The following is a 136444-nucleotide window of genomic DNA, read 5'->3' on the forward strand; positions in this document are numbered from 1 at the left end:
AATTCAAAAAAATTTTACTGGGTTCCCAGCTACATAATTCATTGAGCTGGAAAAATAAAAGATCATGAATGTTGCCCAGAAGTGTACTGCAGATGTACACAGATGTTTCCGCTGAAGCTCTTCCTTAGTCCAATGACAGGATTTATATGGGTACAGAGGAATCAAAGAAATGTATGCAGGTAGGGCATCTCTCCTGAAACAAGCAGCAGCATCACCCCAATGAGATTGTTGCTATAGTATCCATACTGGGAAATAACAACATACTACCCCAACTAAAATTAGGTCCTTTTGCTCTTTTCAAGTAACCTAAACTGGCAGAGGATTTTGTATTTGATTTTTAGTGAAATAGTAGTGCTCCAAAGTAAAAAATCACTTGAAATCACTAATACCACAAGTGGATGGAGGTCTTGGATCATGTCTCTTGTGTAAAATTGAATATTCTTCTGTGCAAAAAATAGTTATTCCCCGTAAAAGAGAGGTAAATGAACTGCTGTGATCAAAGTTTCTCCCTATACTACACAACTGATCCTTGTACACTGTAGGTTAAAGCACCAAACTGCTGACACTGAACTTTAGATCAAACTGTGGATGCTGACATAGAGAGCTGTTCCCTCAGAGATTTTTGTGTATCAAAAGATATCACAGAGCTTCAGAAAGGCTTGCAGAACATCTGAGGACAGATGTACTTTACAGCGAACCAGGAATAGTTTATCCATAAGAAGGTAAAAAGACTACTATGGGAAAGGGAGAAAGGGAGAAAGGGAGAAAGCGAGAAAGGGAGAAAGCGAGAAAGGGAGAAAGGGGGAGAGAGAGAGAGAGAGAGAGAGAAAGAGAGAGAGAGAGAAAGAGAAAGAAAAGAAAAAAAAAGGAAGAAGGAGAGAGAGAGAACGAGAAAGAAAAGAAAAAAAAAGGAAGAAGAAAGAAAAAAGGAAGAAGAACAAAGACAAAAGAACAAAGAACACTGACAAAAGAAAAAAGAAAAAAGAAAGAAAAAGAAAGAAGAAAGAAAGAAGAAAGAAGAAGAAATAAAGAAGAAAGAAAAAAAGAAAGAAAAAAGAAAAAAGAAAAAGAAAAAAAAAGGAAAAGCTTCCTTCCTCCTCCCACATAATCAATTAAAAAACACTTGTTAGCATCACAGTATGTAGCTATGTCTCAGCCTGCAAAAAAAACTGAGTCCCTTAGTCTGATTAGGAAACCAGGACGCATTCAAACAGGTCCAGTGAAATACGGCAAAATACACAGCCTACAGCAAAACATAAAGGGTCAGCTCAGAGATGTGTCAGAGAGGTTGTTTTCCTTCTCTCACAGACAGGTTAGCTTGCAGCCAGGCTGAGGCATAAGGGGTACCACTTCATGAAACACCGCAGGGCTAAGAGGAAATAAAAGTACTCTAAATCACTAATAGACTAATAGTAAGGCCAATAGAGGAAAATCAGTTCACTGTACCCAAGAACAGTGACGATATTGATAATTTGCTAAGTGACCATTTCAGATTTCAGCATTGCATTTTATTTCATTACTGCTCCCAAAACTACATCGTTTAAGCATTTGAATAGATATATTACAGAAAACATAAAGAATTTATTTTATCTTTCCATTGGCCTACACAGTTCATGGAGTTTTCTCCAAAATTATTCACCATTTCAGAATTTGACCTTGTCAGATAACACAACCAAATACTAGTGTCAACTGCTGTTTGGAAACCACAAGATGCTGCATATTCGGAATTGGCAATCTTTATTCTAATGTCATGAAATAGCATTACAATGTCCTGTGCTTTTTCAGGAGAGTGATGGTACACCTTGCAAGTCTTTGCAATCATAAAAGATTTCAGTGCCATTTTTGCAAGAGTAGATATGCTACATACCAATGTTCTGTCCAGTTTTCCTCTCTGCCAACTATTCGTCTTCAGTATTTTTAGAGGTTTCAGCCCTTGCTCTAAAATGTTCTCTAACCCAACTTTTGTATTCCTCAGAAGAAGAACAAATATCAGTTCATGGGTAGTAGTGCCTTTGTCTAATATTCCACCTTCCTTCTGCATTGAAAATGTAACACAAAGACAAAATGTTCTTATTGTAACCAAGATGGTCTCATTCAAAACTCATAGATAAACTGAATTCTTCAACAAGTTGTTAGCCCAAAGCTATATGCAGTTTAGGTAGAGTAGCTACAAATATGTTTTGGAAAGGAAAGAAATTGTGAGAGCAGGTTTATAAGGGGTTTAGTATTACTTTGCTTCTCATTGCAAGTACCAGCACAGCCCATTTCTAAGTACATCCGTGCCTATAGTATGCTATGTTCTAAGCAGTTACATGTTAAACTGAGTATGCTACATCTACAGCTTTCCAGTACCAGTTGTACACTATGCTCGTACTTTCTTTCCAGTGTCACAGTAACCTGACAGAAAGCTGAGCAAGCTGACCTCATTTCTTAACATGTGAAAGACCTACCAGAAGTACTTCTGACGCCAAGGTCACTGTTTAGTTTATTCCCTCTTCCAATGCGGAAATAGCTTGGTAGTATTTTTTGTTCACTGTGTCTGTCTTGTTTTCTTTGTATAAGCATCATATGAAAAGGAAAAGAAAGTATTTCTATTATGAACTAACCAGGTAGAATGTGAGATTAATGGGCTTCAGTAATTTAAAAACATAAAGTTTTGTGAGTTCATTTAAAAATTGATGTTATTTTCTAAAGATATGTGTCTTGAAGGATTAATATTATTCCCCAAATAAAAGAATCAGTACTGTAAGGATTTTCTTGGATTGTTCTGAAATTAAATTTGTTTCTTAAAAGAAAAGAAAAATCCATTTTTGACCAAGCCAAATATATTTTTGTTCCTCTTTTTTCCCTTTTTTTCTTTTTTCCCCCGATTGTAGCTGTTAAGCCAAAATAGTTGTTTCCCCATCTCTAGCCATCCTTTTTCCAAAAATAGTCTTCTTGGAGCCAAACAAACAAACCAACGTTGCTGATATTTGCGAAAATGATCCCCAAAATAATAATTAAAAAAAATTAGAGTCAAAGTGGTTCTCTAAAACTCTCTACAAAATCTTAGTCAAATGAATCCTTATTTATGAGTGTTTAAGAGCCCTCAGTGACCTTCACAGTACTAGTACCTCATTCCAGACATTTCCCGTTTGAAACTCTGGTCATTTAGACGAAGTTGGGTGATTCAGCATTAAGCTCAGATTGCTATCTTTATTAGTAATTTGGAAGAAGCGATAATCTGTGAATTTAATCCACAGAACTGGAATGGACTTCATATACTGGGAAACATAAATGAGTAACACAAAGCTGTCCTTTCAAGTCTTGAACACCGGCACCGCTACCGTCTTGCTTCTCTCCAGCTCCGCAGTTTTCCTTTGTCTGTGATATGGTGTGCAGAGCACCAAAGCCCATTCCCAGCATGTGGCCCAAAATGTATCCCATGTATCAGGACTGCAGCAACATGAGAGACTCATTCTGACTGTCTGTGAAAGAATATTATGGAGGAAAAAATGGTGACTAATTAGCAAAATACAGAATGGGATGCAATGATGTGAATCTGAAATCAGTTGGAAATAACTACTTACAAAACATCAAAGCAGGAAGGAGCATCTGTAGTAAACAAACTACAAGAATGGGAGGTGAGAGACTCACTTTTCAGCTTGGCTACAGACATCTTGAATAGCTTTGGACAACTCAAATGAACCAACAGTTTTTAATTTTAATGCCCATATCTGCACATTAAATTTCACCAGAATAAATACTTTCGCGTGTCTAACAGTTACTGTATTTTGACACCTCAAACACACATTTAAAATTGTAAAGTTTAAGCCCCCCCCCACTTGAAAAGTAATTTTTTAACCTTAGCATCTCAGCTTTCACGCTGACATATGTCTACTACATCATGTGTAGTAGATGTTAAAAGATCTGTTGTGTTGGCTGAGAAACTGATGAATTGATGATGATAATGATAACAGTGATGACAAAAAGATGAAAACCCTAAAATTAAATAATGTGTGAAAACATCAGTGTTATGGTAAGCTTCACACTGAGGCCCTGAGGAAAGATCGTTCCAATTGACACAGCATTAATGCGGCCATTAGAGTGGTAATTTAAATTATTTGCAATACCATATCTTCTGTTAAGTGCATTTCAAAGTGGAAAAAATACACCAACAGATACAATATTTGTTAGATTAATAACTTCCATCTAGCCTTATTTGGAAAGAAATAAAAATTAAAGATGTGGTCTGTAGGACCTAGGCTGCATACTGATGCCCTCACCACACCCCAATTCCAGCATACCAGCGCCTCCCCAGTGGAAAATTAAATAGTTATGGAAACCCATAAACAACCTCATTTTCTCACATCACTCTAGTCTATGGTGCACTTCATGGTCTCACTTAGGTTGTTCAGGAGGTTCCTTAGCCGTGTCCGGTGCCTAACCAGCAAAGATTGTACAAGCTTCATGTCTGGCATGATAGTGGACCTTTACAGCATAATAAAAGAGAAGCATAAGCATGGTAACAGTTTTGCAAATAAACCTCAGACTAGTTCCTCATGCCAATTCTAACCTAAAGAGATATTTCAGGGTTTCATCTGTCATTTTAACTTACTGCTGATACCTGAAGTTTAAACAACCTTGCTCCCTACAGTGAAAGTAACGAACTGAAAGGTACTTTTCAGGAGGAGCAACTGGAGAGGAGATGCAAAATAATGTAATGCTACAACTGAATATTGTTTATTTCTTTAATGTCTAGTTATGCTTTTGGAAACAAAAAGTGTGTGTAAAAAGTAAGGCTCCTACCCTGCTGACAGACTCATACATACCAGTTTCTCCTGTTTCAATGTTATTTGCTATAATTGCATTTATTGTGTCTGTTTCTCCATGCTGACCATTTGCCTGCTTACCCAATGCTGGAAACTGTCCCGACAGAATTATAGGCAGCCACAGGACTGGTCTAAACTGGTGAGACATGGGGAGTGGGGTCAGTGATGGAGCTCAGTATGATGAAACCAAACTGATTAAATCAGGGTTTTTACCTAAGGCAGCGTGAGCTAAATAGGAGCAGAAAAAGGGATAGGCCAGGTGCACTCCAAAGCTGAGATGAAGAGGCTGCAGAGGAAAGAAGGGCTGGAATGAACTGCTAGTCCACATAAAACACAGGAGGTCCAGCTTGAACTGTTGGTTTTTCATTAACCTGTTTAGGTGGGTTTGTTGCAGCTGCTTTGGCTCACTAAAGTCTCTAGCAGTCCTCTAGCTGTAGAAATTTTTGCCCACAAAGTTCATTTTGGGAGACTTCAAAGGATTACAAATGCCAAGTCATGTGTTATAATAAATAAACAGTTTTTTTACTAACTAGACCAAGAGCACAACTCCTCATACATTTTCTGGGGTTTGACCCAAAATTGCATAGCATCCTCCATGCCCTAACTCAGGCCCACTGGATTGGTAAGGAAAATACAGATATTAAAAACTGTAATCCAATTAGCAATCAGACACATTTGAAATGCTGTCTAGATTACAAAGAAGATCGCTTGAAGAGAGGTTTAGAAATAACACTTTGTATTCATAGTCAGGGAACTGGATTCTTGGCTCCTTCTGCCTCCACCTACCAGGATTTCTCACACAGGAGGTATTGGAAATCACACAGACGTTCCAGCAATTTTCTGGCTATTTCCATTTGTAAAATGACACTGTAATAGCTGTGCTGCCATCTATGACTTAGAGCAACTCTGGAGACACCTCCAAATTATGGTGGAGACTGGACCAGCCTCTTGCAGTGTCAGCAATCACGAACACTCATGGAGAACTGAGCTGCCCTTGCACGTCCAGCCTCTCTTTTGGTTTTCCAAGCAGAAGAGCAGTTAAGCACAACTGACATAAACATCTTGTTCAGAAGACACTAATGAAAGCATACTTTAGAAATCAAAATACCATGAAAAGAAATCCTGTGGGGAAGTTTCTATGATCCTCAAGCAATTACCCACAAATACTGTTATCTACACAAAATAAATTGCTTTATTAGATTCTGTTTTGAAAAGGCAGAATTAGATTCTGTTTTGAAAGGGTCATGTTGTCACTCTAGCAGATAAGAGAGATGCTGCGCCTTCAGGCAACATTTGGGCACAATACAAAACAGAAGATGGCAAAGTTACCTCTTATAAATGCACCAGTTTTTGAACAGGAGCCTGGATGTTTAGGCAGAATTCTGCTTCTACTGCCATGAAGGTGCTAATCGATTTTAAAACCCCTGAGGACACTGACATGAATAGAGCAGCACAGATGTGCACCAGCAAGAGATCCCAGTGCTTCCTTTTTTGGGGACCTTGAATTATGCAGAACATAAGATAGAATTTGTTTTTATTTCTGCCTTTTCAGTACAGTGCTAATGCACACTCAACTTGGAGCTGCTCCAGTAACTACTCAGCTTCTTTCTTTCACCTCTATTTACTGACATAGCAATATAGCATGCCTTGAAAACTTTTATTCTTCTCTCTTTTTTAAATCTGTCAGTTTATGCTTGGCCTTCCGAACATCACTTCTACAGTCTGCATCTACTTGAAGTCTCCTTTCTGAGACTTTTCCAGCTTCTCATTTTGAGCTCTAATTTCTTTTTCAGATCACTACAACTCTCATGTTTATTTCTCAGGCAGGCATATTGCAGAGAGTGCTGCTATGTACCTACTGCTTCTTTTTGCTTCTATTGAAAACACTGCAGATAATATCTCAGCCTTTCTCTGGACCAGATTCTACTGTCCCTGTTCCCAGAATAGTTTAGGGATCCCACATACTGCCTTAACACTTGTTCACGATAAAAGTTTCCCATCTTCCTAACCTTGCTTAGGAGTCTAGTAACTGAAATGTGTGCTACATTCATTCCTTCCTGCCAAATCCTCAACATTCTTTTCCAAATTTTGGAAAACATTGATTGGGATATAAGCACAGTCTTGTTGGAGGAGAATTTGGGTCTCTGCCAATGCCTTTCCTTAGAAAACCTGGTTACTTTTGTAATTTATATAATAAACACTCACTGCCTGGCACTAAATATGCTTAAATTTATGGATGAGTGTTAGGAAAGACCCAATGGCATTGTATCAAGTAAGTCTATTCTCTTGTCAGGGCAGGACATTTCCCTGTAGTTCAATCTCAAAGCATTTACCCGCCGTAATGTTTTAAGTAGTCCAGAAGGTATGAATTCCATCCATTACTTCTTAAGAGTGTCTCATCTGCAAGCAGCTGTTACCAATATAATACTATTCATTAATAGTTTGTCCAAATCTCTTTTGAGGGCTGTTCTTGGGTTTTTTTACTGATTATGTTCTCCTTCATTAATTTAGACAATGAATTTATGCTCATGTGCACCAGGTTGATTGTTACCACACAGAGGTGTAGTCATAAATGCTAGGGAAGATAGATGTCTCCTCTGGTGAATGAAGATAAACTTCCCCAGGCAAGTAGTAAGAGCATGAGTATAGTTTGACTGGGCTCTGCAAAAGCTCATCTCCTCCATTTGACTATAGTAAGATCCTAAGTAGATAAGGCTTCCTAAGCTAAAATACTTTCTATTAATATAGTCCATATTGCCTAGAGACCTTCTTAGTCAGCTTGTTATGTATCATTAACTTCTTTAAAAGATAATTTTCTGTACAAATCCGTTCTGCTTGACCTTTGGTCTTTTCCTGTTACTCTTCCACAGTAAGTGTGTTTATCTAATGTATCTAAAAACCTCTTCATTGCCAAGCAGCACTGGTGGTACTGCTTGTGTCAGTCTAAGATAGGGTGTTTCAGTATTTACACCTCAGATTTGCCACTGCTTTTGCCTTTTACTCATATTCGCCATTAAATAAGGCAAGCATTATGAATTCTAGTTTTAATTTAGCATAACTACCTGTGCTGGTTTGGGATAAATAAGAACCAATTCTGGTTTAGTGCTTTAACTTTTCAGTTAAGTCTCCTCTAACTAACAGCATTTTCTGAAACAGCAGCCTGTTTTTCCAGACAGTGACTGCTTCTAGCAGTGATAAGGTCTGATGTTTATAGTTCATACCAAGGAATGGGATGCAGAGAGGCCCTTGCTTATACTTGTTCTTATAGCGACAAAGGTCACTGCTAAATCCGTGTTGGGGTGCTGGGAGTGAACAGGGTCGCACCTGCAGGGAGGAGCGAACCGGACAGGTGACCCAAACTTGACCAGCAGAGTATTCCATCCCATATACGTCATATTCAGTATAAAGCTGAGAGATCACGAGGGTCTCGCTCTCTTGCTCTCTTCTTCGATGGCCGACATCTGAGGAGGACTCTGTCTGTTCTTCTGGCGTCGATCCCGATCCGTGCATCCCCGAATCCAGTGCCTGAGTCCAGCTCCTGCATCCCGTCCCTGTCTGCTGCCGAGTCCAGCCTGGGACTGCCCCAGTGCCAGCCCTGCAGTGTGGTAGTGACTTATCGTCATCAGTGTGGGGGAAGTTGGGTTCCATATTGGGTTTGTATATATTTGTACATATTGTATATATTTCATTATTTCCTTATTATTATCTTTTCTTTTATTGTTATTGTTTCATTAAAGCTGTTTTAGTTTTCTTTTCCAAACCGTAAAGTCTCTCTCTCGTTCTCTTTCCTTTTCCCTTTTGGGAGGGGAGAGGGGTTAGTAGAGAGCGTCTGTCATTTGTTAGTGGTTGGCCCAGCCTCAAACAGTGACACTGCCTTCCAGGTACTGCTATTTCACTGTACATTCTGATATTTTTCAGTGCATAAATTTCCCAAAAAGTACATACCGCCATTTGCCACTCCTTTTTCTGTACAAGAATTTACATAATTGCTTTAACTTGCCAGGTGTTTTTACATTAGGTATATCTATGAACTAACTCTTAAAAGAAAAGACAAATGAGCATATCTAAAACCAGATAACCTCAAAATGGTTCACATGCTGAGTCCATTCGATAGCTTATCTCCCAGTAATGTATTAGGTTTTCGTTATTCTGAGCTAGATTTTTTTTACTGAGTTCAAAATACCTGCTTAATTGTGTTTTCCGACAATTTCTGTCTCTCTTTTTCCCACCCAAAACCATCTTTGGTTTACTTACATCTATTGAAGGCCCTGTTAATTTGCTATTCACTACATCAAACTTCTGTTACATTAAAAGATGTCTGTGTGTTATGTTTTACTAATGACACTTCTAGGGAGTAACTGTCAAAACAATTTGATCAGTTTGAATAATTAAGAACGTGAAAAAATGCAATTCTGCTGCATTACTCCTCACTCTATTATGGATAATGATCCCCAATAAAAAGTGGTCATTCAAAGCACAGTTCAGGTCCCTGTTTTAGAAACGCAAATAAAATGGAAAAAATATGTTAATTTGTATAGTACTGAGCCAGCCTAGCAGCTCCATAGCAACCCTTTTCCTAGGTCCTGCACAGAAAAAAGAACCTGTTTAGCATGAATCTATACAAAGGATGAAGCTGCTTTCCAAAAGCAGCCACTCTAGATGTGCAGTTATAACTGCTCACGACTGCTTGTAATTTTTTATTAAACATCTATGGCCTGTGTTATTGGGGAGGTTAAATTAATTGACATCATGGTCAGTTTTGGTGTTATAATTGAAAAAAAAAAAAATCTATGTTAACAAGCCAGCTTAGAAAAGAGAGTTACTAGCCTCCCAAAAAGGATAACTAATGACATAAAATCAAGTAAAAGATAGGCTGCCTTACAATGGGAGGTGTTTTAGTTATAGTGGTGGCAAATAATCAGTATTCAGAAGACACAGATATACAGAAACAATTATTCATTCACTATCAAGTAAATCTGTTGCACTTACCTCTGAAGAACATAAACATTTTCCTGGAGAACTAACAAGTTTAATTTGAGACTATCATCATTCTTGTATTCTACATGATTATCTGAAGTATGTTCATGTAACAGTAAGGCTTTCAAATTCTTGATTAAATCCTTGTTTGTGTACTATTAATTACTCCACACTTCTTTCTCTCCTGTCAGAAAACGATTGCATTTACTTTTACTTATCTATTAACATTTACATTAGCTCAGTACCCTGTATGGATTCTGTATACGGACTCTGTACAAAACCAGCAAAAACTGTTACAGTTTTAAACCTGAAGTGTAAAAATGAATACAAAGTTGTCCATCTCCATCTGTCCCTCTTAATCTCCAGCTGAGTCAGAGATAGAGATACATCATTAGTTTCCCTTTATAGCTCATAATCATTCAGGATTGGGCAAATATAACCATTTTCAAACTTGATTATAATGATTATTCAGTGAGTTCTGATCCTGTGAGGACACCTAGTGAGCAATTCCATATATAAACAAAATAGTAACTATTCCTACAGCATACACTGTGAACAAATATTTTCATCAAGCCTTTTATTGCAGACAGATATTATTTATTACTACTGTTCATATTACAGCAGCTTCTGAAGCCAGGCAGTAGTTGCAATAGGATTCCTCTGTGCTTTTTTAGATGCTTACAGAAAAGAGAGATCTATGTCCCAAAAGCTTGCAGTCTGAGGGAAAATTAGCTCACACATTTTCGCAAACACTTATATGGTCTCCAGCAACACAACTTTTACAACCTGCTTTAAATATTTATACTGATGTTATTCCTGTGACTACCACAGGGCTGTGACTGTAGGCTTTCACTGGAGCAAGAGCCTTGTGGAGGGGTTCTCTAGAGAGAGAGTGCTAGGAACCAGCTGCATCTGGGACTGGGAGTGCTGCATGGAGACAGCCGGGACCAGCAGGGAAAACACATGAGATGTCAGGAAGGGCTAAGGAGAAGGTTGCATCCTTTTCACAGAGAATGCACAACACTTGACAAGTCTGTATTTACAGAGAAAAAGAGAGTGACACTGAGACCCAGAGCTTAATCCAGCAACCCTCTGGATTCAGTTAAGAACAAGGCATGGTATAAAGGCACGCTTGCTCTCCCTTGTTTTCTCATTTTTTCCAGGCAGAATGATTCTCCAGGTCACTGCCATACTTTAATCTGCACACAGCATTTCAATGTGATTGCGATCACTTCTTTGCTTATTAAACTAATTGTAACTATGTGTCTACTTGTAACATCTTAAAACTTGGAAGATTTGGAAGAATGTCACATTCAGCCTCCAAAGGCAAAATTTCATTTTGTACAGTACATAAATATTTACTGAATTGTGTATACAACTGCACTTCCCTAAGGTTCTTTTTGTTCTCTGCAAAGCCAGTAACTCTGTCACTGAAAGGCTGCATATGAGAGACTTTGAGGCTCTTCTAAATTAGTAATGCCCCAAACACTGTTTATGGCAGAACTATTAATTGATAAGGCCTCCAACTTCCACTTAATTAGTGCACCAGCTAATTTCTCCAAATCCTCACTAATATTTAAGAAGTTGCTAGGTAATGCAACAAGCCTAATGAAAAAACAAAATTAGCTACAGAAGGAATTTATGCTCGTGGCATGAACATAGGGAATCCAAAATACCTGAAAACCCTGTGAAAGGAAGAGCACAAATAGATAAATGCTTTGGTAAAGTCATTAGTTCTGGTCTGTTTTGTATGCCTGCCCTTTTTGAGTCATCCAGACAAATTTACACTTTCAAGAAACTTCCAGTCTAGAAGTGGTAGCTCTGTCATTACAGTGAAAATCACCCGCTTATGTTAGTGGAACTAGCAGAGAACAAAGGAGTTAGTTTTATGTATTTGAAAAAGTTAATTAGGTATTGTTGGAGAAATATCTTTCTTAGTCTTTTGTGAAAGCCATTCACAGAATAAACACTAACATGTACGTGCAAATAAGCAGGATTTGAGAATGGGTACAGAAATTCTGAAAGCATACATTATTTTTTTCTAGCATATAAGCATTGAATATTAAGTAGCACTTACTGAAATGATTGTCTGAAAATGTCTTCACAAACTTCAGAAAAAGAAACTTGATGCTGATTTGATTTATGTAATTATGTTAAACATCTGAAAGACAATTGCAGTGTTCAGCTGTTTGATGAGTTATGTTGTAAAGAGCAACCTAAAATAAGCCTATTATCTGATATTGTTTCTGCTCTGAGACTTTTTAAAGTTGTCCACAGAAGTTTATAATTACTTGGAAAAAACTAACACTTGGGAAATTAAAACATTTATAAAAATTGATGCAGAGGTACTTTTGGCAAGAATCTTCATGCCAATGATCACAGCAGTCAGACTACCCAGAAATGTTAATATTGTAGACCTATAATGAAGTGAAAAGTGAATCTTAGAAAGAATGGTAGAGAAAAAGTTAAATAATTCTGATATCAACTCCAACTTCCAGTGTCCGCACCCATTTTACTAAAGGAAGAAAATCCCTGTTGATCACCAAAACATAGTTGATTCTGCCCCTCACAAAGTCTATAGCATCCAAAAGGAACCTGACAGATTAGAAAAGCTATCTAGGGCAAGAGCTACTCACTCATCAAAATTAATGCCTCCTAAACAGCTTTGAAAAGCTCACCCTTGACAACCATTATGCAGAATGCATAATACACATAAAGCTGCACATAAAAATGATAATGCCTTATTTTATTCTAAGGGAAAGGCTAAAACATGACCTCTCATTTTACATAACATCATTTACGAAACTGTTATTTGATTAAAAGATTACTTAACATTGTCTATGTCTAATTTAGTGTGTTTTAAATTTCCCAGAACAACAAACATGAAGATCAAATCAGCTGAATAATCAAGGAGTGCTTTCCGTCAGAACAGCCAAACCACCCTTACTGCATCAGCCAATGTACCTCAGGTTCTCATTTTTCTCGTCATTTCTGATTTCATGGCCAGACATCCTCATCCAGATACACCCAAGCTGGAATAAACCCATCCTGCCTTCACTAACATGTCTTCTCAGCTCTGTCTGAAAAGGCGACATAGCATGCCACCCTTAAGCTGTGCAAGTCAGAATGGTATAGCTGAAGTAACTGTTTGCCCGAAGTAGTGGAGGAAGTGATCTTCTACTCGCAAAGCTATGAAAGCTTCCAAAGCACCTCACAGGGTGAGGAGGGATGGTATCATTTTTAAGCAGCACACCACCTTGGAAATGAAGCAGTTTGAGTGGAGCTTAATTCACGGACACTGCTTTGCAAATACACTTTTGCTGCTTCCACAGTAGACTCAGATCCCTCTGCATGAGACAGAACCAGCGGGGACCTCTGCACCCCATTCTCACAATCAAAATGCTGGGAAGGCACAGTGTGGGGAGGCTCGGCATGGAGTGACTGAGGTCAGCAGGGTTTTCTAAAATCAACCATGCCATCTCTCAGGTGGTGGTTTCCAAAGCCTCCCTGAAGCCTGTTTCTGCAACTTGCTTCCTCATAAGTCCAGGTCCAAGAGTTCACTAAAGCAGGTGCAGTCACACAACAGTGCTCGTGTTCGTTGCTTCATTTGCTTTCACACTTCTCTTTGGGAGCACTGAGGAGACGAGAAAAAGGAGATACTGGATATGTCTATACAGGAGCCAGCCTACGTCTAGTGCAGCTTATGCTGCACTGGATCTGAACCAAGCTGTTAGGACACCACTGCTGTAGGAGGTTTTATTTGCTTGACTCAAGGGCAGGCCTGAGTTGGCCATTAGTGTTTGCTCCAGTAAGTCTCCTAAGTAAATCCACATCTGTCTTTATGAGAACTTTTATGTACATCCTCATTGACTTCATCAGTTTATCAAACTACTTACTTCAGTATGGCCATTTTTACACTTCTCCTACTTCCATTTTGTTTGCCATTTCCCCAATTTTCACTAGAGCTGAACACCTGAGTACCACAGACAAATGACTCCATTTTACGGCAACCATGCACACCTTAATGTCAACCATAGGAAGTGGAAGAATAAAGCAGCAATCCTTCCCTTGGTTATTTCCAAAGCTGAGTGCATTATCTCCTCATGAGGAATCATACTAAATTATGGTATAGAAAGATGGAATGCAAACACCAACCTTCAGTGCAACCTAGAGTGTGAAATGACGTTGGTCTTTTTTGCAGTCATCATTTATGAATGTATTGATCTTAGGCTTCCATCAATCTCAATGAAAATACCTTGCATTCAAGAAATGAAAGCTACATAAAAGCTTTAATTTGCTCATTGCTAGTGACCTTTATCAAATCTTAGTATGAACTGCAGCTAAAAAAATGCATGCAGAATGAAAATAACCATGCTAAATTCTGAAGGAATTTTATTTGCTAATGTCCATAGATAAAAATATTTTCATCAACATAAAAATCCAATGTGTTTATCACAACTCAATTAGTTTGTTTTCATACCCCCATAGATATTTCCCCCTACAAAGTAAGACTCTTACTGTTTAATTTGTTTATGTCACTGTATCTTTTTTTTTTTTCAGATAAACTCAATTAGGAATTTTTTCTTACTCATTATAGTTAATCTGCTTTGTTAGTTAGAATTTGAGCTTGTGCTTGAATCTAAAGAGAACCATCTGGATCACATGCCTGGAGAACTGAAGTGTGAGGATGAGAGAGGGAAAAGAGGAAGGAACTTCCTCAAAATTCAGACAGCATTTTGCTTTAATTTCGCTCTTTCACCACAGCTATGTGCTATTGCAGTAAAACAAAATACTCATTGGGAAACAGAAATGGTTACTAATAGGTTCTAGATATGTCTCCAAGCACACAAAAAAACACATTCAGAACACGAAGCCAGGAAAATTAAAGCAATCGTCACTTACTGGCAATATGGCACAAGAAAAAAAATCACAAGTTTGAATAAAATTTTCAAAAGAGAATAGGCCCACGTTGATTGAGAGGAGAATTGGACTTTTTATTTTTACAGAGAATAAAATTAATCTAAAAGCACTCTGCAGATCAGAGAGTAAACATGAAATGTAAACACCCTTGAGAAGCGATATTACAAATGAAATTTTGTTTTTAATGGACTAAGATTTTATTTTAAACCTCATTTAAATTCCTTTCAGCTTTTTTTAGTGAAGTAAAACACAACTTCTCAAAACAGAAAAGAGCTGTTTCAAAGCAAAGTCAAAGTATCTTGCTCTATAAACCTCAAAATAGAATACAAATTAATTGTTTCATTTTGCTTCTGTCCAAATAAGAATTTTGTGACATGGACATGTTTCCACAAAATATCTGTGTTTAACAAAAACAACATTTTTGATAGAAAAAACTTCTGTCTAAAAATTTCTGACTAATCACACTGCCTTTAAATGAAAGTTAAACCAGCAATCAGCTACATCCCAGATTTTTAGGTTTATATAGACACCTAAATACACAGATAGTCCCCAGCTGGAATGTTTTAAAGTATGTAAAAGTATACACTGCTTTCGAAAATGAGAATTAGCCTTCTAATCCTTTCAGATACTTTGGAGAAATAATTTCAAATCTAATTTTGCTATCACATTTTGAGCTATCCTTGTTTCCTTCTTTCTTAAAGAATAAGCAGAAAATTCTCTTTTTAAGCTCAACAGTTTAATTTTTTTGATTCTATTTTGTTTAAAGAAAAATTTGGGGGGGAAATCCTGGCAACTGTTTCTCAGAACAGAAGGTAGGAAAGCTTCACCATTCATGTTGGACTGTGTTTTGTCATTCCTACTTGAAAACATAGACTCACATCAGTAGCTGGACTAATGGATCATTAGGGAAGGATTGGGATATCAGCACAGTTGGCTCTGCGCTACTCTTGGCTGCCTTGTTTGTTCTAAACAAGTAATCCATCTGTTGTTATTTTCCAAAACTTAGAGGAGGAACTAATAACCAAAGCTAGGGAGCTGCAGTTGCCATGAATACCCCCTGGCTGGACTAAGCTGGCTGCTCTACATGTTATCCCAGTTCCTGGTAACTGACTGAAAATACTGCCAGCATTTCTAAAATAGCTCTTTATCTATCTAGGTCTAGCTTTCATTTCTGCAATATTTCAGACCATCTCAATCCTTTTGAATGCAACAAGAGTACGTTATTCTATACTTTGCTATAGTATAATGAACACCAGAGATATTGAAGGAGAACAAAAAAAGCAGAGGAAAGAAAGAGGGTGTGTATACAAACATTACAGCCAAGTTTCGAAAAGAAATCGCCACCTGCATCTGACAGGCCAGATTTACCTCACTGACCTGTGTATCTTAGCACATAAATCAGTCATGTCGTCACATTTCATTTTCATTCTGGTGGTCTGTGTAGCTTCACCATTCGTTGGTTCCAATCTGGTTTCAGACAGTCAAATCAGTACACCTACTAACATCTGCAGCAGCCGTCATAACCCAATATTTCTGCACGCTGCCTGCACAATCTCACCAGAGGCGTGTTATCACCTCTTCAAGACAACAAGCTACTTGTGTTCTTTCATTTGCATTCACTTGCCATTCTCAAAATAAGAGTTATATGGTCACCAGCAACTGGAACAAATCTTGAGTTGTCTCTGGGTCTCCCTTCTGCCTGGGGGAGAATCTCTGAGCTGCCACATGGAGAATACACGCCAGAACTGCTTTAGTTTACCAAGCTGACAGGTTAAGAGCACTTCTGCACATGAGCCAGGAATAGACAGATGTTCTCCCAGAATATAGTCCGAAATATTTCATAGAGAAGGGCTGCTAAGAGAAGTACTAAGGCCTCAGGATTTTAAGTACCGAAACGGTGCTTAACTGCAGCTCCTTTATGAATGCAACTGCATGGGTATGGCTCAACATTACAGGTGCTCACAATCCCAAATCCCAGATAAGAAACAGAGTTTGCAGTTTGTCAGACAAAGATGGTAAGGTATAACTTGGGTTTTAAAAGCCATCAGTACCACAGTAACCGCTAGAAGCAAGCAAGCAGCACAGTGTCACCTGGGATCTCAGCAGTGCTGCAGACCACAGCCTCATCTATGACTTGCTGCAACCACCTCCAGCCCTATCTTAGCACAGCAGCTACACCAAGAGCTGTAGTCCTTGTAGGCCTTCAGAAGATAGTTACCTGCTCTCCTCTACATCTGCTGCAAAGGATGGCCTCTCCTGATCAGAAAACAGGGCTGTTTAGTCCCCTTTGCACTGATGCAGCCCTTTTACACAAACTTCTGCAAAGCTATGAAACCAAGAACCCCATCCTGAGATGGAGAACAGCTGAAAAAAGTTGACTGCATAAATACAGCAGTCATACCCACATTGCTTGGACTTAGATCTCCACAAAAACAATCCTCTCCCTCCTGCCCTTTTCTTATATAAATGTCCCATTTACTTTTTTCTTTAAACATATGCATCAGTCATTTCACATTTACATTTAAAAATCTGACAGACTATTTGCAGTGCCCCTTGATACAAAAATAAACACTGTAATACTTAATGAGATTAGGAAAGTCAGTAAGTTTTCAATATTGCCGGAAAATAAAATCCACTTTTTCCCTGTGAGCTCATGAAAACAACCAGGAGAGAAGGATGGAATATCAGATAATGCTATTATTAGAAAGCAAGGCTAATGGTTCTTGCACTAATTAGCTCCCTATTGAGACTACCTTAACATATTTGTTCTGCTTGATACACAGTTACTAAAGACCTATTCTTCAGTGATGCAGGCTTTCTTTCTTTACTTCATAACATCTGAATAGCTCTAATTTGAATCAAAGTGCTATTTGGAAAGCCTCTAGCTAAATAATTTTCAGTTTTCTGAGATAACTGATTATTTGAAGACTAGTGTATTAATTTCTCATTAAATCATGAAGTTTATAGTTCATAACTGCATGGACACAAGCTTGTCAGAGTCATCAGCATGTAAGTAGGGCCAGGAAAAAACGTTTTAAAAGCACAAAAAACATACCATTTGTTGTTTTTAAGTAAGTACAAATGGTTTCGTATTTATACTTTTCAACTCTGTCCTGATGGAGACTGGTGTGGAGAAATGCTAGGCTTGTTAGTATCGTCTTAAGCAAAGGAAAGCAATGTGTTTATCATGCCCTGGATAGAGCAAGAACAAGAGCTCAGCAACTTGCTCATCTGGTAAAAAACAGCAAAAAGTTAAGAATGCTGGTATCCATTTTTCCCTGCTACAAATATTATGAGGAGGGATAACAGAAAACCTAACGCAGCAGAAAGACGGCTCTGTTTTGGCTAAAGCATGAAGAACCAAGAAGAAAAACAGTTTCAGCACAAAACTCTGAAGGCCACAATGCCCAGAGTGAAACCTTTGCTTAATTATCTAGAAAATTAATATTACAGTTAACATCCCTGCATATGTTAATGAGAATTATAGAGAGCATGCTATACATATATGACTATGTTACTCAACTCTCTACCTAAATCATGCTATATGTAATCCGTGGGAGAGGAAACAAAGAATTAGAGAATAAAAAGAGGAGAACATGGGGTAAAAATTGGGAGGAAGGGACTGAAGACCTAGAAGAGATGGTCAATGGGCTATGCTCCTCTTCCTTGACCCAAGATAGGGACGCCTTCTTGGTAAGAATTGTGCCTTCGCCCCCTGGCAAAGAATACCCAGGAAAACTTGACCAGCATTATTATAGTATATTAGTGCAACTGCAGTAATTGTATTTATCAATGGCAATTCTGTACTTCTGTTATACCTGCTGTCTTAATAAATTACCTATATTTGCAACTTCACAAAACTGTTTCAGCAAAAGTACCTGGGAAGGCTCTGACAGGCAAACACCAAATCCATACTCTTAACACCACAACTGGCTGTGAAAATTATGCAGGACAACATCTCCTACAGCTGTAGTTAATATTACACTTTTGCTGCCATAATTCCATAAAATAAGGGCACTGGTGAAGTCATGGAAGAGTATATTCCAAGTTTTGGTTTTGCAAATAAGAAATTATAATTTATCTCACAATGAGCAAGCCAATCAGTAAGGGCAATGTTTGACACATAAAGATGATCTTAGAAGAATTTCTCATCAAGCTTTATGAGGAAAAAATTCAGTTACAAAGTCTGGGAAAATGCAACGAACTGCGCTACATTAAACATATCTACTCTTTTCTACATGGATTTTAAAAGAATAGCATCAACCTGAAAGGTATTTTTTTTAAAGCTTTCTCACTTATTGTATCAGTGTTTTAGCCAGTTAGGGTGGAGGAAGATCATTCCAAAAGGATCAGTGACTAGAGACAGGGATGAGGAATGGATCTATTTCTTCAATTCAGTAATTTTCCTCTTCTAACCAGGTCACCATTATGGCTGCTTGTACTGGGAGGCCCCTGGGGCGGCCTGAGGGCAATAAGACCTGGAAGTGCATCAAGGCCCTGACAATAGGAGCTCAAGGGACAGCTGAGCTGGAGGGACCATGGGCCAGCCTCACACAGCTCTTGGGCTACTCCCCTCTCATTTAGGTGCTGTGGGAGGGGAAAAAAGAACCTACATGTCAGGTATGAGGATTTTCATGCGCATCATCTCAGGAAGAAATGTCTCCTTCCACTGGGGACAGGTAAAAAGCCTTATCTCCACCTGGAGAGCTTGTCCCTTCAGAAAAGACTCCCTTGACTTTGGGGGCCTTTCTCTTCATAACAGCCACACTGTAGATGGGTGCCAACAGCTCCTCTACCAACCCTGAGGCAAGAGCAGAGAGTGACTCCAGCACCTTTCAAGGAGCCTGGGAAAGTCTCCTCGAGGGACTCCCCAGGGCTGAGATGAGCAGGAGGTGGCAAGCTGGCTGGGGAAGGGTGTCCCCAGAGCTCACAAGTCAAAATGCCTCTGCACAGCTCTTGGGGCTTCACAGCCACAGCCAGTACCTGTCCACTCCACCACACACACTACTCCTGAAATGCCCTCACTGGGACAACTCTAGTCCCACACTCTGGCCCAAAGCAAGGCTCCCTCCAGCACTCCCAGACTCCATGGCTCCTGCTCTCTCCCTGTCCTCATTTTCCCCAGCCCTCCTCAGCCTTCTTGCCTCACCGAGCCCTGGGCAGCACCTGGATAAGCAGAAGGAGAGTGCAGAGGGAGCAGGGGCTCACTCTTCTCAATCCGCAAGGGCTTTCCTTGGCACTCAAGTTTGTCCCAGGCAAGGCCAGGAGCAAACTGACATGCCAGAGCCTGGAAGAATTAGCCCAAGCCCTGCTCCCCACCCAGGTTCCAGGGAAACACGCAGCCACTTGGGCATCAGCAATATGCTCTCCCCTTGCCATCCACGGGCATCAGCTTGCAGGACATCAGCCCTCACCTCCAGCTCAGCCCACACAGCCCCCTGGGAACCAGCAGGGCCAGGACACATGCCAGGGCTGGGCATCAGCACCATTGCCAGAGGCCTTCATAGGTGGCTGTATGCATTGTGACTCCTGGAGTCCTTTGCTGAGACAAATGGGCCTGGACATAGCCCCAGCAGCCCTCTCCACTGCTTGGAGGAGCCCTTGGTCAGTGCCATCAGTTCTGGGGCATCCCTCCTGCCCTAGATGCTCAGCATCCCCTCATCAAACTCTGCCCCTCCCCTCAACAACCCCCTCCCCCTCTTTGCAAGGCTTTCAGAGACCTGGGCAGACCCTGCCCAAGCATTCACCTGCATCAAGGATGTGAGGAATTGCTCCTTTGGAGGCATACCCTTCCTCTTCCTGCTGCTCCCTGCCTCCCCAGTACAAGGACTGTCTGGCATCGCAGCTCAGATGTATGTTTGTTGCAGTGCTTTCTCCTCCTCCTCCTCCCAAGTCTAGCTTCCTGCAAGAGAAGGAATAAAAAGAGATGAGCTTCCCCCAACCATGACCTTGCTCAGCCAGCACCCCTCCTGGAGCTGGGACAGGGTTTATGGCACCCCTGAATGTGAGTCTGTCTCCTCCTGTCCTCCAGGCAGGCCCTTTACTTGGAGACAGCCTGGCTGCAGGGACTGTGAGCCCTTGGGCCATTCCCCTCTCTTTTAGGTGTGGTGGGAGAGAAGAAAGGAATCAACATGTCAAGTACAAAGATTCCCATGTGCATCATCTCAGGAAGAAATGTTTTCCAGGCTTTGCAACAGGGACAAGCAAAAAAGCTGCTCCCCACCTGGAGACCTTAGAGTATCTCTCTGACATTCATAGCCAGCTGGCATTCCTGGGGAAGAGGGACAACTGAGAGGAGCAGAACCCTGCTCTGCCATGCCATTGAGACACATTTGTCCTCCCTTTATAACAGACATTTCTGTTTAAAAATAGTAGAGGGAATGTCCTGCTAATAGAGATGAACCTCTGTAGATGGAGAGCTTGTCTACACCACACAGATCTATTTGGGGAAGTTACTCTCAAGTAAAACAGCATATGAGTTTCCAGTGCATTTTTTGGTGTCATATTATCTCCCCATGAGAACAGCCTTAGTAAACAGTACACTTAGAAGACCACTAAATAAAGCTGCATATGCTACTTGATAGAAAGACTTCACTGCAAAGTTGTTCATATGTTATAGATTTACATTTTAGAAATTGTAAATAAGCTCTTTGCCACACTGCACCATTCTCAAACAGATCAGGAAAAGCTGACAAATAACACCATCTTTTCCAATAACAGGTCAGTCACACCATTCTGGTTTTCATAAACATGGGAAAAAGCAATGGCAAAGGAGTGGGTATTTGTCATTCTTGTGTAGCTTGTAGCATTGACTCAATACTTACTCAAGCTCCTTTAATTGAGTTTAATGAATTCCGAATCAGGATTTTAATGACCATTATATGCACATATGCATCTAGTTACAAAAAAAAAAAAAAAAAAAAAAAAGAAGACTTTAATTCAATTATAAATGTCACCCAGCAGAGAAACCAGGCTTGCAGCTCTGAAAATGCCTGATGCCTGTTTTCCTTTTGTTAGAACTGACAAAGACTTGCTCTGGAAGGTCACAGCCTCCTCTTGCTACTCTAAGCTTGGAGCCTGGGGTTTTTTCCTCAGAGTGAAAGCACTTTACCTTTTTCACTCTCTGCAAACAAAGCATTGTGTCCGTTTTGAGAACAGGGCAAAAAAGGCCAGAGAGGAGGAATGTATCATGAAGCCAGGTGTGGTCACTTTTTACCTTTTCTGTTTGAATTCCAACAGACAGCAATGACAAGCCTTTTCCTTTTGCAACAAAAAGAATTTACAGACTTGGTGAATAAAAAGAACACTGTGAAATATAACTGCTGGGAGCAGTTAAAAGCTACACATTTTGCCTTACTTTTCCATTTTGTAGAAAAGTACCTCAAAACCAGAAGAAAAGAAAATCAGGACAGGAAAGGAGCTGTTATTCAGGGCTTGTGCCACTTATTACCTGTATTATTGCATGTGTGTGTGTATATATATATATGGAGATGTGCCTATGACTATGTTCATATACATGTATGTTTACGTTATAATATTAGTTTTGTTACATAAGTGTTTGTGAGGTACAATAATCTCAGTTATCATTTTCTAATGAAAAAACTGTACATAGCATGTCAAAAAGGAAGTGAGAGAACAACACTCTCAATTAAACCAGAGGCTTTAGAAAACACCAGTATATCATAACACCTCCTCATAACAGTTACCAGAGCCAGAGGCTGCTGGTGTAGCCGGTTTGTTACTTGTTCCACTCAAGATTGCAGACTGCCATCTTCTGGTGGCCGTACTTAAAGTCACACTGTGAGAGCCGTCTTTTGAATAAAGTTACTTAAAATATCATCTTTATTAATCACAGAATCACAGAATGTTAGGGGTTGGAAGGGACCTCGAAAGATCATCTAGTCCAACCCCCCTGCCAGAGCAGGACCACCTAAAGTAGGTCACACAGGAACGTGTCCAGGAGGGTTTCGAATGTCTCCAGAGAAGGAGACTCCACAACTTCTCTGGGCAGCCTGTTCCAGCGCTCTGCCACCCTCACAGTAAAGAAGTTTTTACTTATGTTAATGTGGAACCTCCTGTGCTCCAGCTTACACCTGTTGTCCCTTGTCCTATCATTGGCCATCACTGAGAAGAGCCCAGCTCCATCCTCCCTGCAAGCACATTTATTCCAGCATAACATTTTTCCTGATATCCCACTAAATGGCACAGGTTGCATCTACACTGCTTTTCAAGGTTTGGTCCATTGCCAACTAAAATCCAAATTAGATTTGTGTCCACATGAGCCCAAGCACTGGCTTAAGGCTTGGGTTGGGGTGGGATGGAAGATATAACACGTAACTTGAGCTAATATTCTTTCTACCCAGGGATGCTCTTACCTTAAGCATAGTAGATGGCCCAGGTATACCATGGCTCACCAAGGGCTCATCAAACCAGCCTAGACCATGTGGTGTTCCATCTGCCCTTGTGGCAATGCTACACAGACAGCATCACAAAAAGAATACAGTCAGAGTGTCCCATTGTAGGAAACACCTTTTGTTTTGAGTCATAGGCAGCTTTTGCTCAGTAATGTCTATATGGCATTTTGCAGGCATTATACCAGTCCTGCACCCTACTTCTCACAGCGTGCTCATAGCGTGTTCAGGCACGGTTAATGTTGAGCTGGAACCTGGTTTTGGTTCATCCTTATAAAACACAGTACAGGTGTAGCATACGCATAAATAATGTGAAAAAATTGGCATATTTCTCATTTAAATTAGAAGCACATTACCAACAGTTTTCTTATTCCCTTCCACTAGGGTGTATCACATTTGTTTTAATTTGTGGAAAACAAAAAATCTGCTCTCCTTTGGCACAGTCTTCAAAACAAAATACGTTGCTGAGATACATTTCTTAGAGAAAAATTGTCAAGAATAAAAAAAACACAGAAGCCAAGGTTGGATTCTCTAATCTCTCAAAAAGAAAATTCACTTTCTAATCACTCAGAAAGAAAATTTGTTTTCGTATGCACACCTGGAAAGGCAAGACTAAAACCTGATTGCTGTGCTCTGAAACTACTGTCTAGTAAGAATCCCATAGCAGCAGCCATAAAATTATCCTTCTTTATGCAATATAGTTGCCACTCTTCCTCCACTTAAATGAACACAGCCAACAGTGCATTATAATTTACTGCATTCTTTCAGGCACAAGAAAAGTAAACTGAAAACACTGCAAGCTCAGCTATAATGATAGACTACATTCATTACATTTTGGCAAAGAGATTTCACAAATTATCTTTTAAAACTCCTGGATTTTCATCTAAAGAGTAGCATCATACCTGCAAGGCTTGTTTTCTACTATAACAGTGCAGAGTTTGCTTCACTTTCACCTGTTTTTCATTTTCATTGTTATGAGAATCTTGTACAGCAATTTTGTCAATCTACTGTCTCAGCCATACAGTCTTCAGCATCAGCTACGAATTGATTTTCTGAATTGACTGCATTTCTGATATATGTGGCCAGTTGGGAAGGACTTGTATCTTTTGTCAGATATGCTGTCCCAAAGCCCTGCTTCTCAATTAAAAACAGCCCCACCCATACACCCAAACTGTTCGAAACTCAGAAGAGTGGCTGACACTGGAGTTGAGCCGAGAACACAACTTTTTCATTTGCTTTTGTTCTATTTCCTGTCATTGAAGTTTTCAATTTGTCACTTTAGTGTTAATTTTCTTTATTATCGTCCTGCTCTGTATGCTACAAACAGCTATGTACACCTTGTCCATGCTAACTCCAAGGTGAACATCAATATTTTTCAGCAATGCTTTGAAAGATTACTTTAAAGTAAATTTTATCTACTTATTTTACAAAGGTAGAGATCTTGAAGACATGGGAAAACCAATGACATTTGTAAGTTTACAATTTGTGAAATAAGAAACTGCAAAATTCGAGCCGCTTACTTTTCTCTCATAGGGTACCCATCTCACTGCCACTGATTATCACGTTCTCTCTCACACTAGATTATTAAACTACAGGTATACTGTTGCTCTGCAAATGTTTTTCTGACTCGAGCTGTAAACAAATTCAATTTAGTCTGATAAAAACTGATCAATAACTAACTTCAGGCAAAAATATGCTGCAAAACAACTGCAAAAACCAAAACAACTTCCCCAAACTTATAAATAAACTAGCTTCCCACTTTCCTTTGCTTTTCAATGGAGGTAACAAAACTGCTTCATCATCATTTTGGTGGTGTATCCCATCCAAAAACTCTAAATTATAAAATATTGAAAGAAAATGCTCTAACATTCAGTTAATAGATGCATATATGTAACTTACAATTCTGTGAAAGATTGTTCATAACTTCCTGTTCCATTATTGGGCTTCAAATGGAAATATTTGCTTTGGTCCTTTTTTTCTAACAAGTCATCTACTGCGTTCTCTATTAATCAAAAAGTATTACCTGTTTCCCAGTAATGCATCTATTATCAGTATTTAAATAAGGGAGAACAACCTGAATGCAACTGAGGATCCTTAGTAACTCTGGCTTTTTTAACTACAGTCTATCAAAAGGATTTTCTAGAAAAAGAGAATGAAAGGAAATAAATGCAGAAAAAATGAAGCTCAGATTATCAGATTTTAAATCCATAAAGAACCAATGCCATCACATAGCAAGGGAGAAGAGCTTCTCTTAAACTGCATTTGTGAAGCAAAACCACTTTGATAATCCCCAGTATGAAAATTTAGTGGATCCATTATTAGCAATTGAAGTAAACTCAGGGTTTAACACTTGTCCCATACTGGGTTGAGCAAAATTCAGAATGCCACAGATCTACCGTAGTCCTTACCAACAGGGAAGTTCAAGTGCTACTGTTCAGCCTGAAAAATACAATTGCAATTTATTAGAGGAACAGTGATTGTTAGAGTCACTATGACTCTAACAATCTATTTTTTAAAAAAGACATGAAATAAGTGTTATCACACAAAGTATTTCCACCTACTTTAAAAAAAATCTTTAGAAAATACAAAATTTCTTTTAGGCCAGAATGGAAATTTAAAAGAAATATATGAAATCAAAGGAGCTGACAATCTATTTTTCAAAGAATACAGTAAGTTTTGATTATGCAACTTGAAATTTTCATGTTCTGTTGTGCAAATAAATTCTCCACACACTCCCCATTTTCTTGAAAAAGCATCTAACATGGTCCCTGAATTGTGAATGAGAGTGATGCTAAATGATGAAATTGGAAATACAACGGGACACCGACAATTTCCTAAGCATTGTGTAATAGATGCAAAGTTCTAAAAATTTAACTCCACACAACCAATCATAGAATTAATACATATTCATTTTTTAAGGATTAAAAAAGTAGATCTACACCATCCAGAATTAAAAAATTACAAGCAGAAGAGAGATTACAATAGCCCATGTTATTTAAGTCAAGTCACTCTACAAATAGTGAGTCATAACTGATTGCATCTGGTTTCAGTTTTTAATTGTGAAGATAAAAATCTTTTAAGTGTCCATGTCTGCTTGATGTTCAAGACAGGTTAGACTAAAGAAAACTACAGCGAATATCCAATAAAAGGATCCAAGGGAAAGGGCTGACCTCTCTTTATTGTGATTTAAGTTTGATGATGCACTATACATGATGAGGGTACCACTATCTCACAACCGATCAGCAGGCAATTCATAAGGAGGTCAAAGAACAGAAAAGGCCATAGAATCATGTATAATTTAGCAATTTCATCAATAAACAATTCTTCAGACACTGAAAGAGGCATGTGGAGAAGGAGAAAGGGAACAAAAATACCACAAACATCTTGCAAGCAAACTTCAATTTTGGGTGCATGCAGGAAACTAGGTAAATAATTTCCCAATTTGCATCAACAACCGTAATAATCATGCATGGAAATACAGACACACATACATTTATACTTTGCACACTACACTTGATCCACTTGGGCAGGTGATGATACTGCAAAAATAAGTAAGATAAATAAATAAGAAAAAAAGAACAAGAAGTAAAAAGCAGCAAATAATTATTCAATCACCTTGGACTTCACCAACTTAGCTTTAGTAACATAACAGTCAACAGTTAAAAGCACAAAAGCAAAACCTCTGAAGAGTAAAACTCTTTACAGAAACATGTAGCTACAATGGCCTAATCAGACCTGACATAGTTATTCTGATTCTTGAATCCTGTAATAGTCATAAAGAATTTCTCCTTATTATGTGTCGCAGTCTACCAGATTTTTTTTTTTTATTGTAGTGTGGTAAAACTAATCCTTCTAAAAGCTATTACTAGCAATTTGTATTTCAAATTTCTGGAGAACAGAAAAGCAGAAACTGTTTTTTGATCATCCATGGTCACATACCTTAATTTAATTTTAAGAAAAACTGTCATTCCAAATAGATTTCTAGTAAGAAACGCTCCAATGTATAATAATATAAAGAAATATTAATATGCAACATCCTGCAAAGTCTAGAAATATTTTAATTTTTTGTTTATATCTATAAAGATTCCTTTTCAAACATCAGTGACACTAGCCACAAAAATTAAATTCAGAAATTTTTTAACTTGTTTTAACTTTTATACATGTTAACTACGATGCACCTATTACAGTCAAACTTATCACCACAGATACTGCAAGTGCAAAGTCTCATCATGCTAAATAAACAAGAGACTAGGAATGGAGTCAAATGCTTTACTGAGTTAAGTGCTCTTAGCTGTGATACTCTGAATTTCCTTTCCACAGTACTTTTTTTCGAGCACAAATATCATAAGGTGACAAGCACAGGAATTTTTACGATGTAATGTGATATTACAAATGCAGAAATTTAGATACCAGAACAAAGCAGAATTCCAGTCACTGTCTTATCACATTGGCTACACATACACTGCATAGGTCTGCAAGAACAGATATTTTTACAGAAATAGTGTATAGCAATGCATTAAGTATCAGAGAAAGTAAAGTAAAATACAATTCTTTGAGACGAAGCAATGACATTTTTTACTTTCATCTCAATAGCACATAAACAAAAAACCCCACATACCTCTGGGAGTACCAAAAAAGGTCAGTTATAACTTTAAATGGACCAATGTAACACTTTAATACTAATTCTATAAAAATTATATTATTTCATTTTTATTTTATTCTTGATTATTCTCTACTATCTAGGGATTATTCCACATACAGAACATTAGGTAATTACAGGTATATACCAGCATGTGTTAGGTCTATTATTCTGTGAAGGTCCCTCTCACCTTTCCCTTTTGCCCTTTTTCAAGAGGAAAATTGATAGCACTTTACATCTAAGACTAAATTGAAATTACATACGCAATTCATATGCCATTTGGATTATGCATTAAAGTGCCATTTGTGCCTTTAGAAATCTGTCTGCTGTCTGAAATGACAGGACTGCTTGCATGCTGAATAAGACCTTTTTCACTTTTCTGAGACAAAGGCACCTGTTTTGCTTCCTCCTTTTGCCATCTTCACCATACTACGCTAAACTTGCAGGTTTAATTTAGTAGACAGGTAGGGACTGACAATTTTAAAATTTTGGTCACATAGATTCACATTTCCATCTCCATGCTTAGGTGAGCCCATTTTTACAGCCTAGAACACAAAACTGTGATCTATTATCTATGCATTTTTACCTGCTTTTTCAATTTGGCACAGTGTAATAGATATAAGTGGAAGCAAGTAACCTCAACTTTTTACTCACAAGCTGAACTATGTCCTTCTCAAATTTCAGTTCTCAGAATAGTTCTCTAACACTGTGACAGATGGACCATGCACAATGGCTTTCCCCTACCATGTGAGTGACAGGGAACAGGAAATCTTATGAAGACGTATAGAAGGAAGATCAGGAAGAAAGTGAGACCCAGTCAGCAGTCACAAACATTTCGTAGCCATCTTAGAATTTTTAATTCCCAGATGGTCCAGGTGGTCCACAACTAGCATCACTGTAAGCATTTATATTTGGGGGAAGGTAGAGCGCAGCCTCTTTTATCCATATATAACCAGTATGGTTGAAGTCTTCCGCCTATAAATTCCTCTTTTCTGTCTTTCATTTTGCACACCACACATTCAATTATCTCTTGACACTAACAAATAAAGAACAATCTATAACTCATAAAAATTGAATGTGGCATTCTACTCTTAAGTAACTGGCTAGTTTTGCACCATCAAGGTAATTATATTACTTAGGAGAATAAAATGTGTGTAGAATATATAAAAATGAAGAGAAGTTATAAATTTTTCTTGCATGTTGGACTTTTTTAATTAGAGGTCTGAGAAATCTGTAAATAGAACCCAAGTGGTACAAGAACTAATATCTTGTCACATGGAATCAATCTGTTCTTGAATGCTGATTGCCTGTTTGTAATCTTCTACAGCCTCTTTATTGAAACCAAATTTACCATGAATATCAGCTCTAAATTTATACATCAAAGCATCATTAGGCTGAACTGACAATGCTGTAAAAATAAAAAATAGAATGTTAGGCTTTTTTTTTTTTTTTTAACATTATCACATGTTTATAAAGAGAGGCATCATCCAAAAACTTTCATCAGTGCTCAAATTCTTCCCCAGGCATATTTCACAAGAGAAAACATATTATATGCATAGAACTTTACATCAAGAGGTAGGCAACTTTGTCATTTATACTCCAGATTTTTTTTTCTCTTTTTGATGCCATTTATGAATCCCAGTTTAATTTTGCCCCAAAAGCAGAAACTATGTTTTCTTCTGAAACACAAGCAAAATCTTTGACAAGAAAACCACTACCATCCAACTTCTGGAACACAGCAATGAACCAAATATCTTACACAGTTTCTCCATTGTATAAAAAGGATTTATTAGATACTTATTGGAAAGCTTAATCTGCTGTTTTAAAAATCTGCTTTAGAGAGAAATTTTTTTTTAAATCTGTCAGCTCCCTGGTTGAGTCAACTTCCACCATCTAACACTATGAAAACATTAGTCATGAAAGCCATGAAAAAACACTATTTTGACAAATTCCACTGTAAAAGTAAACTAATTTCTAAAACAAAAACAAACAAAAACAAAAGTTATCCTTTCAGGAAAGATCATTACCTGTGCAATCAAGTGTTGTCAAATCAAAGCCACATTAATAAATTTTGTTTCAATAAAATTAATACAAATTACACATAGCTTTAGTTACTGGAAGAAGTTTGCCTGTGTATCCAGAGTTGCTGATCTCGTGTTAGTAGCAATGGCAAACGCAGCAATAGAGTAACATAGCTCAGCTGTTTTGAACCTGAACAAAAGTTTTGGGTTTTACTAAGATCAAGATGAAAGTTTGATTCAGTTCCTTTTCTCTATGAACCACGTCTATTCCCAACAGAAAAGGTTATGGAAGCCAAAAACTGTTTCAAAACTTGTTCTACAAAGAGCATGTTCATTAAATTTCATGTTTATATATAAAATAAGCTACTTGAATGTTGTTTTCTAGGCACCTAGACATCTCAACACATACACAGACACACAAAAACTCAAAAATTTTTCAGACTTGATAAGTATAGTCTTTTCCCATAACTTCTTGCCGCAACTTCATTTAGAATGGGGCTCTGTTCAGCTGCTAATGGCAACCGTTATATGAAACAGTTTATCTTCTCATTTGCATATTCTTTCAATTTTGAGAATGGAAAAATCCCACAATTAATTAGCATGTTTAATTTAACTTCCTCTTTTTAATCACATCATAATATCTGATCAAATTAGGTAGAAAATATATTAGGCAAAATACACACATAGTTTTGGAATCATGAAATAAAGACAAGTAGTTTGTTATAGTAATTGTTAGTATGCTACCAAACATAATCATGACAGGTAAATAAAGATTACCTGTTGAAATGTCTTTCTCAGCTAGTTCATATTGCTTCAACCCATTACAGAAATTTGCTGTGTTAAAATACACTGCTGCAGAGAATGGGCAGAGACAAATTGCCTTCTCAAAGTCTGCTTTGGCTTCTTCAGAATTGTTTGCTAATGTATTTGTAATAGCACGATTCATAACAGCAGATTCATTTCTTGGGTCATGTTGTAATACCTTGGAATAATAGCAATAGGCCACAAAACACATGAATTGGAGACAAAGTATGCTGTTAAATTTTGACAAAATTGCTTACATACAACTTATAAATTCCAGTTTGTTTCTTTAAGCCGTTAGTATTCTTAAGTCTTTACTTGTTCTGTTCAGCATTCTTTGTGCACAGAAAAGAGACACACAGCACCGGCGTGTTTATCCGTAAATAGATCTATCATCACCCAGACAGGCTTCTGAAAAATAGCAGCTATTTATGCTGAATTGTAATTATAGCAGAAGAAATAAGCTACACACTAAGGCCAATTTGAATTAACATAGAAAACAGTTTCTAATGCAACACCTAGTCTTGAACTTCTTTCTTCATAATTAAACAGCCTCTGTGAGACAGTAAGGAGTCACAGAAACACAGTGAAGAGGAAAAACAGCCTATGCAAGACCAGTTATGGATCAATGATACCAGATGCATAAGAAAAGAAATTATATGATCACAGAAGCAGCCATATGTGGGGCACTGACCTGGGACTCCTAAGGAATTTTTTTGATCCAAGTCTAAATAATGCTCAAGAGCAATAAGGAATCTAACTCTTTTTTTTTTTTTTCTTACACGATCTGCTTCTTGTGCTGTATGAAGTATAATCTCAGTTTAAAATCATATGCCAAGCCTGTACTATACATGATGAATTCCTTTATAAGTGAACTGCAAGCTGTAGTGTTTACAGATGCAACCTTAGGAATGAATTAATTCAAGTAGATGAAATGTGCTGAAGCATCCATGCTGGTTCTGGGTTTCCACAGCTGCTGGACCACAAAGCTCCAATCAAATCAAAGCCTGACCCTATGCCCAGGAAATGTGACTGGAAGACCAAAGGAAAAATCATTGCAGGGGCCTCCTGCAAAATAAATGGTCCTTGCCTTCAAGTAGACATCAAATTCTCCCAGAGGAATTGCAGCATGCAACTCTTCTGTACTTCAAGATACCCACTGTATTTAAGCAGAATTAGGTGATTTAAAACTCCAAAGTTGCTGTGATAATAGGAGGAAGATCTGACTTCTTGATTAAAGTTCATCAGCAGGAAATTATTTTCATTCTGCTTGTCATGGTTCTATAGTGAATCTGAGCAAGTTATTTAAAGTGTGTGAGTTAGACTCGGGGGGGCAGGGGGAGTTACTGAACATGAGTAGAATTTTGGTATCTCAATTATTTACAAATTTTTGTGATGTGTATCCTAGCTGTCATGAATCCTAGTTCATTCATATGAATGACAAAATACATACTAGTAGGGCAATTATTTATTATTACTACAGATTAATTCATCTCCTGGTAGAGGACCATGAAATTCAATGTAGGAAAGCTTCATGTTAATTATATACATACTTAAAGACAGCTTTTTACCAACAGCATTTATTCAAGGAAAAAAGTTCTGAAGACAGTATAATGACAGACTGTAGACTTACCCATGAAAATTGTCAGTTATAGAAGTAGATATTTGCTGCATTGAAATAGGCTAATGCATAGTTTGGGTCAACAGAAATTGCTTGTTGGTAGTCCTTCACAGCACAGGGTAGATATCCCATTAACTGATTGATGATACCCCGATTTGTTAGCCACGGAGTGGTGACAGTGAGCTGAAAGGAAAAAGTAGATGCATTCTTACTCAGGGAAAATTTACACTTCTAAAGTAATTTATTCAGGGTTTCAAAGATACATTTACTTTAAAAAAAAAAATAAAATAAAATCACACCTAATCCAAATTGTCAACTATTAATGTACAGTATTGCTAGCTTCATAGCAACAGGTTGATTTTAGTAAAATCGCTTTCAGCTAACATCTACCTTTAGTGTGGCATTTGTATCTTGAAATGCAGCAAAAGTTTCACCCACTTGAAGGCAGACAAGCTCGTCCATCATATGCAGCATGGCGTTTTGGATCAATGCAAATGGCAACTGTAAATTGGCTCCATGTGCTCTGAAGCTTTCCAAGGGCCTAAAATGAATTGCAATGTGTAGACAATAAGAAATTCCAAACATATTAATGGTCCCACTTAAAAAATTACAGCAGAGACAGGCTGGAGAGACGGGCCCATGCAAAATTCATGAAGCTCAACAAGGCCAAGTGCAAGGTCCTGCACCTGGGTCAAGGCAATCCCAAGCACAAATATAGGCTGAGTGATGAGCAGACAGAGGGCAGCCTTGTGGAGAAGGACTTGGGGGTGTTGGTGGATGAAAAACTGAAAGTTAGCCAGCAATGTGCACTCACAGCCCAGAAAGCCAATCACATCCTGGGCTGCATCAAAAGAAGCGTGGCCAGCAGGTCAAGGGAGGTGATTCTCCCCCTCTGCTCTGCTTTGGTGAGACCCACCTGGAGTACTGCAGAGTTTGATCATCCTCACAGTAAAAAAAAAAATAAATAAATTTCGGATGTTTAAATGGAATTTCCTGTATTTCAGCTTGTGCCCATTGCCTCTTGTCCTGTCACTGCGCACCATTAAGAAGAGCCTGGCTCCACTTTATTTATACTCTTTCACCAGCTTATACGTATTTATAAGATTCCCCTTTAAGCCTTCATCTCTCTTTCTCTTCTCCTTGTGTGACAGATGCTTTAAGCCCTTAATCATCTCGGTGGCTGTTTGCTGGATGAGTACCAGTATGTTCATGTCTCTCTTGTGCTGGAGAACCCTGGGGAGTACTGGACACAGTAGTCCAGATGTGGCCTCACCAGTACTGCGTAGAGGAGAAGGATCATCTGTCTTGACCTTCTGGAAATGTTGCTCTTAACATAGCCCAGGGTATCATTGGCTTTCTTTACTGCAAGGGCACGTCACTGACAGCTTCAGCTTATTGTCCACCAGGATGCCCAAGTCCTTCTCTGTAAAGCTGCTTTCGCACCAGTCAGCTCCCAGCTTGTAGCTGTGCATGAGGTTATTCCTGTCTAGACGCAGAACTTCTCACTTTTATCTGTTGTACTTCATGAGGTGCCTGTCTGCCGTTTCTCCAGGCTGTCCAGCCTGTCATCCCTCTAAGTGAAAGCACGACTATTCGGTGTATCAACCACTCCTCCCAATTTTGTAACATTTGCAAACTTGTTGAAGGAGTACTCTACTCCATCATCCAGGTCATTAGCTAAGATGATAAACTGTATCAGACCCATTACTGACTCCTGAGGGTACTTCACTATTGACTGGCCTCCAGCTGGACTTTATGGCGTTAATAATGACCCTTTGAGCCTGACAGTTCGAACAGTTTTCATTTCACCTCCCTGTCTGCTTATCTAGAGCATACTTCACCAGGTTTTCTGTGGAGACCTTATGAAAGAATACTGAAAGCTTTGCTAAAGTCAAGATAAACAACACTCACCGCTCCCTTCTCATTCGCCAAGCTAGTCATCTTATCATAGAAGGCTATCAGGTTGATTAAGCATAATGTCTCCTTCCAAAACTCAGGCAGACTACTCCCAATCACCTTCTTGTCCTTCCTGTGTTTAAAAATAGTTTTCAGAATTATTTGCATTATCACCCTTCCAGAGACTGAAGTGAGGCTCACCTGCCTGTAGTTCCCCAGGTCCTACTTCTTGCCATTCTTGAAGACAGGAGTGACATTACCTTTCTTCTGGTCTTCAGGAACCTCTACCAATTGCTATGACCTTTCAAAGATAATGGAGATTGGCCCCACAGTGATATTGGCTAGCTCCTCAGCTCTTGTGTGTGTGTTCCATCAGGTCACATGGACTTGTGTATGTTCATTTTGTTTAAATGTTCCCTAACCTGATCCTCCTCCACCAAGGGTAAGTCTTCCTTGCTCTGGACTCTTCCACTGGTCAGAGGGACTTGGGATTCCTGAAAGCCAGTCTTACCAATAAAGACCAAGGTGAAGAAGGCATTGAGTACCTCTGCATGTCATTCGTCACCACATCCCTAGACACACTCAGCAGCAGGCCTGTATTTTCCCTAATTTTCCTTCTGCTGCTGATATACTTGTAGAAGGTCTTCATGTTGACCTTCATGTCCCTCACCAGAATCAAGTCCCTCACCAGATTCAACTCTTGATAGGCCATATATGAGCTTGTGACCTGAAGACTTATATATTGGACTTCACACAGCAACAAAATTAAACTACTAGATTGTTCAGCAGAATTATCTCCCCTGCATGGTCTGTTGTACTGTACCTTGTGAAGGACTTAGCAAATCAAGAAAGTGCTTAGTTCTGGGCAAGAAGGCCACTTGGGACCACAGGAAAAATGCAAACATTTTACCTAATACATGTATTAATTAAGCAAAGGTGGAAGGTGAATCATCTAGTTCCCTACATCAAAATACTTCTCCACATGTGTCTATGTTTAAGCCTCAAAAGGTATAATAAGGCTTAACAGAAGGCATCTAGTGAGATTTAGGCCTCACAGAAATTAAGCGCCTGCCACTACGTGAACTTTCTGGGTTGCCTCCTGCACCTAAGATGTCTAATTACTATCTAGTCACCAATGTAGTCACTCCAGGTTTTTCTCTTGCACAGTACATCCTAAAGCACTGTAAAAGCATCAGTTAGAATTTAAGTGAATTGGCAAAGCTCTAAAAGGAAATTTGCATGACACCTATGCGAGACTACCTGACACTGGCTACTAACATTAGTCCCTCATTTACATTGATAAAAAATAATTCGCAGCAAGACTCATGACAATTCAAGATGTTTCAGACAACAGGATATAATAAAGCACAGTAACGAATTAGACACAGACAAAAACTGTCAAGACATATCATATATCCCTTTGCTAATATAGAAGTTCATTCTCAATGCAGGCAAGTAGTTTTCAGAGATCATATATAAGGCCCTTAGCAAGGGATTTTAGAATATTTGCTAAGAGTGTAGTTTGGATAATTAGGACAGAAAAGATTTTGTTTTACATAGATTTGACAACATTTTTGGCTGCTTTTTTCTTCAGTAAACAGCTCGTGCACACAAAACATGCCAGTTCTTAAATTTAGTTTACCAGAGAACCATATATGTAAATCAAACGAGTGTAAGATTACTTGATATTCAATTATTCAAGAGCAGAACTCCAAGACTGGGCACTAAAGTGAAAAGAAAATAATGGTGTATCCATTTATTTAAAAAGAAAGCAGACACCATAAGGCTTGTCTAAAGTACATGGATTATTTTATGTTTATTATGATTATTTTATGTATTATATAAATGTATGCATTAAGAATGATGTTATGATGTTTGATTAAACACAGCATTGACAATTAATTTAGGTGTGTTACCTGCAAGTTGTCTCCTAAGCAAAGTCTGGCTTTTATATACATTGGATTCAGGTGAATTGCTCTCAAGAAATCTTTCTGTGCCTGTTTACAACCACCTTATCTCATTTTCCATGCACAAATTTCCTCATCCAACATAGGCATCCACAGAAAGAGGATCTAGGTTGAGTACCTGGTTAAATGATGTCACAGCTTCTTCAAACTCACGAAGTCTAAAAATAGAGATATGAATGTTTGCTGTTTAAAAAGTCTATAAATAAAATTCTCCATTTATGAATAATAAGCAAATACTACCCCATAATGCCCACTGAAAGTAGTTCAATTCTGACTGAAAGGGACACTTTTTTTCACTTAAGTTTATTTTCTGTATGTGCTCTCTGATGGTTAGAACAGTGACGGTAGTCAGTGTAAGACCTTGCAGACTTCAGTTTAAATGCCTTGGCCTGAGGAAAACACCAGAACTGTCATTAACTTTGCTGAGCCAAGATTTCACTTTTTCAACAGTTGTGCTCAACAGAGAGACTTTATCTGAGTCATTTATGCTATCCATATGTCATGACCAAATATGTTTTTCGTAGTCTATTCAGGCACAAATGTTTCAGACAAAAATAATTTACTTCTAATATGAGGCTTGTATTTGAGTATACTCAGAAAAATTCTTGGAGAGAAAACCAGAGATATTAAGCTAAACTTGCAGGGTAAAAAGAGCCGATATTCAGGGTTTTAAGCACAGACCATTCTGGCCTAAGAGTAAGCCAAATGTGGAACTCCATCCTTAGATAAAACTTGATGTATCTGAGGTATACTGAGTACGAATAAAAAGGATTAAAAACCTGAAATGTCAATAAATACTAGTAAGTATCTTTAGACATAAAGAAAAAAATTTAATGTGTCAAAGTACAAAATCATTTCGCCAAGATGACAATGAAAGATAAGATACTGTTTGAATATAAGCTACCTGCATCTACCTGAAACAGAGCCTGACTTCTTTACCAAAAGAGGAAAGACTAAATATATTTAGCTAACAAATAACTTTAAGGGTTGTAAACCAAATGCTTTTTAAAAGCACAACACTTCTTGCAAAAACAAATTAGGGCTTCATTCCAACCCTGTTGATAGGCAGTCATGAGTTTAGAGACTGCAGAATGGATCCCAAATGCATCTTAAAACAGGCTATACAGCTGAGTTATATAGTAGTGACTCCTTTTGACAGTAGGATACAGACATGGGCACCAAAATCATATGCTCAGTTCTAAGAAGCAGGATTCAGCACTCCTGTGTGAGTTCTACGTCATCCAGACACTGTGAAAGATGGAGTCAATTATGCCCTAACTACAGGCACAGTAATACAAGAAGTTTTGATGCTACAATCCTGAGTACGTCCACCTCCACACTGCCTCAGCAGCAACAAGGTTAAGCGGTGACAGATGGCAGAGTAATGGTAGAATATGAAATAGATTAGACTAAACTAATAGGCAGATAGCTATTAAAATGTCCTTCTTATCATAGGTGACATTCATGTGAAACAGGAGCTATCAACTCCAAGTGCCACTATGATAAGTAGACTAAGTTACTAACGTGCATCTTACTTCTTCCATTTTATATCTATTTTAAGTGATTAACAGATTTAATTTAGTCTTTCCAAATAAATCTCATCTTGATGAAACTACACTTTAGAATTTCCACATAAAAAATTGAAGCAAGGAAGACCGTTGAGGCTTTTGCTTTTCTTTAAAGGACAAAGTACATATTTAAACAGAAATTGCATCCTAACTACTTCTGACCAAACCAACCCAACTCTGTTTATCTCATAATACTTTGTTCTTCTTCATGTTCTTCTGAATCATTTCAATTATTATGTAAGGATCACTTTAGGCTTCTGCACGGGAAAGCAATCAGTATGTAGTAGGAGCGGTTCAGCTGATGATTCCACTGAACTACAACTTAGAAAGCATTTTTGACTTGTTCAAATTGAAAAAATAAGATGATGTGGAAGATTTTAGTACTGTTGGAATAACAAAAGTGGCAAAATAATGATGTGCATATATATATTGTTAAAATAAACCTCTCTTTTGGTGAACACGCTATCATAAAATTATTGGTCTGTTTTTTAAAAAACTACTGAGACACACTGTTCTCATCCAGCAAAGTCTTTCAAAGAATACCCAGCAAAGCTAATGGAATACTTCATGTGCACAATTTGGAGTACACACTCTGCTTTGTGTATGGAGCAGAGCAAAAGCAAGATCAAAGTTCCACAAACCAGGTTTGGTTTACTTAAACCAAAGGTACTAACCTCATAGGTAGCTGCACACTTCACAAAATCAGCAGGAAAAGACACTCCTATATAGCAATTCAGATCTTATATAGACTGAATTGTAACTTTTCCTTTTCCTTCCAGTGTAGCGAATTCAGGAATATACTCACTTCAAGTAATATGTATCTCTGCCTAAGTAATTATACCCTAATTCAACCACCACTATACATGTATACGGATATACTCCTTGCAACAAAATATTATCAGAACTGATACATAAGGAGATCTCAAGCTTATTTATAATCACTGATGTTTTTCTTAAATTAGCTGTTATGTATTTGTGTCTCTTGTTCAATTACCATTTTATAAATTTGTCTTCACTACAATCCATTCAAAGAACTTTTTGCTCATCCAGCTGGTTCTGCCACAATCTCTTTCTACTGGCCTTACATACCAGTTTGTACCACCTCAGACTCTTTTCTGGACTATTCTGATAAACTGCATCTTGAAGCATGACAGGCCAATAACACAATATTCCTAATTAATTATTTCTATGCAAGGTCTACCAACTGTAAAGAGCTTTTGTTGTGCACTTCAAACAGGACATTTCTGTGCTGTTGGAATGGGATTGATATTCATTCTTCGTTTTTTTATCTGCAAATAAGAAACATTACTCAATTTGTAGAATGCCTATGCTGAAATTGTTGCCATCACATAAAGAAGACATCACTTTTTAAAGTTACTAGTCCACAATGGAAGCAATGAATGCACCAGTTATAATGAAAATAAATACCCCTGCTTTTAAAAAAACTAAAACTTTTAGAAAACTCATGTATGAAAGAGTAATGTTTAACACTGTTAGGTATCAAGCCTGCTATTGCTATACAAGATGGAGTCCCATGGAATGAGGGAGTCATCTGCACTGTGTGCCATTGTCAGAAACACATACTATTTCCTTACATTTAAGAAAATTATCTTGAGGTCAGACCGCTTCTGCCCTTTCAACAAAAATGGTAATTTACACACACGCGCATGCACACGCAGAGGAACAAAACAAGCCAAACCAGAACTTCCATTTACTTAAAATTGGTACTTATTTGGACCCAACATAAATTACTTCAAGATTAAAAAAGAAGGAAAAAACAGGTTCTTACTTATTAAATTCTGTGCAACTCCTGTGTTTAGCAGCATAAAATTGTAAAACAAGTAAAACTGCATTTTATTGGCATCTTCACAGCCAGACTGGTTTTAGGTGTTGAGCAAATGAGAACTGGGCACAAACTATTTCAGATTATAAAAACTGGTCTTTATATCAGCAATGGCTTACATTTAACAGAAAACTTTAAATTTCCTTTACTCGAAGAAGAATTTTGTACCTCACATGCATTAAAATAATCACCAATTTCCATGTAGAGTAGTCCACAATTAATGAACACTTTTAAAAGCTTTTTCCTTACTCAGTTCAAGCAGAAGAAGAATTCCATAATCTTTCAAATCCTACAAAAACATGAAATGTATTTTAAACCATAATTTATTCAGAGGGATACAATCATACTTCAAAGTTTAAAAGACTTGCTTTCAAATTCCTACAAATCATGTGCATAAGCATGGACTTCACTATGGCTATTTCAATGTTTCACTGTTTCCAGATTGAATTTAACTGAATGTGGAGCCTTCTATAACTACATAGATACCCATTCCTAGAGTACAGAAGCAAAGATAATGTAAACATATTAAACAGACATAATTAAAACTTGTCACTATATGAATTTCAGTTAGATCTAAATCTTAATTACATCTACTGCTAAATTTTACGTCCAAATTCTTATTAAAAAACAACATACTATTCTAGATTAATTAGTCATGAATTAATGTCAAAGGTACTTTTAAAATTACATGTCTTCAAATATAATTTATTGTTATTGAAAGATCTAAGCATTAGTTGTATTAAGCAAATACTGACATGACTAGGTAGACTGAAAAAGCCTCAATTCTCAAATTTATCAAAACTGAACAGTATTTCAACAATACTTGATCTGAAGAAGTTCCAGCCCAACCTTTTTTTCACCTGAAGAATGAACCTATATAGTATATTTAAGAATAATTAGACAGTTTAGAGCTAATATGACAAAAATGTCCTTGACTGCGGTATTCCATAAGCTAGCCACTTAAGAGAAGTTCTGTTCTTTGTCATTTCTAAAATAACCTAGATATGAGAAACAGCTTTAAAGAAAATAATCCAGTTCTTGTTAGATCTAGTAAATTTTTTCTGTCAATAATATACTACATTTTTTATGCAACTTCCCTTGTCCTTTAAGTGGCTTTTCTGGAGTGTGATAGCAAAGAACAACTTTTATAATACCTTATTTATGAAGGAACTATCATTTTCACACCTTAAAGTTTTACCTTCAGTTACTGTAATCACCTATTTTTCTTTACCCATCTGCATCATTCTTGACCAACTAAACTCTAAGCACAAATGGCCTTTGCCCAAGGTCAATTTGACTTGAGACATCCAAGCTCTAGCTTAGAAAACAGGCCTCATCAAAAAGACAGTTCAACATGATTGTGTTCCCAGTGCGAAGCTGCATGGTGCCTTTGTGTGCCCCATTGTGCCTTTGCTTTATAGCAAAGATAGAAACCAGAAACACTCAGACGCAGCTCACAGGCAAATTGACAGCAACATAAACAGAGCCAGAGAAACAGGGCTGTGTATGAGGATTGGATGTAGTCCAAACCCCTGTTTTGACGTAGTCTTCTTCTGGATATAGTTTTTATATTTTCAAAGAGATATCAAATGTAATTAATATGATAGTAGATATTAAAAAGGCTTTTTTAAAAAAACAATTTCCTGAAGAACACAGTAATTCAGGAACAACATTGGAAGAGTTCAGAAATTATGACTAATTGTCAATAGCAGGTTGCTAGCTAATATTAACAACAGAGTGCTCATGTGATGTCGAAAAAAATTAATACCATACCTGTGTGAAGCCCTTTATTTGATTATAACAGACAGCTCTGTTATAATACGCCAAAATGCAGGTTTTGTTGAGGTCAATAGTTTTTGTAAGATCTTCAATTGCTGCTTTAAATGTCTGCAAATGAAAAAATACTAGGTATGAATTGTAATTCAGAGTTCATGCAGCTACATATTCTTCCTCAAATAATAGCCTATTGTAAAATTTTATTTCATGGTTTTACATTTTTGTTCTTCATCTGTACTGAAAGGCATCCAACCATTTCACTATGTCCTCTATGGACCGCTTACTGCAGTAGCAGCACTTCTTCAGAAGCTCTATTTGTGCAAAGACTGGGCAAACAAACATTCCTAGTGTATTCTTACATCACATCCATATAGTGCAATACATAACCAATCTTTAATTTTACTAGCTTACATTTTATATCTTAACCTAACATAGAAGGTACCTTTTGTGGAGTTTTGATACTTCCGACTATCACTAGGTCAGAATCTATTCTGTTGAACTTAAGAGGAGAATAACTAGATAGATACTCAGTAGCTTCTCCAACCCATCAATTATCTTCAGTTACATAGAACAACTAGAGCGTAGCTTCAATGGGGAATGGAAAGTATAATAATGAAGTGAAACTCCTGTTTTCCATCAGCAGCACTTTTACCATTATTTCACCATTCTAAAGTGTCAAGTAAGTACATTAAATTTAAGGAAGAATGCAAAAGTGCAACAATAAATACCGTCTCACCTTATTTTGATACTTTAAAGTTCCTCGGTAAAAGTAAGCTCACTCACTGTTGGGAAGAATTCTGATTGCCTCATTGCAGTTCAGAATTGCCTTAGAGTATTTACCTTTAGTTCCATAGTAAGCAGCACGACTCATATATACCTGTAGAGATGAAGACAAAATGATAACATGGTAAAAAACCCGCTTTGTTTAGCATTATATAGCAAGCATTAAATAGAAGACAGAAATTAGAAGTTTATAAACACATACATTTTAGGAAGCTTGTAATTTCTTTTATTTAATGCTTGCCATGTGCTTGATGGCAGATTACAAGGCAGTACACCCATAAATGCAAAATCTGTCAGTCTTTGAACCTGTCCAAAAATGCCTCACAGAAACAAATTATCAGGAGTATTTATATTACCTGGAAACATGATGGACAAGGAGCAAGTGCTCAATTGAAATTGCGGATGCACTTAGCTTGTCTGAGCTGCATTCTACATAGCCCTCACTGATAAAAAGCATCAGGGTAATTTGAATGTAGTCTGATAGCCATACTAAAAGCATCATGGGCTGAAAGGATAACATATCATCTGGGTTAAGTATGGTTTGCTCAGCTGAAACCATAGGCTAACTGATTGTACAGCTAGGTATGACCTATTTTTGCAGCTGGAAGCTACCATGTACCTGCATTGGTTTTTATTACTTAAATCCACTTACCGCTACTTAAAATTTTGTAATGTTTAACACCCTACCTAATGTAATCAATCATAACCTCAGGAAGGCACAATCTAACTCCTTTAATAATCTCATTTCTTCAGTGAGACCACAGAAATTTAACCAAACACATGGTCTTCCGTATGTAAGAGCTGAAACACTGAAGATGTTTTATAATAAAGGACAATGGATTAACATGGCTAGTATGCAACCCCTTTAAAATCCATCCAGATAGTTTTTTCCTCTACATGGTATATTAGTTTACAAAGTCACGGGCTTTTCCAGGATCTACAGCTATAATATCAGATGTACATTGACACAGAAAGTCACCTTTTGCAATTGTCATGGATTACCACATTAGATATTTCAGGCAATTTTGACAGACATCTTCCAAAAGAATACCACTTTTGACAAATGGAGTTGGAAGCACACAAGGCAAGAAATTGTTCTCTTCCATGTGAAATTCTGGTATTTTGTAAGTTCCTAGTTTCTGTCTTGAGCCCTTTAGCAAATCAACAACCGAAACATATTTATTAAAAGATCAACATAGAAAATATTTGCCTGAACTCACACTAGGCCTGCCACAAAGCTCACTGATAGGCTTTCAATAGTTTTTAACAAAGACGACTCATACAGGTAAAAGTATTGATTTTGTTGAAAGAAGGGAAATATATTTTTCTCAGGTAATGCAGTTTATTTCTTACATATCATATATAAGTGCCAAATAGAATCAGCTACGGGTGTTATGAGCTACAGTAATGTACAAAACAGTTAACAAATTACAACCAACTCCGTAACACAATAATCTAGGAATTCCTTTGTCCAAGTTTTCTACCAATTCACTAAGCCACCAATACTCCTATGTGAGTGTTTGTCTATAAGATTTGTGAAGACATTGATAAAGACATAAGAAATTAATGTAGTTTTTATTCCATTAGAATGGCAATTAATGACATACATTAAAAAAATCAGAATATTAGCACTGGAAAAATGACTCCCAAACTTGCAAGACAGTCTAACGTACATCATGAATTCAAAGGAAAATGGCTAAAGGCAGGAGTGGATGCTGTTTAAAATACTGAAATCATTCACTCAGTTATCATAGTTGTTGTTTACAAGCAGTGGAGTCAAAGACTAAAATATTCTATATAATTAATACCAAACCGTAATAAACTTTTTTGCTCCATGTAACACAGGCCTGTGAGATAATACATTTCCACAGCCTCAAAGGTATTACGCAGGATTTTTGCTGAGGTCATCAGGAGCTTCATAGCTTTTTTAGAACTTCTCACATCATCCTGCAATATAGAGAATATTAGTAGTTGTAAAGCACTTCACTGAAATCCTGCAAGATTTGTTAGACATTTAAAATTATTTTTAAATGTTTTTTCTTAGTCTTTCTTTGGAACATAACAGTAAAAATTACTAGTTTAGTGTTCCTTGGTGTTGCTGGAGTTAGACACATTCTTGATCTCTGAATGGTTCATATTAATAACTGATTAAAACAGAAAAATATTTCTGAGTTTTATTTATGTATGACAAAGTAGCTAATGTACATGATCTATAAATGACATAGAGTTTGCTTGTCCTGTTATTTAAGTACACAATTATGATTTTTTTTTCATTTTACTTCTCTATTTCCTCGGGAAGAAAAGGTATACTTTTTGCTGGAGTCTGATGATAATGAAGTACTTGCTACATGTTTCTTCACGTAAATAATGTCAAATTATTTGTTCCATAGACAACATACTAAATGTAATAAACGTCAAGAAATTTATTGAAAGGATCAAGCCTGTATAGGCATTGAAGGAACTTAAGTGAACAGCCTCTCAGAATCTTACCATGTCTGATAGATCTAGGCAATAATTTATGCATATTTAAGAATGCTTTTGTTTAAAGGAGAGTGTAAGGAAAATAATCAAAAAATTAAGAACAGTTCAAGATAAGCCATTCCTCAGCCTTTGAGGATTATGAAATTGAAAGTTTCAGTATCAAGAGGAGTAAAAAAATTATAGCATTTTTTTCTTAACTGAGTCTTTTGAGAAGTATCTGTTTAGAAAAATCAGTTTGAAATAGCAGTGCCCATAGGGCTGTCTGCAAATACTACACGGGCCTCCCTAAGTTGTCAAGGCAGTAGAAATTTTAAACAAAACAGGTCTGCATTTACTGCTATTTTAAAAAAAAAAAAAAAAAATTCTCTATGCCTACATTCGAAAATACTCCTGTTTTTAGAGTAAAAAGAACTGTAGATACCTGAACTCACCTACACATAATTCTAAAGGCACAGCTGATTCTCAGGGCACTATAGCCTGAAGTCTGATCATTTTGCCATACTAAAAGTATTGTCTCATTCCTCTGTAGAAAAGATGGCAATGCAAATCCTCACCTCTGGGTGAAGCGCTTTGAGAAACCAGGGAATGGCTCCAACACACATCCTCTTAACCATGCCAACTGAAATGGGTTGAATCGGGGTGTACTAATGATCACCACTCAGCATTCTTTCAAAAACAGCAGAACTAGTAATGTCCTATTATGATTTGAGACAAATAAAATACCCAAGCCTAACGAAAAAAAGTTGAATGGATCAAGACGTTTTATCCAGTACAAGCCCAGGGAGCAGGAGTATAATTTGTGCAAAGTGAACACCTTTTCATTTAAAAAGAACCTGTAAACACAAGGCTAAGAGGAAACAGAAAGACTGTGCATTTCAAACACAGAACTCAACAGATAGATAGATTCAAGTTTTTATGACTCTACCTGTTGCTTGCTACTATTGTGTTTAGGGAAACAGGATTATGTACATTTTGTATAAACAAATAGGACTGTACAAAAAGAAACAGCTAATCCATAGTGCCAATTTCAACAATTCTGCAGGCCTCAAATACTGGCTAACTGCAGGACTCAGAGGACTGACAATATTCATTAAACCCTATGACATATGAGTATTCACAAAGCTGAGAAAATACCTGTAACTATGCATTATATATTCAGTTCATATACATGAATCAAACTTCTGTACTGCATTTTATTAGACAAAAAATGCTAGGCATACTTCTGTATTACTTAAGTTAAAAGAAGTAAAATTATAACATATAATAGACCTCAATCTACGTAATTGTATCTTTTAATTGATTGTCTTAAATGTTTTAAAAATAAATTTGCCTAATTTATGCTGAACTATTAGTGCTGCTGTTGGAAATTTTTACTCAGGTCTTTTTATTATTTATTTAAACAATAAGGTACTCTGAAGGTTGATTTATATACTAGCACATTGCATAAAATATTAAAAGAAAACAGAAAGAAAACCACTGTCTTGCTTGGCATACATATAATGTAAACTTTTCTAACCTTAGTTTTCTTGGCTTTCATCTGTATTTTTCCTAAAATAACAAACATTGAAGGCTCAGGTTGAGTTGCAGTAGCTTCACATAAGCACTCTATGGCCTTATGATTTTGACAGAATGACTGAACAAGTGCTTGCTGAACAGGCTGAGACATAAAGGATTCTAGGAGGAAACCACCACGAAAAACAATAATCTCTTGTACTTCAACATACATGTTTTCCAGTATAAAATACCTTTACATGTTATGCAAACTTTAAAATGCTATTAAAATATTTGGAGTATGGAAGCTTGTTTTAACATCCATAAAAATACAAATGTAAACAAAAGTCCTACAAAAGTCTGAAGCTGAACAGTTATTTATCAGTGAGTGTAGTTTGATTGCTAAACATCTGCAAATATTTACCTTCCTCTCCCCACATCCAAGAAGGTTTTGCTTTGTGGAAGTACAACCATATGCCTACTTTGTTTTTATATTCTTGTGCCCTGCATATCCACTCTTGGTCACCACCAGAGACAGGAAATTAATCTCATATAATACGGCTATTCACATGGCTTCACCAAGAGCTTCAGGACACGCCGCACACTGCCATTTTATGCCCAGAACATAACAAGAAACTACTATACTGCAATATTTTTACTGTTCAAACACATTGGGAAGGATCAGTTCTAAAGTTATTTGATATTTTGTTAGGTGACACTGTACATCAGTACAGAACAGAATCTTTACTCAGTATTCCTTTAAAGCAGAAACTACCAATATTGAAAGGTAGAAATAAAAAACCAACAAGAATTCAAAAGAGAAAGGAAATTCTGAAATCACAGGTGATATTACAGACAATAGTGTACACCATTATTGCCTTTAAAGGTTTCAGACATGCAAAAAAAATACTCTAGATAATAAGTTCCCATATTTTAGCTCATTCAACCTATTTGCATGCTTGAACGTAATTTTTCTGAACAATTCCTTGGTTGCAGACTGTTGCCATGATTCACAACTATCTAGGAAAATTGACAGAAATTGACATTACCTTCATCCATTTCTGCAAGTTGGTGAATACATAAACTTGCTAGCTCATATTTTTTCAACTCCATTAAATACTGTCCCCTGTACCAAAATATTTGTTGGATGTAATTAGTAAAACTATTTCCAGGCATTCCTTTCAAGGTGCAAATAATACTGAAACATATTGTCATTAGTATAAAAAGAGGAAAAAAGAAAAATAATGCCTTGCAATAAAAACATCCAAAGTCTTTCCTTTTTTTATCAGAAATATCTGTTGAATTTTTTTTTTCTCTCACATCACAGTATCAAGAACTAATATGCTTACCTGTCTTCAGATTGTAGGAGTTACAAAAATACATTTTCTTTGGATTCCACAGACAGTAATACATACAATCTCAAGAACTGCAAAAATAATCTTAATAATACTGTTTCTAAAATCCACCACATACTGATAGCTGACAGATACATTCTGTTTTCAAGGACAATTTTTTGCCCCTTCAGATATCGCCATCAGCATAAGAGGTCATGCTAGCCAAGCTACACTCCAAGAGACAAGTGGAGCAAACCCACTCTTAAAACTGGGAAAATACAGTATTGTGTACTGGAACATAGTAACTAATTCTCCCAATACACCTGAGGAATAATATCCTAGCATTTCCTCCTTAGTTCTTACAGTTATTCAGGGGAGGAAATAACTTTATCTAGTAATTTACTTTTGACTTGGTAAAGGTCACTACTTCTCACTGGGCTGAAGATCAGGAAGTAGAACAGTTCAAATCTCAATAGGCCTGGACTCAATCCATTCTTTGCATTACGTGGATTCTGCAGACAAATCAGTGAATGATGCATCCACTTGGGGAAAACATTTTAAAAAATTAATAATTTTAAAGTTCAGACTTGCTTTTTTTGTCATGGCATTTATTTACTACTTTTTGCCCAGAAACTGTATGTACCTGAAAGAGCAAAATCCTGTATACGAAAAAAGGTTCCTCCCTCCAAGGTAACGATTACAATAGTTGGGTGAAACTATGCAAATAAAGTTCTTCAGGTTTAAAAATGCTGTGAAAATACTACATTTTTAAAACCCATTTAGAGCAGGTTTCAAAGAATACAAGGGTATCTACAACATCATTCCAAATGGATTATTTTTTTAAAATGAGATATCGGTGGAGTTCTCAACTAATCACTTTCCTACCTTAATATGCAAAGTTGTGATTTATTTGGATAAAGATGAATGGCTCAGTTTATATCCTTCACAGCATTTGGTAAATTATGAATCTGTAATTTATAAAGAAAAAAAAAACAAATTAATTGCTAATATGAACACAATTTGGAGACACAATTAGTATTTCTGGAAATGTGGTTCTGCAGGATGTAATGTCCACATTGTAACAACTCACAGGGCACATAAGCCCTCTGTAATAGAGCTCAACATGTTTTTAATAAAGGTCTGAAGCATTTCTCCTACATATTTCCATACTCTCCCACAGGGAGACCCAAACTCCAGACAGTTTCTTTATTTTTTTCTAAGATCCAAAGAGTCTGGACTATTGGGAAGGAGATTAGGTCATGATATCCACATGCACATATGTCCTGATGAATCTTCAATTGCTATAATAAATCTGCATTTATTTTTCAAGTGTCTGTGCATGTGGTCCCATTCAGTGAGCTTCAGATGCTGAGCAGAAAGGAGATCATTACAGTGAAGATCCCAAGGACTGATTCATCCAGCTGGGGTAGCTGCTAACTTGAACTCTCATTAAAGAACAGCATTGGTGGTATGCATGTACTGAGCTTCATTCTACTGCTTTACATTGAAATTTAAAGAAAGAAAAAAAAAAAAAAGCAGCCCAAAAAAATCCCCCCCCCCAAATCCCCCCTCCAAATAGCAACAACAACAAAAAAATCCACAAAAGCAGCCTGAGTATTAGTGGATGACCTCCAGTATAAACTACTGGGCACAAGTTCTTAAAAACAGTATTAAAAAAAAAAAAAAAAAGAGAGAGTATCATCAATCTACTTAGATGGACTCTGAGTTAAAAATCATTTCCTTTAGTTATGGAAAAAAATGAAGAGTTTAAGCAATTTCTCGAAACATTTTGAAAACAAACTAAGCACTGTGAGACACAACAGTTGTTTGAATTCTACCAATGAAATCTACAGAAATTAGGTCACATTGAATACTCCATTTCTTGTACTCCTGAGAGGGTCTCAAAAAAACAACTACTAGCAGAAACTATTCTCAAATCCCATGCAGAAGTAGAACACATTCTGTTTCTCAGTAAATTAAAATATTGAAAATTTTTTCACTCCCATTTACTGGGAAGAAAATTTGAATTCCCTGAAAAATGAGTATTCTCAAGAAAATTCTGTTTAGAAAACACTGTATTTCAAAAGGGGGGGGAATATTTAAGAAATACATATTTTCACAGAAATATTTTTTGAAACTTTTTTTTAAATTTTAGGTGTACACTAATGTAGAAAAGACAAAACTACACTTAAAATATTTTGTGTCATTGCATCCATGCCAGCAAGATTTTACAACTGCAATGTATGTAACTCTATTACGGTGACAAGGATTCATCAAAACATATAGCTATAAGCAGGTTCTAAAATCTGTATAACACCAAGGCATAAGTATTAAAATACTCACACAACCATAAAATATAAATAAAGCTATATTAAGTGGCAAACAAAGGCAAAAGGAATGTATTACCTTATGATATGCTTGCGCTCTGCATACGTAGGCCCGACCATTAAGAGGATCAATTTCAACAGCATTAGTAAACTGTTTAATAGCTTCATAGTATTGATTGAGATGCAATAGCAGTATCAAACCAATATTTAGGTAAGCAAAGATAACAGAGCTAGAAACAGAATTTGTTTTTCCATTTGTAATTGCATGAAATGTCATTATATTAACCACAATTTATCCAGGCTTCATCTACTTTTGTGACATTTACCACATATCTGTTTTGTGATCACACTGAGCTGAAGAATTGTAATTGCCAGCAGAGGAAATAGTTCATCAGAAAACACCATTTCAGTAGCTTGTGATGTTTGGCTGCACACTAAAGGCTCTCTGATCACCAAAAACAGCACTCCAAATGTGAATTGTGAAGAAATAATGACAAGTCTCTGTCGCAGAAGCTGGACTAGAAATAGAGCTAGCTGGTAATGTTGTGTATACTGAACACACTGAGAAGCACTGAATTCTTCTACAATAAAAACACAGTGTAGTTTTATGAGACTGACAAAGCTTACACATTTTCAATCTAGCCTGCTCCCTTGTTTTCTGTCATTTCACCTGGCCAGCTGCTAGGGAGACCTGGCTTTCCAAGACCTGCAATACCTTGCACAGCCCACTCTTACAGACTGTTTCTAGGAAAAGTTCAAGACTTCCTATAGCAGAGCCAAGACAAAGGAAGAGCTGAGGGGTCTTTAGGCCTGCCCCAGATTGGAATGGAAGCCTTTGAGCAAGACAGGGCTGTTGAGGTTGCCAAAGGCTGAACAAGAACTCAGTACCTTTCGAGTAAGGTAATTAATGCATCTAACAGGTATGCGAGGCTTGTTGCATATTGTAAGACTGTTTGCATGGCAGGGCTGCTACAGATATAACCTGTTTCTGAAGTATTTTAAGTGGTAGGAAGAAATGCAACTCAGAGAAACCACATCATCTTCAGTCACCAACTATCAAGAAGCACCAACTGCATTTTTTTATTATTATTGTATTTCAGGGACACCATTCACTAGCTTTTGGCAAAGAAAACACCATGGCATTTTCTATTAGGAAAAAAAATTGCTTGACTTTTTACCTGCATCATGGACAGATTCCCTCCCAAAAGACTAACAAAATTATTACAGCATGAGTAGTCAACTTTAATTAGGACTCCAGTTTCATCTTTTGTCTGCCAAAGCTGAATAATTTATTCACCAAGTTGCCACATAAGGCAAAATGAAATTTAATTTTGAAACACAGTAATAATTATTTTTATTAGACTATAGTAAATGAGGCAAAAGATACTAAACGAATACAACATTATGTTTTTGTGTGGTCTAATTCCCATCTATTTGCTGAATAACAGTTCTGATTCTACTTTCCTTTATTACTACTTTCATGCACCCAGGTAATCAGAATATAAACAACATATATTAAAGTTCTCAAGTCCAGTCACCTGTCCAAAGCTAGAATACTTTCAAAGTCACAGATTGCAAGTGACCACTGACACTGTTCTGAGTAAATAATCCCATGATGAAGAAAAGAACAGAAATTTTCCTGAGTGTCATTGATGAGTACTACAGGAGAGGGAGAATAAAAATCAGCTGTTCAGATAGTCACATATATTTCCGTTACTCAACACAACTTATTTGCACATTACTTTTTACTCTAGTTTTCTTAGAGCTTTATAAAATATCACAGATAAACCATAACATAGCTTATTAGATTATAAAAGAAACTGTTCATGGTGGCACGAAATACTTTCAAGACATATTGGTAATTCTTAGTTACACCCATGTATAAATACCCAGTGAGTATTTATCCACTCAGTTACACACACAAGTGAAGCAGAAAAGCTCAGGAAGCAGAGGCAAAATAACTGAAGAAAAACAACAGCAGCAAGAGTCAATGTCTAATATAAAACTTAATAGAAATTAAAAGGAGCAAGTTATTACAAAACACTGAATGATAACCATACATTTCAATATTTGCAACATGAAATATCTGTGTTATATTCCAGTATAGTAATTACTGGTGAACGGTCATTCCTCTTTTTAACGATAAACACACATGCCATTAAAAGAAACAAACAATACCAGAAACACTGAAGTCCTGCACAGCTTTGGATCAATCTGTCATAGTATGCAACCTCTATAGTAGAATGCTAAGCAACAAGAAGGGTGTAGATGAACGGCTGCTGCTAAGTCTTGTAATTGCATTTCTATACTGTTGCTGTTTAGCATATGCTCTTCCTTGATACAGTCTAACACAGAAGAAGGTTTCTTTTTAAATATATTTTCCCTTTGAAAGTCATAGTATGAAGTCACAGACTATTATTTATAGCATTAACAGGTTGAGTCAACTTAATACCAAGAGTTCTTCCATTGTTTTTGTCATGCAACCTTGATCTAATTATTCAGGAAAAAAATGTTGAAAAATAGAATAAACATTCAATTTTATTTCTGAATTTAATAAAGCAAGTCTTAAGGAACAAAGTCCAGTAATCTATACCATATAGGCAGATCACTGCACATGCCTAAATCAAGTTCAATATAATAGAACCCTGTATCAGCTTTAGGCATCACAGAGTTTAATGGAACTCTCTCAAAGTTCCATAGTTCTATTAGTGCATCAGTTTCTGCATGGGAAATACCAGATTTTGTTAAATCTGATTTAAAAGAAAAAATATAAAACTGCCTTCATTACTATTAAAGTTTTCTGAAAACATCCATTCTATTCTTCAATATTTCTTTCAAACAGACAAGTTTACAAAAATCAGATCCTACTATTTTATACCATTCCTCCCTCAAATTCAGGAAGCTAGCAACATATTTCAACAAGGTAAATCATAAGCACAGTTGGAAAATTGTGAATAGACAGCAATGGCTGTAAAATTATTTTATTAATGCAAAACATAATATATAAAACTTCTGGTTTTGAAGATAGCTTTCACTTATTAAGCAGGTCTTATGCCACATTCCACTTCTATGCAGAGTTATCATGCAAAAAATATACTATTTCTTTTTCAATCTAACACAGTAAAGTCAGTTCCTCAAGAATTTACATCACGTGCTTAACTCTACACGAACACAAGGCACTGATACTAATCATATTCACTACAACTATTCACAGAGCCCACACATCAACATGTGAGCCTTAAGGAACTACTGGAGTTCAGGAAGCCAAATGGAGCTTTATATCACTTCAAGATTTCATTTCAAAGCCAGAGATTTAAGGAGCATCTGTAAATTACTGTAGTAGCACAGGGACCTAATGTCATAAGAAAGCTTTGCATGATCCTGTGGTTCCCTGTGATGAAGAAGATGGACTCACAGGTAGAAGATACACATAGGGAATCCTTCCCAAGCCATTTCTATTCAGTTTGGATGGGAATCAGTTCCAGAATAAGACATCTGAACTTAGATGTCAATTTTTAGATGTCTCCAACATATGTTAGGTATCTGACTTTCCATTACAGTTGATTAAGATCTACTCAATTTAATCCCAGGAGACAAGAGCAATTCAGTTCATCCAAAAATGTACACTTACTGGCTGTTTAGCTGAACAGCTCTTCAGGCTTTAGAGAAGAGCCTATATTCAGTGGGCTGAGCATCTACTAACCGTATTGATTAGAATTCTGGGTGATAACAACTACTCAGACACCTAAACCCCATGGATACAGCAAGCTGACACCTAAATTCAGGTATCATAATGTGGTATTGAATATCTGCTTTTACATCTATTTTCATGAGTCCAGAATAGAGTATAAAAAGAATATAAATCTTTGCAGGAATGATATCAAAAAGTCACATTTTCAAGTAGGGAAGTCTTACAATCTTTTTTCAGTCTTTGTAAGTTAAACCTCAAAATCATCATTATAATTCAAAAATAAAGATGCTTCTCATTCATAATTCAACTTTTTCACAGAAAACATTAATTCAGCATAATGCTAAAACTAGAAGTGTCAAGGCAACCAACGGAAATTAGGCATAGAACTATGTAAGCCTTAAGGACTTTCTTCACTTTGAGCATGTATTTAAATCCAGCTCTTTAGAGCAAAGCACATATGCACGTGCTTAAGTCCAACTGACTCTATATTTGCATTACTGCAGTGGGATCTGAGCACATGGTTCTGTGCTTAGCTAAATTAAGGTCTAGGGACTAATCCAAAGTCATTAAAGCAACACAAAGATTCCCCAATGAATACCATGGCCTAGAAGTCTTATCCTATTTCTATTAGACACCTCTTTGGAAATGCAATTGCTTTATTATTGTTTAATGCATATTCAGTCTTTTACATATTAATATTATTTTAATAATCCACTTAAAATTCAAATACTTTTGTCAAAGTATATATTCTACCTCACCTGATCATTGCTGGGGTCTTCCTTGATCACAGTTGTAAAATCTCGAATAGCTGTAGTCAAAAATGAACAGTCAAAGAACTACATTACTTGTTTCGTAAGTGCATCTGTTCTTTTTGGGTTATATTGAAAACACTATAATGAAAAAAAAAAGTAGTACATTATGTTTTCTCCTCATTCTTATTATTTCTAATGATTAAAAGCACTAACCAAGCATAAATATATTACTTTATTCTCAGATTTTCTTTTTTATTCGTTTGTCCTTTAATATCTATTGTAATTTCCATTAACTGTAAAAGTGAAATAAAAGATTAGCGATACAAGTTTATTAGCGGCTGATAATTTGTAGACATCCAGTAATTTATTGAATTAGCCAGCAGGAATAACAGAAATTACTTATTTCCATAGCACTGATTTTTTTTAAACATCATTTATTTGAAACTATATCTGTTCTCCAAGCTACTTACCAGATATATCCAAGTAGAGTTTACTTTTACTAAAGTTACATGCCAGTAACAACTGATTTTCCTGAAAATACAACTCAGCTCTTCTAAAATAAATATCATTATCTGTAGGGCTCCATTGTATTGCAGAGCTATAACTGATGATCACCAATGTATTATCACCTAGTTGCCTGTGAATTTCAGCCATTGACAAGTATGTATCTGAAACAACCACCCAAAATATTAAAGGCACTATTTAGCACCCAAAACAGTAAAACATCTCCCTCTTACAGGGTCATTAACACACGCAGTAGAAACAGAACAGTAGATTATTCAAAAGGTCAGGAAGTTTTAATCTGAGCAACAGAACTCAAAAATTTAGAGCGATAGCTGCATGCTCAAGCGTGGAGCCTCTGCAGCTGTAAACTAAGACCTCTTGTTGGATTCACAGGTACTAAAAATCTCTGCTGTCTGCAGAGCTCTGTAGAAATGGCCCACCAAGCCTTTTAGTGTAGACCTGTTGATCACAAATACATAGAGACTGAGTTTAAATGGGCCCATGCATTTATCCCGCTGTATTGGGTCTGGTCCAGACAGCGCTACCTTTCTTTATAACCACCCATATGGTGCTGTGTGCCCTCTCCCCAGCGACTAGGCTGGGAGTGGGCAAGAAGCTGGAAGGTGACACAGCTGGGACAGCTGACGTAAGTAGGCCAAAGGGATATTCCATACCATATAACATCATGCTCAGCAACAACAAAATAGGGGTAGAGGAAGAAGGTGGGGGCGGATAGGGGGAAGAAATCAAAATCTCCTTTGTTGCAACCTGTGACCATTGCCTCCAGTTTTGCTGTGCATCTCTCAGAAGAGTTTGACTTGGTCTTCACGGTTACCACCCATTATGCAGCTGAGAACAGCTTTACCTCTTAGCCTTACCTTCTCCAGGCTAAGTAACTCACCTCCCTCAGCCTTTCCTTATACAGCTTAGGCTCCAGACTCCTGACCATCTTAATGGCTTCCCAATGGACTCTCTCCAGCTTTTCCGTCTCATACCAGAGGTTCCAAAACTGAACAAAGTATTGGAGGTGCAACATCACACCATGGCGGAGGGGAATCACTTTCCCTGACCTGCAGGACCTGGTCTGTCAACCAGGTGGTGTCTTTCCCTTTTAAGCTCATCCTTCCTAGTTTAAACAATATGGCAGAACAGGGCTGACTGCAGCACAATAGCACACTGACTCCATTATGAGATTGTTACTGCCTTTCCCCATTGAATTAGTGGATATAATTTCCATCAGTTCTTTTTTCCTTTTTTTTTTTTTCTTTTTGGATTTTTTAAAAACACACCAAAATTCAGTACTTGCTTTTGCCTTAGAAGCACAACTTCTGTCCCAATCATTTCAAGACTCATGTCTGCTCTATAATCTTTTATAATATGGATAAAACAACTGATATAAAGTTAAATACATAGAAAAACATTTGCAGAACTAGGGCCAAAGGCAACTAAAGAAAAAACACTGAAAAATTAACTGTTACTTAACAGTTAAGTTACTGTTAAGTTACTGCAATACATACTTACCTGCTTTATTTTTGCTCCATTTAGTTATAAAGTTCAGGAAATCTAAAGCAGCAGAAATTCTGTCTTGAAAGAGGTAAATCAAATGTTTATGCCAGTAAGCATCAAGCAGTAGTGGTTCTAAGCTTATAGCCTATAAACAAAATAAGTAAGTAACTTATTTATATTGCAGAAGGAATTTTCCAAACATGATAACCATAGTACACAGAAAATGAGAAAAAGTTTGCACTGAAATGATTATTTAAGAAAATTCCTAGACTGACAAACTCTTATTTAACCTACAAATCTGAAAAATTTGAATAATGTCAATTGTATTCAAAAGCATCATGTACTTAGATATATGCAGAATCAGAGTTCAAGCTACCAGAATATTTGGCACAAAACGTTAATCAGCTGTGATATTACAATGTTTGATGATTTCCGTAAAATAGTTATCTGAACTATTTCTAGAAGACAAATTTTTCTATTTGAAAGTAAGAAATAATTAACCTCTCCCTGTGAAAAAGCAATCAACTTTTCAAACCATGCTGTTATGACTCTTACAGAAAAGATTCCATAACAAAAATCACTTCACAGGTATTATCGATCAAATAAGATATTTCACATATGTTCATTATGCCTATAAGACACACTTAACAGCAACATGGAAATAAATAGACTGGTACAAATCTGAGACTGTTCTGCTACAACAGCAATGATCAAATTTTGGTCTATAAACCATTTCTACGATCCATAAACCATGTAGGAATTGCATTCAGATATCTTAAAGAGAAAAGTCAATAGTATTTTCACTAAAATATGCAATAGCAATGGCAAGCAATTTTGACAGTTGATACCGGCCCATTGGTCAATGAACCACTTTGCCAGGGTGTGGAATTTTTAGCCTTTCAGATCCTTGACAGTCTGTTTCTAAAGTCTGGGTTGAATAAAAAAAGACACAAGGTAATCATTGAGTTTGTATGAATACAGTAAATTTTCTGGACAGATAATTTATGAAGTTTGGAATGTAATATGTACAGATGGCAGATGCATAAAAAAGGTACTTATGTCCTATTAAAAATAAAAAAGAAAAAAAATAGAATTATCCCAAGAGAAGCATTAACAAAAATAATATTATAAAAAGAAAATTCATCCTGAGACAATAAGCATTTTGGGAAAGGCAAATTCTAGAAACAGCGTAAAATCTGAAGGGTGGATCTCAGTGTAAAACACACTGTGAGCCTCCTTAGAACTTATTGTGGCTTAAGACTGCTAGCTGAAAGGAATGCAGAAACGAACATAAAGCCAAACTGCTTTATACTTCATTGTTTCATTCCTCTGCACATTTCCAAATATTCCAACCAATGGAGCTTTGCATTTTAGCAAAATAAATGCTATTTACATTATTTAAAAGTGCTTGTTTCCAGGGTCACTGGCAGATTGAAGGTGTTCTACTCCCATAGAGCAGTATCAACACAAAAGATGTGGTTCAGTCTTGCATTATCAAGCACTCCATTACAAGGACCACGAACCCCATAGCAGCTGCTGAGGAGTGCTTCCCCAAACACCAAATGCTGTGTTAAGAGCTGAGATGCTGGTTAAGGAAAGGAGGACATCTTTTATGGTATGACGTTATATATAGGATGAAGTACTTTGAGGTCCCAACCTGGTTATAACTAGCTGTGTGTTATGTACATGTTAAATGACAATGAAAATACCATACCGAAAGTACAACAGATGACTTCTTTACCCAGGTTTCAAAAACATACAGAACTATAAGATTGCTTAAAGAATGACTTTGAAACCTTTTACAGCTTCTACATTTAAATTACAGACCAAAAATATTCTTCTTGCTTCTGTTTTTTCAGCAATTTATTCTGGTTTGGTTGTTTCTTTCTAGTTGTGCAGAGTCTTGGGCAGAAGTAATGGCAGGTTTGTGCCACTATAAAGGGAACTTAAGTGTGGAAAAAATAAATATACATAGAAAAACACTAGTATTAGTGTATAAAATCTTAGTGTCAAATGATAGTTTAATTATAAACAGGAAATACATGACTTTTCAATTTATTTGCTTGCTATGCTGTTGCAGAAATTAAAAATATATTTGCCAGCTTTGTCAGCAGCAAAACTTGAAGCAAAAGAATTTCTGTCCTTTTTGTCTATCCATTTAGGATAGACAACTCCATTTAGGAGCGTTGCAACCTGAGCAAGGGTCTCCAAAGAAATATTATGGTGCTTGGAAAACACTAGAGTAAATAAACACAGTTTATGAAGAGCCTGCATCTTCATTCTTGCGGGACTAAACTTGGATCATGCTGTCATACAAAGGCGAAAGGTGGCTGTGTTCAGCTAGTTATCAGCTCCCCTGCTTCTAGTTCTTCACTTGTTGACTAACTCAGAAACTCGGTTGGGGGAAAAAAAAAAAAAAGGTGCTTGATAGAAGTAAAGTTCAGCATTAAACTTACATTTTCCCAAGTCACCCATAGCTGACTTTAACTTGCCTAACTTTCTTTGTATTGCTCCGCGCCTGCAGTAGTGAAAAGCTGAAGGATGCTCTTCCTTTTCTGTTAGTCTTCTTACTTCTTTTTCTAAATCTTCAATACTAACTGTTTCACCTTCTAGAAGAGCAGGCTATATTGAGTCAACTAGTTCTATTTGTAGATTGGCTTCTTGAGAGTTCACTGTCTCAGTTCCTTTTAGTAATTCAGTATCCTTCTCCTCAGAAGCAGTCCCACTAGGAGGGAAAGTTTCATCAAATCAGCAATTCCATATTCCACTGACCCACATGTGAGCAGAAGTTTCTTTCGGAATTCCACCCCTTGCTTTTGCAAACTTTTCAAAATCTAACAAACAAGGGATGCTGGGGCTCAAACTCTTTGATTGCTGAAGACACCTTGATACTGAATTTACCACGAATAGGAAGCCTTCCCAAAGACATAGACCTACGGAAAAATATATTAAAATTAACTAAAGGTTCCCAGATATATTAAGGCTATCAAATTGCAATCTGCCAGTCAACAGAAGTTCAAAAACCTATTGTTAGCTTTCTTGTTAATGATAATTTTTTAACTTACCAGCCATTTATCAAAAAACATTACTAAAACCACAGGTAAGCAGAACTGTTCTGAATGATTCATGTCCCCAGAACGTTCAGCACTTACTCGCAGTTGTATGCTTATTTCCTCCAAAAGCTTCTAACTTAGGTTTACAAGGACAATGCTAAACCTAAGAAAGGACAATATTTCAGAGTGGACAATTACCAGCCTGGCTAAATGGTGATAAATCCTAGATGGATGAATATATCAATGATAAATCCCAATGACATTACAAAGAGGCCATGAGAATATAAGCAAGAAGCAGCACCACTCAGAGGTGAAAAAAAGCACTGGCGTTTACAAGTACACTTCCAAAATGATAATCCGGAAAAATTCATAGTTTCCAATATGAGAACCTTCACAAATGTTTAACATCAACATCTGCTTTGAGATGTCAAACTGAAAGAAACAGAAGTCTTTAACAGAAACACTTAATCTTTATCACAAACAATAGTAGCTTGCTAACACCGAGGGAATACCAGAAGGGAATGCAGAGAAAATATTTTATACATATATATATTCATAATACTATGCACCTAATATTTATAATATTTTATACATAGGGATCCTACTGGGGGGGGGGGGGGGGGAGGAATTTAAATAAAAAAATGTAACAGGTCCATGCATGAATGAATGAACGACAAGCAAAATAGTCCAAAGATGAAATCCCCTTGGTTTAGCAAAATGGATATTTTGCTGCCTTAGACAGCAAAGAACATACAGTACCCCTGTCTAAAACAAGCCTTTGGGAAAAGGCCACCTTCTCCCTTAGTCACAGCTCAGTATACCAGTATATCACACCACTTAAGTATCTTTGACTTTCTTAAAAATAGAAAGGTGCCTAAAAGCAGAAAAAAAGGAGAAGCTGAATGGAAAACTGGCCTGAAAGACCAGGTCTGAGCATCAGCGGAAGTACAATGTGGACACATATGACTGTACACAAAAATAGAAAACATTTAGGGGGTTTTTTAGGTCACACTTCAAACGTAAGTGTTTGAGAAATACCAAAAAAACTAGCAAGAGTATTAATTTGTTTTATTTTCTTTGTTGTTTTTTTTAATACTTGAATATTTTCTAAGGTACTCCATATCTGAAGTACGTATGTAATAAAGATTGACTAGAAAAATATTTAGTCATACACGAAAACAAAAGGTAAAAAGCAAACTACTTGCTCAACGTAATCCACGAAGTTCATGGTACAGAGGATGTTAGTCCAGCCTAGCATTTTGGTTTCCTAAGAACTCAGAATTTCCCCCTTGTCTTTCAGAAGGAAGGTTGACCATTTTAATAATGCATTTACACTTAGATAAAACTCTTCTGTTGTTGCACAAAGCAACACCATTTCCATTTAAAGTGCAGTTATATATTAAATGCCCAAAAGATATCTGAGCAGCATGTATTTTTTCTTTGCATTAAAAAATACAATTTTTCACAAATAACTAATTATTAGTATTTCATTTCAGAGCAATATTAAGTACTAAAAAATTATAAAACCTGCAATTAGATAATATGGCTACAAATTAAAATACATTCTTTAAAATGGAATACACATTAATTAAAGAAAACTTTTTAAGAATCTTTGGGGGTTGACTTAATTTCTTAATCGCATCTTCTAATTTTCTAGGGTTTATTATTTTCTTCGATTTCTTTGCTTTATTTCTTCTTGGGAAAACAGTATTTTTAATCTGAGCTTTTTGAGGTTGCTCCACAAGAACAATGTCATTCTCAATATTCTCTTGTCCAGTGAAAGTAGATGTGTTTTCTACTGGTGTGTCTGTCTGCATTGACTGAAGATCATCACAGATTTGATTCAATAGCTGCTTGGTAGGGGAGCTTTTCCCGATCTCTGTTTCAACCTTTTGCTCAGCTATCCATTGCTTCATAACCTTCAACTCTTTCATGCTGGTTTTGAAATTAGCTGACATATTTAACAGAGTTTCATCTTTGAAAGCAGTCATCTCCAGAGCTGAGACTGATCTTTTAATCAAACTTCTCTGTTAAAAAAAAAAGGAAACTTAATTTAGTTAGATGTTCATTTGAAATAAGATTTCCTTAGTTTTAATGGACTGGATTTTATTTTATATAAAATTGTAAAGAAAAAAAAGAGCTTCATGGGGACTACACTGTTGAAAAAAAATTACAGTATTTAATGGGAAAAAAGATCTGCATACCTTGGGATATGTGTCAAAGCAAAGAGATCTGAAACATTAATTCAAAGTTATTTGAAGCTCATAAAGGGCTAAAATAAATCTTCTCTTAAAAGTATCACCAGAAATTTGAATTAAATACCCCCACTCCTTGTAGGAAAGTTAAATTTTAAAATCAAAGATGTATGCTACTAGTGGTGACATTTACAAAACGATGAACTGAGATATATTAATGGACTCAGAAGACAGGACTCTCTATGTTTGGAAGTACAATTGTATTATACAGACACACAGTTAATATCTGTGTGGAATTATGCACTCTCATATTTTGTACCCTCATCCCTGAATCACCTGACAAAATTGAGACCAAAAGAATAACTGTTATCCTCTGGTATTTAATTGTTATTAATTATTAAGCAAGCACTATTTGCAATAACAAAGCTAATGTTTTCTCAGTCTTTTTGTTAATTCCAGTTCACTAACTTGCATTATAGTACTAGGTATATCACACCTTTGTCAAAGAAATTAAAATGTAATTTCATGTCCACCACCTGAAATTTACCGAGGGAAACACTAGTTAGCAATAAATAAAATAAAAAAGTAAATTAAGTATTTAATAATTTTAAATAATTTTTAATTAGACTCAAAGAATCACTTTTTCAATACTTGGCTACAGTCATCTGCTAAGAATTATTGAATTTGTACATTCATTAGAAAGACACTGCAAACTGTGAAGTTTTGAAAAGGTAAAAAAGAATCTGTATGTCACATGTATGCCACTTCTCTTTACAAAAATCCTATTTTTAAAAAAATCTAAGCTTCATACTGACTTATTAAAAAGCTAAAACTCAGTATAAAGCTATCAGTTATCACTACATGTATTTCTCATTAGCTGTCATTTATGACCAAATCAAATAGTTTGACTGCAAATTGCATAAATATTAAATTGTTACTTGATAAATTCTTTTAATGAACTATGCATAGTTTTGCTAAAGGATTGCAAGCTGAATTCAACAAGACTGCTTCTATTTGAACATGAAACTAGTATTATAAAAATGAAGCATCAACGCTTAGTTCAAATTGCAAATCTGGTGTTTAAATTATTTTATTTATCATTGCATATGAACTGCTGCCATGCTACACGTCCATCTTCAAAATAACATGGTCACAACATTTTGTTTTTATGGACTATATAGAAGTTTTAAATTCATAGTCTTCAAATTCTTACTCAAAATCAAATTTGTTAATAAAATATTACTTGTATAATGTTATCAAGGTCATCTTTGCACAAGTGTAAAGTTTCCACCATTTACTGCTGCTTTCTGTATTTTGTGAAACAGCTAATACAACTTCAATAGCCATAGAAGTACATAGCACTTTATAGATTGGAAACTTGACAACATTGATGCCCTGATATGTCTGAAATCCAAGGACCTGATACCACAAATGTTTACTCAGATACGTTGTTCCACTCATCTCAGGTTAACTAGACTACTCACACTTATCTCTACCTCCAAATGCCCGCAAATTTAACAGGGGAGCTATGTTCTCCTATTTCATGTAACCAGTCTACTTGAAAAAGACCTTTGAGACTTTCACTTTTGCATATAATAGTTCAATTCAGTTCAGTGGACTAATTTCTTCCACAAAATCACAGTTCAGGAATAAATACCATTAAATAGAAGATAATACCTCTGAGCTCTCACTGTCAGAAAAATCGCGCAAGGACTGTCATCTTCTCAGGAAACTTTTTGTCTACAGATAAAAAGTAAAATAAGGTTGAATCAGTCTAAGCCTAATACGAACAGAGCTTTTAAAAGCAAAGACTGTCAAAAATAGAGCTAATGTCTAAATAAATCTGTATTTTCAAAAAAAAAAACCAACCCCACCTTTCCCAGAGTGAAGTAAGGACTGCATTTGTCTGGATTTCTGGATGTCTTAAGCCCATTCCATTGCCAGATGTCAAAAAATCTAAGATATATTCAATATATTCATATAGATTTATGCTAAAGAGCAAGCACAGTCAGTGGACATGCTCTCTATATGTGCTGTAGATGCTCCAGTCTCAGAACACACCGCGGCTATGCCACACCATTGATCACCTAGTGAATTTACTGTGTGTATAGAGATGTCTTACCAATGAACATGAACACTTCTTCGAAGTGTCATATTCACTCCACATTAAATTACATTAGTCACACACACATTCCTATCTTAGGAATCCCAGACGAAAATAGCCACATAACATCATCACACCCATAGTTTCCAACGAGAGTATTACTTCTTCCTGAGAATCTGCATGTTCTTCATCTGTTTTAATTGCTGTTATTAATAGCCCTACTTGTACCATAGTAACAGTCATCTTTTTCAGTAAAACAGGTGTTCCAAATAGGTCTACAAGCAAACATAGAATAAAATGTTTTAGTACTGCAGACTTTATTACTTCCAATTACTATATCTAATGGCCCAGTCAACCTGTAGGCAAAGGACCACCAGCACTTTTCATCTCTGCTGGACAATTCCAAATCAATTTATAGTTACATATACAGCTATAACCTCTTTGTGCCTGAAGTCAAACATGGTACAAAATTCCGGATAGTTTTTAGCCAAACACAAAATAACTATTTTAAGTTGCTGCTGCTGGAGGACATAGGAGATGTACAAAGATGATGGCAGAATTCTTGCTTTTTGACACACTAAATAAGATTCTCCTCATTATTTCCAGCCAGCCCCTGCAAGAAATGTACAAACCAGCAAGTGGTTGTTTATCACAATCATCATCTATAAGTCATATACTCTTGAATGACATATTCACAGATAGCCATAGTCACTGTTAAAAGAGCTTCTTTCAAAGACAAAAGCAAGCATGTCTTGCCCAGCATGTTTCACCTTTGAATAGGAAACATATTATCCAACAGATCTTAACTGCAGATGGACACCTAAATTTTAATATAAAACAATGCCTCCAAACACTAAGTTATACCTGGGAGCTCAGCTTCAGTAATAATATGCTAGCCTCAGCTTGTCCATTTCTGGCTGCAAATACACCTATGCATTAGTTTTCCTCAGTTCCAGCTGAGATCTCAGCAACATCACTGGCCATTTCCAAGGTTTCAGCTACTGTAACACTCAGTTGTAGCTCAAACTGTCTGGTAAAGAAACCCATGGGATTTGGGTAAGCTTTTACCCACTTCCACCTCTTGGATCAATTCACTTGAAATAGCTAACCTTATGTAAACTCATATAACTGAACACCATCCTTAGGCACTTCAGGTTCTGTGTGGGGCCTACAGCTCTCATTTCCTACATTGCCTCCATGAACTAGGTCAAAAGTGTTTCAGATAGTCAGGATTCTGTAACTGAAAAGACCCACACTGCAGCTTACAGCCACGCTTCAATCTTTCACTTGCAAACCACCTGCATAGAATTGTTTGCCTATCCTTTAATATTACATTCAGAGACATTCTAGATAAAAAAATTCACACACTTGGAAACACCTCTTTTCTCCTATTCTGCTTCTTGACTCCTGCAGTTTTTTAGATGCCTGGGCATAGTGGAACATCCAGTAAACTGCTCCATTGAGATACGTTATATTACTCAAAACCTGTTATTTAGATCACAGGACCTCCCCTAAATCATCACCTAGTGCTATAATGATGCAAAATAAGAAGCATCTTTAAAACATGCAATGACTCTTTCCAAGCACAGTCTCAAGTTTAAAAAGTGTGATTTAGCATTTTCTAGCTATTAAAAAATGAGCAAATATCTAACATAAAACTGTTTCTAGAAGTCAATTATATAGAAATATTTTGTCTTATGACTAGATCTTCAAACTATGAATTGTTTTGCTAAACTCAATTTTTAGTGTTACATTAAAAAAAACTGTACTGTAATACATACCAGTCCATAATCATAGAAATCATGATCATCTTGTTCAGCTAACTCTTCATCATGATCAGTTAAGAAGTCTTCAAATACAACATCCTCAATAGCATTGCTCTGAAATATTAATATATTTGCATATTTGAATATAAGCAATACTATTATTTTAGTCAGCTATAAACATAGTAACAGATAAATAAATAAAGCCTACAATGTATTTGAGATAAAGATTTGTGACGATCAAGACAAACATCACAGAAGTCATTTATCCCAGGCTTCTGATGGAGCACATTCTTTAATGTGATCAAGTACTACATTGTGCAAAAGAAATCTGAGGAAACTGATTATTGCTACCCAACTCTTTAAAGTTTTCATCTTTGGTAATTTAAGTCAGGTCATGGTATTCCACAGAGTAAGAAGAACACAGCTCTTAATTTGGTCAGAGTAAGGCTAGGAGATAGCAAACCGTCAGGTTTATTCCTGCTATCAGTTGATCCATGCATAAGTGTGCTTTATGCTTTAACTCTTGCACAGGACTGTGAAGTGGTCATGAAATGCTAGTTACTCTGTAACCTTTGCCATATGAAGGTGCAGAGCTCTACAAATATGGGCATACAATAGGTATGTCCTTTTACATGAATGGCTCATCTCTCACAATAACGTAATCATGGTGGAGATTTTACATGCAAAACATTTCAAAACTCAAAAACATTGGCATTTTCTAAAGTGGACTTTGTTAAATATAAAAAAAATATTTTACTACATTTTAATAGAAATCACTGCCAGCATAGCATAGCAGAATAAAAACTATGCAAAAGTACCTTTCAACATAAAGGTAAAGACATTAAGCAAGATAACAACAAGTGGCAATTAAGAATAACTACTACCAGAAGATTTATTATTGGAAAATGAAATTAAACAATACTATTCAATACATATTATTACAAATTGTACAATGACTTCTATACATGCTTACAACAGAAATGTTAATACGATAGCAGCACAAAATACAACTATTACAGTTAACAACATGTTAGAAAAAGATGTATATTTCTGCAAAAGTTGAGAACACTAAAAATGCATTTAAAATATTTACTTCATATGTAGGAAATAAAATTTCCTTTAATGAAGAAATTGGAGCAGAGAATTTTGGTGGAGCGGGAGCCCAAAACATTTTTAAAGCTTCTGGATAAATGGGGAAACCTTCAAAACCAATACAATTCAGTTACCAATTAACATAAACCCAGTTTATAAATCTCTCTACTGAATCTCAACTATTAGGTGATAAAATGCTGTTTTCTGCTAAACATGATTTTGTCAAAAACCTCCCCACCAAATACAATGAAATCCTGAAAGGTATAGGGCTCCACAGACTGAATGAACTACTTGGTTTGCCCTTTTAGTGGTTTTGTTATTAATTAGCACATTAGCATATTTTATTACTTCAGAGAAGGAATTAAGAACTGAAACATGAGATTTCAGAACAACACACCCCATTGATGAAAAGCTCCATATACATCTTTATATTCCATACTGCCAAAAGTTGAAAAATCAGCCAAACTCTATTTCCAAGGTGTTCTGCTCTTTTGTTGCATGACACAATAAAGAAAAAACCACTTCTTTTTTTCCCCTGGATTTTGTGTCTTCATTCATAGGATTGTGCACGTACAGCACGCATTTATTAAAATTGTTTCTTACTTTCTCTCCTAACAGTTGCAGTTGTGGCTCAAGACAATATTCAGCTACTTTTTGGCATTCAGTTAGACTTTTTTGATGTATGAGGGGGATGAAAGTGAATCCCATCTGTCCGATTATTCTGGAATTGCTCTGAAATAGGAACTCCTTCACAGCAAAATTGCAGCAACATAAAAGATCAATAAATTACTCTGATTATGTCAGGTATTAACAGCACAGAAATAGCTTGGTTGTTAAGGAAAAAGAAAATTAGGTAAAATTTAAATCAAATTAGAAATAAATTATGAATAAAACTTTTTTTTTTTCCCTGAAGATTGAAATTACTTAATATATAATGGAAGCCTGGTCCCAGAATTGTAATTTTTATAGTCACACACGTCAAATAATTTTAAGAACACTTTCATGATCAGGTCCATGGTGTATATTATAGAAGTCATGAAAAAATATATCACTAAGCTCTAAATTAGTATGAAATACATTCATGCATAACTTCATGCATGGCAAATAGACCACTCAAGTGCTGTGCTTACAGTCAGATATACTTAAATGCCAAAGAGAAATGATTTCAGCAGGAACATCCAGCTGCTTTTGAACCACCTTATGTGATTACTTGGAGATTGGATTCTGATCATTTTTTGTTTGCCCCTTTTTTTAAATAAATCTACCTATGGCAAACACCTCATAAAAGGACTATTTCACTTTTGAAAGTTGCAGTTTGAAGTAATTATACATCCCAATTTCCTATGTACAGTTTAAATTTCCAAAAACAGTGAACACTTTTACACAACACAGTAACTCGTAAGTAAGTTTATGTATGCATGTGCACATATAAATATAAAATCCTGTAATAACTGTTCTACTTCTATTTCCTTTGTCCCTGGTACTTCTAAAGGGAAATTCAGATTTGAAGGATCTATTACTACGACCAACCTGGTAAAAACTATTTTAGAGATTATCAGCAACATCTATTAACATTTATCACTTAAACAGATATTTTACAATTTAGGATTTACATATAAAATTATAATGAATATTTTTATTTAAGAGAGAACAGAAGTTACATTTATATTTTTTGCTTACTGAAGTTCTCACTTATATAGTTCTTACTGTACTAGCAATTACAAGCACAGAATGCAATAAATAGTGAAATATGTAATATATATATATATATATAAAAGAACAAGAAAAAACCTCAATTTCATATATTCAGGTATCCATACGTTTGTAAATTAAAACTCACATTACATGGACCACGACTTTTCTCAACACATTGGCATATGCCAACACTGACATCTACTGGTGCTAGTCAGGTTTAAGATAGCTTTTCTGCAAACACTAAATTAATAATGAAGTTTCTTTGTGCATTCGTGGAACTAAAGTGTGTAACTGCTGTTACTTGCAATTTCACTGTCAGACATATATCCGCTATAGTGGACTTGATTCTCATTTATGCTAACTGCAATGTATTTCCATTTTAAGACCTATTTAAATTATCAGAACACTGTGTAAACTCGGGGGGGGCGGGAGGGTATCTCAACATAATTGAGAACCAGCCATTTGGTTTAGCAAACAAAATGCCTTCTGAAGTACATTCGGACATTAAAAAGGAATCCTTAAAATGTATCACTAGCTCAGAAGTTATAGTTCTTTCTTACACACAGAGAAAAAATATAGATCTGGAAGTAGTTCTTGAACTCTTTCTGGAATGTTCCCTTCTTCAAGTGGAAGCTTTCACAAAAGACCTATTTCTTAAAGACATGAAAAACAGGAACTGAAAATGTAACTTTTGACAAGTATTTGGCCTTCCTAGTTTTAATTTACATCTAAGTATTTGGTGGTATATTGGGTTTGCACAGCAAGGTTTTGGTAGTGGAGAGCACTACAGGGATGACATCTGTGAGAAGTTAATAGAAGCTTCCCCCCTATGTCCGATACAGCCAATGCCAGCCGCCTCCAAGACGTACCCACCACCAGCCAAGGCTGAGGCCATTAGCAATGGTGGTAGCACCTCTCGGATAACATATTTAAGAAGCAGGGAAAAAAACTGTGCAATTGCAGCCAGAGAGAAGAGTGAAAATATGAGACAAATAACCCTGCAGACCCCAAGATCAGTGAAGAAGGAGGGGGAAGAAGTGCTCCGGGTGCCGAAGCAGTGATTCCCCTGCAGCCTGTGGTGAAGACCACGGCGAGGCAGGCTGTCCCCATGCAGCCCATGGAGCAGATATGCACCTGCAGCCCATGGAGGACCCCACACCAAAGCAGATGGATGCCCAAAGGAGGCTGTGACGCTGTGGGAAACCCACGCTGGAGCAGGCTCCTACCAGCATCTTTGCACCCATGGAGAGAGGAGCCCACGCTGGAGCAGGTTTGCTGGCAGGACTTGTGACGCCTCATGGGACCAACGCTGGAGCAGTCCATTCCTGAAAGACTGCACCCCGTAGAAGGTATCCACACTGGAGCAGTTCATGAAGAACTGCAACCCATAGGAAGGACTCACGTGGGAGAAGCTCATGTAGGACTGTCTCCCATGGCAGGGCCCCCACATTGCAGCAGTGAAGAGTGTGAGGAATCCTCCCCCTGAGGAGGAAGGAGTGGCAGAGACAACATGTGACGAAATGACCACGAGCCCCGTTCCCCACCCCCCTGTGCTGCTGGCGAGGAGGAGGTAGAGAAAATTAGGAGTAAAGTTAAGCCCAGGAAGAAGGGAGGGATGGGGGGAAGGTGTTTTTAAGATTGGGGGGGGTTTCTCATTATCTTACTCTGATTTGATTGGTAACAAATTAATTTTTTTTTTCTCCCAAGTCGAGTCTGTTTTGCCTGTGATGGCAATCGGCAAGCAACCTCTCCCTGTCCTTATCTCAACCCATGAGCTTTTTGTCCATCTGAGGAGGTGGAGTGATAGAGCAGCACTGGTGGCCACCTGGCATCCAGCCAGGGTCAACCCACTGCAGGTAGTTCTGGCTCTTCAAGGTGGGTGACTGCATAAAAGGAATGTCAAGTGAAGTCACACAAGATATAAAAAGGTATAAATCAATCAAAATATCCCTTAGCATTTGGCAGTTAAAAGTGTTTTAAGTGAACAATGTTAAAAGATCTGTCCCTCTTTTAGGACATTTTTGTCATAAACAGTTTTCAATTCAAGGAGTTTATACTAAGCAATCAACTGTGAGTTAATAAGAAACAACATTCAGACTTTTCATTTCTGGAAGAGAGAAGCAACATGGAGGAAAGCTCCAAGTAATAGTAATACTGATCTAATAATATTCTGTTTCCATCTACTGGTAAAAAACTGTAAAATTTAGAATGTCTCAGGGAGAGGCAGGCATTCCTGCATAAAGGATCCTTAACAAACATAACATGAAGCTACAAATCCCATTAAAATTTTTGTAGGATATCTGCCAAGAACAGGTTTTGACTACCCATATATAACCTTCATAAAAATATATTTAGCTTAATACTTGTCTTCATGGCTAGAAAAGTAGCTTTTTTTAACTCTCAGATAACTGATGCCTGCAGAGTCTACCATCTGCAAGATGCTGCAGATGCGAATTAAAAGTTATATATATTAAACGAGATTCTTTCACACAAGAACTCAGAACTAGTACAAAAAAAATAAAGATAGATCTATTGCTATTTAAACAGTTGTCAGTCATTTGAATTTGACTATCCACTACACAGAAATCATGCTTACCCCCACATAGATCATTCCCATTTGTGAAGTTAGATAAATGCGGGGAATGGGTCAGTAACGAAATGTGAACAGGTTAAACAGACTTTAATAAGTGTCAGGTAAATGGTACCTCTGACCTTCACGGCTCACATAAGGCAACCTGTTTTAAAAATAAAGGACAAACGATGATGGTAGACGATGCCACTAGATGGCAGTGCTCCAAAGAATTTCGTTCTAGATTTCGAGGATTAAATGAATTCAGCAAAGAATTTTGGTACAGGCTTCTTTTTAAACTTTAATTCTCTTCATCTCCGGGGAATGTAGCTCCCCATATAAAAATTTCTTGCCAAAAATTTCTACTGATTGATAAAGCTCAGACTCACCCTCAATTTCCTCAACCTGTTGGCTACTTCTCGAAAACTAAATCAGTCTCTTCTTCAAATCCAATCCTCCCATATCTTCTACAATTCTTCTAGTTCCACTCCCATCTAACTCTGACTTCCTTGGTATTTCAAAGGGTTCTGTCCTCTCTTGTTTTTTGCTCTACTCCATTTTTTGTACTGTTCTAGTCGAAGACCATGTACAGATTTCTTCTCCATGGTAATAAATCAGAGCGCAACTCATCACTCTGTTCTGCACCAACAAAAATATCAGATGACATTCCTCTTGGGATGTCAAGCTGCCAGTGCTAGCTCAGCAAGGCTGAAAGGTAAGGATCTTATGAGCCTTTCACTTTTCAACCTTCATGGCCTCCCCACTACTTACTTTCTTCATCACTATGGCTAGCATCCTATCATTCACGCAGACTCAGAACATAGGTATCATTCACAACATTCAAAAATTAAAGTCTTTTTCTAATCCCTCTACAAAACTAAAGTCTGGTATCTAATTTCATATCTCACTTGTTGTAGCATCTATTTCTTTAGCCCAGACAAGCATCACCTTGCTCTGTTCACATTCATTCAAAGTGCTACTGCAAAGATCATAGTTGCTTGCTTTGAATGTTATCCCATTCTTTGAAGTAATAGAAAAAGAGAAGCTCATTCAAACATAAGATGCTCTTCTGCTTTCAAAGCGTTCACAGCCTTCCCTTTTTTTGTCCTCTCTAGATCAGTAAAGTGATAACAGCTTCTGGTTTTGTAACTTCTGACTCCATCACTGACTTCTAAGTCTGGAACAACTTTCCTTTCTGAAATCTTTTTGCCTACCCTCATGCTGCCTCTCACACCCGATAAAAGCTCAGTACAGCCCTTGATATTTATTCTCTCAGAATTTCCTTAAATCCTCTTCCATCACGATGTGCAAAATAGTTAACGGCTGGGTTACTGGTATGCTGAAACTCCTGATTACAACACTGATCAGTGTCCTTACTCTCACTGAGTCCTTATATTCTCTGTCTGTAGCTACCCAACAGACAGAAAATGCTGCTGAATCAAAAGCAAACACTCCAATTACGGCCATGAATGATATTCATATGTTACCAAAATTGCTGACAGAAGCAGAAGCTCACAAAAACCAAAGGGAAACATCAGGGCCTAATCCTATCCCTGAAATAATGCCATCCTTGGTGGTTAGGGTAATCTTGACTACATCAAAAGAATTCAGTGACTAAAAACTTTCATAAAATAATTTATGGATTCATATTTTAACATCAGAAAGAAGCATTGTGATTACTCGACCTGACCTTCTAAATAATACAGACAATAAAATTTCATCAGTATTCCTGCATCAAGCTGACAATTTGCTGGGTGAAACTCAGGATATACATCAGAAAGAACCCCAGTTTTGATTTAAGGGCTGTAAGTAACGGATAATTTCAGAAGCTGCTACTTTCATTGCTATACATTGAAATCTTGCAGCTACTCTCAATTTGTGTAGACTTAAACTTCAACTACTGGGTCTGTCATGTTTTCATTTAGCAAATCCTCTTGCATCACAAATTATACCATGCAGGTAACATATTCAAAGCAACTCTATATTTCTTGTGTAAAACCAGCATAATGATCGTTTAAAATGCCCTAATACAGAACTAGTATTCAAGGAAAAAAAGAGATCGCATACAGGAATCAACACTTCTGCTTGCTCCCCCAGAATAGTATTTGGAACACTCCGTGAACTGCATTAAATGCACAACATTCCTACAAACCTTCATATGGAAGAAGAACCACAGATTTAGCCAACAGGAAATCTGCTGCCCCTCCCTGGAACTTCGATTTTTCAGGGGCTGCAGGCAGAAATTTCCCACTATTTCAAATCCAGAACGTGGAGCCCTCTTCTAAGGGTGGGTGCATCCATTCTTTCAAGGAAGGGAAAGGTAACTTTTTTCTTCATTTATCAGACAGGAATAAAAGCAAAGTGGTGATTTCAACCTCTTTCTGATAATTCATTATTGAAGCACCGAGCCAGGAAATGAAAATTCGTTGCTTATCTGAGGATTCAAACCTCACTCATCATTAGATTATTTGACCATTCTGGGTACAGGAAGTTGTGCTGTTGAGCAGAAAAGAATGCAAATGTCATGCAGCCAAGGCAGAGAACAAGTGTTGACATGACTATCTCAGTTGTTAGAGCACTCACCTGGAAGAGAAAAGCTCTGTATAATATTTCTAATCCCAAAACTTTTTTTCTATATCGTCGCTAATGTCTCACCTCCTTTATTTTAAGGTAAATATGTTTAATTTAAAGTTCAGAGCATATTACACAGCCATCTTCTGTTGCTTATCTTTCAAGACTGTAAAACTCCTTTCAGTTACTGCTTTTCAGGATACAATCTCCCCTCCTACAATAAGGATGACCCTAATTCCCTATTCTTATCCTTATGACCTTGCATTTGGCTGCCCTAAAACGCATGTTTTCCAAGTTAACAAGCTACACAAATTGCCCTGTAAAACTGACCTAGTCTTACCCTTATTTACCACTCTACTATTCTTTAGATCACTACAGACTTTATAAGCAATAATTTTATATTTCTGGAGCTGGTGACACACAGAAACTGCCAGTCTGAAAAACCATCAGGAAAAGCTTGAGGGTATTAAGGCTTCAATTCTGATCTTTTTTACACTACTATATAAACTAGAAAGGCACAAAAAAGCAAAAATGTAACAAAAGTAATAATCAATGAAAAAATAAAATATGCTTCATATTCATTCATATGCACATTTTTTAGTGCAAAACACATTAAAAAAAACCAACAAATATTTAGGAATTCACTACCATCAAATATAAAAATTGGTAATACAATAAAATGATAAAACTGAGTAGGCATATTTCACAATCCATTTAAATTTCCTCACTACTACTTCTAGAACAAGTTTTTTGACAGATCTCTTTTTACATGCAGCACCAACCTCAGAAAAATTAACTATTATGCATTTTGCTCTACTTCAGCTCCTCATTCATTAAAGATGCAGGATCCTGTAGTTATCACATGACTGCCTTTTACATATGCAATCAATACTTTTGACTACAAGTTTATCTAGGTCTCTGCTCTGTATGTGCTTATCTTTGTGCATATGTGGAGCTCAACAGAACTACACTCAATTACTTAAAGTTATGCTTGTTCCTAAGTGCTTGTAGAATCAGGACTGAGGTAAGATTGTCTCGGTGATAAAGGGCTGGTGGGTGTGCACTTTAAACCTTTTACTATTGCAGAATTTTACATTCACAGAAAGCCTTCTCTATTTGCTCAGCATTTCATGTTATTTCAATGGGACCTCTCATGAATAAAATGAAGTATAAAAATTCACACATTTATAACCTAAATCGTGACATACAACATATTTCTACAAAACGCAATTTATTTTTAAAAACAAACAGTACATTTTACGTTCTAAGTGAGATACAAGCCATTTAATACCCTTGTTCTAATTATTTTAAAACACATAAAAGGCAATTTTTTCTAAATCTTTTTCTTTGCCACTTATTTGAAAATACTAAATACTGAAACACCATGAAAGTCCTCAACATATATTGAGAACAAATTACAAACTTAATTAAATCATAGTAACTCTGAAAACAAGTCATACCTTTCCCTTTCAGCTTGCTCTTTTGAATAAATATATTTGGAACACATTGATTCTTCCTCCTTATTGTCCATGTCCTCTGCTGTAAATAAGATATTGTGACCTCTTCTGTCTAAATTATGATTTAACTGTAGAAACCAGTTGTAAATAAGGAGGCAATATAAAACTAGGAAAAGCAGTATACAGATGATTAATGTCTGGATAATGTAGACCTCTAGAAAGGAAAACAAAGAAATTAAGAATCTTAATATCCATTCTCAATATTCTAAAAGATTAAGTTTATCAAATACTACATCATGACGTACATCAGGCCATAGGATATAAATCACTCACATAAATACTTGGCATAAAGTGCCTGGTAATTTCTACTGAAAGTAGAGGCCATATTATTTAGGAGAAAAACAAAAAAGTAAAGCTAAAATGTTGGTAATAATTTTAAAGTAAAAAATAAGTGCAGTAGTCATGATTTTATTCTCCCAACTTAAGTAGAGCTTTCACTTGCTGCACTGAAAACTTAAACCAAGTAATGCAAATTTACAGCTTAAACTGAGTACGTGAATAAATGTTAAAATGTTACGTATACATTCATCTGCAAATTCTCTCCCATGACAGAGTACCTTGTAAATACCCTTAAAACTCTGAATTAGTTTTATGATATGCTATCACTTGAACTTCTTCCTAGCTTTTCAATTCAGCTGTTGATTTCAGTGGAAACACCGGGTCTTTGACTATCTTTCTGAAAAGTTAATAACTAAAAAATTCTACCATTTAACCCTCCAATCTAAGTTGTACTGGAGGCGATGAAAGTCTATTGACTTCCACAGGCCATGGATCAAATTCTAAAAACAGTCTCCGGCTACTGTATGAACTCTACAAAGTTAATAAATGTCTAATGTGTAGACAGTTACAATGTGAAGAGCAATATATGGAAAATGTCTGAGGCGTAAAAAACTCAGAAACGGCTCCCCAAATATATGTTACTTTTAATAAAGTTCATAAATGCCTTCATATTTTAAGATAAAATCCCAAATGAAAATGGTTAAAATTCCACTTTGAAATTACACTGAATGGTTTTCAGGTTTAATTATTTTTGAGGTTCTCCCAAGACAATGACACTTTCAACAACTTTTGTTTTTTGTTTCACTGAGAACTAACCTTATGTTATAAACCAATATTATAAAGGGGAAATCAGCAAGAACTACAAAATGTAGTAAGGAAAAACACAAGATTGATTTCTTCTGCAATACATATTCAAGTTACAAAAATAATATTTTGTATTTGCTTAGGTTTTCTGAAAAATAACGACAGTAAAAAAAGTAAAAGATAAAAATCTTACATGTAAAGAAAAAAAAACCACGAAAATCAGTGTAGTATAACAGAAATTTGGTTGACAATCAAGGAATTACCACATCAAGCATATACCAGATATATCTTCATTATATCAATACAGTTTGAGTCCCTAAGTTTATAGGCACATGACAATCCAACAGGAAAGAGTGTCAATAAGCCTTTTTATTTAAATTAAAACTGCTCAAAATAGTTTTTTTTCAAGCCATACAACTTTAACATATAGAAAAGAGACTAGCTACCCTATGCTTCAACAAGACAGTTTCACCAGATCTTACAATCCAAAGTTTCTACTGAAATCCGTGGCATTTTTGCCTGAATGAGAACAGGGTCAAGGTTATGAAATAACATGTGAAAGCTAAGCATAAAAATTAAATACCCAGTTTGAAAAGTAACTCAGTCACACAATACATAAGACTGATTAGGCTTTAAGGTATGCTTACAGCAACCCCATTTAACGCAAAGGATTTAATTATTTTTTTAACTAATTGAATACATTTACAGCACAAATGGAAACAAGTAACTGGAGTGTGAAATCAGTAGATCACATTAATATATTCCAAATACTGCTTTTTTAACTCGATAAAGAGTACATAATCTTCATAAACGTTTATAGCAGTTTATCTCAAGATGCTCTAACACAGTCCACTTTCTCTGCAAGACAATTAGCACACAACTAAAAAAAAAACAAAACAGATGGCAAACAGTTTAACTTTGAACCTATAATATTTGGAGCCATTTCTGTAAATGATGGCAGGCAAAATAATTTTAAATTATTTAGGAACCTTTTCTCTAAGTCTTAACATTTAATTTAAATAAATAAAACTAATTTGAATATTATTTTAATTGAATTATCATTACTGCTGTTGTATAGAAGTTTATCATTTCATTGAATGCACTAACTGGATGCTTTATCAATGTAAACTGAAATATTTGGGGCATGCTGCAGGTAAAGGTGAATGTTTTTACAGCACACACTCTCCTAAAACAGACTATTTATCATTCTTTGAAAAAAGGGGACATGAAAAAACAATACTATGTGTGTGGCCCACATTACCTTCAGTTAATGCACTAAATACAGGTTTTTTAGAAAATCGTGCAGTTTCTGCACCATTGATAATCTGACAGTAAGTATTTATTGAAGGTAAAACACTCATTGTCTGTTGACACTATTTGTTTTAATATATAATCTTGCTAACCAAATGATCTTTAAGCAATGCAGATAAGCAATGGCATGCAAAGGGTCACTTAAATGCCAATTTGACTGTTTCATAAACTTAAGCATTCTTTTCCCATGACTATTTTCAGCTACTTAATTGAAAGTATTATCCATTTACAAACTTTAGGCCTGCCATAAAAAGGCTCTCTTCTGTATCCAATAGACCTTTCAGGACCCTAAGAACAACAAAAGCTAATAAAACTGCTGCTTTTATTTTTTTCGTTTTCTCAATAGAGAAGTGAAGAAGCAACCTATGGTACATATAAACAAAGCTATCTATAAAGATCTTGTTAGCAGTGAAGACCATAAAACTGAAGAGTCTCACTTGACATGGGATGGACAGGATCAGTTAAATTAGAAGACAGTCCGTACTACTTTTGTAATCTGCACTCCTCCTACAGAATGACAGATACAACGTATGACAAGAGCAAGGTAAGCAGTTGTCCTTAAATTACAGCTCTCCATGTAAAATCTACTGAACTTCAGACAAGCACTGACTGTAATACAAATTCAAGTTAATGAATTTTTAATACATCTTCTCTATTTAAAGATGATGACTTACAGCTGGCATTGCTTATATTAAATTTGTGGTATTTTCCATTGTTTGTTTTTAATTATTTTGATTAGATTATGCTTGGAATTGTATGGACAAATTCAACCCCCACATAAGCAACTTCAGTTTCTGCTGCAGTCACGAGAAGTTTCATCTGCATACCACAGGACTGAATAGGCCCTCTGGATTTTAAAAAAAAATGTAAAACAGAACTATTTCAAGGAGACAAATAGCAAATTAGAACTAGAGATACCAAACTAAACTTGGTAATTTAGATCAGAAATTGCAAGTGTTCAGATACAAATTGGGGGGGACAGCATTATTTCTTCTCCAAACTTATCTATCACGCTATGCACTAATAACAACATATTTTCAGTATTTTTCTTATAATATTGAAATAAGATTTAAAAATTACTTGACATTTGAAGGCTGAAGAGGCAAAGATTGTTGCAAGTCATGTTCCTCTTGTACCTCTTTCTGAACTTCATTTAGTTAATTTTTGATATTGTTTTTCCTTTCACCTGTAGCACATCCAAGGATGGAGCCTAAAATGTTCCCAAGCAGAAGATAAACACAGTGTTACAAACTGATAAGTTATATGGATATTTTCACATTCACTCTGGAGTAGAATAAGGAGCAATGGCACATAAGCAACTCTGACCACCAGAAAACACAATTCAATTAAACTAGAGCAGTCCAGAACTGCTGTCGCTGCGCAGATCACAGCAGCGCCCACAGCTATTCAGGATATAGAATAAGCAGAAAAACATGATAAAACAAAATTTCCAATGTGCCCTACCTAAATTGCATTTCAGAATAGTGTGTAAGACGAGTGTATTTCAATATATTACAAAGAGAATAACCAAAAGAGCATCAAAATTATAATACTATTATTCAGAACTATTACACTTGGAAGAGCATGAACACATCTAAAATGTGTATAATATTAACCAAATTCAAACAGATACACATAGTTTAAAGGATGTCTTTTTAGAAAAGTTTCTTCAAGGTTATGTTTATTAAATACAGGAACTTCAGCAGGAATACAAATGTAAGGAATTCCTACTGTTTCCACCCACAGCTGCTCATTCCTATTTATTAGAGCACCATCTGCTTACTTGTGCCAAAAAATGTTTTTTCACACTGTGAAATAGATCAGATAACTGATCCATGTTGGAAAAAAATAGTAAAAAAAAAAAAGTGCGGAGGGAAGGCTGAAATTAATCTAGATCTCCGATTCCCTTTGTAGAGTGTCCCCACATAGAAATTTTGTCAGCAGCAGCTCATTGTAATCCAGGAGCAAGAGTAAACAACAAGGAAAAAGAACTACTGAAGCCATCATTGCTGCCAAAGTGTCCACATCTGTTTCATAAAACTCAGCTTCAGAATCTATACCCTTATGCTGTTTTTTCCATATTGTGATGGCCTACAGAGGTCCCTTCCAACCTCAACCATTCCACAATTGTTTCCTGCAAACTGTTAAACATCTTCCTAAAACAGACTAGCAGTGCCATCAATAAAAAGGATTCTTCTGAACTCCACTTAAAATCTTGCATACATAACACAACAAAGCAGGTTCCAGAAAATTAAGAAGTATAATCATAGCATAACAAAGACAGACAGAAACAGAACAACACAGTGGGGGAAATGAGTTTTAAAGTGCTTTGTCTTGAAAAAATTCTCTCTCAATCTGACAAGTAAGTCCACTTTTTTGCCCAGCTCTTCCTGATACACCATGGTAATTACTTCTGTAAGGCTGGCTCGCTTAGTTTACAGGAACCCAAAGAATACAATTGTTGTGACCAAATGTCTTTATAATTAAGATTTTCAGTCACACATCTGGTTAAATGAATCACAAAAGCACAGGATTTTACTCCTCTTTGTCCACTCGCATACTTCATTTATCCCAGAATATAACAGGGCACAATGTCTATGTCTACTGATAACTTCAGCAGTATTTAAGCTCTTAGAAGAAATTACTGCATGAAAAAATTATGGAAGTTTATAGTTCATAAATAAGTATGTTAATCACCAAGTAAAGATACTGAAAACCATAGAAGATACCTAAATGAGTCACTACCTTCTGAAAAGGCTTATTCAAAATTAAAATGGTTTCATATATTGTTAGTTTATTTTTGAAACCAACACCACTGTTTATATCAGCACATGCATGAAAAATTATGAAGGGCCAAAGTCAGGTATTTGATGCTTACTCAAGAAACTGGAGGTCAAACAAAATTTTATATAGAGAAAACAGGCTAACGAAAATAAGGAATACAGAAAAGTTTGAAAGTAATACATCTACCTGAAAGTGTATCATTAAAACGAGCCAAATATAAGACTATGATTTTTTGCTTTTGAATGTCAAGTAAGTGTTTCTGTTATGATATCTCGTCCAATTTAAAGAAAAAAAGTAGCTGATGGGATGCCAGTACTAACTTTTGAAATGCCCAAATACTCAAATCATTTGAAAAAAAAAAAAAGCCATGTACATGATATCCAAAGTAACAGAAGACACTCAACATTTGTTGATGTCTTAGACTCCAATATGGCTAATGAAAACCACCAAAACTAAAATTACAGCAGCTACTATTTTAAAATCATAAGCCAAAGTTCTGTTATCTCATCTTTTTTCTGAAACAGATCATGAAGGGGGACTTTCGCACACTCTTGCTGATGAACTATGGAGACTATACTAAGTAGAGGGGTGTTCCTTTAAGTTCAAAATCAGAGAACAAGAGCCAACACACTTACTATTAGATGGACATTTTAAAGTATATAATCTCCTATTTTATTTCATTATCTTTGTAGAAATACCAGGGAACTAGCACACAACATTTTAATCAAAATATTTATGTAATTCAGTTACAGATGTAATATAAAATTACAATAACTAAAGAAAAGATCTGTATTTTTTCATCTGACTACTTTGTGTATAACCAAATTTACACGTTCATCTGCACAATCAATCAATTTATCTTGAAATTGCATGGGCCCTACAGTCCACTAAGCAAAGCAAAATAATTTCAAAAATAAGCTGTCACAAAACCATGCCAATGAATAATGTTCTATAAAAATACTAATATACAATACATTGCTGTTACTCTGTATAGAAATAGTTCTGCTAAGGATGCAATAGAGAATTTAGCTAATGCACATGGGTTCTTAAAACCATTTCTCTTTCTGAAATTTTTTCTCCATTATTTTTTCAGCGTGTAAAAGTGAAAGCATGCACTTTCAAATTAAATAATACATTTAAATTATGTAGTGCTTGTGTTAAATAGAACCAAATGTATGTTAACTTTCCAGTTGCCAATCTTGCAAACTACTCTGTGTTGCAAGATCGCTGAACACACACTGATGGATGTTGTTGCAACAATACCACCAGTGCGTTACAGAAGCAGCATGCTGCCCAAAATAATACTGTCTACAACATCACCATCACAGTACCCCAGTATTGTTTAAATAACTAGGAAACTGTTCTGTTCGCAAATAGTATATAATTTAGAAGTAATAATCTTACTATGTTCTTAAATATTATAAAAATTACCATCAGTGACACGGTCCTGTGTATTGTTTACACATTATTTACATATTTAGTAACCAACAGATCAACTGATATGGCAGAGTATAATCTTAAAACTACCTGCAAACACCATTATTAATATTAATTATATAAGACATTACAGCCAAGTACAGATGGCACATGAGATTATAGTCACTGAAGGATTAGAAACATTTCTGACCTAAACACAGACAAATATTGTAAGGAAAATTTCAAAACAGTATTTTTTCTATTTTTAGAGGGTTTTTTTCTATTTTAGCAGAGTTTTTAAAAAGTAATATAATTTCATTTTCATCCAGAACTTTACCCCATCTAACAGAATCAATTTTGCTACGGCAAAAGTTGCTAGGAAATATGAATCCTTAGCTCTAGAAGAATGACTGCAAACTGGAACTGCTCAGGCCAGCATCGCTAGGTCACTTCAGGCTCTACTTCATGTCCACTATAGTCCCATTGCAGAATGCAGTGCCTGGAATGATGGGGAGTTTCTGTCGTCTCACTCCCGGGGCTCCCTGTCCCTCAGCTCTTCAGGGTAAGATGTGTGCATCTTTGGTTCTTGGCTATCCTAAAATTGACCAGGAAAGCTGGTTGCTAATGCTCTGGAACTCTAGGCGTATGCATACCTCTCTCTATCCCTTTCTCCACGCAGCTTGAAGAGACACAATCAGGGCCAAACTACAGTCATTGGGAAGAGCTGGAGAAACAGCTGAAGCAAGGCCCTTAGACATTCAGAAGGTTTCTCATTTTGACTAGACTTCTGAGTTATGATGACTAGACCTTGAAACAACACACTCGCAAATATCGGGCCGTCAACAAGCATCCCACATCCTCTTTTCATTTTGGTCCCTTTATCTCCTTCTTTTCCACACCTGTATCTACCTTCCCATGTAGCTTATCCAACCTTGTGTTCATCTCATTTATTTAAGTTTATGCAAAGGTTATTTGGTATCTCTGCACATAACACTGCCTAGTGGAAACATCCCATTCTTGGTCGTCTTTCTCATTACACCATTGTAAACATAATAAATACTGTTATTCTGTTTTACCATAAGCATGTATAACTAAGGCAAAGTAACAATTTACATTGAAGCTGCAGAAGGAACCAAGTTAGGGTTTTATTTTATCATCTGGTTATTGCCTTGGAATACCAGAACACTAGAAACAGACAACATACGGGAAAAGACATTATTTGGTCTTAGCAAAGAGTTTGTCCTCTGTGGTACTGTCTCTATAAACTTGATACGTGTTCTCTACTAAAAATCTAAGCTTTATAGAGTGGATAGCCTAATGACAGCTTTTGTCATGTGTGAAATATCACAAAACCAAAAGGATATTGAGCATTATGCCATTTTCCAGGAAGGCATCCACTTGTTAAAAGTAGATTGGGATTCTATTTATACACTGTTTCATTTGTAATCTTCTTTCCAATCTCATAAAGAAAAGCCTAACCCAACATCTGACCGAATGAACCTTAATTTGTTTTTTCCTCTAACCTTAAGCTGCAAGACCAGTATGGAGACCTGTTTTATAGGAAATCTTGTTTTAAAGGGCAGGTGGTAAGGAAACAGCTTGCAGACCTCTGTATGCTCTCAAGCATCAAAACCTTAAGCATGGGAAAACTAATACTATCTCACAATAGTACTAAACCTGCTTACCTGCTTCACCTGCTTATTATATGTTAACAGCTCATCTTTAGGCTGAGATTCATTTTCTGCTGCTTAAGATTCTTTCTGAACTACTGGTGTCTTCTGAGGGAAAAGGAAAAAAAACAAACAATCAATGTAAGAGGTGAATGTACAATATTTTTTTAAAACACTTTTGTGCTCCCTGACAGGTAATTCAGTGCAATATTTATTATACACAATTATTCTTTCACCATCCATGCATTTCATGAAACACCTAGAACACTCTATCAGTTTTATCTTAAGCCAAATACTTCCTCAACAGCTAATTAGATTTCCAAAAATAAATATAGTAATAGGCAAAGGACCTGCAATGATTAACACTAAATAATAATAATATTTATAGAGATTTCTTCTCAAAAATGATGTCTGTTTCTTCTACAAACCGCACTGGTAAGAAGAAATTGCAACACGTGAGAAGAAACATACATCAGAAATTTGTATCAAGAGATCTATGATCCTTTAAAGCAAAGAAATCATGAATGCCTCTAAACATTAAACAATCCCGCAAATGCATCTAAGTTTAAGTATTTAAATTTTAAAAACAGTTTGAATGAAAGGCATAGAATGATGGGCACTAATACATATGAATATAGATGAATGTCTTATGATTCCATTGCCCTAATCGTCATGCTGCTTAATAAAAGCAAAATTCTTTATATCTAACAGTTAGAGAATCAAACCCCATATGAAAAGGAATGAACAAGAGACACAAAAGGGAAAGAGAGAAAAATAAAGGTATACTTGTGATTCATGAAGTACCAAAACGTTTTCAAGGACTATTTCATTTCCTTCCCAGTTTTATCAGCTTAAAATATGAACTACCTATCTTAACAACTCTGCAAGCAAATAGAAGCACTATTAACTTATTATATTTTAACATTCCTAGATAATGCAGAATGTTACCAGGCTTGCTTGGTGAAAACTTGGCAGGACTTGAGATTCAGTTTTTATTTCCTCATGTTCAGCTGGTGCCTGCTCCATAAGCAAGAGAAGAAAATGAGTGTCAAACAGGAATGCTAAAACACCCTCACCTATTCATACTACCTTACAGAACAAAACAACATCAAAACAATATAAATGCATAAATTAAAAGTTTGGGTCTTCATTACACAAACTAGTTTGAAAGGAGCAAGTACATTCAGAGACAAATGATCTTAGGCTCATCTCTTGCAAACATTTACACATATTTAACTCTTTACTATAACTAACTTCTCCATGGAACTGCTTATATTTGAGAAGTTTAAGAGCAGAGTACAATTTTCAGTTAATCATTTTCTCCACAGTAGAAAATTATAATTGCTCCACTAGCAGAAAAACTACTACTTAATTTGAAGTTAGTCTGAGTTTACAGACATACTATTCTTTCTCATGAAAGGAACAGTTCAACAAGGCCTCTTTTGGTTACAGTATATCTGTACGAAAAAAAGGCAGAAAGAAAAAGCAGCAACAGCTCTCAAAACAGATGGTAGTTTTAAGGACGGTGTGATTTCTAAGCACCTGTTTAGCATAAATGTATGTAACTCAGCACATACGTACTTTACCCTTTGTGCCATATACTGGCTTGAGAAACCAAGTTTAAAGATAACAGTAACAAACAGAAGTATCACATCTAAACTACGTTTCATTTTAGAATACAGTTCTTTAAAACTGCCACAGAAATGTTAAATATTTCTGAGGAAAACATTTTAGAGACACAAGTTGATGCAAGAATGCATTAAAGCTGTCAGTTAAATATGTGTTAGAAACAGCCACGGCAGGAAAAAAATCCTTTGCTAGCACTGCAAGCGTCCATTTGCTCTTTTAATGTAAGAATCTTCCACACAGAATTTTTATTCCACCAAGTGTATTGTCCACCTAGCAATCTAAATATATTATTATTTTTTTAATGCCTAGGATTTTTTGCATTTAACTTTAATAGCACTTAAGAAGCACATTCTGAGCTGTAACATTTTTTTCCTTGCATGTTAGAAAATGAAAAGGAAAAAAGGAGGAATCTCCAGGCCAACACAAAGTGATAGATGCATATACTACACCAAAAATGCAAACTATAAAGCAATAAAAAGCTATGACCTTGCAGAAGATTGTACACGTTGGTGTTTTGTTTTTACCCCAAACCTTAGTAATTTACCTACCTTTGACAAAAAAGACAGCTTAAGAAAAAAAAAAAATCATATTACTTTTTTTTTTTAATCACCGTGAAAGCAAGGTACTAAAATAGAGGAATGTAGTAACAACTCAGACTAAAAGGAACAGATTCAGCATTACCTTCTCAAGCTATACCAAACAACCTTCTCTTCTTTGCCACACGTATTTTCAAACGCGGTGATTACCATGGACTATTTATTATTACAGTGCATTTAGCTGACTGTAATTCTTTCCCCATCCAATTTATTATCTAATTCGTGGAATCAAAGACAAATTTTCACAAAGCTTTTCATTCAACTAGACTGGATCAACTTACATTTCTAAACTATTGCATAATATGTAAATTACAATTTTACATATTAATTTTCCTGTTCTGTCAAAACCAACAGAATTATATGAGCAAATATTATCTTAATTTCATTTTAGACACCTGTACATGTTATGTGACTGCTTTCCTTTGTTGGGTGCGGTGTTTCCTCTTTTGTCCTCTCCCCATGGGAGAATCGCAGGCACAATGCTATGGTGTTATTTTAATAAAATGATGTGTACTATCTATATATGTACTATGGGCTGTGTGTTTGCCTTACCAAAAACAAGGCCAAAGAGCTGTGATCTAACGTTGGGAAAGAAAAGTGTTGAGAACTGTGGCAACTCTTAATTCCTGTGGGAATCTGTTCTTCAGTGTTCTGCCCATTCTTGATGAAGCTGTTTCCTGCACTGATATTTTAACCTTGTGATGGAAACTTTTATTGCACCTTTAAAAACCAGCTTTGTTAGCCATAGCCTTCCTCCTGCAGGTGTAGAAAACTATTTAGGTACCCGAGTACCTTGATAATTCATTAGAAACCATTTTAACATTTTCAGTCATTTTCGTATGTCCGTGGAATCCTTTTGTAGCTGAAAAGACTCATTGTGAGCCCTGACATAAAGAAAATAAAGATTTTTCATTGTCATTTGGGTGTGGGTTTTTTAATAATTACCTCTACATTTATCTTACTTAAATATTTTCATCCGGTATTTTTTTGATTCCTCATTTGACAACTACACGCTATTAAAATAAATTACTTTCCTCTCTGTTTTGACAAGAAAAGTCTATCACCAGTGCAGAAAAGACCCTGATAAATGAAAAAACAAAGTCAATCTAGATGTATGAACATACAAATAATTTAAAATATTCTTTTTAAGTGGTAAATTTATACAAATTATTTATACACAAACATAGCTAATCACCCCATACCCCTTTGACAAAACTTGAAACTCTGGGAGATTACAGTCTATCTGGTTAAAAACAATTTGCTCTCAAATCACAACAGCAGCTTACTGACCCAATGAAGATTAGTCTCCCATTTTGTCAGGGTAAAAAGATAGTCCTTGCCCCATGAAGCCTGTAGCACTTTAAAGACAAGCATAAATGATGTGGGCCTAATGGTCATCAGGAACTGGAAAGTGATCGTTGATAAAATGTGACAAACTGCACAACTGGATTTGTTTTAATTAGTTACTTGAACTGGTAACTTTGAAGAAACAAATTTCACAAGTCCGCACATGTAAACCATCTACCCAACAGCTCTCCCCAGGTGGTTTCTTGCAACATTATGAAAAGAAAACTTTTAAAAAAAAAAAAAAAAAAAAAAAATCTAAAGTAATACGAGTTAACTGTATCCAAGAGTGGTAGTGTCCACCCTTCGACGACTGAGCAGCTTCCTTCAGCAAGTGGCAGGAAGTGCCATAATCTCTGCCATGATTAACCTTAACAAGCAGAGCCAATAATGGGTGCTTCCTGAATTAGCAATGTAATAGCAAACTCGTAATAAAAGGCATCATGGTCTTGATTTACCTAAGCAGAAAATAAGAAAACCAATAGGAAGACTTAGGGTTTTCACCACTTAAAAAGAACTCAATGAAATAAATTGAAGTATCTTGTTCATTTGCACAACATTCAGAATACACCTTATTAGCACCTAAAGGGAAAAAAAAATAATATTTTCAATAAGCTTCTCAAAAACACTGTTTTATCAGAAAGCAGAATATGATCTGTTGTAATTTTCATGTCAGCTGAAACAGAGATCGTATTATTTGCTCAATAAGTGAGATACCGTAAAGTTACGAGCAAATAATTGTTTTTATTTGCTTATAGATATAAAGCAAATAGAATTCTATCTCTTCTTGAATTTTAACAATAATTAGTCTCCATCAAACCACTTTTGAGAGACTATTAATGAATTACAGAGAAAAAAATCCTCTCAAGGCCTCACTACTGAGATTAACAGTCAAGAGCTAGAGATGGTTTTTTAAAACTAAATTATGTTTTATGTTGGCTTGCTGGTAGTGTGGTGCACTGTATAGTCCTTGTTTAATAGAAACATTCAAATTTGATGTTACTTTTCAAGAACAAAAATGTTGTTCATTTAGTTACCACCCTCACAAGGTCATCTGAAAGAATGAAAGTACCAAAGAACTGATCTGCTGAAAACAGTAACTAAAGATGAGCTGCAGGTTCATCACCAAGAAAACTGAACATCAACCTGAATACCAAGAAAATGCGTTTCTGAAATGAATATAAACAGCCTCCTATGGATGATAAATCCAACATATAACTTAATATACTCCAGGGGTAGCAACAAGCCTCAAGGCAACAAAATTACTCCTGGCATTGGAAATTATATTATTCATATAATAAATAAATAAATAAATAAATAAATCTACCTGTTTACAGAAAATGTTGTAGGAATCATTATTCATAACTGACTTCTCTCAAAGGAAACAGGGCTAAGTACAAATGTCCCACCGAGCTAGCATTCCATTCCCCAGATAATGCCCTTTTCAATGCTGGGGGGAAAACAGCACTCAGCCCCCCCAGCAATATCATAAGCTATCAATGCTAACCAGTCATTAATGCAAGATCAAGAAAAGATAAAGAGAACGGATTTTTTTTTTTTGTAAGAAATGAAAAACAATGAGATCTTATTTTCATTTTAGTAGTTCTGTTCTTTTCCTACGTACTTCTATTTCATTTAAAAGAATACATTTCTCACTTCATTAGAGAAGGCAAGCCTGGAAGCTCAGTGTAAAGTAAATAAACCATGCATAATAATAATAATAAAGAATTGCTAGAGCCTTCATCCTATTTATAAGGTCACTTAAGTTCAAAAGACACCTGCTGCAAATGCCTTTGATTAAAAAAAAAAATAATAAAATGTAATCAGCAAGGGTCTCATTCATCTTCACTGATGTCCATACCTAAAAAAACATTAAACAACAAACAACTGGACCAGAAAGTCTTCACCAAGTTTAAATTTTCGTTTTACTTTGAACCTGATTGATGCAAGTTTTAAAAACAGAGAATTAAACATCACAGTTCTCCAGAGGTCAGATTTTCAAAGCTCACAGCCCAGCAGCTCCCACTACAAACAACAGAAAATCAGTTCTCTTCAATTTTAAAATACCAGGATTTGCTAGAGGCCAAACTTTGAAAATCTTACCTAGAATCTAAGATGTTCATAAAAGAGTAAGAAAACCCACGCAACTCAGCACAAGTTACCAACCACTAAAATTTCTGGGAAGTTGATCAAGAAATGGTTTTCCAGGTCCAGGATCTTCTCTAGCCCTCTTCCCATCTGCCTCAAGTTTTTTTATAACCAATTGGCAAATTTCAACCAGACAAAGAGAACAGTCCCAAATTACTACATCCTAAAACACAAGTCAAGCCATGAAGAGAGATCACCCCTATGCTGCCACACTGAGGAAAGTCTGCTCTGATTTCAGCCCCAATTGAAATACATTAGAAAAATATACAGAGAGCGGGAGACACTCTGAATGCCTCAACCACACAAACAGCTCTTAGAACAAAATCAAATCAGAGGACATAAATCTACTGGAAATGCAGTTTCAGACTATTGCTGCTCATTGAATTACACGTTTAACTCAGTTCAGGATTCTTTTTTCTGCTATTTTTTTTTTTTTTTTTACTCAAAAGAGTCAATCTCGCATTACATGAACGTAAGGTATTACGCTTCCATTCTACGAGAGACATTCTATGACCATAAAAGGGAGTATTTTGAGAGTTGTGGGAAACAATGTTCTTTATCATCTCCTAAAACACAGGTTCATATGCTTTTCATCAGTCTTCCACACTTCCTTGCAGAGGCCATTGCTGCTGAAAAGGACTAGCTCACCCTCCATGGGTCTATTCATTCCATGGCATCCCTGACAAGTGCTAGCATGAACAAGAAGTGTGATAGAGATTTTTGTGGCATAGGTTTCAGCCCTCTTGAACTAGATCAAAACTATCAGTCATGCTAAGAGGGGACAAAAAGCCATCTGATAGTAAGTTACTAGTCTAGTCAACAAATTAATCAGCAAACCTCTGGTAAAAATCTACAAAAGTTTTCTGTAGCCTCTCTCTCATGTCTAGTATTACTGACGTCTCCTGCTGTAATTAATTGAAGAGACTCTCTTACAGCTGCTTACACAATCTACCTAGCTGTGACAATAAAGAATTTGTCTTATCGAGATTTCACAAGCTAAATAATAACTAAAAGAAGCAATACTTCCAACAATGTCCCTAATGCATTTAATGCACTTTTTCATCTGTCAGACTGGAATATGTGATCTTAAAAAGGGAAAGGAGAGTAAAGATAAAGATGTATTAAACCATAAGCAGTATAATAAAAATAATACCCCAAAAGACCTAATGTTTTAATACATTTTTCTATTAGCTCATTTTCATTTTTAAGGAACATCAAAAAAACTGGCAGAAGAAACAGTGAAGAATATTCTATGATACATTAGTGCCTTTATCCATTTGTTTTGTCTGGCTTCTGTGTTGTAACACATTGTAGGAGCTGGGAAAAAAATATACAACTCTTATAAAAGTAATATTTACCCAAGAGAAAAATATTGCTCTTGTTCTGGTTCACCTACCTCCATTTTTATGTTGTAGTTCTGGCCAAGAACACTCTCCAGGAGTTCTTTGATCGTCTGCTCTGAGAGAGATGGAGAAGTAGACTGCAGGGAAGCAATTATTTCATCAATAGACCTTGCAACCACTTTCACAGGCAATGCTGGTGTGGAAGTAAGCTCTTCAGGTTTGCTCTGCTGGAAGTTCTCGTATGTTTTTGAAGTGTCTGGTCTAGTCACATCTTTTGCCTCTTCCAACTGTTCTCGAGCAGACCTCACACTTGGCTGCTTGCTTCCTTTTCTCAGCATCCTTCCCAATTCAGCATCTAAATCTTGTTGCTTTGTTTTTGAAATCATTTTGCTTCTGACAGCTTTCCTTGGTTACTTTTCTATTTCTTGAAATGCTTCTACTTGTATCAGAATCTGTAGAGCTAAATTTATCACTGTTTTTAATCACATTATCTATTTCTTCAGTTTTATCTCTTTAAAAATTCTGGGGATCCATCTGCAGTGTGCACACTCTAGCCTTTACTTTACTAACACCTTTTGTCTTTTCTAATGAGATAGGGGAGCTATTAACATGAAGATTAGACCTTAGTAACCTGGCCTCAGAGGTGGCGCTGGGTGCTTGACTATTGCAAACTTTTTAGTGGTACCTGCAAACAATGCTGTTATTGGCAGTTTTACAACTGCACTTTCATGACAACAAGCAGCATTTGCTCTGTTAACTTTTTCAGAGCGACTCCTCTGACTTTTGTCAGCACTGTCTTCTTCCACAGATTTATTTCTTTGAGTCATCACCCTGAGATCAGGAGTTTGTTTTTTCATGTCTCTTACTTCAGAAGATATCCTTACTTTCTGTGAACTGCAGAACACCCAATGAATTAATTAGGAATATTTTTATTTATATTCATGACAGGCTCATGTGGACTGTTTTACCCCTGGAGAGGATAATGTTCTTAACTGATGCTATTGATCTGGTGTTAAATCTTCCAATAAGGGCTAAATGCTCACGTTTCTAGGAGCAGTAACTATTGCTTGTTTGATCTTCAGACTATCCCACTGAGATTCCCTGCATATAGTCTCGTGTCCCTTAATCATATTCAGCTCTTCCACATAGCTCAGCCCAAAGCGCTCATGTTTTCCAGCAATTTTCTCCTACTGTATGCAGCCTGTAAATTCAAACAGAAATGAGTTTTTCTGGTTTATATACCAGCACAGAACCCAATCTTGCAGAGTACTTCATTTTGCTAAGGGCCCCACTGATTTTAACAAGACTGTTCCAAGCGTGTGTAATTAAGCACCGGCAATGGCTATTAGCATTTTACATGAGGGAACAATTCAACCATTTCTCTCCTTGGGAGCATAAATCGGGAGTTGGAAAGAAACTCCCGAGAGAGAAAAAAAAAAATGAGAAAGGACAAAGCACACGCTTTCTCGAAGTAACCACAAAAACCTCTCCACCTACAAAAGCCCGTGAGCCCTCCAAGCCCCACTTCTCCCCCTTGGGCAGGCAGAGGGCCTCCCTCCCCTCACAGAAGTACCTGACGGCCCGACAGCCCCACAGCCGGGCCACCGGCAGGCGAGCAGGGCGCGGGGCAGCGCGCCCGCCGCGCACCCACAGGAGGGCTCCTGGCGTCCCCCCGCACGGCGCCGGCCGCCTCGGGGGGGAGGAGGAGGAGGAGGAAAGAGAGAGGAGGGAGGAAGATGGAGGGAAGCAGGAAAGGGGAGGAGGAGGAGGAGCCGCCGGCGCCGCCGCCGGAGCGGGCGGGCAGGTGACGGTCGCGCTCCGCAACCACGCACCGACGCTCCCGCTGGCGGAGAGAGCAGGCAGAGCCGGCCGCCACCCCTAGCGAGCGCCCCCTGCCGGCGTGGAGGGCCCGGCCGGGGCCACGCGTGATCCCCCGCCGTGGGAGGCGGGGGCGTCAGGTCTTTTCGGGTGGGCCTTCGGTGGGAATTTGCTCTCTCATGTGAAGGCCTGGAAGCCTGAGCAGTATGCTGTTTCCTGACCCCGTGTCTTACGGTTTCACTAGCCTGTCCTTGAGAGAACGGAGGTATCGAACGTTTGACAGCTGTCTGGTGAAAGCTAAATTTCGACAGTAGTTCTTGTCACATGTCAAGTATGGAGTAAAAGCGGACCATGAAAATATATGACCATTTTGGTGTCCAGCAAGTACAGGGATGGTAACACGTGCCGAAAATCACCAAACTTCAGGAAAGAGAGACAAAAACGAACATATATATTAAAAGAAAATGTGAAAAGTCAAAGTGAATCTATCAAGGTGGTTATATGCATGGCACAAATCTACAAGATCACATTGACCAGGTTCCCAAGAAGGCTGGTTGTTTAGAACACAGGCAAAGGACAGCAGCTTACAGTAGTAAGGGGGGGGGGGGAACCAACCAAAACAGTTTCTCATGTATAATCTCAACTCAAAGCACTGGAATTTCCATCAATCCCTGGACTGCAACAGTTCACAAAATTACACTTGTAATCCACTTAAGTCTCTTATGGTGTGTAAAAATACAGTCTTTTTTTTGTCCTTCAGTTTGGGTCCTCAAACATCCATGTGATAACAAGGAACTGTAGGAACTAACTGCATATACTGGATTATGGCATATACTGAATATGACACTCAACTGATTGAAAGACTCAACTGATCTAGCAGACAAATGTGCTCTATTATCCTCTCCTTTCTTTGTAGCTTTCGGCTATAGCTTTGTAGCTTTTTTTTTCCCTACCTAATTCTATTCCTGGAGTTCAAGGGGGTAGCCAGTGTACTTCTTGCAAACAATGCTTCTTACACTGGGCTAGATGGTCAACTTTTAGCTTGCTAATGCAATGAAAAACACATTGAAGACGAAAAACTCATAAGCCAGTCACATTACATCCAAATTAATAGTAGGTTTTCTTCTTCTGATAGCAAGATAACAGATTAAAACCCTGTAATACGCCCTAGGAAGCCTATCTATTCTGTGTCTAATTTGCTTCTACCTCTCTCTAGCAGGAATCCCACAGTTGGAGGAGCAGAAGGTGGAATATGAAGTAGCTGATCTCTGTCAAAGGATTCCTGTCAGCTGTCCGGGCCATTAGAGCAGTTCAGAACAGGAATGAAGTGTTCGATTGCCTCATTGAAGATGAATCCTATTAGCAGTTTAATGCAGCTGTAAGCCTAGAGAACAGATTCATTTCAAACTCGTTAAACAGTAAGTAAAACTTCAACAATTTCGTTTACCTAGAACAGTTCCTCTCTGCAGGAGTCACAGTGGGATGTGGAAGAAAAGGCCCTGCATGTGAAGAGGTATTTGCATCAGGAAGTTCCAGTAAGAAGCTGCTGAATGGCAAGAAGGATTTGCATCAAAAAAATCTTAGGAAGAAGAAAAAATCCTTAGACTTGGGTTTCCTCTTTAGGTTAATAGTTGTGGTAAAAGGGAAAATGAGTATGCTGTGTTACCTTACTGCATCTGCTGTCTGTCAGTTCTGCTTGCAGCAGACCAGGGGCTGGTTCCTGGATAATGTAGTTAGGTTGCAAAAAAGGTTCAAACCTTGTTTCATAAATGCTTCCTGGTTTACAGCATTTAGACTCTAGGTCTTGTAAGCAAAGGGAGTAAGCACCCAAGAGGAGTTGATGTCAAGTTAAATCCCAAATGCTGTATTTTTCCCCTACTAAGCCACACACGTTGCTTAGCGGTCATTCCAGGAGTGGGTGTTGCCAATATATCCTCTAGATCCTCAGCTCGAGCTCCAGAGATGACAGCTCCAGAGAATCTTGTCTCTGACACACGGGAAAACAAGGAAAGCTTTTTCCCCTTTCCCCAAGCATTATTAGTATGTCCCCCCCTCTCATCACAGTGACGCTTGAAGCCTAAAGGTGTTTTTTTAATAAGTATTTAAACTGGTTAAGCCTTATCTCTGTAGCTTGCAAAGTCCAAAATTTAATCAGTAGGTGAATCTTTATACTTAGCAACTGGATGTAGATTTGGAAAACCTTGTGCAAATTAAGCCCCTGGGTACACATTATTATTTTTATTAATTAGGCTTCACCAGATCACTAAAGATTTCTAATAGCACATAAATAGTATCTTCTAAGCTATTAGTCCACAAATGTTACAATGAAGATTTTTTTCTTTTTAGAAAGAAAAGGGATCATTAGAAAATTGTTCAGTTGGTTGGAGAAAGCCGAAAAAGCAGTTTCTTTTCTCAGAAATTGGCTGAGTCTGTCCCATGCAGGAAGTCCCACCCCCCAGTGCACGTCACTGCCATAATCCAAGTTCATGCTGGAATGGGACTGAGATGCACATAGCACTCCACAGGCTTTGGAAGGAAACCGAAGCACAGTCAGGAGGAGTCAATAGTGCTTCCAATAGTCACTTTCATCTAGGCAATCAGGAATCAGGACAGTGTGGTGTGTACAAAATATGTACAGCCTGGTATGGGCTTTCCAGTAAATGCCAGAAAGAGTCCTTGGAAAGCTGAATAGCAATTACTTAAAGGAAAAAGGAAAGTAAGAGCTTTAACTACATCGCTAGTTCTTCTGAGGCTTATATCTAGTTTGCCACTAGATGCTAAGCTTCACCTTGGTATCCTTTTCCAGCTGGCTGTGAACCTCTTTTCACATTAAATAATCCAAAGCCTCCCCAAGCCCTGCTGGGGGATGCTGCTCTCTGCCTTTGGGTGTGCTACAGCCAAAGCACTAGCCCAGTCTGCCTCAAAATGGCAGTATGTTTGCTCAGAACTCTTCACCAACGCAGTAGTTCCAGCAAGGATAACAGCAGATTTTCAAATACCGTTTCACCATGATGCCCAAGTAGCATTATCTCATTTTAGAGACAGAAAAAAGAGAGTTTGAACGACTTTCCAAAGTCCCCTAGTAGAGCCAGTGGCAGATTCATAACTGATTTTGTGCTTTTGACTGCTAGTAAATAGAAAATCAGAGGTATGTAGCCTCAGGCTACAGACTAATGTTTGCTCTTTGCATCAACATCTTTCTTTTGATATTTCTGTCATGTAGATATATATATAAAATGGTCATAAAGACTCATAAAATCAAATTATAAGCTGCAATACTGAACTGTGAAGTATGGCCACTGGGAATGTTGCACACAAACTTCTCTGACAGTTATACTGTGGGGACAGTAATCTGTAGCAGGAGAGTGGAGTAAACAGGTCGGGGGGGAAATAATCTCTTAAATCAGAGAGTGTCAATACTGAAAACCTTTTTGGTTAGTTGCAAGGGTTTGATGTAGCTGAGCTGAAGAAAATTTTATATTTTTTTGGTGATCAATCCATATTGAATCCCTTGTGCAGTAAGCAGCCATAGAAAGGTTTTGTGGAATTAGTACTATAAATCACACATTCAATCCCTTTGTGAGTGTTGAAAGCATTGCCATTCTTCTAATCACTATATCCTATCTTTGATCCATAACAAATATGCACACCCAGCTCTACTAATCTCCATTATGATTCTGAGATATCTGTATTTGCCAGTACTATACCAACAGAAATAGTTAAAATTTTTCTTCCTCTTATGATTTTGGGCTTTGCTTTTTTTATCTCTCCCGATTGAAACACATTATTTAAATACTGGCATTTCCTTTGTAATTCAAAATAAATAAAAAATTGGAAGGAAACAAGATGGAGCCCTTTTATTTAAAACTGTATTTAGAATGAGAAAATCATTACAAAGATAAAATCATTTGGTCATTTTGAGTGACCATGAACCCCAGATTTATTTTTTAGTATGACGTGACTGTAGTATTTCCAGGTGTGTGACATTTTAGTATATAATCCAAGAGAAATTACATGAGTTACTTCTAGAAGCCCATCACACATAGCCTTTATTATAGGCACAAGGTCAGAGACACTCCTGGCTCTGAAGAAGGCTGTAAGCAATAAATGGAGAAATTACAGCCAAACACCTGCCAAAGTCTTTGCTGGGCTCGGCACTTTACTTGCTTTAATTTTAAAATTTGATCATATTATCTCTGCTCTCTGTTGTCTTTCAGTTAATAGAGCAGATTTTCCAGTTGGCTATTCCAGTCCAACTCTTCCGTTCTCTTAGGACAACAGCTTGACTGTGGACATATAGATGTAGATATATATGTGTGTGTGTGTTTGTAGATCTCACAGGTTTCACAGCTGAAGAGGGACATATGAAACCCATTTAATCACAAGAAAAATCTTCACATCTGATCAGTTTCTTCAGCCAAAGGAAATGCCCTGCAAAGGGTGAGGAGACATGTCTGTGGAGGCTGAAGTTCCGGCTACCTCTAAAGGTAATGATAAAAAAGGTTTAAAGGATTTATGGCACAGGATGAATGGTGATCCTTGATATTGATCCTGAAAAGAGGAAGAAGATTGTTTGTTCAATGGGTAGTAGGAAAACCACCTGATTCAGCTATGAAATTGTTGGGATGGAAGAGAAGATCTCTCTCTTTTGGAGGAACTGAAGGAAAGGTCAGGTGCTGGATTCCCTCCAAATCCCACCTTAAGTCACTACCTAAAAAGGAGTAAACTCCAAACCACATGCACTGCAGAAATACTTTGGCAGCTGCCTTGTTGACTGGGGAGGGGTGGAGGACAAATGAAATAAATCTGATTCTTCCTTGTCTCACCAGCAGTTACACAGAGAACTAAGCAAATGTGACAACAGAAGGGAAGGCACATGGTGAGCTAAGTGACCTTCTTGATGTCATTCCCTTAAATCTGCTCAGCCAGGGCATTCACCCTTGAAATGCTTGAAGCAGCAGCAGAAGCTTAGGCCAACTGCTGAGAGGACCAACCCACTCTCCAAAATACTGAACAGCTGCTGCCCCTGAGGAGTCCTAAAATGTTACCGAATCCAGACCTTCCTCTACTTTCCCATAGACGCTCGTTGACTATCCTATTTTATGGGTCTTGCTTATGATTTTAGGGTGTTACCAGTTGATATTCTCACATTTCGATGTAAAACTATGGGACGTGTTACACAGAGCCTCTGGGCATCTTCTTCCAGGGCAAACACCATTTTTGCTATAAACAGGTTAGTGTATGTCCCTTGACAGGGTAAATGGCCAAAGTGTTTCTTTATATGTGTGATAGTGCTGCCAGACATCCCACAATTGCTGGGTGTCCATGTTAACACAGCTCGAGAAAATGTGCAGTTAATTCAGCCTGAATTAATTTATGCTCTAGGAACTGCAAGCTGGGTAAAACTGTGGAACTGCTCCCTGGGGAGGAGTTTAAATAAGCCAGTCTTGATTTTGTACATTTGATTCTTCGGAGGTGAAGCCAGCCAAGAAAGCCATTTATGAAGGATACTGGTCTCTCCCAATGCTTTTCCATAAAACTGCTGTGGAGACAGAGACAAGGAAACGAGTAATTCTTTGCGGATAAAGGAGAATGGAGCAAGCAATTTGAAAATACGGTACTACGCTGTGAAAGAATGGTAGCATTCCTCTGCTCTCCATCTCTCAAAATCCAAATTACCAAACCAAGTCCACCTTCTGCATAGGAAGGTCAGTTTGCAGAAGTAATCGAGTATTATATTGACATGAATATTACAAGCAATTGATCAGCTTTGCATATCTTGTCCAATACAGCGATATTTGGTTTTCACCAGTAAAACAGATGTTCTCACAGAGAACTCACTGCATGTTTTGGAGAAGCAAGACTTGTGGAGTGGGAAATACCTTTTGTTCAACCAGCTGATACTGTCAGGGGGGAAAAAAAAAAAGGCAGTTTTTGGTCCATGAAGTCACTTGGGCAACTTTAACAAAGTAAAAATTCTGGGATTCATGCAGAAGTGCCTCTTCTACCAAGCTTTGTTTCCTATACCTATTTACACAGATTAACTGCACTCACTGTCTCAGTCTGCTTTCTTGCTTCCTTGTACGTGTACTGCAAAAAATCTGCATATATCCTGAAATACCATTTTTGCAATTTGAGTGAGATTCTACAAAGTGCGTGCCATTGGTGTATCCGTGTTTATCTCTGCGCATAATCGAATGCCCATCTCTTCTGATACAGTTTCTTCCATGCCATATTAATGCATTACATGCATTACTGTTACTTTAAAACAAAACAAAGCACACAAAACTTTCAAAAAGATTTTGTTTAGTTGCATAACAGTTGTCACACTGATCGAAATAAACAAAGAAACATTTACGTTTATGTTTCAGTAAATCATAACATGAATAAAACACCCAATAATTGAAATAAATACCTACATGACTGCTCTTGAGTCAAATGAGAAATATCAAGTTCATTTATTTTCACACAAAGTAAGTAAAATACACTTGGCCAATCACGCCCTGCAGTATGGGCATCCTGTCAACTGCAGTTCTGCAACCAGTATACACACATCTAGCCCTACTAGTGAAAATAAAGTGATTGTAAATTGATGCAATTGGTTGAGATTACCTAGTTAGGAACTATTCTGTTACAGTAAAGAACAAGTAAACAACAGAGGCTTCTTCACTTTGATCTCTTCAACCATCGGATATTAACTTATCTGTAATTTTTCATTTCGTTATTTGTGCTTCTTTCTCCTTTAACTGAGCTGATACACGAGTATTTTGGGGGCAGAGATTATATTTTATGTCGACAGTGTTGCTCAAGTCGCTACGTGCTGAATGATGCCTAGAAAAATTAATTGCAATGAAATTTAATAAAATAAAATAAAATAAAGTAAAATAAAATAAAATAAAATAAAATAAAATAAAATAAAATAAAATAAAGTAATCCTGCAACGGGAAGTCGCTACTTCAACGCGCCACACAAAGCCTCCGGGGCCTCGCACACCTCCCATAAACGGCGTGACCCGTCAGGGCGCGGCGACCCCCGGGGGCGCTGCCCCGTGCCCCGAGGGCGCGGCCCCGGCAAGTCTGGGCCTCTGGGGCAGCGGCACCTGACCGGGGGTCCCGGCCGCTCCGGAGCCCCCTGTCCCCGGACGGGAGGCACGTCTAGTCCGCCCAGAAGGATACGGACCACGGGGTCCTGGGGCGGAGGAGGTGCAGAAAGAAAAGGGGGTGCCCCCTCCTACCTCGAGTCGGTCGGCGGAAGGGGGTCTCTTGGCCGTCACGGTCGGCGATAAGAAAAATTCACGCAGCAAAGGCTCCAAAGCAAGTGATGACGCCATGCAGGCAGTGCCCTCACCTGCCCGGGCGCTGCTCCCGAGCGAGAGGAAGGTAAACGCGACCTCATCGCATCGCACCGGCTGGTGAACTCCGGGCGCCGGGGGCGCGGGAGCGGCCGCCCCGCCGAGGGGTGCCGTGGGCAGCGGGAGGGACCCCCGCCGGCGGCAGGAGCACAGAGCCAGAGCGGCTATGCCTGCGTGAGGGGGCGAAACCAGCCCCCAGACTCCGCCGCCGTCTCGATGGGCTCCCTCCGGGGCGAGGGACGTTCCCGGCAGTCACCGACCCCTGCTCCCGGAGCGCCCGGGGAGCGCCCGGGCTCCCACCCCGTCCGAAGGACCCGGCTCCGGGCAGCCGCACGTTTCCACCCGATTACTGTTTGCCCGCTTGGGTGGGGGAAGATTTCGGGTTGGAAACAGGCGGGAAGAGGGATTTCCCACCGTCGGGAGGGGTGGATAAGGAAGGACAGTGAGAGGGTGGGAGAGGCTGAGCGGTCCCACGGCGACTGAGGCGACACGCTGCTCGGGTTTTGGGCCCGCCTGGAAAACCGGGTACCAGCGACCCTCTCTGCGGAAGAGAGATCCTGGGAAAAGAAAAGGCGGCTGTAGAGCGAGGAGCAGGGAAGGCATCCTGATGTGGAGATAACCTCGCACTCCTTCCCGAGCGAGACACCTGCCCCGCACAAGCACTACCGAGAGATTCCCGGACGGGAGGCGGCGGCGTTTGGGTAAAATCAGAGAAGACCCTGCAAGGGGAAGGGGAGACCGGCAGGCGCTGCCCCTGCCAGGGGAGAAGCAGCTCTTAGGCTGGCGCGCACTGAAGCAGCGCTCTGCAGTTAAAACTGAAGCCCCCGCCGATTCCATCGGCCGCTCGCCCCACACGTGGGACGGTACCTGCGGGAGGCGCTCCCGAGCAGCGCTGGGCAAGGGGCGCCCACGAGCGCCCGGGCCGTGGCCGCTCCCCGTGTGGGCAGCGCCCATGCTGGTGCTGGCTCCGGTCCCCGTGGCCCCTTCCCACGGGCGATGCTCCTCAGCCCGGCCTGACAGCAGGGATCCCGCAGCGATGCGGTTCCCAAAAAGCGGCCGCTTGCTGAGCGGTCTTTGCGGAGCCAAGCTCTCACTGCCGGCGCCGATAACAGGGGCTACTGTGGACGTCCTCCCTTGCTCCACACGCACCCAAACCACGCACACATACTTCCTTCTTTTAGGTCAGTTTTTATGTTTCCCTCCTTGGCACCGGTGGGGTCGGGAGCTGAAACCCTGCTCCCGTTTAGACGGGGAAACCACAGCTCAGCTCAGCCTGCGCTTTTCGCCAGGCTGCACAAACAGCTCCCTCCGGGAAAAAGAAAAAAAAAAAAAAAAAAAAAAAAAAAAAAAAAGCACCACTGTACAGCTTGATTAGAAACTGGAGCTACTCTAATCAGAGCTGAGGAAAGCTCTGTGTAAATCGGGCCAGGGCTTCCTTCCTGGAGTCTAGAAAACTCATAAGCAGCTAAGTGCTTCTGGAGAGCTCCTGGCTGCTATCATGCACTCTCTATCCTATAAGAGTCCTTCCCTTCCCGCTGCGTCTGCTGCAAAGGGTACGGACAAACAGCGCTGGACTCTCGGAGCATCCTACATGAGGTTTCGCAAAGGCTCAGGCGCAGGGCAAGGGCAACTGTCGAAATACTCTCTTTTTCCTGTGGCCGTGGGCAGAGCTGCACGACCCTCTCCTTCACATGAAGAAGGCTTTTCTCCACCAGGGCTGCAACACAGCACCGGGGCTGGAGGGCTTTTCCAGCAGCGGCTGACGCCGCCTCGGGCTTGCTGACCTGCCCACCAGGCCGAAAGGCTCCCTGAGATTGCAGGCAGGAGCCAGCCTGTGCTCTCACCTCCGGGAGCAAACTTAGGAGGAGGGAGCTGAGCCCGAGCCTCGGCCGGACAACAGGAGGCGCTGCGAGTTTGCACAACCCCCAGCCTCCCCTCCTCGCCCGGCACGGCACGGCCCGGCCTGGCCGGCGGGCACCCCGGCGGGAGCGTCCCGAGGGACCGGCCGGCGCGGAGAGCGGCTTTGCCGGGCGCCACGTCTGCTCCGCCCGGCGAAACGCCGCCGGGGTTTGGAACAGCATCCGAGGAGCACGGCCGGCTTCGTGCCTGCTCTTTTTTTCCAGGTACGGGGCGAGCCCTGCGGGGGCTGCCCAGCGGCCCGGCGGGTGTTGCTCCCGCGGGGTCGGGCTCTGGAGAAGCGGGGCAGCACCGCCCCTAGGTCATCCGACGGGGAGGTGCCGCCGGCGGGGTCGCCGGGGCCACTGCCCCCCTCCCAGGCTGGCCGCATGCGGCTGCGCTGCTGGGGGGCTCTGAACCCACAGAGCTCAAGGACGGAAAAGAGCGAGCCACCACCGAAGGGTCTCTATTTTCAGACACAGGCCACTTCCATTAGCGAAAGAGAGAGAGTGCACATAGACGCAATTTTAATCTCTCTTAAATTTTCCACGGGTTTTTTTCAGGTTCCCATAGATGTAGTTTGACCATTTGAGAAAGCAGGGGTTTAATACAGTGCTTTTATCTATTTTATTTCCTTCAAGACACATTTTCATCCCTTGTTCTCGTCTGCTGATTCCAGAGTTTTATTTGTTTGTAGGATTTGACTTAATTCTGTTGCCAGATTTAAAGAAAGAAGGACGAGGAGGGAAAGAACAAAGAAAGGGATAACAGAAAACGCATTTAGAGGACAAGTTAAAACATATTTGTCGAGGTGGAGATATGCTATATCTCGTCATTTGCGTCCTGGGTCTCCGTATAAGAAACTTTAAAATCGTGTTTGTGAGGATGACGTTTCCGCAGATCACTCGAGGACAAATCATTGTGGAAGCAACTGTGATCACGCTGGACGATAAACATGCGAGGCAGAAATTCAGACCCAGATGTGTATTTTAGTTTGTGTGGTATGATACACAAGCCTTTTTCAAAATAGCAAGAAACTTTATTTCCCCTTCAATTTCTCATTGCCAGAAAATTATTTGGGTTTGGGGGACTTTGGTTGGTTGGTTGGTTGGTTGGTTGGTGGGGGTTTTTTGCTTTGTCTTTTTTTTTCGCTATCAGGTGATAAAAGTTCTAGTGGCTAGGTAGGAACAAAGTCATAACAGATGGGGCAGAGAAACCCAGGAAAATTCTGTGGTCTTGACATAAGTTTGAAGAGCCAGACAGAGCAGGAGCAGAAACAGAAAATGTTCGATCTGCCTGCAAAGACTGAGAGATTCCCTCCATAATAATAAAAAACTTTGTCCGATGTCAATTTGTTTTATCCATGTTGCCCCTTTTTACCTTTTACCAGCCTGTGTAGATTCCTCCCTCCCCTGTTCTTTGCGAGAAATCAGGTTAATGAGCAAGAGTTGGTAATGAGATACCCGCTACTTATTATTGCTGTTCCTGGGTGCCTGGCACCGGAGAAGGCTTCCAAAGGAGCCTTCTGGGCTGGAGGCTTTCCACAGTAAAGATATAAAATGGTTCCAGTGACTCACCTGATGTTTGCCAAGTGGAGGTTAATATCGGTGGATCCGCATTCAAGCCTCTGTCCTCATTTATTGGGTGCCTGTAGTGTTATGTCTCAGCGCGGTGACTCACATGGTTTCTAAACATAAGGCACCAGAAAAGAAAGACCATCACCATCTACATGGGACGGCAGCCCCGGTTGAAGGGCTGCGTTTAGCCCTTGGGGGGGGGGGGGGGGGTGTCGGCGGGCTTTGGGGAGCGCGCAGCCGAGCCCTCCTGTTCCCGCCCGGAGCTGAGGCCGGTCCCCCGCCCCGAGGGCACTGGGAGCGGGGGGGCGACGCGGTGGTACCTGCGCGGTAACCGGCTTTGAAGCGAGGGGCGGGGGCGGGGGGAAGCCCGCGAACTGCAGGACTCGGGACTTTGGAGCACGGCACGGCCCGGCCATCAAGTTAAAGGAGCATCTACCGGACTTTAGTAAATATTGCCCCTAATCTCAGGGGTTTAAGTCTGGATGGCCTTTTGCATTCTCTTCAAACAGAGGGGGCTGCCCTTCCCTTATCTACCTCGTTTCATTTCCACCGATCCCTCCTAGAATTTGCCCTGTCCGTCTGAAAGGGTGGATGTCGTCGTCGCCCCCACCCCCCTTTCCTACTCTCTCCCCCTCTCCCACCTCTGTCTCTCCTTCTGTCCCCACAAGCTTAAACCAATTACGCCGCTTTGCAAATAAAGTGCCGCCCCGGGGGGAGTTGCAGGCGAGGGGAACTGCCTTGTTTGCAGGTGCATCTCCGGCTTTGTAGGTGCGAACGCCTTTGTGCGGCGGACAAATGGGGAGAGGAGGAGGAGGAGGTGGGTACTTCTGCGACGTAAGATCCACATCAGCTCAACTCCACTCACATCCCAGCCGGCACTTCCTCACTTTCTCAACTGTCTCGCCCCACACCGCTCCCTGCCTCCTTTTTGGCTGGTTATAGAAGAGAATTCAGCACCCCCCGCCCCTCCTGAGAGCTGGCTTCCTGCTAGGTCGAGCTCTTTTCCTGCTGCCCGTCGCTCGCTTGCAAGAGGGCTGGATGGTTACACCGGGCAGGTTGGCTCCATAATGTTAGGGACTGTGAAAATGGAAGGGCATGAAACCAGCGACTGGAACAGCTACTACACCGACACTCAGGAGGTGAGCAGATCCAGGGTCTGGCTCCGCTGCTGCCCCTCTGCAAGGGGGAGGGGGGGCCGGGGGGGGAGGGCTGGGGGGCTGGAGGGGGGCAGCAATCGGAGGAATCGGTTTGCACTCCAGATCCTGCCAGTGCAAACGTGCCTCCCCCTCCTCGCCTCCCTCCGGCGCCGAAGCTGGCCAGGCTTCCACGAGGAAAACTCGGCTTCCGAGAGCCCCGGGAGGCGTTTTAGGAAGACCCGGGGCGGCCGCGGGACCGCCGGGAGGGCCGGGGGGCCGGAGGCAGCCCTTGATCTCGTCTCAAAGGCGTACCCTCCGCTGACGGCGCGCACAAAAGCGCCCCGTAAACTCTTGGCTCGGGGCAGAGGAGTCGCCGCGCCGCCGGCCCCCAACTCCTTCCCAGCGGATGGCAGGGGGCGAGGGAGCCGGTCGCAAGCGCGTCCCAGGGTGGCGGCAGCGCCTTCCCCGGGCTCCTCGGCGGCGCAGCCGGCCTCCCCGCTCGCCGTCGCCGGAGTCCTCACCTGTTAGAGCCGGGCGAAAAGAACGGAAGGGGGGGGGGGGGAATAGCCGTTTGTTCGTAGTTCGCCAGACGGGCTGCCTGCGGCGTGCGCTGCTGCCGCGGGCCGGCGGGCGGCGCTGCCGAGAGCGGCCCCGGGAGCCAGACCGGGAGGGGGGCGCGCACCCGGCCCCTCCGCCGCGGACCGCGGCACCCCGGAAGGTGCTTCCGCCCGCCGCCTCTGTTTGGCAACACGGTACAAAAGAAGGGGGAGACACGGCCCGAGCGCCGGCAACTACGGCGGAGGAGAGGGCCGCGGAAGCGCCCGTAGGCCCCCCCCCGCGCAGAGCGCCTCGGCCCTGCGGGGGCCCCGGCTTGGCGCTGTGCCGCTGCGGCTCTGCAGTGGGGGTCCCGGGAGAAGCCAGTGTCTAGCAGCACTGCCAGCAGCCCCTCGGATTCTCGCCCGGGATGGGGCCGTTTTAAGGAAGTGCGGTAGCGAGGCAGGCACCTAGGTGTGCGCACCCGGGCATTGCATCAGCACACCCGGACACAGGGCTCCACAGTCCCCACGCCTCGTCCCTGCACCCCGGAGCTGGCACACAGCGCCCACGGGGCCACGCGGGCACAGGGAGATACGTGTCACCCTGCTGGCACCTTATTTAATAGAGGAAAGTCGGCTAAGGGCAAATAAGGGTCATCCTAATTATGTGCCATTTCCAGATTCATTTATCCTCGCCGTAGTCATTATCCAAAAACATAAAGTTAAGCGACCTTCGCTTTTGCTATTTTTTTAGCCTTAATCTTTTCTCCTCCCCTGCTATTTAATTTGAATCACTGCAAGATGGAAAACCCATCCGCATTCTACCAACTCAAATAATTAACGTGATCCTCTAAATTAAAAGCGCATTTATAAGCTCGTGGAGTTTGTACTGAACAGTAATGAATTTTATACATTTAACCGTCGCCTAACCCTCTTTCTTTTAGCCGTAGTGCCTTTGTTCGAGGTAAACTGGTAACGTCTTTCTCCCTCCTGTTAAATCAGATGCCATACTGGAAAGCACGATTTCAGGCTCTCCGGTTCTGCCTTTTTAAAGAGTTGTGTTATGTGGCACATCGGGCAATTGTAGGAAATCACAGGAAGGGAAGGTTCAGGCTTTTCGTACTTTGGGAAAGTTGGGGTTTGGGGGGTTTTTGGTTGTGTTTTTTTTTTTTTTAATTTTTATTTTAATTTAGGGACTGACTTGATAGAAAATCCAGACAAGGGGGGAGCTTTCCGCAGATAAAACATGCGGGCGTGAGCTGTTGTTTTGGATTTTTTTTTTTTTTTTTGACAAGACATTGTCACATTTCGTGTAAGTATAGAAATTTAAATCTATTTTAAAGGTGGGAGAGACGCGTGAGATTATTCCAAGAAACTGCAGGCAGTTGAATTTCTCCTTGGCGCAATGTACTCCCATAAATTTCAATAACTTGACTTGTTTAAATATTTAGCTAGCGAGACGGGACACAAAATCAGCAAAACCGCGGGAATACTCCGGGAGGAAACCTCCTCCCGGGGCAGATAAAGACCGCAGCCCGGTTCCGCGGGGTGCGGAGCGGCTCCGGGAAGGCCGTCGATCCGGGCGCCCTGGTGATCCAGGCGCAGCCCGCGCAAACCGCCGGTAAAACGGGAGCTCATCGGGACTGAGCACACACCCCACACCCCCTCCGTGTCTATTTATAAACACGTATAAATATGAATTAGACCTTTTCATCGCGCCAGCGGCCTTTCCGTGCGGCTCTCGGAAAGGGCCGTCCCGAGTGCCGGGGAAGCGGGCGGCGTCCCGCGGCAGAGGGTCGCACGGCTCGGAGGGCAGGGCGGGCGAATGCGGCCCCGCCGGTGTCCTGCCCGCCCCTCTCTCCCCCCTAACCACCTCTCTCCGTCTCGCTGCCCTAGGCCTATTCTGCCGTGCCCGTGAGCAACATGAACTCGGGGCTGGGCTCCATGAACACCATGAACACCTACATGACTATGAACACCATGACGACAAGCGGCAACATGACTTCCAGCTCCTTCAACATGTCCTACGCCAACACGGGGCTGGGGGCCGGGCTGAGCCCTGGCACCGTGGCCGGCATGCCGGCAGGCTCGGCGGGGCCAGTGAACGGCATGCCGGCCGGCGTGGCCGCCATGGGCACGGCGCTGAGCCCCGGTGGCATCAATGCCATGTCCGCCCAGCCAGCCCCCATGAATGGGCTGAGCCCCTACGGCAGCATGAACCCCTGCATGAGCCCCATGGCCTACACCCAGTCCAACCTCAGCAGGACGCGGGACGCCAAGACCTTCAAGCGGAGCTACCCCCACGCCAAGCCACCCTACTCCTACATCTCCCTCATCACCATGGCCATCCAGCAGGCACCCAGCAAGATGCTGACGCTGAGCGAGATCTACCAGTGGATCATGGACCTTTTCCCCTACTACCGGCAGAACCAGCAGCGCTGGCAGAACAGTATCCGCCACTCGCTCTCCTTCAACGACTGCTTTGTCAAGGTGGCCCGCTCCCCTGACAAGCCTGGCAAGGGCTCCTACTGGACCCTACACCCCGACTCCGGCAACATGTTTGAAAACGGCTGCTACCTCCGCCGGCAAAAGCGCTTCAAGTGTGAGAAGCCAGCGAACAGCAAAGCCCCTCAGGAGGGCAGGAAAGATCAGGCCGGGGCCTCCAGTTCCAGCTCCAACTCCCCCTTGCACAGAGGCCACAATAAATCCGCGCAGCTGGACACCACCACCTCCCTCTCCAGCTCCAACCCGTCCACCAGCCCTCAGTCTATGGACCACAGTGGATCGAGCACGGAGCTAAAGACCTCGGCCTCGGCCGCCTCCTCCACTATCAGCTCCGTCCCCACCTTGGCGTCCGTCCCGCACCCCCCTCACTCCTTAGCCCATGAACCCCAGCTCCACCTCAAGGGCGATCCCCACTACTCCTTCAACCACCCTTTTTCCATCAACAACCTCATGTCCTCCTCAGAGCAGCAGCACAAGTTGGACTTCAAAGCCTACGAGCAGGCGCTGCAATATTCCTCCTACGGGGCCAGCATCCCCGGTGGGCTGCCCCTGGGCAGCACCTCTATGGCGGGCCGGAGCAGCATCGAGCCCTCGGCTCTGGAGCCTTCCTACTACCAAGGTGTGTATTCCAGACCCGTGCTAAACACCTCCTAGCTCTGCATCCCCCGCCGCCGGGGGCAAGCCCCTCTCCCCGCCTCCCCGCTGCTTTCCTGGCTTCTCTCCCCGCTTTCCCTCTCCCTGCGACACACCGAGGTGTTTCCGCACGCTGTGTGCAAAGGACTGTTACTTTTTAATTGTCTCGCAAAGCGTTGTGCGTTGTTATGATCCACCACGACCTCCTGCAAAGCCGGCCGCATCCCGCCTTGTACATACCCCCTCCCACCCCACCCCCCACCCAGCCCCTCTCCCCAGAGACCCCCCCAGCCTTTGCAGGGTGTTATTAAAAAGAAGAAAAAACCCGTTGAGCTTGTAAACTACTTGTTTGTGCTTTCCGCCCCCTAGTCTCCCTCCTTCTGTGCTCTATAATCTCATGTAAGTTTACAGGTATGTGGCAATACTTTAACAATACGGAGATGAAGAAGCGAGTAGACATTTAAGACTTTTTTTAATTAAAAAGGCTTTGAAGGACAATACTGCTGTGAAGTAGCAAAACACTAAGAGAATCTCTAAGCAACAAGAGGACTATTTACTTTCTCGGATCATCCTTTTGATACTTGCAAAATAAACCTTCGGCTAGTACAACCCGCATACACCCAGATGCTGCGGGCCGGATCCTGCGCTCTCGAGGGGACCAACTGGAGCTTTGGAGTGCAGGATGCGACCCTTATTTTTTTCCAAGTGTTACCTGTCTTGGGATGTAATATAAAGTTACAAGAGGTCACAGCCAGTTGGATTTTTTTTTTCCCTTCCCATCTGTTACTGAAGATTCTCGTTCATCAGGAACTTCATCAACATGTGGATGACATGCTTATTTAATTTAAGTGTCTTCATTGTGTACCAGCTAGAACTATGTAGCTATGACAAGGTTATTTTCCCCACTCCCCCAGGAAGCGTTGACTATTCCACCGATGCAAGGAACAGAGGAGAGCTCCGTCTCTCCCCTTTTCCAACTTGTTTAATAAATTCCACATCCTTTTTTTTTTTTTTTTTTTTTTTTTTTTTTTTTTTTTTGTGGCCGTTTAATTATCGCCACCATTAGCTTGTTTCATCCAGTGTTAATGCACTTTCCACAGTTTTACACGGTGTTAGCATAGCCAGACGGGTTTTATTATTATTCCTGTTCGCTGTCTCAATGTTCTTAATTTATTGCATGGTTTATATTTTTTCTTTCTTTACAGCTGGAAATTGCTTTAAATGACAGTAAAAAAAAAAAAATAATTACACGTGAATTTAAGAAATTTTGTTAATTTTATAAATGTGATTGTAATTGAAAAAATATTTTGATTTAAAACGATAACTGAGAATTTAATGCGTGAAGTATGTTTTTGATCATTTGCAGTTAAGGACTTTAAATAAATCAAATGTTAACAATGAAAGACTTCTGCTAATTTTTTCAAAATTTCTGGGGTGGGTTACGGCGGACCATGTGCCACAACACCGAGCGTAGCGCGGAAGCATGGATGGGAAGAGGAACGGTTCGTACGGCCGAGCCTGTGCGGAGAGGGGAAAGGGACGCGCCCGCAGGGCGTGTTTGCGGAGCGCCGCGGTGCCACCGGCGCCTGCGGGTGTGTATGTGGGGGTGTTTTTCGAGGTTTTGTTTGTTTGTTTGTTTCTTTTGGTTTTGTTTGTTTGGTTGGTTGGTTTTTTTAATTCACGGTGCCTAGGTAGCTTGAAGAAGGGAGGGAGGGAAAAAGCCTCCCGAGGCGGTGTAACCTCCCGAGGCGGTGTAACCTGCCGGGTGCTTTGTGGCTGGGGCTGCCGGGGCGGCGGCGGTCGGCCTCGGCGTTTCCCTGCCGGACGGGGCGAGGCGGCTCTAGCGCTTCTCCATCTCGCTCCCGGCCGCTGGAAAGGCCGGGTCGAGCTCCCAGCCCAGCTCCCGCTTTGTAGCTCTGGCTCGGATCGACCCCGTTAATAACAGGAGCCGCGCTGGCGAGCGCTGGTCCCCAGCAAGCGGCATCGTCGGGGGGGGGGGGGGGGGGGGGGAGTTAAACGTGAACAAATTTCGCGGTGCTCAGCCCCCTTCGTGCACGGCCGCCAGATAAAAGAACTGTGTAATTCTCATAATTATCACATAATTGCCCCCTGACGGGTTAGGGACGGCGACGGCGAACTAAATTTAAGGGTCGATTTAGAAAAGAAAAGCCAAGCCAGCGCCCCAGAAATCTCACCAAATTCCTCCAGCACTGCTACCCAGCGAAAAACGGGGCAAAAACCACCGGAAAGCCCCTCTGCCGCGGGCTTTGCGGATTTGGCCGAACCGGCCGCTGGCAGCCCGGCGGCGAGGGGCTGAGATGAGAGCACGGCGCTCCCGGCGAGCTGGGGCCGGCGCAGGCGTTGCGCTACGCGGCTGCGCTCGGACGGGCTGAGATTTACCGCGAGTCCCGCCCGGGTTGCCGCATGTGAGTCCTGTAGCGGGAGGGAGCGGGCGTTTGTGCCAGGGACGGCGGGTTTGGCCGGGTATCCCACGACCCGGCTGTGCGGCCCCTTCCGCCCTCCTCTTTCCTGAACTGGCGGACACCGACAGATCCCCTGCAGTCAGGGCCAGCGGCGGGGTCGCTCGGCACCATGTCCGGGCAGGTGGATCCTATTGAAAGTCCCGCTTCTTCTGCCAAAAGGAGCTTGGTGCAAATGGAGGCAGGATGAAGCCCGTTTTCAGCAGGACTTCACTCGTCTCCCACAGACTAGTTTATAGAGAATATGTCACTGCAGAGCGGAGACATTGATTTAATGCCTTGGGCTTGCACACAGAAAATATCAATCGACCGACAGCGATAAGGCAGCGGGTTTCACATATCAGTTGAGGAGCACAGACTGTGTGTAATGGAAATATTCAGGGCGTGGGTAATAAAAAGGTTTAAGCGGACCGACGCGGCTCCAAACCTCTCACAGATAAGGAGCGGAGCCTGTCACGGATACAGCGTGTGCTCCTTCGCCACTCGCCATCAAGATTATATTCCTTCCTTTTCTTCTCGTAGGCAAACAGTGGCTGCGGTGGGCAACGATCCACTGACACGACAGGGATACGGCTCATCTTAAAAACTCGGCGGGTGCCCGACGCAGAGCGCGCAGCTTTCTGTGATCAGTTTAAGACTTGGAAGTCAACAGAGGGGAGAAGAGTCCCCTGTTTTCTGTCCCGCTCCTAGCTGCCCTGCTGCTGCTTTAATCCCGTGCTCAAGAAGCCCCCAGCCACAGCGCAAAAATAAACTAAAAGTAGGCTCCATAGGAAGAGGGTGCATCCCCCGGCTCCGCGAGATGTAGAGGGGAGCTTACGAGCATCTCCTTCCAGCCGGACCGCTCACTTCGTGCCAGGGGGAAGGAGCTGTTGGGTGCGGGGATTTTGCCCGTGTTAGAGGTGGTGTCTCAGCCCCGCGTCCAGCAAGCAGGCAAAGCGGGAGCCCGCTAGGCTGCGGGCTCCGGCCGGCTCCGCAATTTATAGGGGAACTTCGCCTTTTCCTACACGGCAATTATCTCCGAGCGGCCACGTGCGAGGGAGCGAAAACGGCTCATTTAACGTCATTAAATACAAGCGGGGAGTAAATCAGGGCGGCGGGGGATCTCTGTAAAGGTTTACGCGGAGTTTGGGCGGTGAGGAGGCCCCCGGCCCGGCCTGGGGCGGGGGGTGTCGGGTGCGGCTGCAGGGCCCGCCGACGGGGCAGGGGCCGGCGGGGCCGAGCAGGGGCAGCCCCGCAGCCGGGGGCAAGGACCCGCGGCGGGTTCCGCCCGGGCGCAGCGGGGCCCGGCGGCCCTGCGCGGGGGCACGGTGGGAGCCGCGCCTGGGGCCCCTCGGCGGAGCACCTGCGGACAGCGCCTTCCCTCCGGAGAAAGGGAAGAGCCGATGGAGTAAAACCAACGTCAGCCGCCCAAATCAGGGGGGAGAAATCAAACCAGCAGTTCCTCCTGGGTTGTTTTCTAAGTGCGGAAGGACAACACGGACATCTGCATCGGCAGACAATCGGAGGGGGTACAAGTATTGGAAGGAATGAATTTGAAACGTTGGGGACTGAAAGATGAGAAAAAAATATTCCCCAGTCAGTTTTTCCCTCTGAAACAGTCTTGTCAATAAAATACAAGCAAATTGTAAAAGAACGGTGCGAGAAAACACTTCAGCCGTTGGCAGACCTTCAAAAATTGTTTTGAAATGTTGAGTAGATATTGAATATTTGAATGGCTACTAGTACTGTAACGCCAACTAGCCTTTAAAAGAGCAATTGACTCGGTTTTCATTTTACAGGGATATTGTAGATAAAACGCTTGATTGCAATAACAATGCACCTAGTATTATTTCTTTGCTGTTATCATAAAACGGGATCTAGGCATATATGTGTGAGTATATGCGATTAATCACTTTGAAAAAATACCTTAAAAACAGAGACTCAATAAATATGTACTTTTCCTGTGCATCTTCGCGATAATCTTAATTTGTGAAGAAGCAAATTACCCTCATATAAACATGGGCTAGAAAGTTCTCTCGGGAGGCATATAGATGCGTATATTCTATATATTAACGTATAAATAATTAATATGTATTTGTTTCCAGGGGAGACAGGTGGAAATATACACAACACAATGACCAGGCGAAAATCACATCACAATAATGCACAGAGAGTAACCAGGGTACGGAACGTACACGTAAGTCCTCGCAAAACTCCCACGCTGCAATATGGTGTTAGGAAATACAGTTATAATATGGTTAATAGCTAAAATAAAAAATGCAGTTCGTTTGATTATTTAAATGTCAGGGGCGGTGCTGCAAAACGGGTAATTTTTTTCTTTTAATGCAAACCCAGGATTCTCAGCTACTAGCAAAGGCAGAGTAATAACTAAAAAAATAAAAAAATGTGCATTTTCTGCTATTTGCACTGTCGCAAGGTCTTTTTCAACGAGAGAAAAGAATCGAGGGAAGAGAAGAGGGGAAAACGGGAGGCGATAAGAAGCCTTTGTTCTCTCTGGTTATTTTCTGCTAATTATTCTGCCCATTGTGACAAAGTAGCAGTTAAGGATAGATTAGTGTAAATAACCTCGCATTTCACTCCCAAACCGCTCAACTTTCTGGCCCAAGCCGTGTCACGGCGTTTGTGTTTCTCCCCTTCACCTCAAACAGAAACTCACTGAGATTTCAGATCTTTGAACTTTGGACAGATCAAACTGCCAGCGCTCACCTTTGTCTCCAGTAATTAGGATTTAAAACATATGTAGCGTCGTGGCAGAATCCGTTTGTCTCTACGAGGGGGAAAAAAATCGCTATCTCCTCTCTTGCCCCCACCCCAAAACTCCTACATTTATCTGAATTCATTTAAACGACCGTTTCCCGGAATGGCGCCTCTGCTGAGGGAGCATTGCCCGAACGAGTTTTGCCCAGGCGGGTTATTTTAGGGCAAGATCATCGTTATTTTGCTACTACGTTTTTCCTGTTGGTAATCTAATTTTTTTTCCCATGAAATGTTCATACACCTGCTTATTATTCCAAGGGGGAGCTACTGGCGGAATTATTATTGTTTATTATTATTATTACTACTACTACTACTATTATTATTGTTCCTCCACCCAGCAGGCGGTACAGGCGCTAAACCCGAGCACTGCCGCGGCCCCGGTGCCCCGGGAGCGCCTTGGCGGTCCCCCCGCGGCGGGGGAAGCCTGGAGGCGGCGCGGAGGTGACACGGAAGCGGGCGGGACCGGCCCCGGCGGGAGCGGGGCGCGGGTGCCACCGCCCTCTCCACCCGCCCCGGTCTTCTGCCTGGCCCCGGTGGCCCCAGCCTTCCGCAGCGGGCGGCGTTGCCCACCTGTGGTCCAGCCCAGCTTCGGGCTTGCGACCCCCGTCCTTCGCTGTCACTGGGTCCCCGGAGGGAATGGCGGGGGTCGGCATGTTTCGGGCGACCGCATTTCTGCTTCCGAAATCGGGCCCGTTCACACAACCTCTTGGCAGTCAAAGGGTGCCGAGTCCGCCGTCGTCCGGGGGAAAAAACCCCACCCCCATCAGCTGGGGACGGGGCATTCCCCTCACGGACGGGGCACCCGTTGGCCGCGGAGGTGCCGTGTGCCCCCGGGACTGGCGCCCGCTTCGGGAGCGCTCCAGGAGCTGTCCCACGCCGTTGGGAGTGGGACTCCTGGAATTGCACCCCACGCCACGCTGGCACGGTCTGGGGGTGAAGAGGCGCTCCCGGGCCCCTGCCGGCCCGCAGCGGGCTCTCTCCTCGCTCCCGGCCAGCCCGGGCACCGAGGCAGAGCCGTCAAGTACCGGAGCAGGGTCTATCCCTCTCCGGTGGCAACCATTTCTACGACAAACACCGCCTTTGTACCCGGTACTTCTAAGTGCTCCCTAATGAATCATCCACATTTGCAGTCTACTGCGCAGCAGCTGAAACGTATTTTCCCCTTTATTCCTCCTCTTCCCCGAGCCTGCCCGGCGGGTTGCTAACACACATTTCCTCCGGTTATGACCGGCGGAAAATGTAAACATGTTGGTAACTAGGAGGTGGGCCTCATTCTGCAAACCGGGAACTCTCCATAGTGACTCTCAGTAATGACCTCTTTAACATAATAAAGCCCCGGGGGCGGGGAATCTTTGAACTGCGGGGCAGGAGATTGCAGTAAGAGCATGTCTGAACTTATTACAATGTATGCAACAAGTTTTCTAGTTCTAAGGTTATCTGATGTGACCAACAGACGCTTTCCCTCTTCTTTTTTTTTTTTTTTTTTTTCTTTGCCTGGTTACTTTATCTAAGGAAGTAGTTCATAAACTTCAGGTGTGTCATTGGAAAGGGAATAAAACAAAACAAAAAAGAAAAGGCAGTAAAACCAAGCCCCGACCCCACATTTAGCAGAAAAAAAAACAGTAACAGACTCCTGTTTAGAAAGGTGGGTTGTCCTCGACTCCAAACGCACGGCAGCGGACCTAACGTCGCGCCCCGGCCACCATGACCCCTGGCAGAACAATTAGAAACTGTGAGTGGGAGGGGGACCCCGCACACCCGCATCCACCCACCGGAGTCCCCCTGCATCCCGTCCCGGGTGCCCGGGCCCAGCGCACACCACCCCTCGCCGCTTGGCCCAGGGGACCCCCGAGCAACCCCAGAGCCACGCCGCATCTCCTTGGGTCTCCCTTAAAAACACTCCCACCGGGGCATCGGTATCCAGAGGACGCGGGGGAAAATAAGAGCCGCTGGCCGGTGCAGAGCAGAGCTCTCCCCCACCCCACCCCCCGGGCAATTGTTCCCTTGAGCCCCTATTAATGCGGGACATATGTTATCCACAGGCAATAGGCAGCGGTAAGACTTCGCCATCTAACTTGTTGCTCAACTTACGAGGCGGTTCTCATCTTCTCATCAAAAGCCGCCGGTCTTTCTTCAGCCGTATGGACAAAAATGTGAACAACAATGCCCGCCTCCCTTCACTTCAAAAGCTGCCATCGCAGAGGCTACCCAGAGAATTTTCTCTCTGCCTTTCATTCCCGGTTTGAAAAAAGGCACTACAGGGCCAAGGCGCTCCTAATACTCTTTGATGGGGATTGAATTCATTATCTCCAATAACACAATTGTGCTTGGCCAACGAAAAGAGCAAAGTAATACTCATCTAGAATTAGAGAGCGGGGCTCAGAAGAAAGGGAGCGGGAGGGTGAGGGGGGTGGGGGCATTTCAAAGGAAAAGGGGGGGGGGGGAGTGTGAATGAGAAAACACCTATATCGAAAATCGGCTTGGAAGGAGGGGGTCCCCAGAAGTTTAAATTACAGAAGTGTATTAAGTGGCGCATTGTACGGCTCACGGCGCGTTGGTGGTCTGACTGCCCATGCCTCCCTCCGCCGGCCGAGTCGGCACCGGCCGGATTGGCGATTCTTACCATTGCCCTCCCCGGGACGGCCCCCGCCGCTCCGCTACCTGCCCCGGCGCCCCCCGGCGCCCGTCTCCGTGTCAGCCGGGCTGCGGGGCGAGGGGACCTCCCTGCCCTGGGACAGCGGCACTTGCCCGGCTGCCACGCAGCACCTGCCGTCCCCGCCTGCTCATGCTGACTCCGCGGAGGCTGAGCAGCGATGGGGACAGCCGCAAGCAGAGCAGCCAAGCGGACAGACAGCCCCCCCCGCCTCCGCCACCTCCAGCGACCGCAGAGGCACCCAGAAGCCTGTCCTAGCAGGGATTGGGGTGGGGTCTCTCAGCACCATCACACCTTGACACCGTCCAGGGCCAGGGGGGCGCAAAACAACCCCACGGAGGGTTACCGCCTCCCGTGAGCCCCGGTTAACGCGGATTCGGTCTCGTCGGTGGAGGGCAAGGGATGGAGGAATGAATGAATGACGGAGAGAATGAATGAATGAATGAACGAACGGAGCGAATGAATGAATAACACATAAATAAATAAATAATCAAGCGCAAAAATCAACCGATTGGAAAACCGCTGTGTTAATATGAGAGATTAAAATATTTGCCTGTTTGGTTTCCAGCGTAAATGTTTTCTATCGGGCGTTATCCAAACAGGCTAATTTTCAAAGCCAAGAAAAATACAGCTATGAGCGGTTAAAGGCATCGCACGTATGACGGGCGGTTACGGGGCCCTGCGCGGGTGCGTGTTACACGCGTGTCCGCAGGCACACGGGGAGGCGGCGAGATGGGCTAGAGATGCAAACCTCCGCCTCCCACACGTCCCTGCGCACAGGCACACACGCATCCATCCCCCATAGTACCCACTTGTGTTCCTAAACTTCCCAGGGCCCGCTGAGGGGGCCTCCTCAGAGCTTACGCCGGTGCGGAAGACCGAGCGGGAGCCGCCAGGACCGGCAGACGCGCCCGCGGAGCGTCGGGGACAGGCGCGGAGCCCCAGCCTCGCACCCTGGGCGTTCGCTACACCTTGCGACTGATGGCTTCGGAACTGTTTTTCCGAGGCAATGCCCTTTAGGCGTTGGCAGTTACACAGAAGGGGCCCGGCAAAGCGTTATCCGTCATCCAGGGACCTCCTGGCTGTTCGGGGGGGGGGGGGGGGGGGGGGGGGGGTGGCGGTCAGAGGGACACCCCGCTTCGCAAGAGTCAAATTGCGCTCCGGGGAGCAGAAGCCCTCCCATCCCTCCCTAAACTGGGAGCCGGGAACCCTAAACTGGCCAGCTGAGGAATTCCCGCTGGAAGTAAGAAATCCCATCGGCTTCGGTGGGAGGTTTGCCCCAACGAGGGACACATGACCAAAGGGGGAGACAGGAGGAGAGAGAGGGACGAGCTCTGCCAGCCCCCGTGGGGGTTTCCTCATGTGCAATAACGCTGACCCCGTCGCCTTTCCTCTCACAAGACAAAGCTGACCTTGACAGGACTGGTTTCTGTGGATCCACACACCTCCTTTTAAACACTCCTTGGGCAGGGGGTAGGCTTTTTCTTTTTCTTTTCTTTTTTCTTTTTTTTTTTTCTTTTCCTAATGAGTGTGGACCGAGATTGCACTGACCTCAGCAGAGTCCGAGGTTCAAGGATTTCGTGATATTTCCCACTTTGTAAAGTGCCTTAGGAGTTTATTTTTATTTAAGGGGAGGGGGCTGCTTATTTGTTTAAGAAATTTAAAAAATCTAGAATAAGGTGGGTTTTTTTTCCAGGGAAAGCAGTAGCAAAATACTCGTGTCTTCTGCAGAAGTAGGAGCAAACCTCACGATGTTTCTGTTGGGGTCTGTTTATACCAAGCACGCATGTCAACTGCCTAACTAAGCATTTTAGTGTTTGTAGTTTACCTCCTCTTGCATAATAACTTCTCCACAGTATACATTAAATGACCACATACTTAGTGTCCAAGAATTACTTTTTACAAGTCAGCTTACCTTAACGATCAATGAATGTAGCATTTATACTTTTACACAATAGACTTTAATTGTTACAAGGGAGCCCTTTGGTTTATGAGAAATAATTTGTTTTGTGCTGTAGCACAAACAGAGGATTAGGAGTTCAGGTAAGGAATAAGCAGCAGCAACAACTTAATTCCTAGGCAACAAAGATCCTGCTTTCACGCCAGATTTCTTTCTGGTAAAAAGCAGAACATGGCACCATCTCCAGCTCACTGGACCAGTCAGACATTAGTTAGCCTGCATTTGTTTCTGGTTTAAATCTGCCCAGGCTTTCCTGCCCTTCATCCCTTCCAGGGCCAAAAGTTGCCTGTAATGCTATGCAGTGCTAAGTAAAAATAAACACAACAGATTCTCCAAATTAAACAGAGTTCCTTCCTCCCCCCCCCCCCCCCCCCCCCCCTTTATTTAAAATACCATGATTTAACAGGCAGAGTTGAAGGCAGCTCTGTGAACTCAATTTTTAGCATTCTGTATTTCCAGTGAAACCGGCACAAAGGTGGTTGGATTTAAAGTATCACTTCCATTTGTACTGATGGCTGCTTTTTTTTTTATTTCCCTCCAGCCACTGGCATACCCCAAATTCCGGTAGAAATTGTAAAAAACTAGCCAGGTTTAGGAGAGAGACCCTCTTTCCCTTCCAGCGGCTAGGCACAGGCAGAGCATCATTGTGGCCCAACCCTCACCCCTCACCTCCGCAGGGCAGCTGGTGGCCGAGGGGGACACACCTTGTTTCTGAGTTTCCGTGGGTGTTTCAGCAGAGGGGACAGCCTGTGCACATGCAGTGGGCAAAGCCACTCGGGACTTTTTCAGCTTTGGAAACAAACCTGGCAACAAACGGATCCCGAGCTCCAACCCACCACGTTCAGCCTGGCCATCGTCTGTGACAGGTGGCCTCGAGCTGGCAGGTTTGGGGGTGTGTGTGTGTGTGTCCTGTGAGCTCCCACTGCCGCCCTCAGAGTAGGGGCACCGTGGGGGGAGCCATGGGCAGCCTCAGCCTGGCTCCTTCACCCCCAGATGACTGTGCCTTTCTCGGCTGTTGGTGCCTGCTGACAACAGTGAAGGTGGGAATGGCTCACTCAGACCACGATCTCCTCAAAAATTAAATAAATACGACTGAGGGACATACAAGTCGATGCAGTAAAAACCTTTTGTGTGCCTGTATGAGCACAAGCCACTAGGTCAAACCCACGTGAGAACCAAGACAGACAGGAGAGACAGCTGAGAGTTACCCAGCAATGCTCTACTGAATGAAAGCAGTCTGCAAATGCTTCCTCTTCCCTTGACACCATTTTTTATTGTCTCCTGCTTTGAGAATGAAGCCATTTGAGATCACCCTCCCAAGGGAAAGAGGTGTTTAAGGATGCCGAAGGATGGCTGGGCTGCAGATAATTTCTACTCTTCCATTGTCAGCAGTGTAGATTAGCTGGTGGGTTTCCTTTTGCCGCTTCTAGGCATCTGGGAGAGCCCAACCTACTGATGAGTTTCTTCCTTGCTGGGACTCAGTCTCACACGCAAGCACACGCACACACACAAGCACAAAATACAACAACTGGACTCAAAGCATCCCAAGGGGAGAGCTGCACTGAGAGGTCAGCTGCTTAATGCAGGCCCACCGGGAGATAACTGCATGGGCCTCTGCTGTTCTTAAGCCAAATGAAGGCTGGAAACGCCTTAGTGGCAGAAGCAGGGGGTCTTTGGAGGTACTTCCAACCTTTGGTTATCAGCTCTTTAAAACAGAGACCATTGTTTTGCTCTGTTACAGAGCATGTTACAATCCATGGGCTACTGGAATGTAATAAGTAAATAGGGCCTAATTAAATAAAAGCAGTTCTAAGCGCCTCTAAGAGATGCATGGCACTTTGCAGGATGGAACTGCAAGAGACACTCAATATATTTCAGCAGTAGTTCAGATTTTTAAAGCTTGGAAAAACTGTGTGTGTTTGGAGAATCTTGATGCTATGAAAGTATGTTTCTTTCACTAAAAATAGAGAAAGAATACAGTGTTTTTCACATATGGTCTGATAACATGCATTCTTCACACAGTAGTTCTGAACTTTTTGGCAGATATGTATTCATCTGAGAAACCAGAACATTTCAGTCTACTGTACTGGCAGATTTGCCAATGTCTTTAAGTTTCTGGTAACATGCAAGACTTTAATATGTATTAATATGTTTTCTAGGGCATAAATGTGTTCCCATTGTATATTCTGTCTCCATTCTAGAAATGCTGGAATAGAATAAAAGCTGCAGTATGTATTAATCAGAGAAGACGCTCATGGGAAGGAGTTGCTCCTTTTCAAATTTGTAATTTCAGAAGAAGCGAGGTCACTGTACTTAACCAGGTGGATTGTTTGTGACAAGGCAGTCTAAGAACAAACAATCAATACATATATTTTGGATCGAACACTTCTTAACAGTCAGATCCTCCAAACAGCAGCAAATACACAGCACGTGTCGACGAGGTCGTGAAGTACAGCAGTCCTGTTCCCATGCCAGTAACCATAGCAAGAAAAAAAAAAAACAGAAGAGGAAAAACCACAGAGAAAACGTCATCTGTCATTATACTTTAAGAAAAAAAAAAAAAGAAGAAAATCTTTTTGTCAATTTTTCTCTGGAAGTATCAATAACGCCTTTCAATATTGAGCTGCAAACCACAGCTAAAACCTTATGAAAATAGTCAATATAGAGACACACGAAGACACAGAGCTCTAATTTACAGAAGGCATAGGCTGGAGCTCTCCTCATCTGCAAGGACCTGTGCTCTATAGGCTTTGCGGTTTGGCACATGCAACAGCCCCAGCCAGCACCAGTCGGGCAGGATACTTAGAAAATTAAAGATCTAGAAGAAAAAAAAAAAAAAAAAAAAAAAAGAAAAGAAAAGAACAGAACAAGAGTTTTTCCAAAACGACACCGGTTTAACTACGAAATCACTGCTCGGCTTGCTAAGCACAGGGGCGTCTCAGAGTGATCGCAGGAGGAATTCGGACTCGGCCGGCCGAGAGGCGTTTGCAGTCCCAGCGGGAAGAGGCCGGCCTGGCCGGCGCCCGCCTCCTCTCGCCGGTTTTAGAGCGGTTAATGGGGCTTCGCCTCCTTTCGGGGGACGGAGGGGCTCCCCGGCCGCCCGCTGCCGGCCTTGCCGCCGGCCCCGCCGCCCCAGGCGGTCACTGCCGCGGCCGCGGAGCGCCGGGCGGGGGGACCGAGGGCAGCCCACGCCCGCGGCAACGCGCGGGGATTTCCCCTCCCCAGTCCCGCAGGCACACACCGGCCCTGGGGGCGTGGGCTGCACCGGCGGCAGGGGGATCACCGGCCCCGGGGCGGTGGGGGCGGGGAGGCTGCTGCTGGCACCGCGGAGCCACGGCGGGGGGGGGCCCGGCCGTGCCTCTCCCCTGCCGGCCCGCTCCGCTGCAAAACGCCGGGGGTCTGGCAGACTTGTCGGCCTGTGGCTGTGTTGCAATCCGCTTCCAGCTCCCAAAATCAAGGGCTTGGCGCGCCCTCGCCCCGCAGATCCCGCTGCTGAGCCAGCTCCGGCCCGTGGCTGCAGGCAGCGGCCGGCCGGGAGTCGCCGCGGGGCGGGCAGCGGCCGGAGCTCTCCCGCATGCCGGGGGATTTCCTCCTCCTCTTCCCCCTCCTCCCCCTCCTCCTCCCCCTCCTCCTCTTCCTCCTCTTCGTGCTGCCAGCCGAGCCCCGGAGCCAGCTGGGGCAGAGGCGCCCGGCGGCGGCGGCTCCCGGGGCGCGGAGCCCCCCGCGCCCGCGCTCCCTCCGCGGCGCCCCGCGGGGCTGCAGCCGCCTTCGCTCCTCCCCGGGGTCACCCGCGCTCCCAGCCACCGCCGAGGCGCCTGGGCTGCAGCTCCCCGGCGGGTGGGCCTCTGCTAAAACTGCCCACCTGTCTGAAAGGTTATTTGTTTTTTTAAGCACGAGTAACTGTTCTTCTGCGGTTTTCTTAATAAAAACTTCTTTGAGTTTTTATTGTTTTCTTAATAAAACTGGAACAACGCCCCCCCCCCCATCTAAGTTGGGCTTAAATATGTGCCAATAGCCCCTGTAATAACCATGAAATCAAGTCACCTCCATGCCAACAGGTTTGCAGTGTGTGTGGAAACGCCAGCCCCGTTGAGGGTGGATGTGAAATCTGATCTTGCTTCTAGTTCAACCGAAAGACCAAAATGATTCATGTTTGACCGTGTCTCCTTGATACTTCTTATTTAGATTTTTCCTGCTTCCTCCCTGCCGTCTCCTGGTGCACACTCGTTCCAAGGGGTCCTTCAAACCCTCGAGGAGGGCAAGAACAATGCTATATGCAGTATTTCCTTGAAGGGTTTTATTCTCAGCTACCTGTAATGAAAACAAGCAGCATTTCGCAGAACACCTCTTTAAAAGAAAAGCAGTCGGTGGTTGTTAAAAAAAGGGGAGGTTACATGGTAAGCCCCTGGTGCATTTAACAGTATCTCTTTCCTTCTGAGCTGCACAACATTTGGTCTTTATTTTGAGCAGTCATTGTGAATGCCTGATTCCTGCCTTCAGTTTTCAGAAGTTTGCTCCCCAGATGATGGACATGATTTTTGCTAGCAGGGGTGGCACCACCCATTTCCCTCTGCCAGGTGTCTGCCACATCTGTCTGCAGGTGAAGGGAGGCAGCACTTAGCAAAAAGGGCCACGGGCTTGGGGCAGTCAGGCTCATGCAAGACCCTGGAGAGCCAGGGAGAGGGCCTGTGAAGTGTGAAGCATGAGAGAAGTAGGGATGGGAATACTGAGCAATGAGGGCTTGGAAGAAAGATTGAGGATATGGAAGGAAGGGATATAAAGCAGAGAGTAAGCAGGGGAACATGGACCAAGTGGTCACAAGTCAGGAGAAACTGAGGGATGCTGGGAAAGGGAGATGACTGCAGGGAGCAGATGGCTGATAGGGGACCGGGGACAGCATGAAAGTGGACCACACCTGGAACAGCTGTCTGCCTTTTCTAGGAAGTGAAAAGTAATAAGAAAGCAATCTACTGGCTGTTGCTCGCAGTGCAGATGATAGGAGACATACAGTGGAAGTCCGCCTCTGAACAGCAAACAAGGAAGCTTGCTTTTTTACATGTGTGTTTAAGGTTGAATTTTGACCCTGAGCTGATGTCATGCAAATCGAGGGTTGGCTGCTTCCCTCTAAAGGTGAAAGAAATCCAAGGAATCAGGTTAAACCGAGGAGTTACAAATGTTCAAATATCCCCTGGTTTGGGGTGTAGGGGGAGGCTGACTCAAGGGTTTCAGAAGCTGCTATCAACTTTGCCAGTGGTCAGGAATAACCTTGGCTCTTTATTTGCAGTACGCGCTAGGCCCTCTATAAACCTACGGAAGGACAGTCCCTTGTGCCTCGCTGTGCAGTCTAAGGACTTGTAAGAGATGATCATCAGGTGTTTCTTGGTAATATAACGTCACAGTGTCTCCAGATTGGTTTTAAAGCATGTAAGAGCATGTGGAGCGCACTACTGCAAAAGTTGCAAAGCTATAGGCAATAGAGACTCAGGTTAGATAAGGGGCTGGCAGGGTGGAGCTGGCGAACAATGCACGAAAGTGCTTTTCTTTCACTGATCTTGGTTCAAATTAAGGTTAAATTCCAAGGGGAGTGTAGGTTTTTTTCTCTCTCAACCTCACTCTCTCTCTCCAGGAAGAGATTTTAAAGGGCATCATTTTCAGTTAAAAAAAAAAAATCCACAAAGAAAGATACATGTTAATACAAATGTAGCATTCCACAGAGGGGAGCTAAGAGCTGCTCGTGTCGCACCCACAGCTTTTATTCAGCCAAAGCGAGTTCAGCCGCTTCAGCACCTGGCAGAAGCAGGATTGATCCTGCTGTCAAGAAACGACTGTAGCAAAAGCGAGACCACGCACAAGCCACAAAGTCCATACAGAAAAGATGCTGATATACAGGAGTGGAAAAAGGGATTATGAAATTAATACATAGAATTCAAGTAATTTTTACTAAAATGGCACAGTGCTTACTCTGTATGGTTTGGAAATCTCTACCTTTACCCTTGGAAAAAAAGTTAAATTAAAATCTCATCTGTGCCAGTACATAACAGAAGGAAATAGAACGAGTTTTGCTATTAAATCTACAAAATTTGGTGCTGTCTAATGGAAAAAGGCAACAAAGTTTCAGCTAGCTACTCTGAGACCTGCTTTTGGTGTTGGGGGGTGGTGTGCTGTGTGTGTAATTAAAAAAAGTAAAAAAAAAATGTTGGACCAGCTTCTTCACAAAGCAAACTTCATAGAATTTGTTTTGCAACCTGTCCATCACTAGTTTTCTGCTTTAGAGCCAATGTTCCAGGGCACTGTAAGAAAGTGCAATAGATTCTGTGTCCTTCCAAAATCTGAAAGCAGAAATGCGGTCTCTCTGGTGATAAGAGCTCCCCAAAGTGTAGGGGCAAAGGTGGCACACACTTAATGCTGCCTTTTCTTTGGTAGGACAAGAGCTCTTGAAAATCAAAGGGGAAATCTGTGGTCTTGATACCATGAGATAGTATGAGTTTGCTATAGGGGAGTTCTTGGCTTTCAAAGGAGTCCACAGGACTTCCGCCTGCACACTGCTCTCTAACTAGAGGGGTGCAGTCAGCTCCACCATGCTCAGGGCCATTTGTCATCCCCGTGACTGCTTTTGTCTTTTAAGATATACAAGACATCAAAATATATGCCAGCACAAACTACCATTTCCCTCTCAGTAATAAGGCTTGTTTGCCACATGCACAGTACATACTACAGCCTTTCTTTTCTGAGCTTTATCTCTTTTCCCCTATCAAAAGAAAATATTTTGCCCCATCTGTGTTCTTAATACTGATCCTCAGTAGCTCCTCATTACCAAAAGAAGGCTGCAGCATGGACTTAAGAATGATTGCTTGGTGCATCTTACATGGCTTTGCAGTCCAAGGTAGCTGTGCCAGGTGTATTTCAACTGAAGTGTTAACATTCCTAGGAATACTTTGGTCAAAAACTACTGCTACTGCATGCCAGTCCACCTAAATAACATTTCTTTTAAAAGTTGCAGAGCACACAGCTCTGACAGCATTGCTTAATCAAACAGTAGTAATTTAGGGTCCATCAGTGCCATAGCTGATGATTGAATGCAACCATTACTGATGGACCTGAAGGTTAAGTTACCAGCTGGATACCTCTCTAGCTGTGAGGGGCAGACACGGCTGTCAGATAGGGCAAAACTCAGGTGAACTCAAGGTTCAGCCTCATAGATGTTGTGAAGTGCCTGCCAGGATGCTCAGTGCTGGCATACAGCTCTGCAGTTCTGTTCTTGTAATATCCTTCCTTATATCTTTGAGTCCTGCTTTTGACCTCCTCCCTCTTAACCAGCACCTGTGCAGTGTTTCTCACCATCTTTTCATGACCGGTGCAGTATCACTCTTCCTACTCAGTGGCTGTCATCCCTCGCCGCCAGCCCTGCCCGCCTCTTGGCACCACTCCCTGTCACGGTCATGCCAAGAACAGCCTCGCCCCCTCCCCAGGAGCAGAGCAATATTCCTGCCCATCAGATCTGCCCCCCAAATCACTTCTTTCCATTCACATTCCACTAGCCTCTACCCAGCCACTATTCTTACCATCCTTTGACTTAGCTCAAATTACAGTGTAATTAAAATCACCATGGAACACAACTAAACCAACAAGATTAACTACAAAATCACTTTGTGGTTGGTTGGGGTTTTTTTTGTTTTTTTTTTTCTGTAGCAGCTTTGTGAGACATCTACCTGGCTTCAGCAGTTTTGACTTTCAGATGGTTATGACAGGGGTGTATTTCTTTCCATATTGGGCAAGATTCATGGTCCAGCAACAAATATACAGGACACCGGCATCAGCATTAATGAAGCAGAGTTCACTGAAATGAGCTTCCTAACTCTATTTTACCAGCTTGCTTTCAGCTTACTCTTTCATTATTGTTTTCTGTCTCAGATAATTTTCTGTCTGATCTCTTCCACATCCAGAAAATTTTAGGGAGGAATGGACCACAAACACATGTACTCTGAAGGGCTGCTTAGGACTGACACTGAGCATGAGGTCCTGGGGTGATATTGTGCCTTAGAGAACAAGCACAGTCCTTGGAATCAAAAAAGTACACAGCAAGGGCTGGGAGAGATCAGCTCCATATAGACCCTGTCTGAGAGCAGGAAAGGAGTGTTGTGTCCAAGTCAAGCATCTGCATGCCCAAGAATTAGAAATGCCTTACTGTCTGAGCAATACCTGATAAGTGATATCAGAAACTCACCCTGTTCAGATTATCCAAGAGAAGATTAATGGTAAGCTGTTCACGGTCCCCAGTTATGAAAATACGGAAGTATTTGGGGTAGTAAATTGCTCTTTAAGTTCTCAGGAAAAAGAAGTGTAATGAGACCTACTGGTCTGAAGCTGAAAGAAGACAAAGACAGACTAGAAAACAAGTTCAATAACAGCAATAGTTTCTCTGTGGAGTCCTTAGTCAGGGATCTGTAATTCCCCACACATCTGTAGTTCCCCCTGAAGGACTGGGACCTGCTTTAGGTGTAACAGACCAAGAGGTGTTGGAAATGAAGTTCTGGTTGGTATCCAGCTTTCCATGAGAAAAGCAACAGTAAATCAAGGAGGAGGAACCTGCCTTTTGTGGTTTTTATATGTTGAACCATTCTATAGGGTTTCTCACCTTTACAATGCACAATAGCTTTTCAAGCCAAAGAAATCTTTTTCTTTGGGTTGAACTATACTACATGCACGTATTCTAATCACCATAAATTGACATGGTAGCTAGCTAGATACATGTGTTCTAAATGAATCACTTGGGTAAAAGAGTAACTGCATAGGAACTAAAGACATAATTTACAGGTTTTGCAAGTGGGGGGGTGGGGTGGAAGGAGGGAAGAGGACATGCCTGTGACAGGTGGTGGTATATCTCCTACACATCCTGGGTCAAGAGGGTAATATGTGGTTCAGCCTGCCAGACCTCAGCTAGCTTTACTACTAGTGGAAAGCAATAGTCACAGCAGTTAGTTAGACACCTGCAGCAGGTGGTTTTAGAAGAGCCCTATGAAGATAAAATGTCAATAGCACTAAAAAGAAAAGACTTTTAATGAGATAGTAGGTAGCAGGTCACTTGGTAACAATGGTTGGCTCTACAGGAAATAAGGCTGTGCAAGGGTGAAGTTCTGGATGAAACACCTTGTAACATGTAATGTTAGTCATTTGCAGACCAGATTTCAATGACTGGAAAATTACAAGGATAATGCCATTACTGAAAATCAGGGTGGACAGTTACAACAGGCCATTGTGGATATGCTATACAGGACTATTGAGAACAGTCCTGTGGGATTTCACAAAAACACACACTGATGAAAGCGTATTTTCTTTAGGCACAGGCAGTTCAGATTTATAAGAGTCTTACTCTAGTGGCTGTTAGAGCTCTGGGGAAATAAAGTTATCATGAGCAGACAAGCGAAATGTGGAGGAAGCAGGGCATTTATCTGCTTGCAAAGCAATTGGGCTGAGTTTCTCCATTATGTGATCAAAGAAGAGCAAAACTGTGAAGCTTTTTGGCCTTCGTTCCAGCACATGCCATGGCAATTGTGGCTGTATTCAAATGTTTGATGCTGTAGTTGTGCAGATACGAGCAGTCCCTCACTCTCCACAGATACCCCTGCACACCGGCAGCACAACCCTTAGTCAAGCCTTTGCTTAACACAGAGTGCAGGGTGGGTTTGCACATCTCTGCCCTTGCCTCTCCGGTACTTCAGGCTCTCAGGAGATGAGCAAACTCTAGTCCAAGAGTACTACAAATGGGTGCAGTTAGTTCTATATGCAATGCCTTTGGGTCGGAATGGGGGAATCACAGCCCAGCAGTGAGCCCTGCTCTGTGCAAAAGGCCAGGCAGACAGATGTCTCCAAAGAGCAAATTTCCGAGGCAGATTTCACTCGGGATGCATCTATATTTGTGTTTTGTTTGTGTTAGGGGTGCATTTTAAAAGTCACCCTTCCAGCTGGCTCCACCTTCTGTGCGTTGGTTCATGTCCCAGAGCAGTCTTGATGCACTCAGGATCCCGTGGAAACGACACAAAACTAAGAGATGTGCTTCCACTGCCTGCTACCAGGCAGCCCAGGTCAGGGACTACCATGGAGCTGGCCCCAAATGCACAGCAGCTGGCCATGGAGGGCTCCATGCCATCTTTTTGCACCAGGGATCTGCATCTCCTGCATGGCTTGACCCGGTAATCTAGTTAGTCTCAGCTCTTCCAGCAGAGGTGCAGCCACCAGCTGAGCACAGCCCTGGTTCATGCACCTGTGATGTGCTCCTCACTCTAGCAAGGATGTATGAAAGCACTGAATGTAGTCCAACGAGAAGGTTCTGTAAACGGCTTAGGCTGAGATTTGATTGCCTGAAAAAAATAGAGGTGACTTCAGGCATGGACAGGCGTTAGTTGTTGCCAAGGGTGGGAATGGTATTAAAAACTTGCTCTCAGTTCTCTATGGACACAGAGACCAGTGGTTCCCTGTCTGCTGGGACCACACAGTCAGACGTTATCTCAAGACCCTACAAGGATCTGCAAAGCATGGTCACCCTCCACCCTTCCTCCCTCCCTTTCTGTCTTGACCTCCCCTTCCCCACTTGGCTCACCAGGACATGCAGCACCACCCCTCTTGGCCACAGTTGGTCTGATCAATATTTATTTGGCTGGCTTTTATGGGGACCTGTTAAATTAAGGAACAACTTACCTCAGTATAGGAGATGCCTGGCCCCAAGTGGTCATATGATTTGAAGGGCCAAGTGAGTATCTCTACCTTGGCAGTGCATGTGTGTGCACCAGGTGAGGAATCCTGCACCCCTAAGGAAGGGGGAATATGGGTCATCTAGTCAGCAGAAGACATGACTGCCTACATCGTGCTGCTGCTGAACCTGTTACTGCACACAATGCAGCTGCTCCCACAGGATAATATCCCTTAGGGGAACAGTCGGTCCCCAAGACCACACTAACCTCTTTGAGCCCCATTCCCTATGACAGATCCCCTAGAAATCCACTCACTTTCACATAATTGTCCCTGTGGATCATCTTTGGATGCCCTGAAACTCCACAGGTTCTCCTTTCCCTCCAAGGCAGCCCCTCTCCCTTCTGCAAAGCTGAACATTGCTACAATTGACAAGAGGAAAAAATAAAATACATTAGAATGGGACCATTCAGTTTTGTTGACTCTCCTGGGAACTTGTAACCAGTTCCAGAGATTTTTCTATGGCCCAATAGCCAAACATTAGTCTATAATGCAGTCCGACAGTGGTATTATTTTTCTTAAAGAATACAAAATTCCTTTTGTACATATAAAATTTGTTGCCAATATGATTTTATAGCTTGACTTAAAGCAACTAGTGAGCAAATAAAGGCACATTAAAATTTAAGCCACCAAATGATAACTTTGCTGTAGACATGGCCCTTACTTTTATTCATACAGTGGCAACTCATTATCTTAGACTAATAATGGAGACAGACCAGAATGAATCCCTGAGAGCCATAAATTAACAAGGACTAGATCTTCCAGATGTTCCCAGTGGTCACCAGTCTAGCCCACTGCAATGGTAATTAGAAATGTTTTATTTGAAATTTACAACCAAGGTAGCTTGCCCTATCAAACAAGAATTCAGTGAAAAATACTGAACACCTTAGTGAGACACCTCCTTTCAAATATTACAACAGCTGTATCTTTGACTTCCATGAAGTTTTCAAGACTTTTGTATGTAAGCAAAGCAAAATATTTCTGTCACTCACGGTAACAACTTTTCCTCCTTTTCTACATCTGAAGCAGGCAATGCTTCCACACTCACACGTTTTTGGATTTCACCCAATTCCTTTCTGCTGTTCTGTTCAAAATGTAATTTCTATCTTGCGCTTTCTCTGTTACACTGCTTTAGCAACCACAGGGCAGTCCAGGTGTCCTGATTTGTGCCTTCCTTGTCTAATGGGAAGAAGAGTCCCATTAAAAGCCATGGTTTTTCTACACCTTTTGCAGTTTGCTGATTTAAGCTCAGAACCCTAGGCCCAAAATCTTTGATATGGTGTTTTGGAGCCCCATAGCTTCATATCCATATCTTATACTGTGGAGATGGAGACCTACATTTCTGGACTGTGGGTGAGGGTAGTGTCCCCACCTGTGAATATATGGTTGAGTGGTAGAGCTGGTATGCCATACCACAGTCATAGCTTGAAGTGTTTCATTATCTACCCTGCCATTTTAAAACAAACTGATATAACAAATGCGATAGCTGACCATGTTCCTAATCTTCATCTAGTCATGCTTCTCCCTCTCTTGCTTAATTCTACTGCTAATGTTTAGTAACCATTATCTGTAATATTGATGTTCTGCTTGCATTGGTAGAATGTTAGGGGTGAGAGAAAAAATTTTCACTATAAAAAGTGGAAGAAACCAAGCTGATAATTTTATATAGCCTGTTAAAGCCCCAAATGGGGTGATATTAGTACTATGAGCATGTGTGACTGAGACTTCCTGCTGTTTGTTGTTCTATTTCTAGTCTAGTATACTTTCACATGGATTGCATCTGAGTGGAGTGTGTTTTCTGAATAAGCTAAATATCCAAAATAATAAATTAATTAGCTTTTTGAAAAGCTGATTCTTACAGCTGTTTGAAATTTTGCTTTTAAGCAAGATTTCAACTTCTAAATTGATATCTATATCAACTTAGGCACCAATAGCCTCATGTCTCATAGACTGATTTTTGAAGAGTTTACTCTTTGATCACAAAACTTGTGAAATAGTAGTGGAAGTCAAATACTAATGAACAAAGTCCTGAGGCTTCAGATGATGGATTAGAGTAGTACCAAAGTAGTTTTTAATTTCTGCATCTTAATATTTTGATATTTTTTCTCCTTAAGTTCGGTTCGGGAATTAGTTCTGCTAATACTTAGTTAATGAACTAATATACCATCGTTACCATCCTTTGAATTCTTCGGGAAACCATCACATTTTTCAATTTTATGTGAAATACAGTGTGCATATTCATGTGTGAGTATCAATCATCACAAATTCATGTAATGTATTCTGCAAGGGTTATTACAACCTTGCTTTAGCATGGCCACTGGGAAGCTGTTGTGACCGTTTCTATCAGGTAGATTGTTATTTTAACATACAACAATGGATCTGCTTCTATCAAGTTCAGAAGCTGTTCAAATAATGATGAACTGTGAATGTGACACTGCATGGACCTTTGGCCCAAGGTAATCATGGAGGGAACATGCTAAACTCCTCATGATGACATCTTCCAAGAAAGGAGTGAGACCCTTTGCAGCTGGCGACTGGCTGGGTGACACACTAAAGCATGTGCGCAATTGTAACGGTGCACTCTGGGACTTGTTGAACAGGCGTTCTCACAGGTTTTAAACACAATATGGTGGTTTCAGTTTATACATTCTCAACTTTTTAAGTTTCAGTACAAGTTTCAGGTTAAAACTTACGAGAAAATAAAAGTGTTTTTTGTTTTTTGGTTTTTTTTTAAATAAAAAATTAGACTAAACGTTGCCCCTGCCCCTCTGTTCTGCCAGAGGAAGGAAAAGAAAATCAACTCCAGGTCAAAGACAGCTTTTCCTTTTCCTTGAGCTATTCTGTTTTATCAGTTCAGTACACCTTCTCATCCCATTTTCTTTATTGCCTGGCCCTACACTCACCATCAGAGTTAGTACTTATCATATTACACAGTATGACTAAGAGTAAAGCACTACAGGATTTGGCCACTATTCCTGTATTTGATTAATTTTACAACCAAGTCTTGGCTACTGACACGAAGCCCTAAATTCTGAAAACACTTCTGGCTTTGCATTTCTGATGCTTACTTGAATAGAGTTACCAGGTAAATGTTACCAGGTAAAATTGATTAAGTTAATGGCAATATTTTACAATTAGCAGTAAAAAACCACACTGCGAACCCAGCTCCCTTCACAGACTATTTTAATGAAGGGATTATAAAATACAAAAGAGAGAGAGACAGGTAACCCGAGATGCAATTTTGGAATGCAAACTTTTAGTTCAAATGTGCAAGCTCAAACTTAACAAATGTTTAAAATATTTGAGTTTTTCAAACGGTGCCAAAATAAACCATGTCTTTTCTAAAGACTACATATTTAGCTAGGCACTGGCAATGTAAATCTTTCAACCATTTCAAGTATTTGTTTAAAAGCCTCCCAGAACACGTGTGCTCCCAACAAAACTGAAGAATGAAATGTTTAGACCACTGAAGCTCAACAGCTGACTTATAATCAACCTAATATGAGAACACCACTTTGGTTTTTTTGACTTGTGAATAGATTTTATTTACCAATGCATGAGAAGAACAAACAGAGAAGGTCCAGTTCTGCAGACCTGATGTGAAATGGTACAGTGATAAGAGTCAGTACATGTAACGCTGCGATCACAGCAAGCATAGTATCAGAGAAACTGCTGGTCAGTGATTTCATGTGCCTCACAGTTTCTTCTTATAGAGACAGAAAATATTCTGGGGGTACACATTAAAAAGAAAAAAAACCAACAAACCTAACAGCCTTCATCTGCAATTATTCTAAATAAAGAAAATAAAGGCACAGAGAAATCCTGACATTTAGATAGCAAGTTCATTTGTGTACATGGATTAAAGATGTTACAACTCTCGATCACCTGGTAAGAATATTTATAAGGCCATTTAATTTGAATATTAAGGTATCTTGTAAAATGTCCTGTGATTTGGAATAAATAAATGTGCCTGTGACAACATATTGACATTACTAAACTATTTCAATATGATGGCTTATTTACAAAAGCAGTTTTAATATTCCCCTACATTAATGATTAACTAACGAATCTTACTTTCTTGTGACTATATTTAAAGAGGAATCAAACCTACTTCATCTACAGGACTCCACTAACAAGACTGAGCTGGCTCTGAACTTTTTAAATATCATCAGTTTTCACAACACTAGTACAGAAAACCATGCCACCGATTTTGGGCTGTGGGCTGAATGAAAAACAGTACTAAATGACTAAAGGTCCACAGTTCTTTTCTGTTAAAGTTGATTTGTCACAATATTGTTAATTAGCAAGAGCTTAGGGAAGGCTTACTATGAATATAATTACAGTGCTGAAAAGCATTAATAACACTCTTATCCCGAGCCAACATGATGCTATTTACATATTTTACCCTGGCATATACCAGAAATGGCTCCCAATGCATAACGTGCTGCAAGAGAAACACACAAAATCTCACAGGGGAAGGACATTTCTGAGTATCTCAGTGCTCTTCAAGACAGCAGGGACACTAATTTGACCAGTAATTACAACTGTCACCATAAGCACCGCCTATAGTGAGCCACCTTTCGTCATGAACTGCTGTTCCATCGGGAGGAAAATGAATTGCTACTCCGGGTATGTAATCTGATGCAATCTCATCCTTCTCTCATAAATTAGGACGGAAGTGACAGTTGCATTTGTCTTGTATAGGGGCAGGCTTTTCACTTTCAGAGCTCTGTGCAGACATCTATCAGTTCTCAATGAATAAACTATATGATAAAAGCTAATTAACCTGTGTTATCATTACGGCCTATTTCTACTTGCCAGACCAGAATTCCTGCCCTCCTTGCACTGAAAGGCAGGAGTCAGACTGGGTTCAATGGGGCCAGAAATTCACCCGAGGGCACTCAAGGCTGGGCCTGCATTACCAGGCCTGCGTGACTTTTGCTGTTCACTTCAGCTGGTGAAGAAGTGAAAGTGTTTTGGCCTCAGCCACACAGATGCTTTTGCAAAACCCCTGAGGAGCCTAAGCACCTCTTCAGGGGCTGCATACCTTTTCTGACTGTCACTAAGGGATTTATCAAAGACCACACACCAGGTTGTTAGCAAGGAAGAGTGAGAATCCGACCATTTCTGAATCTTCGCCTCTCAGCACAAAAAATTTCCCAAGGTCTGTTTCCAAGAAGACAAACATTTGTAGCTGAATTTTAAAAATCAACATCTAATTTAATTATGATTCAAAGTCATTTATCCACAGGATGATAAAAACCCTTAACTAAAAAGCTCACTGAATTTCAGGCTACTTGATACAAGACACAAGACAAAGTCAGGAAATATTTTTTCATCTTAGGTACAATGTGTTAAAACGAAAATTACGAAGCAAAATTATCACCTAATTAAACTGTATCAAGTATTACCACAACCAGATGTATCTGCCATCAAGCCTGCTAAATGGCTTTTGCCTGGCTGATCCTACTTTCCCAAACAAAGCCAGCAGACACAAGAGGGTGAAGGTCAAACAGTCTTGCTGTATGAAGCCTGCACTCACAAGAATGTTCGCTCAGAGGCAGAAAGACTTGGGGGAAGGTGAGGAGCTCTCAACAGTCCCAGGGGAAGGAGGAACTTAGTATATTCATGCATGGAAAACAAGCCCTGATTTAGTAAACTTGCATTTCCAAAATAGCAAACAAGCTTCCTCATCAAATCTGCAGAGTAAAAAGGAAGATCTTTACATCAAAACATAAATAGTTTAAAGTTAGATTAAAATAATAGGTAGGAATAAATGTATCATTTTCACAGTGAAGGGAAGTTACCTTATTGTCCCAAATGGATCTTTGTCCCAGAGCCCATGTTGTTCAACTTAACTCAGAAATTGCCTTGAAAAGGGGGTTAATTTGTAGATGGTGGTATTTCATATCACCATATTCAGCATGGAGATGCTCATGATACTATGCTACTGCAAGTAGTAAAGATGAGCTGTGAGAAGAGATGGAATAGAAGCTCATGGTCATCAGGGAATGCATGCTAAAACAACAGATGACATTCAGTACCCATAAATACAAAGTTATGCATTCAGAAAAGAGTTCTGTCTTCATACACCCTGTGATGAACTCTGAGCTGAGTATTGTAACTAGGAATGACATCTAGAATTGTTATTATTGCAGAAATATTAATTCCAAGAAATCACCTGTCATAAAGCAAATCCAATGTTAAAAATTATTACAAGTAGCACCAAGAATAAAACAGACAACATCATTATGACAACTGTCAAAGTCACAATTTGTTTGTATCTTGAATACCAGGCACAAATCTGGTTGCATCTCGGTAAAAACACTGCAGAACTGGAAAAGAAATAGATTAGTATGACAAGGCCAATCAAAAATATGAGATAGCTTCTTTACAAGAGACTAGAGGTTCTGTCTGGAAAAGAGATGGTGGAGGAAGGATGACAAATATGTAAAATCACAAGGGACATGGAAAAAATATGAACAGGGAATGGTTGTTCACCGTTTCTCTGACACAAAACCTAGGTGATAGCAAATGAATAGAGCTGGTTCATAACAAAGAAAAGGAAATATTTCTTCACTCAATGCATCATTAACTGCATAAGTCCTCGTGACAGGAACAAGCAGATACTAAAAGTTTAAATGGATTCAAAAACAGGTCAGGAAAAAATGGTGCCAATTAGAAAGACACCAACTCTGGCTCAGGAAGCCCCTAAGTAACGAATTGCTGGGAGACCATTTGTAAGAAAGGTCACTAGTGCTGGCCTGACTTATACCCTTTCCTAGGCAACTTCCACTGGTTATTGCCAAAGGCAGTCTTTGGGCTAGTTGTACCTTTGGTCTATCACAGTATGGTAGTCCTTACATTTTTATCTTTATTCCTTCCTCACCACTTCCTTGGAGCAGAAATTGTTGAACAGCACTGACAGCTCAGGGGATCTTTCACTTAGTGCACTAAAGCTCGGTGAGGACAGTAGGAAAAAGAGCAGCTGAGTCACACAAATGCTGGACAGCAGCATACAGGAGACAGTGAAGAGGCTGGGAGCTGGGGAGTGACAGTCCTCTGGTCTGGAAGCATTAAGCTTTCTTCCCCACTGAATAGGCATGGAGGGGAGACTCCAGACTCACTGGCTATCTTAGGATTGACCAAAGGTCAAAAAGGAGCACTTCAGAAGTTTCTAGAAGTGACTTGGGTAAATTTGGCTTGGAGGAATGCTACTCATCTCACTGCAAGGGGTTAGTTTTGGTCACAGAAACTAGGAGGACCTTAGGACTGCAGATGATGAAAGTTTAACATGAAAGTGCTTGAAAGGAAAAACGCATTGAAATGTATCCCCCTATCCAAAATTAAAATTTCATTTTCTTCAGCTAGACTGCCCTATCATGACATCCGTACAAGCAATCATTAAGATGGAAGACAGCATAACCACATTAAACACAAAGCAGAGTAGGCAAGTGGAAGCCTTAGGAGCTACATGCACCCTGCCTGAGCTAGCTGGTCCTAGGAGTAGCTTAAAGCCCACCGTGTTCCCGAGATTAATTACTGAATTTGGGCTGCTTAGAGATTACAGCTGCCTTCTTGAGCAGGTTTATATGAGTGCTGACCTGACCTTTCTGCTGACCATTGGTTATGTGACAAAGACATACTGAATACAGGAAGATGTTTGGGTCACAAATATAACAAATAAATATAGGTCCAACTCTCCTGTATCTGTAAGGTCTATAATGTCTGTGTACTTCAAATTTTCCTCCTTACCCCACAATTTCTCCCCTCCCTGTAGGATTCTAACCTTCAGCCTTTGAGTTCAGTCCTGAGGCAGTTCAGGACACATAGAGCAGAGGGCTGGCAGTCTGGCCTCAAACCAAATCTGGATGGTACTCCTGCACTGCAAAGAAATCAGAGGTCTAGAAGAACAGGCAAAAAGTCTTGTAGGAAAGGGACCCACCTTACACTGAAAAGGCAAATTTTGACTCTATAAGGCGGTTTCTGAATATTTGAGAAATTTTCCCTCATAGGAAAGGACAGAGGAGCGACTAAAAACAATACAGAAAACCTTCCCACTGTCTGAGATACTGTATAATGTCACAGGGCTTACATGTTGCAATTTATGAAGCTGTACCTCCAGTGAAACCTAACTGTATGCTTCTTTTTAATGTATTCTGAAAATGCCATGTACTAGCAGTAGCTATTCAACCATTGTATAAAGCTATACATGTATCCTTCCCTTAGACACAGCCACAGTCACTAGCTGCAATTCAATGGGCTATGAGTAAGGAGGAAAAAATCTCCAATATACTAGCCAGAGATATTTCTTGAATGTGAACGCACTTTATCAATTAATACATCTAACATACAAATACTGGACTGTTTGCAGTCTCACAAATAACATA

General features: G+C 40.3%; 2 protein-coding genes across 2 annotated transcripts; one reads left to right on the forward strand and one right to left on the reverse strand.

Annotated features, from left to right (window-relative positions):
- Positions 1-17856: 17856 nt before the first annotated feature.
- On the reverse strand, positions 17857-90392 carry TTC6 (tetratricopeptide repeat domain 6). Its single transcript, XM_086462978.1, is given in 33 exon segments — positions 17857-17939; positions 20456-20610; positions 20940-21049; positions 23084-23180; positions 29034-29166; positions 30557-30775; positions 32207-32384; positions 32592-32652; positions 32654-32742; positions 36014-36094; positions 39644-39709; positions 39711-39764; positions 41249-41362; positions 41988-42128; positions 42448-42539; positions 43843-43981; positions 46032-46172; positions 47051-47132; positions 49763-49897; positions 51206-51326; positions 51846-51872; positions 51875-51962; positions 51964-52012; positions 54112-54166; positions 54581-54778; positions 56136-56257; positions 57033-57035; positions 58573-58670; positions 58893-59053; positions 59273-59330; positions 60880-61200; positions 65254-65352; positions 90060-90392. Coding segments are annotated over 33 exon segments (3903 nt in total).
- A 13323-nt stretch (positions 90393-103715) lies between these two features.
- Positions 103716-107983, forward strand: FOXA1 (forkhead box A1). Its single transcript, XM_086462946.1, has 3 exons — positions 103716-103787; positions 106217-107444; positions 107943-107983. The coding sequence occupies exons 1-3, from the start codon at positions 103716-103718 to the stop codon at positions 107981-107983; spliced, it is 1341 nt and encodes a 446-aa protein (XP_086319072.1).
- The last annotated feature ends 28461 nt before the right edge of the window (positions 107984-136444 follow it).

The sequence above is a fragment of the Leptosomus discolor genome, chromosome 3, assembly GCF_034619465.1.
Source record: "Leptosomus discolor isolate bLepDis1 chromosome 3, bLepDis1.hap2, whole genome shotgun sequence".
In the NCBI taxonomy this organism is placed as follows: domain Eukaryota; kingdom Metazoa; phylum Chordata; class Aves; order Leptosomiformes; family Leptosomidae; genus Leptosomus; species Leptosomus discolor.

Excerpts from the sequence above, each read along its gene's own strand:
- FOXA1 (XM_086462946.1), top strand. The coding sequence starts at position 103,716 with ATGTTAGGGACTGTGAAAATGGAAGGGCATGAAACCAGCGACTGGAAC. Across the intron at positions 103,788-106,216 it reads ACTACACCGACACTCAGGAG|GCCTATTCTGCCGTGCCCGT; the intron begins GTGAGCAGATCC and ends TCGCTGCCCTAG. Across the intron at positions 107,445-107,942 it reads GGAGCCTTCCTACTACCAAG|GCTTTGAAGGACAATACTGC; the intron begins GTGTGTATTCCA and ends TTAATTAAAAAG.